The 139,483-nt window shown below is 44.3% G+C and overlaps 4 protein-coding genes across 7 annotated transcripts; 2 read left to right on the top strand and 2 right to left on the bottom strand.

Annotated features, from left to right (window-relative positions):
* Positions 1–4,299: 4,299 nt before the first annotated feature.
* Positions 4,300–9,843, bottom strand: LOC124045206. Its single transcript, XM_046364468.1, has 9 exons — positions 9,659–9,843; positions 9,438–9,516; positions 9,186–9,255; positions 6,408–7,428; positions 5,451–5,668; positions 5,288–5,344; positions 5,084–5,183; positions 4,818–4,991; positions 4,300–4,698 (listed from the first exon to the last, which is right to left on the bottom strand). Exons 4-8 carry the CDS (start codon positions 7,177–7,179, stop codon positions 4,819–4,821), a joined length of 1,320 nt encoding a protein of 439 aa, XP_046220424.1. The 5' UTR covers positions 7,180–7,428; positions 9,186–9,255; positions 9,438–9,516; positions 9,659–9,843; the 3' UTR covers positions 4,300–4,698; position 4,818.
* A 6,546-nt stretch (positions 9,844–16,389) lies between these two features.
* On the bottom strand, positions 16,390–18,586 carry LOC124046910. The gene is made up of 3 exons (XM_046367679.1): positions 18,224–18,586; positions 17,160–17,300; positions 16,390–16,984 (listed from the first exon to the last, which is right to left on the bottom strand). Exons 1-3 carry the CDS (start codon positions 18,584–18,586, stop codon positions 16,883–16,885), a joined length of 606 nt encoding a protein of 201 aa, XP_046223635.1. The 3' UTR covers positions 16,390–16,882.
* Positions 18,587–31,669: 13,083 nt separating this feature from the next.
* e2f2 (E2F transcription factor 2) lies at positions 31,670–51,448 on the top strand. The gene is made up of 6 exons (XM_046364466.1): positions 31,670–32,481; positions 47,028–47,130; positions 47,383–47,602; positions 47,903–48,182; positions 48,894–49,134; positions 49,414–51,448. The coding sequence occupies exons 1-6, from the start codon at positions 32,212–32,214 to the stop codon at positions 49,686–49,688; spliced, it is 1,389 nt and encodes a 462-aa protein (XP_046220422.1). The 5' UTR covers positions 31,670–32,211; the 3' UTR covers positions 49,689–51,448.
* A 15,167-nt stretch (positions 51,449–66,615) lies between these two features.
* asap3 (ArfGAP with SH3 domain, ankyrin repeat and PH domain 3) lies at positions 66,616–125,769 on the top strand. 4 transcript variants are annotated; one of them, XR_006840985.1, is made up of 27 exons: positions 66,616–66,962; positions 71,652–71,724; positions 88,925–89,070; positions 96,425–96,499; positions 98,382–98,431; positions 100,790–100,913; positions 102,209–102,294; positions 102,953–103,028; positions 105,283–105,369; positions 105,607–105,716; positions 106,429–106,498; positions 106,997–107,084; positions 107,654–107,702; positions 108,759–108,925; positions 109,309–109,442; positions 109,699–109,790; positions 109,895–110,081; positions 110,854–110,939; positions 111,899–112,014; positions 118,856–118,923; positions 119,675–119,782; positions 120,515–120,719; positions 121,009–121,294; positions 121,855–122,071; positions 123,014–123,145; positions 123,478–124,496; positions 125,435–125,769. XR_006840985.1 is itself a non-coding variant. In XM_046366429.1 (26 exons), exons 1-26 carry the CDS (start codon positions 66,801–66,803, stop codon positions 123,550–123,552), a joined length of 3,054 nt encoding a protein of 1,017 aa, XP_046222385.1. In that variant the 5' UTR covers positions 66,616–66,800; the 3' UTR covers positions 123,553–125,769. The 4 variants fall into 4 exon arrangements, 3 of the variants coding, with proteins under 3 accessions (XP_046222385.1, XP_046222384.1, XP_046222383.1); XM_046366429.1 differs by having other exon boundaries at positions 105,283–105,354; positions 123,478–125,769; XM_046366428.1 differs by having other exon boundaries at positions 123,023–123,145; positions 123,478–125,769.
* Positions 125,770–139,483: the final 13,714 nt, after the last annotated feature.

Raw genomic sequence — 139,483 nt, 5'->3', positions numbered from 1 at the left:
GTGGCAAATGACGTTTTCTCCATTCCTCACTTACGATGGACACCTGAGCCCCTGTGTCTTTACACCCCCCTATATAACACCACACTTGACTTTTTTTCTTACCAACGAGCTGTGCTATATTATAATGTCCTGTGGTAGCTGGGGTAGTTGGCCCCCACTCTCTCTGTGTCATGGGACAAGGGGAGTTGTGGTCAGTTTTGCGGGCAATCTTACATGTAGGTTGGTGGTGTTTCCAATGATCCTGTTGGCACACTTTGGAACAATAGGCAGCTTTATGACACAATAAACACAACTTCAACTCTGACATTCTCTCTACCTTTGAACTGCAGCCACTGCAACATTGGATGGAACTAGATGTATCTGAGGTCACTCCCGGTTCCATGGTTGTGACCCACAGGCGTTTCCCGATGGATGTGCGTTGCCCCTGATCCTACATCCTACTGCCCAATGGCTGTCACTGCCACATTTGTAGCAATGATGGCAGTCTGTTGACCAGTCTCATAACAACTTTTAGATTTTCCTTTCTCCCTGTTGTTTAGACTTGGTTTTCTGTTGGAGTGATTCCTAACTGAACGGTCACCCAGGCCCTGCACTGACTGTACTAATGAGGCAACCTGACGGGTCAGTTCTTTGACTGCTTTACTCAGGAGAGGAATATATTTATTTTGTTTTCGGACTGTGGTCTGTGAGGGCTCTACCTTGTGCACATTCCTCTCTGCTATCCCCGTTATCCTCACTCTTCTGTACTGCGTTCACTCGTGTGGGTGTGAACTTACGGGAAATCCTGGCCTTTTGCATGCGTTCGCTTTCAATTGCCCTGGGCAATTAGCATTTTCTCAAGTAACAGTTAATCACTGGTGTTAATATTCTGGAGATGTACTCTCATCTCTGCCCTGACATGATCATTTATTAATCCTGTAACAATGGCCTGCAGGCATTGACTCTTGACTAACTGTGCCATATTTCAGTCCTGATTGGGCACGAGCTGTGGCTGATAACACTTTCTGTCTCAGGTCAAAGACTCGGACTAGGAAGCCCAAGACTTACTCTCCCGGCTCCTGTGTTGTTTTAGTCAACTTGTGATACAGTTCCCTCTCTGCATCATGTGTCCTCAAGATTTGCCTTAGTGTGTAGAGTGTCATGTCTGTTTTTCCCTCCAGATAACTCCTCATCTTAAGCCCTGGGCTCACAGCTCTGATTACTGCTTCGAGGATTTCTAATTGATGGTACCCTTTTCTCCGTCCATTTTCAATCTGATGTTCTAGGCTGCTGAAGCTGGGCTTATCTTTTTGATTCTGATCTCCGATCTGTCCATGAGTTTTAAAGTCTTTATAACTGGACATACTCACTCCATTCTCTCTCTGTGGCGGGTGCCTTTCTGGAGCTGAGACCACTTCTCTGCTGGGCTGAGGAGCCCCTCCCTCTTCTTGTCGTTCTGCCGCAGCTCCCGTCCCACCGCTGGGTTCGCTGTCCACTTGCCTCGTTGGCGCCGACTGGATGGGACTTGTAGACAGACTTTTCACAGTATCCTCAGTCCGATATTAGTTTGATTTCGTCTTTCAGTTGAAGCAGCCAAGACATTGCCTCATCCTCTGATTCCATTAAATACTCCTTCTCACAGTAATCTTCCATCAATCTTTCCTTTTACTTCAGTCATCGACACCTCCTATTCCACAACTACACACAAGTGCTGTAAATTGTCCTCAGTTAAAGTCCATAAACTCTTTTCGATTTCATCCAACAATGTTTCTCTCTCTTGACTCATGTTGTCCTTCTCACGTGGCAACAACGACGATGCAGGCAATGGAAAGATAGCTACACTCCGTTAGGTGGTTAGCCTGCTAACGTTAGCTAGCTAGCTACTCTCCCAATGTCACTCTTTGTCCGTTCCAGGAATATGGGCCGGTGCTCACATGAAAATAAATCTCAGCGGTGCCTCCAAATTTGTTACCCTTCCAATGAGCTTATCATATAAACTACAAAGCGAAGAGTACTGTAACGACCCTGGGTTTATAAGCGCGGAAATCGACTCTGCACAGTCGCGGCACGGTCGATAGCGTGCCGGACCTCAGGCTCGAAGGTCGAGGGTTTGAGACCTGCTCCCTGCTGTTTCATTAGAGTACTTTTTATCATGTCAGCACAGGTCACAGCCATTTACAGTCTTTCTTTAGTTTTTCATTCTTACTCTTCCCAATTCATTTAATCTACATTTCTTTATTTCCCATGGGCTTCACCAGAGTACCCCCCTAGTGGCTGGAACTGTATTAAGCCCCTTACATTTAATTGCTACCTGATTCAAAAGTTGTGGACATAAATGTGGGCATACTGTAATACAAGTTCAAATAAAATAATGACAACCACATCTTGTTCTTTTTGAATTCAGGTTTTATTAAGTCAGGGTAGCTTGGTGATCGTGGCTACGTGTAACAGCATTGAGGTCCCCTCTGGTACCAGAACTGAATTGAGTATTACTAAACCAATATACCCTCAACTATACAGACACACAGCAATGTAGTGCTGCTGACCTGGGTTCAGGACCCACTAGGGGAGTCACCCTACAATCTAAGGGGCGGCACGTAGCCTCAAGGTTAAATCATTGGGCCAGTTACCGAAAGGTTGCTGGCTCAAATACCAGGTCAATTCTATGGCAGCCGGGTCACCTGGCGAGCACGGGGTCAGAAGGTGATCCACCATCAACTGACTGTTGGCACAGGATGGCCCTCGCACGTAGAGTACCATCACAAACAACAAAATATCTTAAAATCTCCTAAATTGTAGAGAAAGAGATACACATTTAGTGTGCTGTACAAGAGTGGACTTCAATAGAGTTACCATACAGTATTAGTAGAAAAGTTTTAAATAAATCACAAATGACTGAAATTACAGTATAGACAGAGAGATAGTCCTATGTGTTCATCTTATATTTCTACAATGCCAAAACAGTGTGTATTATTGGCAACGAAACTGAACCTGTTTGCAAATAATTAACTCTGAGAGATCAATAGGGATCTGAGCATGGTATTTTCAAATTAGGCCTATCTTTCCACCCCAGACCGAGTAGGCCTACTGACGCAGAAAAATGTAAGCTTCAACTGCTGGCTAATCTTCTTCCTTGGCTTAACCCAACGAGAGGTCACAATTGTTTCCCTAAAAGCTGTCTGGCTTTAAATGTATTTTATTGTACAGAATGTGAATAGCTTAATCAATTGATATTGACAGAATTAGATTATTTTCAAATGAAACAACAATATCCCCATATGCATCAGAGTCACGTCTTTCCCAGTTGTTCCTATTTTACAGCTTGTTTCTAGCATTAAGTATCGCGGACCAAAGCGTTGTTATAGATAACTGTATATAATCACATCTGTTTGATTTTCTTCAAAAATCTTAAACTAACAGTGTACTTTTTGCCCTTTTCTTTAAGAAAAGGTAGGCCTATGGCATACCCTCTCATACGAACTTAACTTCAAGTCTTAACAGACACAGAGGTGGGCTATTTAAAGAGTGATGGCGGGTGGAGGAATTGACTAACATACCTATGGATATAGCAGCTTATAGCCTAATTTCATCTGTCAAACAGGTAGGCCTACCTCTTATTTCTTAAATAGGAAGATATAGGCTCCAACACATATCCCTAATTAAAATGAAGACGTTTAAAATGAATAATGTTTACTCCAATTTGCCTACTTTCAGCACCACGAACTGTCCATTTCAGATTGATTGTGCCGTGGCTGCTGCGCCAAGTTTCAGCACCACAATGTAAGTTACTCGAATCTGACTTCTTGTGAGGTCAATAACTCTGATAAACCTTTTTTGATATCCTCAGAGGACCGTTATTAGCATGTTTTAACCACTCCTTCATTATTACTGAAACACGATTCAAAGTGGTAAATATAAAGATCCAGTCCATAAAAAAATTGGAGGCCCCTTATACTTCAGTGTTGTGTGCAAAAATGCTAGCAAAATGTATAGCGCATAGAATTAAAAAGGTATTGTCGGACATTATTAGTTCTAACCAGACAGGTTTTTTACATGGACAATATATTGGAGATCATTTTTGAGGCCCATGTTGACAAGATGTTGGGGAATCACTGGAGGGGAATATTGACCAACTGAGCATCTCCGTGTACATCTCAATAAACACAATAGGTGTTTTGTTACATTTCAGTCTTCTGTGAAATATTTCAAGTGTCATATTGGGGTGCAAACTCAACAATGAATACATTTAAACTATATCTGACATGTTACTGTTGTCTTCTTTTCAAGCCACTGACCATCTGTGTGAGGTGTTAACAGGATGTACATAAATGGGCATAAGCATTTGACACAGATAGTAAAAATATTGACATTTAGAAATTCAAAATGCATCTAAATATATTTAGATGTGTCTATGGAATACATTTTTAAAAATGTTTAAAAAGAATATATATGTGTATAAAATATATCTGTCTGTACAGTAAGTAAATGTAGGAAATCCAAAATGCATTTCTTAAATAAAATATGTGTATAATATACACTTGTCTGTAACGTAAAGCAATGCAGAAGCAATAAGCATTGTAAACGATGATAGAACACATCAAATTACATGAGGACACAAAGGAGAGATTTAATTTAAAAATTATCTTTTCATATTTTTTAATGCTGAAGTTTTTTAACACTGAAAAAATATGTTTGGCAAATCCACTCTGGTTAATTGGCCTGTTGGAAAAAACAAAAAATAGTTAACATTCTTGCCATCTCAGCCATTTGCTATGTTCAAGTAAAATCTCAGTTAATGATGAATGGATACAATTTGGAAGGATTTTCCAGAGTCATACCTCAGTAGGGTAGAATGTCAGGTGGCACAACCATTGGTGCCATGAGGTCAAAGTGTGAAGAAGGGAGCAAGCCAGAGAGCTGTCTAGTAAGCAGTCCAGGCCCATGGCTTGGAGGCTTTGAGTTGGTCCCATCATTGAAATGCATTGTAGGGTGTCTGCTGCCCCATAGACCTGCTATGGGAAAGGTGTTAGCAGATCACCAGGGACATCTATGATTGGCTGACACAGTTTTGGTTAAACCACATGTATTCAAAAGCAATATTCACCAGCTTTCATAGAGTAGGGATTCACTCCTTTGGGGACACTGCCAGTGTTCCCCTGATATCCATATGTCCCCATCGGTGGAGGTGGTGGTACACACTTCTTCTGTAAAACACATCCACAATTTTTCCAAATTGTTAGTAATATTATCACAGTTGAAATACAATGGTTGTTCACTGTTTTTAATTTAATTGAATTTAAGTATGTACCTCAGCCTTGGGCTCAGTTCTGTTAACCCATCTGTGCAGAGTTGGATCCCAGACAATCTGAGGAAGAAGATATTAGCAATGTGAAGAAAGCCACATTTTCTTTGAAACAAAATCCACTCAATTGTCTCTACATAGAATATAGTGTTAAGAATCAGTTCCTAACAGATCGGTCTTTGTCCTCAGGTAGATGAACCTCCTTCTTATTAGCTCTTCCACTCCCAAAGACCCAGCTGAGCCAGCCTCCACTGTTATTGTGAACAGCAGGGGTCTCGGTCTCAGCCACCGGCCGGGTGCCAGTCTGGAACTGAGGTTTGGCATCGGAGTGTTCCGGCTTGGTGATGGACATCATAGCAGGATGCTCAACATATCTAAGTCGGACATCTGTAATAAGTGGGAGAAGTCAGGCCACTCTGCTCATGTCACCATACAGAACAATTACTAGCTGACAGATAGGAACGTCTCGCTCTGATACTCTGTTACAACCCAATCTTAACCTACACGCAGTCACCGGGATTACTGGGAGGTTACTCCAGGACTCTGCGATCGCATTGTTTTGGTTGCAAAATCAACAATTCCCTGCATATTATGTGAGGGCTTACAAATTTGACCAATCGCCAAACTATTTCTGCATAAAATAGTCACATCATCACAATATTATCATCGCATAGAACTGACCCCATTACCACAGTACAAAAAGAGGGCTCGCAATTTCAACCAATCACTGCACATTTACTGCATAATATGGTTCAATCAAGCCACACGTCAACACAGTTTTTTCCTTTGTCAGCGCATTTTTGCAACAAATGGACAAAACAATTGCATATTGCTATGCAAAATGTCATAATTGTCGCTGCAAAATCTAGCATATTTATCTGCCAATATCAAAAAATGAAGTATGAGTATGAAAATGTATACTCACTACTGTAAGTCGCTCTGGATAAGAGCTTCTGCTAAATGACTAAAATGTCAAAGTAAAATGTAGCTAAACCTGTTTTATGTAGAAACTGCATGAAAGTATTACAGATATACACTCACATGAGCCGTACATTTAACCTATCACAACTTATTCTCACGCTATCACAATGGTCATTTCTTTACTAATTAGGTAAGGTTAAGTGACCTCTTCTCTTGGAATAGAAATCCACAGGTGGAGTACACGCTCCACCATCCCATTTCCACAGTGGTGCCACCATGGGGATGATGGGAGGTGGTTGTGGATGATTTTTTTCATTCTTCACAGGGACACTGGCTGTGAGGAGGATCTCCTCCCTCTCTGCAGGGACACCAGCCTTTGGGACGATCCACTCCCTGTGCGCAGGGACGCTGGCCTTTGGGAAGATTCCCTTTCTCTGCGCAGTGACACTGGTCATCAGGAGGATCAACTCCCTTTGTGCAGGGGTGAGTTGTGAAGCTCTGAGGATCTTATTCTTCTGCGCAGTGATAGAAGCTGCTGGAAGAATCCCCTCCCTCTTTGAAGGGATGAGGCCCGATGCTCGGAGGATCCCCTCCCTATGTGCAGGGATGAGGCCTGATGCTCGGAGGATCTCCTCCCTCTGCGCAGTGATGCTAGCTGCTCGGAGAATTCCCTCCCTCGGTGCAGGGACACTGGCTGTTTGGAGGATCCCCTTCCACTGTGCAGGGATGAGGCCTGATGCTCGGAGGATCTCCTCCCTCTCAGCAGGGACACTAGCCCTTGGGACAATCCCCTCCCTGTGCACAGGGACGCTGGCCATTGGGACGATTTCCTCCCTCTGCGCAGTGACACTGGCTGTTTGGAGGATCCCCTTCCACTGTGCAGGGATGAGGCCTGATGCTCGGAGGATCTCCTCCCTCTCAGCAGGGACACTAGCCCTTGGGACAATCCCCTCCCTGTGCACAGGGACGCTGGCCATTGGGACGATTTCCTCCCTCTGCGCAGTGACACTGGCTGTTTGGAGGATCCCCTTCCACTGTGCAGGGATGAGGCCTGATGATCGTAGGATCTCCTCCCTCTGTGCATTGATGCTGGCGGTTGAGAGAATCCCCTCCCTCTGTGAAGGGACACTGGCTGTTTGTAGGATACCCTTCCTCTGTGACGGGATGAGGCTTGATGCTCGGACGATCTCCTCCCTCTGCACAGCAACTTCGGCTGGTGTGATGATCTGAAGGTATAATATAGAGCATATTGTCATTCCCTAAAAAAATCAACTCAATAGGAAGGTGTTCTTAATGTTTTGTTCACTCAGTGTAGATTAATCCTTAGCATATACTTTCATTTGTATGTGTACTGATACTGCAAATACACAAATTATTGTGGAAGGACCACCAGAGGGCAGGCTGGGCTCATGGATAGTAGCCCAACAAGGCATGGGAGACAAGGTAACCAGAGGCAATTAAGCACTGCTGACGGTACTAATGCCATACTCTCCTTCCCCTATAAGAGAGAGAATGGAACCAGCAGAGAGAGGGGGGGAACTATCTCTGGAAGATGGCCACTGAGAGAGAGGAGCTATCCAGGAAGAACCACTAAGACGGTGACAATCCCGTGACTTTTTGTTGTAGTTTAAAGATAAGCCTATTGTGTTCCTGTTTCATCTGGAGAAGAAGATGTATGTTGTTCCTTGGAAGGTTTTCATTGATTATGTTGGAGTGTTTGTGTTGACCAAATGCCCTCAAAAGAGAACTGTGTTCAATCAAGAAAACCTACTCCTGACTCGTTTATTCCACCTTCTCGCTTTAGAGTGACGCCCAATTACTTGGTCCGCTCACATTATATTAATGTTATCTACAATATATTATAATACCATAAGCCTCCCTGCTGCAGGGGCATTTCCTACTACAATTTTCAACTGATTTTCTTCACTTTAGAAATATTTTGTATCTCTGTTAATTTTCACATTAATTGTGTTTGGAATGGCACTGTTACTACAGCATTTGATGTAGGTATGTAGGACAATTACCCATAATGCTCACTGACTGAACATTCAAAATGACCATGGCAATTATTGACGCATTCACATGCCATCGGAAACTTGGAACCTCAGAGTTAAAATGAATGTAAGGTATTAGCGTAGAGCTTCCTACTGGTTGATTCTGATTCTTCACAAGTGGAAAATTTGAAATCATCATTCCATAATGAGTTAGCGAGTCAGAAATGTCAGAATTTCCTAGTTCCGACATGAAGGTTCTTCTATGATGTAGGACAGGTCAGTAACCAAATTATTTTACTGTGCCCAGTGCCCACACAGACTTTTATGGTCACACAAGTTGCCACCGGTGGATTCAAAATGAGTAGCCTAACAATTGCCTCAGTTACATTTACAACCAAATTGTTTTTCTGTGAGAAATCAATAATAGTTACACAAATAGGGTAACCGTGAGCAATTGACAGTGAGCAATGAGCAAAATAACCATAGACGGGAAGTTGACAATAGCTTATTATTAGTGTAAATAAATTGTATTTCTATGGTTGCAGTCCTCCTCAAAGATTGAATTGCATTGAATTGAATTAATCAGATCCAATGATTTACCGCCTGTAGGGTGGGGTACCGCTAGTCATCATTATTATAATCACCATCTCAATCATTATCACCATACCATCATAGACTTATTCTTCTGTATCTGAGACTCATCTGACACTACCTTAGATATGGCAGTCTGCAACTCAATACACTGCCCCTGCATGGTGTTCAGCGTCCCCTGCATGTGGTTAATCGACTGCTTAACATCGTTCAGCAGGATCTGAATCTCAAGCCTGCAGGATATCAGGTGGTTCAACATACTGAGATGACGAGAGGCTTCAGACCATGCCCATTGGACCATCTTTAGGATTCTTTCTCACTTAACACCAATCTTATTAGGAATGTAACTTTGTGCAGAAGATGTTACTATAGTGTTCTTTAGAAGAAAAAAAGTGTACTTTGTCAGGCGCCAAAAGGATGACGGGATGTCTCCCTGCTCCAGTGAGCTCTGCTGGCAGGTCTTGCTCACTGTTGGGAGGAACGGAAGCCAAATTAGAAGAAAAATATCTATGTTTTTTCAGCAATGAAACATTCATGGCATAATGGGATGTGTCCTTCCCCGTGAAAAGAATAACAGCAGCTGGGGTTTACTTTCTCACGTTTAGATCATGTAATACAATCTTTAAACCCATCAGAAGTGTAGTGCTTACCTCCATGAGAATATTCAGCCCTTTTATTTTGGGCTGCATTGTCCCAATGTTGACCACTAGTTCCAACTTGTGATGAGTTCTTGATGAAACGATCAAGTCAACATTTTGTTAGACATTTCAGAGATAGCATTAACAATTGTACATGAGACAGTGCTTCCAGATATTGAGGTATCTTCCTTCTGAGGTATGTAAAAAAAAAAATCTGGTGTGTGAGTACTCACATGAAAGATATCCATGATTCTTGATTAAGCCAATCATGTATGTGATTACCATCCTATGGGTCAGGAGCAGGAATTATTGCTACACAGCTTTCAGGCAACTTCATGTCTTGATAGATTAATAATTGAAAACAAGAAATATTGTGAATTTGTGATGCATAATTGCATTGTAATTTGGAATATTCCATCAAAGTCGTTTGTTTTGACAGTCAAAACAACTAACTAACTCTTACGATAAATCACTTGACGTGAGTAACTTGAATTGCCGGAAATAGCTATTATACATTCTGACCTAGACACTGACTTGTGCAATGCCTAATGCATAATCTATGCATGTTATTGGCTCATCATAGTATATTGCAGAGGGTCTCAGAGTCCAAAAACAGCATTGGCCATTGGACTGCTCAGTCAAAACAACAAACTTTTACGATTAGTCACTTGACTGGAGTAACTTGAGTTCGGAACTAAAACATTAAAAGTAGCCTATAGCTTGACTCATATCCTTACCTTGGACAAGCGTATCTAAAAGGCCTATCCAGTCGTGCGTGAAGATACCTTTAGGCAGATAAAAGCGTGGGACGGTTTGAGACACGCTCGGTATTGTGAATCTGTCACACTGATATAAAAGCACGTTTTCATTTATAATTTACACTGTAGAATGACCTGCAAGCCAATCAGAATCGAGTTTTAAACAATACTGTGGGTTCCATGGAACGTCACAAACATATTCGGCCACTTGCGTCACAGATTGCATTCACTGAACATGGGTTTAATAGCTATATTGGCTATATGTACATTATATGCACATCGTATTGTATTGAGATTACATTTACTGCCCCACTGAAACTATTTAGACTAATCCTATGAGGGTCAAATGTCAGAATCAAGGCACATGAAAACATAATGAAATTGACTGCAGATTATAAAATTCACCGTGACACAATAAACCCACTGGACATCAATGTTGTTTCCATGTAATTTCAATGAAATTACTTTGAACCAACGTCGAATAAAAATTGAATTGATGTATGTGCCCATTGGGAAGTGATCCATTCGAAATTATTGAATATATACAGTATTATAAAGAAAGACGTAAAAAAATTGAATCGGAAAAACCTTTGAAAAAGTCTAATTTTACGTAGGTAAAATGTATGTACGCATTACTGTAAATCGTTTTGGATGAGAACGTCGGCTTTCAAATCTGACTCTCACACATATTTACAATCTCGCGATGTTTATTTCTGGCGCTCTCACGTTTGCGGGATTTTGTTTAGTAAATGATGCGTTGGAGAGCCGATCCCACCACCAGGGTTGTGGGTTCGTTTCCCGGGGCAACCCATAAGTAAAATGTATGTGCAAATGACTAAGTCGCTTTAGATGAAAAAATCTGAAAAATGGCATATATTATGATTATATTGTTTTTACAACAAATCTACAATGTGAAAGTCTATTGCTTTTTCAAAATTTGACCTTTATTTAACTAGGCAAGTCAGTTATACGTGTCCCGTATATATATATATATATATATATATATATATATATATATATATATATATATTACAACTTTTTTCACATAATTTTTTTACATTTTCCATAAACTCATCTTCAAAACACTCTCCTGCAACCCGCCTCACCAATTTATATTTATAAAAAAAGTATTATTTACCTAAAATCTGTAATCCTCCAAGAAGCTAGCCAGAAACTCCAAGAAGCTAGGCAGAAGCAAATCCAGAAGCAAATCCAGAAGCTAGTTCAGAAGCTAGTTAGCTTCTTTACTGGCAAATCATTAGTATTCAGCTAACCACGGTTTGTGGTCATCAGCTACCCTTTAGCTCGAAAATCTATCGGCAGTTTTGTATGGCGCAGCGCAGCGCGGCTCGGAACGAAACATACCGGACCAATTTTTCTCTCCATGTCCCTGCATTTCAACCGCTAACTCTGGACATTCATACCTGGATCTCACAGCTAACTAGCTGCTATCCGTGTGACTATCGGCTTTCGTCGATTCCGGAGCAAACATCAATTATTCCGGAGCTAGCCAGCTGAAGAGTTCCATCAATCACTCCTGGGCTGCAGTCACCTATCCGGACCCGTTTTACTGCCTACACGGAGCCCCACCGGGCCTTCACAACTGTACTGCCGACGTTATCTACCCGAAGGAGTTATCTGGCTCCTCCGTCGCGACGTTACCTGAACGCCCATCTGCGGCCTGCTAACCGTTAGCTGTCTTATCGGCTGCTATCTGAATAGACAATCGGACAATTTATTATTTTTTTTTATTATTTTTTTTTTTCTTCTTGGGCCTCTATAACTATATCTATTTTTTTATTTTTGTTGTTGTTGTGTGATTTGGATTAATCCTCTCTACCACACGGAACCCCACTAATCTACTGACGGAACACAAGAGGTGGATAATAACAGACCTCCATCCTATGCTAGCTTGCTACCGATGGCCTGGCTAGCTGTCTATATCGCCCCCAACCAACCTCTCCACTCACCGGACCCTTTTGATCACTCGACTAAGCATGCCTCTCCTTAATGTCAATATGCCTTGTCCATTGCTGTTCTGGTTAGTGTTTATTGGCTTATTTCACTGTAGAGCCTCTAGTCCTGCTCACTATACCTTATCCAACCTATTAGTTCCACCACCCACACATGCGATGACATCTCCTGGTTTCAATGTTGTTTCTAGAGACAATATCTCTCTCTTCATCACTCAATACCTAGGTTTACCTCCACTGTATTCACATCCTACCATACCTTTGTCTGTACATTATACATTGATGCTATTTTATCACCCCCAGAAACCTCCTTTTACTCTCTGTTCTAGACGACCAATTCTTATTGCTTTTAGCCGCACCCTTATTCTACTCCTCCTCTGTTCCTCTGGGGATGTAGAGGTGAATCCAGGCCCTGCAGTGCCTAGCTCCACTCCTATTCCCCAGGCGCTCTCTTTTGACGACTTCTGTAACCGTAATAGCCTTGGTTTCATGCATGTTAACATTAGAAGCCTCCTCCCTAAGTTTGTTCTATTCACTGCTTTAGCACACTCTGCCAACCCAGATGTTCTAGCTGTGTCTGAATCCTGGCTTAGGAAGACCATCAAAAATTCAGAAATTTTAATTCCAAACTACAACATTTTCAGACAAGATAGAACTGCCAAAGGGGGCGGTGTTGCAATCTACTGCAAAGATAGCCTGCAGAGTTCTGTCCTACTATCCAGGTCTGTACCCAAACAATTTGAACTTCTACTTTTAAAAATCCACCTCTCTAAAAACAAGTCTCTCATCGTTGCCACCTGCTATAGACCAACCTCTGCCCCCAGCTGTGCTCTGGACACCATATGTGAACTGATTGCCCCCCATCTATCTTCAGAGCTTGTGCTGCTAGGCGACCTAAACTGGAACATGCTTAACACCCCAGCCATCCTACAATCTAAACTTTATGCCCTCAATCTCACACAAATGATCAATGAACCTACCAGGTACCTCCCCAAAGCCTTAAACACGGGCACCCTCATAGATATCATCCTAACCAACTTGCCCCCTAAATACACCTCTGCTGTCTTCAACCAAGATCTCAGCGATCACTGCCTCATTGCCTGCATCCGTAATGGGTCAGCGGTCAAACGACCTCCACTCATCACTGTAAAACGCTCCCTAAAACACTTCAGCGAGCAGGCCTTTCTAATCGACCTGGCCGGGGTATCCTGGAAGGATATTGATCTCATCCCGTCAGTAGAGGATGCCTGGATATTTTTTTTAAATGCCTTCCTAACCATCTTAAATAAACATGCCCCATTCAAGAAATTTAGAACCAGGAACAGATATAGCCCTTGGTTCTCCCCAGACCTGACTGCCCTTAACCAACACAAAAACATCCTATGGCGTTCTGCATTAGCATCGAACAGCCCCCGTGATATACAGCTGTTCAGGGAAGCTCGAAACCATTATACACAGGCAGTTAGAAAAGCCAAGGCTAGCTTTTTCAAGCAGAAATTTGCTTCCTGCAACACTAACTCAAAAAAGTTCTGGGACACTGTAAAGTCCATGGAGAATAAGAACACCTCATCCCAGCTGCCCACTGCACTGAAGATAGGAAACACTGTCACCACTGATAAATCCACCATTAATTGAGCATTTCAATAAGCATTTTTCTACGGCTGGCCATGCTTTCCACCTGGCTACTCCTACCCCAGTCAATAGCACTGCACCCCCCACAGCAACTCGCCCAAGCCTTCCCCATTTCTCCTTCTCCCAAATCCGTTCAGCTGATGTTCTGAAAGAGCTGCAAAATCTGGACCCCTACAAATCAGCCGGGCTAGACAATCTGGACCCTTTCTTTCTAAAATGATCTGCCGAAATTGTTGCCACCCCTATTACTAGCCTGTTCAACCTCTCTTTCATGTCGTCTGAGATTCCCAAAGATTGGAAAGCAGCTGCAGTCATCCCCCTCTTCAAAGGGGGGGAACACTCTTGACCCAAACTGCTACAGACCTATATCTATCCTACCATGCCTTTCTAAGGTCTTCGAAAGCCAAGTCAACAAACAGATTACTGAACATTTCGAATCTCAATATACCTTCTCTGCTATGCAATCTGGTTTCAGAGCTGGTCATGGGTGCACCTCAGCCACGCTCAAGGTCCTAAACGATATCTTAACCGCCATCGATAAGAAACATTACTGTGCAGCCGTATTCATTGATCTGGCCAAGGCTTTCGACTCTGTCAATCACCACATCCTCATCAGCAGACTCGACAGTCTTGGTTTCTCAAATGATTGCCTCGCCTGGTTCACCAACTACTTCTCTGATAGAGTTCAGTGTGTCAAATCTGAGGGTCTGCTGTCCGGACCTCTGGCAGTCTCTATGGGGGTGCCACAGGATTCAATTCTTGGAACGACTCTCTTCTCGTTATACATCAATGAGGTCGCTCTTGCTGCTGGTGAGTCTCTGATCCACCTCTACGCAGACGACACCATTCTGTATACTTCTGGCCCTTCTTTGGACACTGTGTTAGCAACCCTCCAGGCAAGCTTCAATGCCATACAACTCTCCTTTAGTAAAACTAAATGCATGCTCTTCAACCAAACGCTACCTGCACCTGCCCGCCTGTCCAACATCACTACTCTGGATGGCTCTGACTTAGAAAACGTGGACAACTACAAATACTTAGGTGTCTGGTTAGACTGTAAACTCTCCTTCCAGACCCATATCAAACATCTCCAATCCAAAGTTAAATCTAGAATTGGCTTCCTATTTCGCAACAAAGCATCCTTCACTCATGCTGCCAAACATACCCTTGTAAAACAGACCATCCTACCAATCCTCGACTTTGGCGATGTCATTTACAAAATAGCCTCCAATACCCTACTGAACAAATTGGATGCAGTCTATCACAGTGCAATCCGTTTGGTCACCAAAGCCCCATATACTACCCACCATTGCGACCTGTACGCTCTCGTTGGCTGGCCCTCGCTTCATACTCGTCGCCAAACCCACTGGCTCCATGTCATCTACAAGACCCTGCTAGGTAAAGTCCCCCCTTATCTCAGCTCGCTGGTCACCATAGCATCTCCCACCTGTAGCACACGCTCCAGCAGGTATATCTCTCTAGTCACCCCCAAAACCAATTCTTTCTTTGGCCGCCTCTCCTTCCAGTTCTCTGCTGCCAATGATTGGGACAAACTACAAAAATCTCTGAAACTGGAAACACTTATCTCCCTCACTAGCTTTAAGCACCAACTGTCAGAACAGCTCACAGATTACTGCACCTGTACATAGCCCACCTATAAATTTAGCCCAAACAACTACCTCTTTCCCTACTGTATTTAATTTATTTTTATTTTGCTCCTTTGCACCCCATTATTTTTATTTCTACTGTGCACATTCTTCCATTGCAAATCTAGCATTCCAGTGTTTTACTTGCTATATTGTATTTACTTTGCCACCATGGCCTTTTTTTGCCTTTACCTCCCTTATCTCACCTCATTTGCTCACATCGTATATAGACTTGTACTGTATTATTGACTGTATGTTTGTTTTACTCCATGTGTAACTCTGTCGTTGTATGTGTCGAACTGCTTTGCTTTATCTTGGCCAGGTCGCAATTGTAAATGAGAACTTGTTCTCAACTTGCCTACCTGGTTAAATAAAAGGTGAAATAAATAAATAAATAAAAAATAACAAATTCTTATTTTCAATGATGGCCTAGGAACAGTTGGTTAACTGCCTGTTCAGGGGCAGAACGACAGATTTGTACCTTGTCAGCTCGGGGATTTGAATTTGCGCTAGTCCAATGCTCTAACCACTAGGCTCCCCTGCCGCCCCATGAATATTTGGGTTGGAACTTGACATCAGTTGGAAAGGCCGCACATGTATCTGTTTATGTTTCCCTTCCAATGAGCTTATCATATAAACTACAACGCGAAAAGTACGGTTTACTTGACTTTTAATCATGTCAGCACAGGTAACAGCCGTTTACAGTCTTTCTTTAGTTTTTCATTCTTACTCTTCCCAATTCACTTAAACTACATTTCTTTTTTTCCCATGGGCTTCACCAGAGTACCCCCCTAGTGGCTGGAACTGTATTAAGCCCCTTACATTTAATTGCTACCTGATTCAAAAGTAGTGGACAGAAATGTGGGCATACTATAATACAAGTTAAAATAAAATAATGACAAGCACATCTTGTTCTTTTTGAATTCAGCTTTTATTAAGTCAGGGTAGCTTGGTGATCATGGCTCCGTGTAACAGCATTGAGGTCCCCTCTGGTACCAGAACTGAATTGAGTATTACTAAACAAATATACCCTCAACTATACAGACACACAGCAATGTAGTGCTGCTGACCTGGGTTCAGGACCCACTAGGGGAGTCACTCTACATTCTAAGGGGTGGCACGTAGCCTCAAGGTTAGATCATTGGGCCAGTTACCGAAAGGTTGCTGGCTCAAATACCAGAGCCGACAACGTGGGGAAATAAATAATGATGTCGCTGTGCCCTTGAGCAAGGCACTTGTGGGTGTCTCAGAGGGAGTTGGGATATGAAAAAAACAAACATTTCCATTGCACAATTGTGTGTAAATTAAAATGCTCCATCATTATTTGCTAATGCAGGTTCATAGTGTTGTAATACTGTTGTAATACTGTAGCTACTATTTGACTGGAGTTGGGTCTTGATAGGAGAGACTGAGTAAGGAGTAGTAAAGCCCCTGCCAACCAGTGCCTATCAACCCTCCTGCTCTAAGTCCTCTTTGAACTTCCTGACCTTGAACAAGACCTCCATGTTGACTGTGGGTTGCGTGGTGGATAGTGAGCACAGCATGTCAGACTGGAGGGCAGAGGGACACACACAGAAGACACAAAATCATGAGCATGGTTCAGAAATGACACAAATGTGAGAGTCAGTTTGCAATGCCTGGATGTGTATGTTGAAACAGCATGTTCCAGTATGTTTGTGAGCAGTGAATGCGAGTATGTCTGTGCTGTGAATGTGTGTTTCTCACCATGCAGATGATGGGCTCCAGCAGCTTGTCGCTAGGCACATCCATCCAGGTCAATTCTATGGCAGCCAGGTCACCTGGCGAGCACGGGGTCAGAAGGTGATTCACCATCAATTGACTGGTGGCACAGGATGGCCCTCGCACCTAGAGTACCATCACAAACAAAAAAATATCTTAAAATCTCCTCAATTGTAGAGAAAGAGATACACCTTTAGTGTGCTGTACAAGAGTGGACTTCAATAGAGTTACCATACAGTATTAGTAGAAAAGTTTTAAATGAATCACAAATGACTGAAATTACAGTATAGACAGAGATAGTCCTATGTGTTCATCTTATTATATTTCTACAATGCCAAAACAGTGTGTATTATTTGCAATAGAAACATTTTATATAAATCACAAATTACTTCACTTTAGAAATATATTGTATCTTTGTTCATTTTCACGTGAGTTTGGAACGACTGTCACGTGACTAGGGGGTGATCTAGTATATTTATTTCTATGTTGGTACTAATGTGGTTCCTGTAAGGGTTTTCTGGTGAAAGAGAAGCGGACCAAAAAGCAGCATGGTGGTTATTCATGTTCTTTAATTTATAAAGAAACTACACATGAGATAACTAACAAAAACAACAAATGTGAGAAGTCCTATCTGGTGCAAACACAGAGACAGGAACAATCACCCACAAACACACAGTGAAATCCAGGCTACCTAAGTATGATTCTCAATCAGAGACTACTAATGACACCTGCCTCTGATTGAGAACCATACTAGGCCGAAACATAGAAATTCCCAAAACCTAGAAAAACAAACATAGACTGCCCACCCAACTCACGCCCTGACCATACTAACTAAATACAAAACACAGGAAATAAAGGTCAGAACGTGACAGTTCCCAATTAGAGGCAGCTGTTTATCGTTGCCTCTGATATTTTCTGATATTTAGGTAGCTATTTCCCCACCTGTGTTTTGTGGGATATTGATTGTTTGTTAGTGTGTTTGGGAACTACGTCCTCACGTTCGTTGTAAGTTTTGTTATTTTCACTTAAATATGTGGAACTATACTCACTCTGCGCTTTGGTCCGCTCATTTCCAAGATCGTGACAGAATATCCCACCAACAAAGGACCAAGCATTGTGAAAATGAGGTAAGGAAGTTTTGGACTTGGGAGGACATGAAGAACACGAGACCCTTCCTTAAGGAGCATGGAAGTACATCGATGACACCGGGGACCACGGCCACAGAAACCCCAAGGTGGGGTGCACATGGAGCTGGCGGTCGAGCAGCGGGGAGTGCCAAAGCCTGTTTGGGAGTCGGAGGAGGAATTTGATGAAAGATTCCGGAGAGAGGTGGTAGCGATGAGAATGCTGCCATACAGGCGTGCTGAAGAGCGTGACACCAGTCCGGTGCCATCTGCACGTGTTTCACGCATCTGGCCTCGAGTGCACCTTCCCAGTCCGGTACGTCCTGTGTCAGCTTCCCGCACTTGCCTTGAAGTGCTTGTCACCAGTCCGGTGCCGCCTGTACCGGTTCCTCGCACTCTCCCTGAAGTGCGTGTCCCCAGCCCGGTGCCACCTGTGCTGTTTCCACGCATCAGGCCTCCAGTGCACCTTCCCAGTCCAGAGCTTCCGGCGAAGGTTCACGATCCAGAGCTTCCTGACCTACTGTCACAAGTAGGTCAGGGCGTGACTAGGGGGTGATCTGGTATATTTATTTCTATGTTGGTGCTAATGTGGTTCCCAATTAGAGGCAGCTGTTTATCGTTGCCTCTGATTGGGGATCATGTTTAGGTAGCTATTTCCCCACCTGTGTTTTGTGGGATATTGATTGTTAGTGTGTTTGGGTTACGTCCTCACGGTCTTTGTAAGTTTTGTTATTTTGTTTTGTTAGTTTCACTTAAATATGTGGAACTGTGTCAAAATGGCTTAAGGACAATGTCAAGGTATTGGAGTGGCCATCACAAAGCCCTGACCTCAATCCTCTAGAAAATTTGTGGGCAGAACTGAAAAAGAGTGTGTGAACAAGGAGGCCTACAAACCTGACTCAGTTACACCAGCTCTGTCAGGAGGAATGGGACAAAATTCACCCAACTTATTTTGGGAAGCTTGTGGAAGGCTACCCGAAACGTTTGACCAAAGTTAAATAATTTAAAGGCAATGCTATCAAATATTATTTTTGTATGTAAACTTCTGACCCACTGGGAATGTGATGAAAGAAATAAAAGCTGAAATAAATAATTTCAGTCTTAAAATAAAGTGGTGATCCTAACTGATCTAAGGCAGGGAATTTTTACTAGGGTTAAATGTCAGGAATTGTGAAAAACTGAGTTTAAATGTATTTGGCTAAGGTGTATGTAAACTTCCGACTTCAACTGTACCTGCAAATACTTACACAGCACTGTTCAACACAACCACAAACCCACCATGCAATCTGAGTGACATAAAATATAGAATTAAAATAAATGTACACTTCACGAGGTGACTCGTCTCTTTAGGAAAGAAAGTACAAGGCAAACGTTAGCTTGCCTTTAGCATAACACAATGTGTACATTTTGTAAATGTCTCAAATGATAAATGCCTCTAAAATGATAAATGCATAACACAGTTCTCTAACACGATCACACAACATGTCAACATCTAATGATTATAACTATATGGTTTCTGCCTAACATGTATAAGAAGATATCATTTGAATTGTACATGCATAACCTGACTGCATAATTGTGACAACTCATAGATTGTCTATTTCAACCCTGTTACATAGGCACCCCTGTATTTCCTTTATTGGAGCAAGCGGTCGCATCGGCACTTCGCTCCGCAGGTAGTATAACTTTTTCATTACATTTCATTACATTTCATTATAGTACAACGGTTTGATTTGTCTAATCTTAGCAATTTCTTCTTAGCTAGCTACATAGCCGTCTTTGTATCAAAGATAATTGCGTAATTATTGTATTTTTTGTCATCCTAACGTATTCTTCACTGCTCTGCCCAGCAGCTAGCCAGCTAGCAAACGTCCACCGATTAGCAGCACTGTAGAAACTATTACACTCAACGACTTGATTAGTGTAGTGTCAACAATGCAGCCACTGCCAGCTAGCCTAGCCTACTTCAGCAGTACTGTATCATTTTAATCATTTTAGTCAATAAGATTCTTGCTACGTAAGCTTAACTTTCTGAACATTCGAGACGTGTAGTCCACTTGTCATTCCAATCTCCTTTGCATTAGCGTAGCCTCTTCTGTAGCCTGTCAACTATGTGTCTGTCTATCCCTGTTCTCTCCTCTCTGCACAGACCATACAAACGCTCCACACCGCGTGGCCGCGGCCACCCTAATCTGGTGGTCCCAGCGCGCACGACCCACGTGGAGTTCCAGGTCTCCGGTAGCCTCTGGAACTGCCGATCTGCGGCCAACAAGGCAGAGTTCATCTCAGCCTATGCCTCCCTCCAGTCCCTCGACTTCTTGGCACTGACGGAAACATGGATCACCACAGACAACACTGCTACTCCTACTGCTCTCTCTTCGTCCGCCCACGTGTTCTCGCACACCCCGAGAGCTTCTGGTCAGCGGGGTGGTGGCACCGGGATCCTCATCTCTCCCAAGTGGTCATTCTCTCTTTCTCCCCTTACCCATCTGTCTATCGCCTCCTTTGAATTCCATGCTGTCACAGTTACCAGCCCTTTCAAGCTTAACATCCTTATCATTTATCGCCCTTCAGGTTCCCTCGGAGAGTTCATCAATGAGCTTGATGCCTTGATAAGCTCCTTTCCTGAGGACGGCTCACCTCTCACAGTTCTGGGCGACTTTAACCTCCCCACGTCTACCTTTGACTCATTCCTCTCTGCCTTCTTCTTTCCACTCCTCTCCTCTTTTGACCTCACCCTCTCACCTTCCCCCCCTACTCACAAGGCAGGCAATACGCTCGACCTCATCTTTACTAGATGCTGTTCTTCCACTAACCTCATTGCAACTCCCCTCCAAGTCTCCGACCACTACCTTGTATCCTTTTCCCTCTCGCTCTCATCCAACACCTCCCACACTGCCCCTACTCGGATGGTATCGCGCCGTCCCAACCTTCGCTCTCTCTCTCCCCCGCTACTCTCTCCTCTTCCATCCTATCATCTCTTCCCTCTGCTCAAACCTTCTCCAACCTATCTCCTGATTCTGCCTCCTCAACCCTCCTCTCCTCCCTTTCTGCATCCTTTGACTCTCTATGTCCCCTATCCTCCAGGCTGGCTCGGTCCTCCCCTCCTGCTCCGTGGCTCGACGACTCATTGCGAGCTCACAGAACAGGGCTCCGGGCAGCCGAGCGGAAATGGAGGAAAACTCGCCTCCCTGCGGACCTGGCATCCTTTCACTCCCTCCTCTCTACATTTTCCTCCTCTGTCTCTGCTGCTAAAACCACTTTCTACCACTCTAAATTCCAAGCATCTGCCTCTAACCCTAGGAAGCTCTTTGCCACCTTCTCCTCCCTCCTGAATCCTCCTCCCCCTCCCCCCCTCCTCCCTCTCTGCAGATGACTTCATCAACCATTTTGAAAAGAAGGTCGACGACATCCGATCCTCGTTTGCTAAGTCAAACGACACCGCTGGTTCTGCTCACACTGCCCTACCCTGTGCTCTGACCTCTTTCTCCCCTCTCTCTCCAGATGAAATCTCGCGTCTTGTGACGGCCGGCCGCCCAACAACCTGCCCCCTTGACCCTATCCTCTCTTCTCCAGACCATTTCCGGAGACCTTCTCCCTTACCTCACCTCAGTCATCAACTCATCCCTGACCGCTGGCTACGTCCCTTCCGTCTTCAAGAGAGCGAGAGTTGCACCCCTTCTGAAAAAACCTACACTCGATCCCTCCGATGTCAACAACTACAGACCAGTATCCCTTCTTTCTTTTCTCTCCAAAACTCTCGAACGTGCCGTCCTTGGCCAGCTCTCCCGCTATCTCTCTCTGAATGACCTTCTTGATCCAAATCAGTCAGGTTTCAAGACTAGTCATTCAACTGAGACTGCTCTTCTCTGTATCACGGAGGCGCTCCGCACTGCTAAAGCTAACTCTCTCTCCTCTGCTCTCATCCTTCTAGACCTATCGGCTGCCTTCGATACTGTGAACCATCAGATCCTCCTCTCCACCCTCTCCGAGTTGGGCATCTCCGGCGCGGCCCACGCTTGGATTGCGTCCTACCTGACAGGTCGCTCCTACCAGGTGGCGTGGCGAGAATCTGTCTCCTCACCACGCGCTCTCACCACTGGTGTCCCCCAGGGCTCTGTTCTAGGCCCTCTCCTATTCTCGCTATACACCAAGTCACTTGGCTCTGTCATAACCTCACATGGTCTCTCCTATCATTGCTATGCAGACGACACACAATTAATCTTCTCCTTTCCCCTTCTGATGACCAGGTGGCGAATCGCGCATCTCTGCATGTCTGGCAGACATATCAGTGTGGATGACGGATCACCACCTCAAGCTGAACCTCGGCAAGACGGAGCTGCTCTTCCTCCCGGGGAAGGACTGCCCGTTCCATGATCTCGCCATCACGGCTGACAACTCCATTGTGTCCTCCTCCCAGAGCGCTAAGAACCTTGGCGTGATCCTGGACAACACCCTGTCGTTCTCAACTAACATCAAGGCGGTGGCCCGTTCCTGTAGGTTCATGCTCTACAACATCCGCAGAGTACGACCCTGCCTCACACAGGAAGCGGCGCAGGTCCTAATCCAGGCACTTGTCATCTCCCGTCTGGATTACTGCAACTCGCTGTTGGCTGGGCTCCCTGCCTGTGCCATTAAACCCCTACAACTCATCCAGAACGCCGCAGCCCGTCTGGTGTTCAACCTTCCCAAGTTCTCTCACGTAACCCCGCTCCTCCGCTCTCTCCACTGGCTTCCAGTTGAAGCTCGCATCCGCTACAAGACCATGGTGCTTGCCTACGGAGCTGTGAGGGGAACGGCACCTCAGTACCTCCAGGCTCTGATCAGGCCCTACACCCAAACAAGGGCACTGCGTTCATCCACCTCTGGCCTGCTCGCCTCCCTACCACTGAGGAAGTACAGTTCCCGCTCAGCCCAGTCAAAACCCCCAATGGTGGAACAAACTCCCTCACAACGCCAGGACAGCGGAGTCTATCACCACCTTCCGGAGACACCTGAAACCCCACCTCTTTAAGGAATACCTAGGATAGGATAAGTAATCCTTCTCACCCCAACCCCTTTAAGATTTAGATGCACTATTGTAAAGTGACTGTTCCACTGGATGTCATAAGGTGAATGCACCAATTTGTAAGTCGCTCTGGATAAGAGCGTCTGCTAAATGACTTAAATGTAAATGTAAATTTTCTTCATGCGAATGATTTGGGCCTTGTCTGGGAGCAACATTATATCCTTCGCTTCAGACTCATTCAATGAAAAACTAATTGTCCAGTTCGAGGTGAGTAATCCCTGTTCTGATATCCAGAAGCTCTTTTCTCATTTGCAACTGTTGGACTAATGATTACACCTTAGATTAACTAGATGCAAGGCGGTATTGAATGTGTCACTGTCTTTTTTTTGTGTTTTTTTCCCACCTTTATTTAAACCGGCAGGTTAGTTGAGAACAAGTTCTCATTTGCAACTACGACCTGGCCAAGATAAAGCAAAGCAGTTTGACACATACAACAACACAGTTAGTTACACATGGAATGAACAAAACATACAGTCAATAATACTGTCACCTTGATTACTCAAGAGATGGTAGCATCAACATTATGTTCAAAATAAGTTACAAATATTGTGAAAAAACACAAAAATAGCACAGTTGGTTTGGAGTCTGTAAAATGACAGCCATCCCCTCTGGCACCATTCTTCCAATCCACTCTCTGACTCAATGTATCATCGATAGGTTTAGGCTACTAAATGATACTCAAATTTTCCCTGTACCCATTATGAGATTGCTACAACCTTGCCTATGAATGCAAGTTTACAATGTAGGTTGAGAGAATGCTGAGTAATCAAGGTGACAGACTGTGACCCATTCAATACTGCCTTGCATCTAATTAATCTAGGGTGTGATCATTTGTTTAACAGTTGCAAATGAGAGTTTCTATTGGACCAATTCAGGTATGTTTATCCCAGTTTCTTTCCATTTGCTTCAGTTTAAGAAACATTTTATCAATTGGTGGAATGAATACACCCCTGATCACAAGCAAGCACACTTCACTTTCATAGCAGTCACACTAATTATCACTTTGCTCATAGTTTTACATACAATCTACGCACAATCAAATGTAACTAGCTCTCTTGCTTCTCCTTAACTACTCTCCACATTTTATGCACCGCAGTGCTAGCTAGCTAGTTAGCTAGCTGTAGCTTCCGTTTTCAGCTACTTTTTGTCTTATTTTTTCAGTATATATCCATGGCTGTAGGTTTATCACAACTTCCATGCTTGCTTTTTATTCCTCTTAGACATAACTAAGCCAGGGAAATACTGGTAACTGAGTTATTCACCATCAATTCACCCATCCTCTTTATACAATGCATTCTGAAAGTATTTCGTTATCTTACAGGCTTATTCTAAAATTTATTAAATTGTTGTTGTTGTTTTTTTCAATCTACACACAACACCCCATAATGGCAATGATGATGAGTGGAAACAGGGTGCGCCTGGGCTCAATTTCGAGAGAGAGAGACTTTCTTAGGCAGTTGGTATGTACTATGTTAGTTGTAGATGGGAGCAGCTTTGGTTGTTCTGTGAGTTTGTTGCTCAGTCAGATCCTATTTGATGTCCTGTGTTTCTCAGTGTGTTTGTGAAATTGTTAATATTATTCTGTTTTATTTGTTCCCAGGGGGGAAGGCACCTAGGGAGTGCTTAGGGAAGAGGCCTGCGGGCATACATATACCTGTAGTATATTCACTGTCTAGGCACACTAGGTAAGACCTGGACGGACCACCCCCTGTATTTTGGTTAGTGCACCAGGTGGTGCTAAATTAGTTAAGTAGTGGTTAGGCAGGTAAGATAGGAGAGGGGGCTTTGATATTTACTTTCTTTGCTTTGGTTCCGTCCAGCCCCTTTTCCCCATATTACCGTGTGAAGGAATAAATTCCTAGTAAACGGTAAATTCTCTGCCTTTTGTCATCCTTACTCACACCTACAGTCCATAACTCTTTCGCTTCACGGAGAGTTGAGTTGTAGCAGGGTGTTGCGTTCCCTCTTCTTAGAGGCGTGCGTAACAATCACGTGTTGAAAGTCTTATGAAATATGACTAGTTGGATAGAGATTCCTGTACCTCTTTCCGGTAGTCAAATGAACTAGTGGCCTCATGGGTGGAATGTTATTCATATTTTTCATAATTTAAAAAAATGTTTAAACATTACACAAAAAATCCGGCCTTTCTATGTCAAGTGGTTTCATTATATTTCAGTCTTCTGTGATGGATATAAAGTAATATTGGGATGCAAACTGAAAATGAAATACATATCTGACATGGTACAGATGTCTTTTAAAGCCCATGACAATGTGTGTGAGGTGTACACTTTTGTTTCAAAGTAAATTGGTTTAAGACTACCGCTCTGTGACACTGATTTCGCCCACTGCAGTAAAAGATTATAACCTGTATTCATATGCTTCTTAAATACATAGAACCTTCAAACTAAATAACCTTTTCTTAATTTCAAAATCACATTTCATAAGACTTTCAATGAAAGTGATGACAAAAAAATCTAAATAGTGTCACAAGTAAACAGCATATGAAGATGCGAGCATTTCAATAATTTAGAAGTTGTGTTCTGATTGACTGTATTTGATTGAAAAGGAAACAGAAAACCACAGATAACCCCTGGTGGCACAGAGGGTTAAAGAGCTGGCTACAAAACCAAACATTGTGTGTTCAAACCCAACATTTGCAGGTAGTTAAAAGCTGTCCTATGAACAAAGTTAAAATGCCTTGTCTCTATCACCTACAATGCTGGCCATTAAATCTGTGGGAAACTTCATGTGGATGTGTTCCAATCTACTTATGTTTTAAGGAGCTACACATTTGCATGCTGAGAATGTTGTACTGTTAGGTAAAGCTTAAATATACTCTTTTTTTATGTTCTGAGGAACTCCAAGATGAGGTAAACTGTATTTTGGAACATCAATGGACTGATGTTAAACCTAAAACAAATATGCTATGAATGTAATAACAGACTTATTTCTTTCTTACAACATTAAGGGAATCCTGTGCAACCTAACTTATGAAACTATGTATGAATGTCATCACAATTGAGCATGTTTTTTAGAACCTATCGCTTGTAATGTACCCACACTATTCCCACAACCTAATTAAATGTCCTGGGAACCTTTTTTAAAGAGTTCAGAAAGGCTGTTCAGTCAACGTTCTTGCAACATCAAAGGAATGTTTTGTGCACGCTGATACAAACCTTATCTGACTGTCAAGCACAACTGAACAGCTTTAATTGTTTCGAGAACCTGTTTCTTGTCATATCCCCACAATGCTCCCACAACCTAAATCAGTTGTTTTAGGAACTCTTTATCTAATGCCTGATATCTCATGAACATAGTATTTCTTGCAGGGCAAACGGCATATGCAAAGTAATTGAATACAGTTTGACGAGCACCCTAATAGATCGATTGAGAATGACACATTGGTTCAAAAAAAGTAACATGAAATGTATTTAATTTTGTTTTAAGAGAACAGGTCAGTTAAGCTGGCACTTGCTGTTATATTATATCGTATCTGGTCCTTTTCAACCCCTTACACAGTAGTACGCTGAACCACTGCATGAGGCCCAGTATAGATGTGTGTGTGTGTGTATATGTGTGTGTGTGTGTATATATATATATATATTAAAATAATTTTTCCCACCAGTGGTTTGAGCGTTGGTTCAGTAACCGAAAGGTTGCTGGATCGAATCCCCAACCTGACAATGTAAAAATATGTGTTCTACCCCTGAACAACCCACTGTTCCCTGGTAGCCTGGTATTGTAAATAAGAATGTATTAACTGGCTTGTCTAGTTAAATAAAGGTTCAAATAACTTGATTTTTCTGGTTCATTAAGAAACCTAAACTTAGATATGTGTTTTTGGTTTGAGTCAAGTAGACCATGTCCATTTCATGCATATCTTTCTAAAAAAATGTAATGTTATTTCAGGATAAGTCATTGATCTTGCTTTGAAGTAGATCTCTATGGACACTACTGTCTCAGGCCCATTAGCTTGCATTTACACAGGTAGCCCAGTTCTGATATTTTTCCCAATTATTGGCAAATGATGATCTGATTGGTTAAAATACCAATTAGTGGAAAAAGATCAGAATGTCGCTGCCTGTGTAACACAGCCATTGTGTGTGTTGCTGCCTATGATGGGCTAATGGCTGTGCTAGATGCCATATTTGGCCAGCAGGTGGAATGGTAGGCCAAATGATGTGTCGAGATTATAGTCTCTTGTCACTTAGCTCTCCAGCCCCCCAGGAGCACTACATCCAGCAGTTTATGGCCAGCATGGGGATCTAGTAATAAAAACATACATACATTAGTTGATTTATTAACTTAACAGCCAAACCTAGACAATCTTTTACATTTTTTTGTGGTCACAATTTGATTTCATTTCCATTGACAGAGGAGTACAGAGAAGACAATAATGAGTCACACTAACCATCTGTCATCCCCTCCCTTGCCCTGCCCACACTCAGTCATGAACTTGAATGCAGAAGAACGACAAGAGAAGAAGTGTAACGCTCAGTAAATGAGACACAATTGAACTAGCTTAAACGTGTGGAAACAGTTCTGTAGATAGTATCACTCTTTATGCGTTGTGTATATAAAATGCCTCACTGAACCACCGGGTGGTGGTACTGTATTTCCATGGCATTTCGGTGTATGCTGTAGACTTGTAGACGATCTGATAACTAAAAGTGTTCTCAGATATACACACTGCTAGTGAATGAACGAGACATAAATACTAATAGTGAATGCGACTAGCTTTAGCTAGATAAACAGAGCGGGGGGGGGGGTGTAACGCCAGGTGCTATACATACATTTTTGTAATATAATTGAGCATGAATTGATGTAAGCCTGAGAGTCATGAGAGACCTGCTGCTTTGTTGGCTTTGTAACACATTTCAGAATCGCCGTGACTCCAACCAACCTCACTACTCACTGGACCCTTATGATCACTCGACTAAGCATGCCTCTCCTTAATTAATGTCAATATGCCTTGTCCATTGCTGTTCTGGTTACTGTTTATTGGCTTATTTCACTGTAGAACCTCTAGCCCTGCTCACAAAACCTTATCCAACCTTTTCAGTTCCACCACCCACACATGCGATGACATAACCTGGTTTCAATGATGTTTCTAGAGACAATATCTCTCTCATCATCACTCAATACCTAGGTTTACCTCCACTTTATTCACATCCTACCATACTTTTGTCTGTACATTATACCTTGAAGCTATTTTTTTTCGCCCCCAGAAACCTCCTTTTACTCTCTGTTCCAGACGTTCTAGACGACCAATTCTTATTGCTTTTAGCCGTACCCTTATCCTACTCCTCCTCTGTTCCTCTGGTGATGTAGAGGTGGATCCAGGTCCTGCAGTGCCAAGCTCCACTCCTATTCCCCAGGCGCTCTCTTTTGAAGACTTATAAATGAGAACTTGATCTCAATTTCCCTACCTGGTTAAATAAAGATGATTAAAAAAAAATAAACATATTTTTTTATTATGGAATTCATCAGGCCAACTGCATATAATAGAGCTTGACAGCACCTGTTTGTGTCTATTAATTTGGACCCCATATTGTGAGGTATTTCACACTATCATTATAGGGCCAAAAGCAAATGGGTACAAACACAGAAGCAGATTAACAGACCCTCACTTTGCAGGGAGCAAGCAACCCAGCATGCTGACTGGATCACAGGCACACACACAAACGCATGCATGCATGCACACAGAGACACTCAGACACACACACACACACACGCACGCACGCACACACACACACACACACACACACACACACACACACACACACACACACACACACACACACACACACACACACACACACACACACACACACACACACACACACACACACACACACACACACACACACACACACACACACACACACACAGTTTCAATACAGAACCTGCCTCTGTTTATAATGTAGTAGTTTCCTCTTGAACCATTTGGCTGTAGTTTTGCTCCTGTTTACAACAGCCTATATACAGTGCATTCAGAAAGTATTCAGACCCCTTGATTTTTTTACCCATTTTGTTACATTACAACCTTATTCTAAAATGTATGAAATACATGTTTTCCCTCCTCAATCTAGACACAATACCCCATAATGACAAAGTGAAAATAGGTTTTTAGAAACGTTTGCGAATGTATTCAAAATTAAAAAACAGAAATACCTTATTTATATAAGTACTCAGACCTATTGCTATGACACTCGAAATTGAGTTCAGGTGCATCCTGTTTCCATTGATCATTCTTGAGATGTTTCAACAACTTGATTGTCCACCTCTGGTACATTCAATTGATTGGACATAATTTGGAAAGGCACACACCTTCTTATATAAGATATGGATAAGGGTACCAAAAAATGTCTGCAGCATTGAAGGTCCCCAAGAACACAGTGGTCTCCATCATTCTTAAATGGAAGAAGTTTGGAACCACCAAGACTACTCCTAGAGCCAAACTGAGCAATCGGGGGAGAAGGGCCTTGGTCAGGGAGTTAACCAAGATCCTGATGGTTACTCTGACAGAGCTCCAGAGTTCCTCTGTGGAGATGGTTGTCCTTCTGGAAGGTTCTCCCATCTCTGTAGTACGCCACAAATGAGGCCTTTATGGTAGAGTGGCCAGGCGGAAGCTACTCCTCAGTAAAAGGCTCACGAAAGGCCGCTTGGAGTTTGCCAAAAGCCACCTAAAGGACTATCAGACGATGGAGAAACAAGAATCTCTGGTCTGATTAAACCAGGAAACCTGTCACCATCCATACAGTGACGGATGGTGGTGGCAGCATCATGCTGTGGGGATGTTTTTCAGCAGCAGGGAATGGGAGACTAGTCAGGATCGAGGGAAAGATGAATGGAGCAAAGTACAGAGCGAGCCTTGATGAAAACCTGCTCCAGAGCGCTCAGGGCCTCAGACTGAGGTGAAGGTTTTCCTTCCAACAGGACAACGACACTAAGCACACCGCCAAGACAACGCAGGCGTGGCTTCGGGAAAAGACTCTGAATGTCCTTGAGTGGCCCAACTAGACCCCGGAGAAACCTGAAAATATCTGTGCAGCAATGCTCACCATCCAACCTGATAGAGCTTGAGAGAATTTGCAGAGAAGATTGGGAGAAACTCTCCAAACACAGGTGTGACAAACTTGTAGCGTCATACCCAAGAAGACTCAAGGCTGTAATCGCTGCCAGAGGTGCTTCAACAAAGTACTGAGTAAAGGGTCTGAATACTTATGCAAATGTAATATTTCAGTTTGATAAAAATGTATAAAAACCTGTTTTTGCTTTTTCATTATGGTGTGGTATTGCGTGTAAATTGATGAGCTGTAATGTAACAAAATGTAGAAAAAGTCAATCGGTCTGAGTACTTTCCAAATGCACTGGAGGAGTTTCACCACATGCATGGGAAAATCACTGCAGTGTGTCTGCCAACTACAGCAGGCTAGATGTATGCACAATTAGCTAATTATACAAACACATCGCCAAGGCCATTATCAACTCGTTGATGTGAGTTGCCCATTTCTCAACACATTTGTCTCACTGTATTTATTGAGTGCTGTAAAGCCAACTCCTATGGACTTTGCCATGTTCATCTTGACAATGAGTATAGGAGATGTCAGGACAGAACAAACAATCTGGGATCAGACTAGACTAGCAATAGGACTTCATGTGAAATTTGCAGTATAATGAAGAGGGGTATTCCTGTGTCATATCTGGAGGCTTGAGGGGGTCAATCGGGAGTGGGGGGTGGGCATGTCTTCAAGGAATAATTCCTTTTCTCTTTGTGAACTAGTGAGCAGCAGATGTCATTCGAAATTAACATCTTTATCATCAAATTGCTCATAGAACTTCACTTGATTGTTTTATTGATTTATACACTGTTTACTAAAAGGAAGGCTGATTTGATTCAGATGAGTTTTTCTTACAATGAGATATTATGAGGGGGGTCTATAATAACATCAGGGTTGACTAGGCCTACATAATTGTACTCTTTAGAGAAGAAATACAATAATATTTAGATGCATTTGCTCCTCATGTCGTACTGCTTATCAGTAGGTTATAAAAGCATGTTATTATTTAACATTTTTGATTCGAAATGGCTAACTTTGTCCCTAAAATGACCTCACATAGACATACTATTCCTTTAAGGCTGGGTACGCCCCGCGCCAACTGTTTTATGCAAATATCTACGTAATGTAACAATTGAATTCGCTGTGGACCAATCAAAGATGCGCTCTAACCGCGGGAGATCCAAATTTCGCGGGACGAAATTTGGCGCTAAAAAGCTGTTCTTCCGAACTCCAATTCCCTTGTGTCAAGAGCTAAGCTTTAGAGCTGGACCGAGAACCTTACCGTGGCAGTAACTTCTCTACGGAACATATGAAAGAATACTCCTAAACCTTGTATTTCTGAAGGATTCTGCTTCTCAAGACGTAGAGGTCAAAGTTTGCCCATTCTGGACTTGCAAATAGATTTGTTGTTTATTTATTTAGCTATTAAATCATTAGCTAGCTAGGCAAAGTCTACGTTCTCTCAACTGGACACATCACGGATAATATCGGTTGCAATGCAAGTCGTTTAATTTCAGAAACTACTCAAGCAAAGGATATCTCTGGTGATGACCTATTTCAACTTAAGCATTTTGCACATCATTAACTAAATATTATTTTTATGAAATTCTTCGGACATTTGTCAAACTAGCTACGAATTGTGAGACATCGCTTCCACGTCGTATCGGAAACTCCAACTCCTTTCATTCACTGTCGTGAATACAGTTTTCTGGAATATTTGAGTTTTGCTAGTAGCTAAACGTATTTTAATTTGAACACAGTCGTTATTTAAATTTACTAAAATGATGCGGCTGCCCAAAGGCGTTTCTCCTGCGTCTGGCCGAGGTGCTGTAGGAGGAGGACTGTCGTGTTCACAGAATAAAGTTTTGTCTGGAGTGAAAACAGAATTATTCAGCACCGGGTTATGCAGTTCGCCGATGAACTCGGTACCGGCAGGATACTTCACCCAAATCTGCAACACGACAGCGGCCGAACAAAGGGTGAACTGCCTCTATGCAACTCCCCATGGACCTGAAGCTAAACCCATCAGATCATCCTCCGGCAGACTCCCGGTAAGACGTTAAAAAAAGTTAAGAAACGTACCAACAATCGATATTACTGTTATCTACTTGATAATTAACGTTACTGACTATACAATACGTCAAATTATGGGCAAAATATTCTTAAATTCCACCGGTATGAATATATTTTTGTCGGGAGTTGTGCTTAACATTTAAAAACTGTCAAGCACAGGGTGATTTCTTATTCTAAATGTCAATTTATGGTTCAAAAAGTAAGAGAGAAGAATAACAAATAATTAATTGCAGCAGTAAATAACAATAGCGGGGTTATATACAGGAGGTTCCGGTACAGAGTCAATGTGCAGGGGAGCTTGTGTCCAGGTAATTATGTACATGTAGGTAGAGTTATTAGAGTAGCAGCAGTGTAAGGGGGGGGGGGGGCTTATGGCTTGGGGGTAAAAGCTGTTTAGGAGCCTCTTGGACCTAGACTTGATGCTCCGGTACCGCTTCCAGTGTGGTAGCAGAGAGAACATTCTATGACTAGGATGGCAGGATTCTTTGACCATTTTTAGGGCCTTCCTCTGACACCGCCTGGATGGCAGGAAGCTTGGCCCCGGTGATGTACTGGGCCTTACACCCTACCCTCTGTAGCGCCTTGCGGTCAGATGCAGTTGCCATACCAGGCAGTGATGCAACCTGTCAGGATGCTCTCGATGGTGCATCTGTAAAACTTTTTGAGGATCTGAGGACCCATGCCAAATCTTTTCGGTCTCCTGAGGGGGAATAGGTTTTGTCGGGCCCTGTTCACGACTGTCTTGGTGTACTTGGACCATGTTAGTTAAACCTTACATGAATGGGGAGATGCACCATCTGGACAGGGAACTTGTTTCATAATGCCCAATCAGCCAATGCAAGTCATTTGCTGAAAAATGCGATTTAGCTTAACACATTGTTTAGCCATAGCCCCCAGCTGTCACTAACCAACCAAGCCAGGTCATATACACACCCGGTTCAACCTGTTTGTGTCCATCCACAAAGGTCACAGGTCACAGCTGGACAACCACTCACTTTTCTTGGGAGTTGACATAATTTGTATGTTCAAACATCACACACACACACACACACACACACACACACACACACACACACACACACACACACACACACACACACACACACACACACACACACACACACACACACACACACACACACACACACACACACACACACACACACACACACACACACACACACACAGGGTTCAGTGTGTGCGTCCAGGCTGATATTGTCTTCAGGACTAAATATTGAGGGGAGCACTACTTCTGTGCTTTGCGCTAATACAATGGCATTAACTTGGCTAGTCACATGTCTGGGCTACTGCAATTTCCATTGTGTATTAGTCGCCATTGTCCTAATGTCTACTTCCCATTCTAGGCCAAGTCTGACCAAGATGCTAGGTCAGGCGATCAGGGTATTCATCGCCCCTCTCTATCCTACTGTTAGGATTAGGACCATGAGCTTTTAATGACCAGGAACATTTTGTTATAAAACTAGTTACTGCTAGATTACAACTAGTTATAGCCTATAACTGGGGCCCAGAGTTTTTCCTCGTCGGGTCAATTAGTGGTCAGAACTAGGGTCATGGGGTTATGGTAAACAATAACTCTATCCTGACACTAGTTATGATTAACAATAGAATGTCAGCCCCAGCAGGCAATAATTTCCTTATATTGTCCGTAAAGCACAGTGGGCAGAGAGGCTATACTTGCCCTGGAGACATGGTAATGATAATTGTGTCAGAAGAAGTGGTAGAGCAGGACATCCTCTTGCCATGCCCTGTTACTCGTAAACACTTTGAGTTACACTGAATGAGCCATTATCCTTCTCCCTGCTGAAGTCATTCTCATTGAGAAAATGGGAGTAGAATTAATCTCAAATCTGGGTCACTCACAGATACTTATATAATATATGTCATTTAGCAGACACTTTTATCTAAAGCAACTTACAGTCATGCTTGCATACATTTTATGTATGGGTGGCCCCGGGAATTGAACCCACAACCCTGGCAGTACAAGCAGCATGCTCGATCAACTGTGCCATACAGGACCACTTCACAGATTGTCATGGATACTTACCACTTGGCAGAGACTAACAACTGGTCAAATGGCATACTAGTCATATTCACCTTGATATTGTATTAGGGCACTCCTACACTCAAGTGGAAGAAGAATCTAGAGTTAATTAATAGTTCATTATAGATAACCTGAGATGATATATCCCCACTGTGTCATATTTATAGTGGTTGCTGCTATGATGTTTGAATGATTGGCGAGCTGTGAAATACTGTGTTTTCTGTGAGGATGATGCTACAACTAACTCGTAAATGTTTGACATGTTTGAGTTTTACTCCCGAGTTGAAAAACAAGACAGAAGGTCAAGGAGTGCTCTGGTTTCAGTTTGACACATACAGTACCAGTCAAAAGTTTGGACACACCTACTCATTCAAGGGTTTTTCTTTTTTTCTCACTATTTTCTGCATTGTAGAATATAGTGAAGACATCAAAGCTGTGAAATTACACATGGAATCATGTAGTAACCAAAAAAGTGTTAAACATATCTTCAAAGTAGCCACCCTTTGCCTTGATGACAGCTTTGCACACTCTTGGCATTCTCTCAACCGGCTTCAACTGTAATGCTTTTCTAACAGTCTTGAAGGAGTTCCCACATATGCTGAGCACTTGTTGGCTGCTTTTCCATCACTCTGCGCTCCAACTCATCCCAAACCATCCCAATTGGGTTAAGGTTGGGTAATTGTACTGTACTTTTGTTTGTACTTCTGTTTCTCCCATGTGTAACTGTGTTGTTTTTGTATCACTGCTTTGCTTTATCTTGACCAGGTCGTAGTTGTAAATGAGAACTTGTTCTCAACTGGCCTACCTGGTTAAATAAAGGTGAAATAATTCAAACTAAAACATATACATTTTTTGTGGAGTCCAGGTCATCCGATGCAGCACTCTGTCACTCTCCCTCTTGGTCACATAGCCCTTACACATCCTGGAGGTGTGTTGGGTCACTGTCCTGTTGGAAAAACAAATTATAGTCGGACTAAGCGCAAACTAGATGAGATGGCATATCGTTGCAGAATGCTGTGGTAGCCATGCTGGTTAAGTGTCCCTTGAATTCTAAATAAATCACTGACAGTATCACCAGTAAAACAGCATCACACCTCCTCCTCCATGCTTCACAGTGGGAACTACACATGCGGAGATCATCCGTTCATGTACTCTGCGTCTCACAAAGACATGGTGGTTGGAACCAAAAATCAGAAATTTGGACTCATCAGACCAAAGGACAGATTTCCACCAGTCTGTCTATTGCTTGTGTTTCTTGGCCCAAGCAAGTCTCTTCTTCTTATTGTTGTCCTTTAGTAGTGGTTTCTTTGCAGCAATACGACCATGAAAGCCTGATTCATGCAGTCTCTTCTGAACAGTTGACACTGTAAAGCATTTATTTGGGCTGTAATTTCTGAGGCTAGTAACTCTAATGAACTTATCCTCTGCAGCAGAGGTAACTCTGGGTCTTCCTTTCCTTTGGCGGTCCTCATTAGAGCCAGTTTTATTATAGCGCTTGATGGTTTTTGTGACTGCAATTGAAGAAACTTTCAAAGTTCTTGAAATTTTCCAGATTGACTGACCTTTATGTCTTAAAGTAATGATGGACTGTTGTTCCTCTTTGCTTATTTGAGCTGTTCTTGCCATAATAAGGACTTAGCCCTATTTGGTAAAAGACCATCTTCTGGCCTAGTGGTTAGAGCGTTGGACTAGTAACCGAAAGGTTGCAAGTTCGAATCCCCGAGCTGACAAGGTACAAATCTGTCGTTCTGCCCCTGAACAGGCAGTTAACCCACTGTTCCTAGGCCGTCATTGAAAATAAGAATTTGTTCTTAACTGACTTTCCTAGTAAAATAAAGGTCAAATTAAAAAATTAAAACACAACTGATTGGCTGAAACACATCTATCTTCAGAGTTCGTACTGTTAGGTGACCTAAACTGGCATATGTTTAGCACCCCGGCCGTACAACAAACTAAACTAGATGCCCTCAATCTCACACAAATTATCAAGGAACCTACCAGGTACAACCCTAAATCTGTAAACATGGGCTCCCTCATAGATATCATCCTGACCAAATTGCCCTCTATATGCACCTCTGCTGTCTTCAACCAGGATCTCAGCGCTTACTGCCTCATTGCCTGCATACGTAAGGGGCCCGCAGTCAAACGACCACCCCTCATTACTGTCAAGCGTTCCCTAAAACACTTCAGCGAGCAGGCCTTTCTAATCGACCTGGCCCGTGTATCCTAGAAGGATATTGACCTCATCCCGTCAGTAGAGAATGCCTGGTTGTTCTTTAAAAGTGCTTTCCTCACCATCTTAAATAAGCATGCCCCATTCAAAATATTTTAGAACTAAGAACAGATATAGGCCTTGGTTCACTCCAGACTTCACTGCCCTTGACCAGCACAAAAACATCCTGTGGCGTACAGCATTAGCATTGAATAGCCCACGCAATATGCAACTTTTCAGGGAAGTCAGGAACCAATATACACAGTCAGTTAGGAAAGCAAAGGCTAGCTTTTTCAAACAAATTTGCATCCAGTAGCACTAATTCCAAAAGGTTGAGACACTGTAAAGTCTATGGAGAATAAGAGCACCTCCTCCCAGCTGCCCACTACACTGAGGCTAGGAAATACTGTCAGCACCGATAAATCCACGATAATCGAGAATTTCAATAAGCATTTTTCTACTGCTGGCCATGCTTTCCACCTAGCTACCCCTACCCCGGCCAACCGCTCTGCACCCATTTACATTTTACATTTAAGTCATTTAGCAGACGCTCTTATCCAGAGCGACTTACAAATTGGTGCATTCACCTTATGACATCCAGTGGAACAACCACTTTACAATAGTGCATCTAAATATTTTAAGGTGGGGGGGTGAGAAGGATTACTTTATCCTATCCTAGGTATTCCTTAAAGAGGTGGGGTTTCAGGTGTCTCCGGAAGGTGGTGATTGACTCCGCTGTCCTGGCGTCGTGAGGGAGTTTGTTCCACCATTGGGGAGCCAGAGCAGCGAACAGTTTTGACTGAGCTGAGCGGGAACTGTACTTCCTCAGTGGTAGGGAGGCGAGCAGGCCAGAGGTGGATGAACGCAGTGCCCTTATTTGGGTGTAGGGCCTGATCAGAGCCTGGAGGTACTGAGGTGCCGTTCCCCTCACAGCTCCGTAGGCAAGCACCATGGTCTTGTAGCGGATGCGAGCTTCAACTGGAAGCCAGTGGAGAGAGCGGAGGAGCGGGGTGACGTGAGAGAACTTGGGAAGGTTGAACACTAGACGGGCTGCGGCGTTCTGGATGAGTTGTAGGGGTTTAATGGCACAGGCAGGGAGCCCAGCCAACAGCGAGTTGCAGTAATCCAGACGGGAGATGACAAGTGCCTGGATTAGGACCTGCGCCGCTTCCTGTGTGAGGCAGGGTCGTACTCTGCGGATGTTGTAGAGCATGAACCTACAGGAACGGGCCACCGCCTTGATGTTAGTTGAGAACGACAGTTTGTTGTCCAGGATCACGCCAAGGTTCTTAGCGCTCTGGGAGGAGGACACAATGGAGTTGTCAATCGTGATGGCGAGATCATGGAACGGGCAGTCCTTCCCCGGGAGGAAGAGCAGCTCCGTCTTGCCGAAGTTCAGCTTGAGGTGGTGATCCGTCATCCACACTGATATGTCTGCCAGACATGCAGAGATGCGATTCGCCACCTGGTCATCAGAAGGGGGAAAGGAGAAGATTAATTGTGTGTCGTCTGCATAGCAATGATAGGAGAGACCATGTGAGGTTATGACAGAGCCAAGTGACTTGGTGTATAGCGAGAATAGGAGAGGGCCTAGAACAGAGCCCTGGGGGACACCAGTGGTGAGAGCGCGTGGTGAGGAGACAGATTCTCGCCACGCCACCTGGTAGGAGCGACCTGTCAGGTAGGACGCAATCCAAGCGTGGGCCGCGCCGGAGATGCCCAACTCGGAGAGGGTGGAGAGGAGGATCTGATGGTTCACAGTATCGAAGGCAGCCGATAGGTCTAGAAGGATGAGAGCAGAGGAGAGAGAGTTAGCTTTAGCGGTGCGGAGCGCCTCCGTGATACAGAGAAGAGCAGTCTCAGTTGAATGACTAGTCTTGAAACCTGACTGATTTGGATCAAGAAGGTCATTCTGAGAGAGATAGCGGGAGAGCTGACCAAGGACGGCACGTTCAAGAGTTTTGGAGAGAAAAGAAAGAAGGGATACTGGTCTGTAGTTGTTGACATCGGAGGGATCGAGTGTAGGTTTTTTCAGAAGGGGTGCAACTCTCGCTCTCTTGAAGACGGAAGGGACGTAGCCAGCGGTCAGGGATAAGTTGATGAGCGAGGTGAGGTAAGGGAGAAGGTCTCCGGAAATGGTCTGGAGAAGAGAGGAGGGGATAGGGTCGAGCGGGCAGGTTGTTGGGCGGCCGGCCGTCACAAGACGCGAGATTTCATCTGGAGAGAGAGGGGAGAAAGCGGTCAGAGCACAGGGTAGGGCAGTGTGAGCAGAACCAGCGGTGTTGTTTGACTTAGCAAACGAGGATCGGATGTCGTCGATCTTCTTTTCAAAATGGTTGACCAAGTCATCTGCAGAGAGGGAGGAGGGGGGGGGAGGAGGATTCAGGAGGGAGGAGAATGTGGCAAAGAGCTTCCTAGGGTTAGAGGCAGATGCTTGGAATTTAGAGTGGTAGAAAGTGGCTTTAGCAGCAGAGACAGAGGAGGAAAATGTAGAGAGGAGGGAGTGAAAGGATGCCAGGTCCGCAGGGAGGCGAGTTTTCCTCCATTTCCGCTCGGCCTTCCGGAGCCCTGTTCTGTGAGCTCGCATTGAGTCGTCAAGCCACGGAGCGGGAGGGGAGGACCGAGCCGGCCTGGAAGATAGGGGACATAGAGAGTCAAAGGATGCAGAAAGGGAGGAGAGGAGGGTTGAGGAGGCAGAATCAGGAGATAGGTTGGAGAAGGTTTGAGCAGAGGGAAGAGATGATAGGATGGAAGAGGAGAGAGTAGCGGGGGAGAGAGAGCGAAGGTTGGGACGGCGCGATACCATCCGAGTAGGGGCAGTGTGGGAAGTGTTGGATGAGAGCGAGAGGGAAAAGGATACAAGGTAGTGGTCGGAGACTTGGAGGGGAGTTGCAATGAGGTTAGTGGAAGAACAGCATCTAGTAAAGATGAGGTCGAGCGTATTGCCTGCCTTGTGAGTAGGGGGGAAGGTGAGAGGGTGAGGTCAAAAGAGGAGAGGAGTGGAAAGAAGGAGGCAGAGAGGAATGAGTCAAAGGTAGACGTGGGGAGGTTAAAGTCGCCCAGAACTGTGAGAGGTGAGCCGTCCTCAGGAAAGGAGCTTATCAAGGCATCAAGCTCATTGATTAACTCTCCGAGGGGACCTGGAGGGCGATAAATGATAAGGATGTTAAGCTTGAAAGGGCTGGTAACTGTGACAGCATGAAATTCAAAGGAGGCGATAGACAGATGGGTAAGGGGAGAAAGAGAGAATGACCACATGGGAGAGATAAGGATCCCTATGCCACCACCCCGCTGACCAGAAGCTCTCGGGTGTGCGAGAACACGTGGGCGGACGAAGAGAGAGCAGTAGGAGTAGCAGTGTTATCTGTGGTGATCCATGTTTCTGTCAGTGCCAAGAAGTCGAGGGACTGGAGGGAGGCATAGGCTGAGATGAACTCTGCCTTGTTGGCTGCAGATCGGCAGTTCCAGAGGCTACCGGAGACCTGGAACTCCACGTGGGTCGTGCGCGCTGGGACCACCAGATTAGGGTGGCAGCGGCCACGCGGTGTGGAGCGTTTGTATGGTCTGTGCAGAGAGGAGAGAACAGGGATAGACAGACACATAGTTGACAGGCTACAGAAGAGGCTACGCTAATGCAAGGAGATTGGAATGACAAGTGGACTACACGTCTCGAATGTTCAGAAAGTTAAGCTTACGTAGCAAGAATCTTATTGACTAAAATTATTAAAAATGATACAGTACTGCTGAAGTAGGCTAGCTGGCAGTGGCTGCGTTGTTGACTTTGTAGGCTAGCTGACAGTGGCTGCGTTGTTGACACTACACTAATCAAGTCGTTCCGTTGAGTGTAGTAGTTTCTACAGTGCTGCTATTCGGGGCTAGCTGGCTAGCTAGCAGTGTTGATTACGTTACGTTGCGTTAAAAGAACGACAATAGCTGGCTAGCTAACCTAGAAAATCGCTCTAGACTACACAATTATCTTTGATACACAGACGGCTATGTAGCTAGCTATGTAGCTAGCTATGATCAAACAAATCAAACCGTTGTGCTGTAATGAAATGAAATGAAAAATGTGATACTACCTGTGGAGCAAAGCGGAATGCGACCGGGTTGTTGAGTGCGGAAGTTCTATTCAGTAGACGTTGGCTAGCTGTTGGCTAGCTAGCAGTGTCTCCTACGTTAAGGACGACAAATAGCTGGCTAGCTAACCTCTGTAAATTAAGATAATCACTCTAAGACTACACGCTCTAAACTACACAATTATCTTGGATACGAAGACAGCAAAGACAACTATGTCGCTAGCTAACACTACACTAATCAAGTCGTTCAGTTGAGTGTAATAGTTTCTACAGTGCTGCTATTCGGTAGACGGTGGACGTTTGCTAGCTGGCTAGCTGCTGGGCAGATAGCAGTGTAGACTACGTTAGGACGACGAAATACGAAGTTGCAATAGAAGTGCTGACTGTTTCACTTTGTTGTCCTCTTTTCCTTTTTCTTCTGTCCTTCTTTTGTCCTTATTTTGTCTTCCTTTCTTCTGTTAACTAGATATTTTTTGCACCCCACGCAGCAACTCTGTCAGGATCACCACTTTATTGTAAGAATGTGAAATGTCCGAATAATAGTAGAGTGGTATATTTCAGCTTTCATTTCTTTCATCACATTCCCAGTGGGTCAGAAGTTTAAATACACTCAATTAGTATTTGGTAGCATTGCCTTTAATTGTTTAACTTGGGTCAAACGTTTCAGGTAGCCTTCCACAAGCTTCCTACAATAAGTTGCGTGAATTTTGTCCCATTCTTCCTGACAGAGCTGGTGTAACTGAGTCAGGTTTGTAGGCCTCCTTGCTTGCACCAGCTTTATCAGTTCTGCCCACAAATGTTCTATAGGATTGAGGTCAGGGCTTTGTGATGGCCACTCCAATACCTTGAATTTGTTCTACTTAAGCCATTTTGCCACAACTTTGGAAGATGCTTGGGGGTCATTTTCCATTTGGAAGACCCATTTGCAAACAAGCTTTAACTTCCTGACTGATGTCTTGATGTTGCTTCAATATATCCACAGTTTCCCTTCTTATGCCATCTATTTTGTGAAGAGCACCAGTCCCTCCTGCAACAAAGCACCCCCACAACATGATGCTGCCACCCCTGTGCTTCACGGTTGGGATGTTGTTCTTCGGCTTGCTAGCCTCCCCCTTTTTCCTCCAAACATAACAATGGTCATTATGGCCAAACAGTTCTATTTTTGGTTCATCAGACCAAAGGACATTTCTCCAAAAAAGTACGGTCTTTGTCCCCATGTGCAGTTTCAAACCGTAGTCTGGCTTTTTTATGGCGGTTTTGGAGCAATGGCTTCTTCCTTGCTGAGCGACCTTTAAGGTTATGTCAATATAGGACCAATGCCATACAACACTCTGTTTGTGGCCTCCAACTGCTCTTAATGCTAGTAAAACTAAATGCATGCTCTTCAAAAGATTTCTGCCCGGCCGCCTAGCATCACTACTCTGGACGGTTCTGATTTAGAATATGTGGACAGGTACAAATACCTAGGTGTCTGGTTAGACTGTAAACTCTCCTTCCAGACTCACATTAAGCATCTCCAATCCAAAATTAAATCTAGACTTTGCTTCCTATTTCGTAGCAAAGCCTCCTTCACTCATGCTGGCAAACATACCTTCGTAAAACGGACTATCCTACCGATCCTTGACTTCGGCGACATCATTTACAAAATAGCCTCAACACTCTACTCAGCAAATTGGATGTAGTCTATCAACGTCGATCCTTTTCTGTCACCAAAGCCCCATATACTACCCACCACTGCGACATGTATGCTCTCATTGGCTGGCCCTCGCTACATATTCCCCAACGCCAACACCTCCTTTGGCCACTTTTCCTTACAGTTCTCTGCTGCCAATGACTGGAACGAATTGCAAAAATCACTGAAGCTGGAGACTTATATCTCCATCACTAACTTTAAGCATCAGCTGTCAGAACAGCTTACCGATCACTGTACCTGTACACAGCCCATCTGTAAATAGCACACCCAACTACCTCATCCACATATTGTTATTTTTGTTGCAATTTTGCACCCCAGTATCTCTACTTGGCCATAATCTGCACATCCATCACTCCAGTGTTCATGCTAAATTGTAATTATTTCGCCACTATTTATTGCCATACCTCCCTAACCTTACTACATTTGCACACACTGTACATAGATTTTTCTATTGTGTTATTGACTGTATGTTTGTTTATCCCATGTGTAACTCTGTTGTTTTTGTCGCACTGCTTTGCTTTATTTTGGCCAGGTCGCAGTTGTGAATGAGAACTTGTTCTCAATTAGCCTACCTGGTTAAATAAAGGTGGAAAGAAATTCCACAAAGTAACTTTTAACAAGGCACACCTGTTAATTGAAATGAATTCCTGGTGACTACCTCATGAAGCTTGTTGAGAGAATGCCAAGCGTGTGCAAAACTGTCATCGAGGCAAAGGGTGGCTACTCTGTAGATTCACAAATATAAAATCTATTTAGATTTGTTTAGCACTTTTTTTGGTTACTACATGATTCCATATTTGTTATTTCATAGTTTTGATGTCTTCACTATTATTCTACCATGTAGAAAATAGTAAAAAATAAAATACTGTAGGTTTTGGTGACGTGCTATTTACCCCCTGATCTCTCTCACCCCCACACATCTTTACCTCATGTCATCATTGCTTATGCCCTCACCTCTCTCTGGGACTCCCATGGTGAGCTTCTATTCAGGCGAGGGCTCAGGGTGCTGGGCTGTGAGATTGCCCACTTTGCCCCTTGTTTACACTCAGGCCAAAAGCTCTCTTTCTCTGTTATCTTGAGTTCCCTCTTCTCTTTTCGGTCTGCTCCCTTCCCCAGTAGCATGGGGAATGGGACTGTCTTTTTTTTATGTGTGAGGGACATAGGCTAGCTTGGTGTTGAATGGGTCTTTTTGTCACACATATTGAAACTCTGCCCTGTCTTGGAAGGTAGGTTCTACTTAACTGAACCGGTGTTTGAAGAGCGAGAAGGTTTACACACACGCGCGCACACACACCAGTAGCTAGAAGTGAGTCTGTTGAAAGCATTTGGTTCATGTGACACAGATTTGTGAAATGCCTCTGGAGGGAAAATCCAGTCATATCTGATGAAATGGCGTGAGTTAGAGGGGTGGAAGGACAGCCGAACTTGCATGCACGTTTAGGGTGAGGACGCTTAGTCGCCGTCTTAGAATGAGGCAATAACGGCTGTGACATTGTGACGCAATGTGTCACGGAGATAAAGAACAGGGTTGTGAAGGAGGGACTGTGTATTTTAAATACGTTTATGTAATTTGGCAGACACTTGTCAATGTAAGTGCATACATTTTCATACATATTTCTCGTACCGGTCCCCTGTGGGAATCAAACCCGCCACCCATGCAAACGCCATGCTCTTACCAACTGAGCCACACGGGGGACCATGTAAATGTACTTAAGTAGAGCGCCAGCAATGGCCTGCTAATGTGTTGACAATTGCTGTAGTTAGCTGTTCACTCACTATGTTTGAGCGTGACATTGTTTTAGCTTGATGTGTGTGTGTGACGTTATGTTCTGTATCTCTCTGTACATAACTTTGCGTTGGAATTTGGTGGTTGAGTGAATGTTTTTTTTTCCCTTCCTCTTTCCTCTCGCCTGTGGTATGCTAGCTGACATAGGCCTTGTATTTTCACACGCCAAAAGGCGAAGCACTGACTCCCCGGTCAACCTCACTACAAACACAAATTCACAGGCCTAAGCCAGGCCCCTGCAAAACTGTGGTAAAATGTTCAAGGGGAGGCCCATTTGAGTTAGATACAATGCAAGGCGGCCATTTTAACCACCACATGGGCTTTATTTGACAGGTTGCATTTAGACTTGTCTCCAGAAGATGACACGGGTTACATTTTAATCGCTGAGGTGGTGGTGGTGGTGGTGGTGGTGGGGGGGGATTTTAAGGGTGTGATCGGTGCTATCTTTTCCTCAATCGCTCCTCTGCTTTGCCACTGAGGCATTTCCTTCCTCTTTATTGGTCAAAAGGAGAAGTCATGCCTTAATGCAGGTTGAACACGTTAGAGGGGAACATTTTATATTTTTATTACAAATGTATTGTTTTGTATTTACCATAGGTAGTAGGCTTACTGGTAAACTACTAATGTCTGCTTTACCTCCAAGTTGGCGTAACAAATCTTAACCGATGCGATTGTGTGTGAAAGACAAGCCTAGGCCTAGTAATAGCAATATATAGTAGCCCCTGAATTGAACGTGTGTGTGTGTGCGTGCGACGGGTTAGACAGGTTCTCTTGTTGTCTTTCCCTGCCACCTGCTGTGTGTGGCTGTGCCATATGTCACTGACAGACAGGTGGACATGTGGTGGAGGACAGAGGGACAATGTCATCCTTTAACCCTCTCTCTCTCTCGTTCAAATCCACATGCTGCTCACATTCTCAAATCTCCTCTCAGATCTACTGTAGTAAAGTATGGTTTACTAAGGGATAGGAGTTTTTAATTTTTTTATTTAACCAGGCAAGTCCGTTAAGAACAAACCCTGGCCAAACCCGGACGACGCTGGGCCAATTGTGCACCCCACCCCCCTTAGAAAAAAAGAGAACCAGTGCAATTAAAACCATAGGTGATAGTTAAAACGACAGTAGTTAAAACTACACATTTGTTTAATTCTACCCTGTAGTCTGTGTGTCTAGTTGTACTGTAATGCTTTTACTTAGTACATCAGGCCCATTGCAGCGTCAGATCATGACATGCATCACAGGTTATGCCGTGGTTTGATTTGAAGCTTGTGGACATGTGGCCTTCGCGGCACATGCTGGGTTGTGTCTGTAGCCACACTGAAGCAGAGCAGAGTCCGATTTGACAGGCCATCTCTCCAACTGTGATCTGGCGTGTGTGTGTGGTTTGTAAAACAAGATATTATGGGGATATGGAGGTGTGTGTGTGTGTGTGTGTAACACCACTTCCCTCTCTGTCTTCAACCAGCAGTACATGCAGTACCCCAGGGCAGATGTTCAATGTTCTGCTTGGTTCCCCCCCACTGCCACTGAGCTGATTATAATCTGGTCCTAATTTAGTGTGTTGGAATGGAGTGGGGCATGTCATTGCTGCAGTATGGGGGTGTTCTAAAATCCTAGTAAGATTATTATTTTTTTTTTACCTCCCATTTTTGGACTCCATCTGCAGTCCTCTTCCAGCAGCACCTTCCGTTCTAACCCGACATCTTTCAGGGCAGGAGATACGTGCTCGTTCCACAGCGAAAATAACATGGAACACATCGATCGAATCCATACGTCCTATGTTGGAAAACGTGTGGAAATTAGAAGTTAGATCTGTTAGACTTCGGGCTGTGGTTTTAATTTCTCTCTTTCAATAGCCTTTACACTTCTCCTTGGTTCAGTTTCGGTTCGAGTATAAGAAAATAGTCACTGATTTCGGTTTCTATAAAAAAAATTTTTTTTAAAGTTACATTAAATGCATTATGTGGGTTGTATGCTGTAATGACACAGAATAAAAACAATTGGGCCTAATAAAAGGGAGGAGTGAGGTGGGGAGGGCAAGGGAGGAGTGAGGGGGGGGGCAAGGGAGTGAGGGAGTCATGGGGGGGGGAGAAGAAACCGGGGGACGTGGTCAGTGAGTGGCGTTTGGCGGGCAGTGGGGCGGTCCCACGCACACACCCACCCCTCATTAGAAGTGCTTGAATGTTATGGCCTTTGTGACAGTTCTTGAGACCACCACCACCATTACGACTTGTCGCTTTTCAACAGCCACAATTAGCATTAGCATACTGGCAGCACAGATCTCACTCCACAGTGGACGGGCTGGGCTTTATTATATGGCCTGCTACCATCCTATCCTCATGATCTACAGCTCTATAGAACATAGTTGTCATAGAACATATGACAAGTGGACTTGTTACGCATTCAAACTGGGGAATGGTTCCAATAGACTCCCTGCATCCTAACAATCCGTCCTTTCTCACAGAGTGTGCACTTGTTCACTCCCATTTGAAAGGAAATGAAAGGTTGGAGATGTATAGTGCAAGACTCTCTAGCCCATGCCTACGTTGTCGAATCCAGTGATTTGAAATGTGTGGGGAGTAGTGAACGAGTGCAAACATCAGGAGAAAGAAGATCTTATTGGGACACGTAGCTTGAGAAGGAGTGTCTTTAACCCCTTTTTCCCCCTCTGCTTTGTGCCACCCCCCCCCCCCCCCAGGCCAAGAGGAAGCTGGACCTGGAGGACCCTCTCTACCTCCCAGACTTCAGGACCCCCAAAGGAAAGGGGGTTGTGGCCACAGCCAGAATCCCTAGTCCCAAAAGTGAGTGTCTGCATCAGTGAAAAAAAGACCCCCCCTCCCCCCCACTGTCTCCATTACCAAATTAGTGACAGGTTGCATAAAGCCAGACAACATAATCATCCATCCTTTATACTTAAAACACACAAGCTACATGTACATCTTTTCCAATCCATAATATTGAGTTCACATGTCTATTCCACATATTATTGAATACGTAGACCGTGCACAAATCCACTCTCTTACCCCATCCCTTGTATGACCCTTGACCCTCAGCGCCCAAGTCCCCCGGTGAGCGGACGCGCTACGACACCTCCCTGGGTCTGCTGACCAAGAAGTTTGTTGGCCTGCTGAGCGAGTCACCTGACGGCGTGCTGGACCTCAACTGGGCCACCGAGGTCCTTGAGGTGCAGAAGAGACGCATCTATGACATCACTAACGTGCTGGAGGGCGTGCAGCTGATCCGCAAGAAGTCCAAGAACAACATCCAGTGGATGTGAGTAGGACACTTAGGACAAGTACATTTAAGGACAAGTCCACACTTAGGACAAGTACCTTCTCATTCTTCGGCCATAGAAGGTGGGCCCAATTCCATTGTCAACTCCTTAGCGCAATATTGATAGGTCCACCTTGCTCTGTAATCTAAAGACAATCGTTTTTTAAAGTTTTTTTAAATATATTTTTTACGTGTTGATAGTTCCAACTTCACCTGACCATGATCTATCTATCTATACCATGATGTACAATGTATGTACTCTGTGGTGGCTCATCATAAAAATCAAAACCATTTTATTAGGGTGGGTGGCGTGTTCGAGGGCTCGGCCAGCAGCGGGGAGAAGTCTCGCGCCCTGAGGAAGGAGCTGGGAGAGCTGGAGAGTGCCGAGAAGGCCCTGGAAGACCTGATCACGTCCAGCAGCACCCAGCTCAAGGAGTTGACCGAACACGGGGACAACCAGGGACAACTAGGTTACGTCACCTACCAGGACATCAGGTCTATAGCCAGCCTGCAGGACCAGACGGTCATCGCCGTCAAGGCCCCGTCAGAAACCAAGCTGGAGGTGCCTGAGTCCTCGGAGGTGAGTGGTCATCTAGTCGTCATAGATGGAGAGCTGGGTAGTGTTCATTTGGGCACACCGTACTGGACAAGTTCAGTTAGTACCTGACCGTTTGGAAATAAACAATACAGCTGAAGTACAGCTTAAACAGACATGGAAAAAGGACACAGTGACCGTTCCAAGGATTGCCTTATGTGTAACCTTTATTTAACTAGGCAAGTCAGAGGAGATCAAATTCTTACTTAGTCTGACGGCCTACCGGGGAACAGCGGGTTAACTGCCTTGTTCAGGGGCAGAACGACAGATTTGTTTACCTTGTCAGCTCGGGGATTCGATCCAGCGACCTTTGTGGTTGACTGCCTACCGGGGAACAGTGGCCCGACGCTCTGACCACTAGGCTACCCGCCGCCCCTATTACTTGGAGCAAGTGACATGGTTGTGCACGTTGTGCCTGCTCTGTGGACAAGTGATATTCCATTGGTGATAACCACCAAAATGACAAAGAATTCCAGTAGTCTTTACATTTCTGGGCAGGTCATCATAACCCAAAAAACTCCTGACCTGCCCAATGGGCGAGAGCCGTTCAGCCAATCCTCTTGTATAACAAAAGACAGACTCTTTACCCTTCTGACATTTTGAAACCGAGCCCATTCATTTACCAATCCTGCCCACTATCCCTCGCTTCCCTGTAGTGCGTCATTGTTACAGCTCCCTGTTGTGCTGTACCCACAGGGCTCCCAACAGATCTACCTGAAAAGTAAGAACGGGCCCATTGAGGTGTACCTCTGTTCCGAGGAGGGCCTGGAGGATGCCAGCCCCGTCAAGAACACCACCACCCCCAGGAAAGACGACCCTCATCACCCCCTGGGTCACATTGTCTCCCCCTCCCTCGCCATGGCACCACCACAGTACACCACTATCAAACAGGAGCCCCAATACACTGACGTCAAGCAGAAGCAGGAGCCCATGGAAGGTAAGCTGAACTGGGGGGACGGACGGACGGACTGTCTTGTCTGATACAGCTGAGGTCTATTCAATGATGTGAAAAGTTCTGAATGTTGCAGATCGCAACAGAATTGAATAGACCTGATACGATTTCCAATTCTACATGACAGACAGTCGTAGCTGTTCTGCACAATACCTTTCTATCTGAGCGTGCTGCACCGTTGCAGCCTCCTCTAAACAGTCCTGTGTGTTGTAAGGGGTGTCCAGTCACTAACACACCCTCTCTCCCTCTCCGCCCTCCCTACAGCTGAACTCTCCAGACCTGCACCAGTATCCCTCCCCAACACCACCAATCCCACCACCCTCCTGGACGTAGAGGGCCTCCTGGGCCTGCACCCCAGCCTGCTCCAGATGACCGAGGACCAGCTCCCGGGCCCCGGGTTCACCCCCGACCCCAACACCCCCTTCGTCAGCTTCTCGCCGCACCTCGACCACGACGACTACCTCTGGGGGCTGGAGGATGGCGAGGGCGTGTCCGACTTCTTCGACACCTACGACCTGGGAGACCTGCTCCAGAGCTGAGGGAGGGAGAGAGCGGATGGGATTATAGCCTAGTTACGACCACGTTGCTTGACCTTAAGCAACTCTGAGCCCTAGTTATAATAGCTAGGGCTCAGAATCTATATATAATATAGGCTATAACTGGTCAAGGGGAAAACTCCTGTCCCTATTCATGAAGGAGTAGTGTCCTCTGTAGAGGTATGGGGTGAAGGGGAAATGCTACACTATGAAGCCATCAACCTTTGCTTTAGCCATGTCTGTTCGGCGTTAATGATTTGTCTGAAAAAAAACGGGCCCTTTGTGTCTGTTTATTTGTATATACATGTGTATAGTTTTTGAGTTTGGATTTAGGTTAGTGCCTGGATTGACGCTGGTCTGTGTGTTTTGTGTGTGTCCAGCTTATGAAGCTCTCAGCGTTGCGGTTTGTGTATTGGTATAGTGGACAGTTTGTAATCCGTCTCGTTTCTATTCCGTGTGCTGTGTGAAAAATGCTATGTGCTGTTTGAAAATATAGACACAGCACCTTTTTTTTAAATGCATATCTGATGACCAGCAAAAAAAATCAACTCGGGGCATTTTGGGTTGGGGGGTGTTATTAATAACTCAGGATTTCTTTGTGACTTCCAACAGTCAAAATGTTTATAGTGCGCATCTTTGGCCATTAGGGGGCAGCATTGTATTATGTCAGCTGTAAACGTGCCAGCTTTAGAAGGTTGAATCACTCACTGTATGTTTTAAAAACCCGACGTGAAACGGGGAGGTACTACTGAATGTCGCCAATAAAGAACACAGATTTCATTTGTCCGCTGCAAAACGTATTCAAATATTATGCCCTTACTGATCACGACCCAGGTACCAAACATGGAGTCTGTGGCGCTAACGTAACGTGCCGTTTCAACGAGGTGTTAGGAAGTATGGTTAGAGTGTAGTTTGTCCGGGTATTCCCAAGACATCTGTTTTACATTGGCGACCTGACCTGGTCACTACATCTAGCCTCAAGCTTTATGGAAGGTCAGGTGGTGAAGTATTCTGTCTCCCATGCCAGAATGTGTCCACATCTAATCATAGTGCACAGGTGTCAAACTCATTCCCTGGCAAATCTGCAGGTTTTTGCTCCTCCCTTGTACTTGATTGATGAGTTAAGGTCATTAGTTAGGAACTCTCCTCACCTGGTTGTCTAGGTCTTAATTGGACACAAATTGAAAGGCAACAACTCAAACCAACAGACATGAAACGAGTTTGACACCCCTGTCATAGAGGTTAGTTAGAAGCGGTTCTGGACCCATAGCCAAAAGACACAGAAGTTGCATCCCAAATTGTGCCCTATACAGCGCACTGCTTTTGACCAGAGGTCATAGGGGATAGTGTGCAATTTTTGGGACGTAGTCAAGTGTCTTTTTTTTTTTTGTGACCTGATATTATCGATCGACATATTGATCCCTAGTCTATGTGACTGGCTAGAGTATCACGCTTTGCTCTTGTGAATCGGCAGCCATGTTTCACATCGGGAAGCTTCTCTATATCAAGATGCATTTGATAGTGTTTCTGTAGTATCTAGAATTCGTAGTAACAAATGACCTTATATTTCCAAGGAAATAATCATCTAGTAAGGATGATGATAATACGCTACAACATCTGGGTGTTTTGACTCAGGCAGTAATTAAAATGAACTAGATGAAGTCTTTGATTTAAATGGTGGATTGTGTGTTGAAACGCTCGCCATGCACCCATAATAGGGAACAAAGAGCACTTTGTCTTTTCCTGTTTTTATATATATATATATATTTTTTTTTTTTTAAATGAAGGCTCGGCCCCACGTGTGTGGTACTTTAAACCTGGGAGAAAGAGCTGAAATTACACGCCAAGGTCAAATTTCTCCCTCTGTCTTTTAGACTGTACTGTGTTCGCACCGTACTGAACAAAACGCATCTCAAGATGTTTTTTGAGCATGAATTCCGTGTTGGTGCATTTTCTGCCTCTTCCCCAATGCGGGATAAGTTAATTGTCCTGTCCTAACAAACTTGAATATTTTGTGTGCGTGTGGTTTTATTTGTTTGTGTGTGTGTGTGTGTGTGTGTGTGTGGAAGGTTGCGAAATGGGTGTTTTTAAAAAATTTGTAGACAATTTTTTAATTTTTTTAAATGTTTTATTGTGCATAATTTTTTTGGAACTGTACAGAATTGAATTTGTATTTATAATTCCTGAAATTTGTTTTTAATACTGACCATTGTAAAAGAGCAAACGTCTCTGTTTGACATGCGGCACTTAATATTTTGTATTATTGTGGTTGGTTTGAAAAGAGTAAAGTATTAAAGCCATGGTTTAAACTTGCAATTCTGTCCATTTCCTATGACCTCATTCGTTGATTCCTCATGGCAAGCAGCAGTTCTCCAATGTAGGTCAATGGTAGATACCTCCATTGTTCTCTTCTGTCTGAAAATCTGCAAACTCCGTTCCAGGGTGTGCTTGGTCAAGTCCGATCGTAAACCAAACTTCTTAAGAGTGAGTTTATTAGAACCACTTATAAAAAAACAATTCAGGTTTATGAACAAATAATCCTGTTCAGACTTGCTTCAAATTAATCCTCAAAGCAGAGAATTCTGGCTAATATGGTAACAGATTCAAACACAAACCTCTGTATCAGACTTGAATACAAATGTACCACAATAATTCTGCAACATATACAGTATAGCTTTCTTAGCTAGATTCTAGTTGGGAATCCCTATCCAATCCAACCTGTGTTTAGAATCTGGCACAAGGACTGCGGACATGTCGAGGCACATTGTTGCAATGAATTGTGACATTCCCATGGCTTGACTGAACAAAGCAACGTGAGCAATGACAATCACACCGAATGCAGCTATAAACTTACACCACCCCGACAGGTGGACAAAAAAACAAACATAAAAAGCCACGGTCCTTCTTTGGACTTCGACGGTTGTCAGGGGCGACCTGCAGACAATAGATGGTGGATGAAGCTAAGGTCAAAGGAGTCAGGGGTTAGGGGTCATGATGGAACTGGACACAATGGAATTCTCCAGCCACGGTAGCCAAGTAACCTCGGGCCAATAAACCTTTCTTTCACGGCAAAAGAAAGCGCTAAGATGTGGTGTGTATTTGATTGGTGTCGTTCTAAGTGGGCAGAGACCTAACCGCTGTCGTTCTCTCCGAAGATGATGAAAAGTGTCAAAGGATAGAAGTTCCAACTTAAATGCTTTGTTTCTCTTGGAAGGGAAGCACAATCTAGCCTGAGCCACCTGCCCAATTGCATGGCTGGCAGCTAGTAGGCCAGCTAACGAAACAAGTCCTGGCGTGTTTGTCCCATTGGTGTGCAATGAAGAGGATGAAGGGAGAAGGAAAAGCCCCCAGAAATAAACAGTGATGCTGGAAGGAAACTTATTCCTGGTGGTTTCATTCACCAGTCGTGTCTTCTAGGCCTTTGTGAGTATGAGAGGATAGTAGGAGAGGCTAGAAAGCTGGCTGGCATCGGAGGCCAGATAACTCTGGGAAAGTGCCCTTCAAGCGTGTGTAGATAGAATTTGGGATTCAACGGCTCTATTTTGACATGAAGACGGATCAGAGTAACTGGAAGAATGGAATATCACACAGTTTCCCACAAGTACTGTATGTATCATTATTAATAGTTGAATCCCAACCAGACAAGTATTCGCCCGCAGCCTAGGTATCTATGATTAGGTTATGTGGCTGGTGAATACTGAGCGTAACTCTACGTGTTTAACAGGTTGTCAGACACCGCAAAACCCACAGGCTCGTCTGACATACAACATGCCTCTGTTCTCCCTATGCCCCTGGTAACCTGCTCTATAAGCCGTTAAAATAAACAGGGTTTCCCGCAGGCCTGTCACAGGTCACACTTTAAAGGTTGAGTCTGTGATTTTTTGTATTTTTAATTTAACCTTTATTTAACTAGGCAAGTCAGTTAAGAACAAGTTCTTATTTGCAATGGCGGCCTACCCCGGCCGAACCCAGACGATGCTGGGCCAATTGTACTCCGCCCTATGGGACTCCCAATCACGGCCAGATGTGATACTCACAGCCGTAAATTGAGGAATGTGTCTTTAATTCTGCTACATGCTTGGAAAGATGGGTCCTCAAATATGGACATGCTTTTTTTGAATTCTGAACCTAAACGAAAGCCTTGACTTTAGCCGCAACCCAAAAGGGACTTTCTTTCAGACTGCTACTAGGGGATATCTAGACGTAATTTAATTTATAAACATCAACATTGTCTGGTTTAAAATGACATTGGCAGCCACCGTTGAAAGTGTCAGGTGTGTGAGGATCGAGACTCACTCAGGTTGGGTGTTGATTTCCTTGAGACAGTGACTGACAGTGACTGACAGTGACACGACTTAATCGGATTATTACTACGTCCATTAATAAGTTGAACTTCTAAGCGCCATTCATAACATGCAGGTGTTGCCATGCTAACATGAGCGAAAGACAAGTCACGTGATGTCATGTCTGTCACAGTATTTGGGAGGGTGGGGAGACAAAAAAAGTTTGAGTGTGACACCACCAACAGGAGAGGAATGCTGCACACAGTGAGTCATACTCATAGACGGTTTACATGTTAAGACCAAAACAGTGGTAGACACTCACGTCAAACTAAGACCTCATTATTGGTACCGTGCCATATTATAAGCTATTCTCAGTAAGTGCTTTAAAACAAATACTTGAAATGGACACCAGTTCAGTTGATTCTCAGCTGTTTTTTTTTTCTCTCCAGAAAAGAGTCCACATGACATTTTCCCTGAAGTAACAGTGTCTTAGATATTGCTGCACCCTCTCCTCTCCTCTCTCTATCTCTCTCGTATATGGTAAACCTGGGAATATGGGGGGGGGGGTGGTTCTGTCTTGGAAGTAACCTTAATAAGGAGGAGAGGGAGAAAGGGAAAGGGTAAAGATAGAGGCAGTTTGGATATGAACACAAAAGAAGACTATGAACTTATGTAAGTGTTTTCTAAATGGTCTCCTTTCTCTCTTCTAGTCTCTAACTCAATCACTCTCACACACACTCACTTACTCTCTCTATCTCATGCACACAAACTTTTCTCTCTCCTTTCTCACCCAATCCCTCCCCCTCTCTCTCTGTGTTCTCTCTCTCCTATAGTCCTGTGTGTGTGTGTGTGTGTGTGTGTGTGTGTGTGTGTGTGTGTGTGTGTGTGTGTGTGTGTGTGTGTGTGTGTGTGTGTGTGTGTGTGTGTGTGTGTGTGTGTGTGTGTGTGTGTGTGTGTGTGTGTGTGTGTGTGTGTGTGTGTGTGTGTGTGTGTGTGTGGCTGAACAGACCGGCTTGCTCAGTCCTAGTCTCAAAAAAAGGACCCCAACAAACATAGCAGCAGGCACACAAAGGCCCTGCTTCATCCAGTAGCCCTGCTTGGTAACTGAAGGAGGGTATTGTTATAGGCAGGCAGGGAGTCTCTGAAATGTCTGCATTACATCAACCCTAACGCACAGAGCCAACACAGGCCACAGAAAACAATTTTGGAAAACAAGAGTGTAGCTAATTGGGTCACCGAACCAATTTGTTATGCTCACCAGTACATGGGGCATGTTATTTAGGCCAGGGGTTCTTATATTTCTTGAGGTCGGGGCCCCTTTTTTTATGATAAAAGAATTCATCAGGGACCGCCTCAAAATCAGGACACAACTCGAAATAAATAAAACATAGCATACAAGGAGTTTTACTATGCCATCGGGATGAACCAAGTCTGCCACCTTGGGAAGGAACATTTTAAAAGGCCCATCTCTTGGTATCGGAGAGACCATTTTGCAGTTTTCAAACGAATGTCCTGCAATTCTACACATTTCATCATGGTGCAGAGAGATTTTTTGTTATTGTTGCAGCAGAGAAAACGTTGCAGTTTTAAAGTTGAAATGACAAGAAGTATGGAGTTGAAAAAATGGATTATTGGTTGAGCACTGTGGATAACAATATCCCCGTGAACCTACCAGGCCCATGTTGTCCAGGTGTAAGAACACACACTAAATAACCAAAAGTATGTGGACATCCTTCTCATTTCAAAATTATGGACATTAAAATGGAGTTGGTCCCCCGTTTGCTGCCATAACAGCCTCCACTTTTCTGGGAAGGCTTTCCTCTAGATGTTGGAATATTGCCGCGGGGAACTTGCTTCCATTCAGTCACAAGAGCATGAGTGAGGTCAAGCACGGATGTTGGGCGATTAGGCCTGGCTCGCAGTCGACGTTCCAATTCCACCCAAAGGTGTTCGATGGGGTTGAAGTCATGGTTCTATGCAGGCCAGTCAAGTTCTTCCACAACAATCTCGACAAACTGATTCTGCATGGACCTCGCTTTGTGCACAGGGACATTGTCATGCTGAAACAGGAAAGGGCCTTCGCCAAACTGTTGCCACAAAGTTGGAAGCACAGAATAGTCTACAATGTCATTGTATGCTGTAGCGCTAAGATTTCTCTTCACTGGAACTAAGGGGCCTGGCCCGAACCATGAAAAACAGCCCCAGACCATTATTCCTTCTCGACCAAACTTTACAGTTGGCACTGTGCATTCGGGCAGGTAGCGTTCTTCTGGCATCAGCCAAACCCAGATTAGTCTGTCAGACTGCCAGATGGTTAAGTGTGATTCATCACTCCAGAGAACTCCAGTTTCCACTGCTCCATGGTGATCTTAGGCTTGTATGCGGCTTCTCTGCCATGGAAACCCATTTCACGAAGCTCCCGACAAACATTTATTGTGCTGACATTGCTTCCAGAGGCAGTTTGGAACTCGGTAGTGAGTGCTGCAACCGAGGACAGGCGATTTTTGGCCGCGCTACGTGCTCCAGCACTTGGCAGTCCCCTTCTGTGAGCGGTCCGCATTGGTTTGTTATGAAAAAGAATGCTATTAAACATTTGCATTGAAAGTGTAACTTTTTAACGTATATAAACAAAATGCATATAAATGTAACAATTCAAGACGAATACAACTCACCATCACATACTTTTAAAGTGGGGCTATGACAGTCCATTTCAAATTAGTCTGACTTCATGTATTGTATCTCACCACCGCTAATTTTTATATATATATATTTTTATTTTTTTATTTTTTTATTAACAACAAATCAATACATAAAGCACATGAGGGAACACAAGCATACATAGATTACAAACAATGGACAATCGAGCTAGGGGGTACAATATCACATTACAATTACACAAGGACCTTAAGAGACATGCATATACTTACAATTCTAACAGCTTTTTTGTTAGTAGAGCATTTAACCGTCTTAAAATACAGTTCAATTTCTTTTTGTAGGATACGAAAATGTGGTTTTCTGTTTGTAAATTTACATTTGTGTATATGAAATTTGGCCAAAAGAATAATGAAATTAATTACATAAAAATTATTCCGCTTATTTCTATTGTATGTAAAGAATCCAAACAGTACATCTCTCCACAATAGTGTAAAATCTTCATAAATGTGTTCAATTATAAACCTACTGATGTCTTGCCACAGTTTTCTTACATGCATACAATGCCAAAAAAGATGCACAACTGTTTCTGGGTGATCATTACAAAAGGAGCAATTTGAGTTGATGTTTTCCTTAAACTTCTTCATATAGTGGTTGGCAGGATAATATTTATGAATAATTTTAAAGGAAACATCCTTAATTTTGTTAACAAGTAGGTATGTTTGTGGCAACATCCAAACTTTTTTCCAACAGATATTATCAATAAATCCATTCCAATAAGGTATAGATACAACATCCTGCTGAAACAAGGATCGTATCGCTCTGTTGTTGAATGGACCAAAAGAGAAACAAATCTTTCCTACTGATGAGTCAACAGGGTCAATAGAAGGTAGGCTCTGAGGGTCAGGTCTTGACATGTTCCTGAACTCACCACCGCTAATGAGTCAGGGTGTGCTTGGCGTGGTCGACAATCTGCTGACACATCCAACCTGTATCGGTATTTGGTTTTAATGCAGACAAGAGCATTGAATCCAGCTTCACACAGGTAAGATCTGGCAAAGTTTTATGGTGCTTTCAAGACAACTGGAAACTCGTACAAATCATCTTCAGGTCGGCAAGTTAGAGCTCTAGAAAGAGGCCAGAGTTCCCTAGTTGGAATTCCAAGATGGATGACCGTTCAAAACAAGTTTTCCCGGAGCCAGTTTTTTTCAGAGTTCCCAGTTGTCTTGAACGCAATGAATTCGGAAGATGGAGATTCCCGAGTTCCGAGTCCTCAGTTGTTTTGAATGCGGCATTAATGCTCACAGGGAGACGGCAATGTACTTATTCCCTTTGAATCAGGAACCAAAACTCCTCCGTATTGAGCTGTTGATGCATTTGGTCACATGACAGCTCGATCAGCTGTTCAATTTTACTCACCGGCGTGTCAACTGAGCCAGGATCACAGTCAAACGGATTGGGAAGTAGGCCCCAAAGTCCTCTTCCAAGCATTGGAGGTGAGCAGTCATCACTCGTGTGGGACACTTACTGATGCTATTTTTTCTGTTAGATGCTGTTTTCTGTCAGTCTAGGGAAGGGGGCACGGTTTGCTTTTGAAAGACTCCAAGAAGAATTATTTCCTCTGAATCAGTCACTCAGCTGACTCAGCAGTCAAAACACTCAATGTTTTTGTATTTCCCTTGCATGCTTGAGTTCATTCAGTTTCCCAAATATGTCTGTTTACATTTACTTTTAATTACACAGAAAGTCAACCAAGTCTCCTCTCAATGCAAAAAAAAAAAATCAACACTCCCCTCAATAACCACCAAGCCTCGGTGTGAAATAGAACATGGTCACGCTCTGATCTCATGATGTCCACATAGTTTTGCGACCAGACATGCGCACAGTGGATGTGGATTGATGTAGTTTACAATGGAAGTTACCTGCTGCAGTATATCTGAGTTCTGTGCTCAGCTCTTTTGCCATCAGTTCCTCTCGCGTATCATATAATGCGTACATATGCCAGAGGGAGACACATTCATAACTATAGAGTGCAGAGGCCTGCCCGCCTTCCCACCATAGATGGAGCCCCATCTATGCTAAAGCCCACCATTCGATCCCACGGAAAATCCTCTGTGCCGTTTCATGCTCGGGAATCGTGAAACAGAACAGTGTGTACTCGTGAATAGCATCCCCAGACATGGATAGCGAACAAAAGTCAATGCATGGGCATCTTGGCCCTCACAGCTAACATCCATTTGGAGAGTATAAACTGGGTAGTTTTTGAGTCATTCAGTCAGAGTTTCCTCTTGATTGCTAGCAATAGCATACATTCTTTGTTTAAAGTGTTATCTGACAAAGGTATTGATGTGTGTTTCTGTGCCTCTGCCTCCCCACACATTGTTTTCACCATATCAATTGCGGCCGGTAATATCAAAGTCTCTGCAATAGTGTGGTGTTTCAGAGCATAGCAGGCCTAGCCATTCACCATGGGAATGATTCAAGTGCAAGTGTGGCCTTTTCCCATATCCAAGGGCACTCTCTGGTTCCATTTTATCTTTTAGATTAGAATAATTTGTATTTCCTATTTTTAAAGGTTAACCACATTACAATGATTTTGAGATTCAAAGACGACATTATATACAGTGGGGCAAAAAAATATTTAGTCAGCCACCAATTGTGCAAGTTCTCCTACTTAAAAAGATGAGAGGCCTGTAATTTTCATCTTAGGTACACTTCAACTATGACAGACAAAATGAAAAAAAAATCCAGAAAATCACATTGTAGGATTTTTTAAATGAATTTATTTGCAAATTATGGTGGAAAATAAACTTTTGTTATTGACCAAATACTTATCTCAATACTTTGTTATATACCCTTTGTTGGCAATGACAGAGGTCAAACGTTTTCTGTAAGTCTTCACAAGGTTTTCACATACTGTTGCTGGTATTTTGGCCCATTCCTCCATGCAGATCTCCTAGAGCAGTGATGTTTTGGGGCTGTTGCTGGGCAACACAGACTTTCAACAGAACGTTTGACCTCTGTCATTGCCAACAAAGGGTATACAACAAAGTATTGAGGAACTTTTGTTATTGACCAAATACTTATTTTCCACCATAATTTGCAAATAAATTAATTTAAAATCCTACAATGTGATTTAGAGCCATGCATTTTGTCTGTCATAGTTGAAGTGTACCTATGATGAAAATGACAGGCCTCTCTCATCTTTTTAAGTGGGAGAACTTGCACAATTGGTGGCTGACTAAATACTTTTTTTGCCCCACTGTATATATATTTCAGAGACGCAGAGTAGGTGAACGGATGATCTCCACATGTGTTAACCACCGTGATGCATGGAGGAGGAGATGTGATGATGCTTTGCTGGTGACACAGTCTGTGATTTATTTAGAATTCAATGCACACTAAAGCAGCATGGCTACCACAGCAATATGCAACCATCTGGTTTGCACCTTTTTTACATTTTATATTTTTAACTAGGCATGCCAGTTAAGAACAAATTCATATTTACGATGACAGCCTAGGAACAGTGGGATAACTACCATGTTCAGGGGAAGAACGACAGATGTTTACCTTGTCAGCTCGGCGATTCAATCTAGCAACCTTTCGGTTACTGGCCCAGGGCTCTAACCACTAGGCTACCTGCTGCCCCATGCGCTTAATGGGACTATCATTTGTTTTTCAACAGGACAATAACCCAACACAACACTAGGCTGTGTAAAGGCTATTTGACCAAGAAGGAGAGTGACCGAGTACTGCATCAGATGACCTGGCCTCCACAATCACCTTACCTCAACCCAATTGTGTGGTTCGGGATGAGTTGGACCGCAGAGTGAAGGAAAAGCAGTGCTCAGCATATGTGGGAACTCATTCAAGGTGAAGCTGGTTGAGAGAATGACAAGAGTGTGCAAAGCTGTCATCAAGGCAAAGGCTACTTTGAAGAACCCCAATATAAAATATATTTTGATTTGTTTAACACTTCTTTGGTTACTACATTACTCTACATGTGTTATTTCACAGTTTTGAGGTCTTCACTATTATTTTACAATGCAGAAAATAGTAAGAATAAAGAAAAACCCTTAAATTAGTTAGTGTGTCCAAAATGTTGTTTGACTGGTACTGTGTAAAGTTAAAGTCGGAAGTTTACATACACCGTAGCCAAATACATTTAAACTCAATTTTCACAATTCCTGACATTTAATCCAAGTAAAAATTCCCTGTTTTGGGTCAGTTAGGATAACACCTTTATTGTAAGAATGTGAAATGTCAGAATAATAGTAGAGAGTGATTTATTTCAGCTTTAATTTCTTTCATCACATTCTCAGTGGGTCAGAAGTTGACATACACTCAATTAGTATTTGGTAGCATTGCCTTTAAATTGTTTAACTTGGGTCAAATGTTTTGGGCAGCCTTCCACAAGCTTCCCACAATAAGTTGGGTGAATTTTGTCCCATTTCTCCTGGCAGAGCTGGTGTAACTGAGTCTAGTTTGTAGGCCTCCTTGCTTGCACACACTTTCTCAGCTCTGCCCACAAATGTTCTATAGGATGGAGGTCAGGGCTTTGTGATGGCCACTCCAATACCTTGACTTTGTCATTTTGCCACAACTTTGGAAGTATGCTTAGGGTCATTGGAATGGAAGACCCATTTGTGAACAAGCTTTAACTTCCTGACTGATGTCTTGAGACGTTGCTTCAATATATCCACATAATTTCCCCTCCTCATGATGCTATCTATTTTCTGAAGTGCACCAGTCCCTCCTGCAGCAAAGTACCCCCACAACATGATGCTGCCAAACCCGTGCTTCACGGTTGGGATGGTGTTCTTCGGCTTGCAAGCCTCCCCCTTTTTCCTCCAAACATAACAATGGTCATTATGGCCAAACAGTTCTATTTTTGTTCAGACCACAGGACATTTCTCCAAAAAGTATGATCTTTGTCCCCATGTGCAGTTGCAAACCGTAGTCAGGCTTCTTTATGGCGGTTTTGGAGCAGTGGCTTCTTCCTTGCTGAGCGGCGTTTCAGGTTATGTCGCTATAGGACTTGTTTTACTGTGGATATAGATACTTTTGTACCTGTTTCCTTCAGCATCTTCACAAGGTCCTTTGCTGTTGTTCTGGGATTGATTTCCACTTTTCGCACCAAAGTACGTTCATCTCTAGGAGACAGAATGCATCTCCTTCCTGAGCGGTATGACGGCTGCGTGGTCCCATGGTGTTTGTACTTGCGTACTATTGTTTGTACAGATGAACGTGGTACCTTCAGACGTTTGGAAATTGCTCCCAAGGATGAACTTGCTCCCAAGGATGAACCAGAATTTTTTTCTTCTGAGGTCTTGGTTTATTCCCCCCCCCATGATGTCAAGCAAAGAGGCAGTGAGTTTGAAGGTAGGCCTTGAAATACATCCAGAGGTACACCTCCAATTGACTCAAATTATGTCAATTAGCCTATCAGAAGTTTCTAAAGCCATGACATAATTTTCTGGAATTTTCCAAGCTGTTTAAAGGCACAGTCAACTAAGTGTATGTAAATTGCTGACCCACTGGAATTGTGATACAGTGAATTATAATTGAAATAATCTGTCTGTGAACCATTGTTGGAAAGATTACTTGTGTCATGCACAAAGTAGATTTCCTAACCGACTTGCCAGAACTATAGTTTGTTAACAAGACATTTGTGGAGTGGTTGGAAAAACAGGTTTTAATGACTCCAAACTAAGTGTATGGAAACTTCCGACTTCAACTGTACTTGAAAATCCATGACAAGACCTGAAAGTCGTTGTCTAGCATTTTTTCAACAACGAATTTGACAGAGCTTGAATAATTTTCATAAGAATAACTGCCAAATGTTGCACAATCCAGGTGTGGAAATCTTTTAGAGACTTACCCATAAATTCTAACAGCTGTAATCGCTGCAAAAGTTGCTTCTACAATGTACTGACTCAGAGATGTGAATACTTATGTAAATCAGATAATTCTGTATTTAATTTTCAATAAATTTGCTAAAATGTCTTAAAACATGTTTTCACTTTGTCATTATGAGGTATTGTGTGTAGATGGGTGAGAAAATATGTATTCAATCCATTTTGAATTCAGGCTGTAACACAACAAAATGTGGAATAAAAGTATGAATGCTTTCTGAAGGCTGACTTGCCATAACAGATTGGGAAAATATGATATTAATGGGCTTGTTTTTGGTTCACCTCTGGTTATTTACACCAAAAGTTGGTTATTTTACGCCACTGGTTGTTAATTTAACTCTTTACGGTGTTAATTTAACTCCTGATTACAGAACTTTGTCTGCCTTCACTTTGAAGACTAAATGGACACAGTTATAAATAATCACAGACTTTCCAACTCCGAGCCTTCCTATTCCATTCTCTCACTTTGCTTAGTGGAGACCTATTGTCCTGACTGAGTTCGCTAAGGACAAAGCCTTGGTGAAAGCTAGTGGACCAAAGTGAGAGAACAGATGACTAGATTTCTGTGGAGAAAGTCAAAGATTATGAATAACACTACAGAAAGTGGAGCGCAGACACCAAAGGGCACCTGAAGGAGAGAGAGAGAGATAGATGCCAACTTCAAAAGAGCCGTTCCACCTCAAAAAGCACAAGAAAGAGGTTTTCGACACCCGCCATCACATATTGTTTCTATGGTCAGAAACGGATAAGATTAGCATTCCTGCAACATTATTTTGTTTAAATATAATTTGATCCCTGAGATATTAAGATAATTGATTGCACCCAAATTGGTCATTTGAATTTATAGGATTCATCTAATATTCAAATAATTTGGACCAAACTTTTTCTAACAATGAGTAAGACATGAGGAATCCAAAAGAAATGGTTAAAAGCCCCCCATGAACCCCCTCCACACCCCAGCACCATCTAGTGGTCAGAACCTGGAAATATCAGGATGTATAATGGGACATAAACCAAACAAACAAAACACATCACCAAATTCACTGAGAAGAGATTATATAGGGTGAAGAAACAATACTTCGAGCCGCAGTTCCATATTACTTGTCAGACATAGAGAACTGATACTGTATACTTGTTGTTGGGGTGGGATTGATGTGGGGTGTTGTGGGTAGCTTTTGCCCATTTCTTTGTCTTACTCATAGCTAAATAAAAGTTAGGTCCAAATTGGATGTTAGGCAGGGGTGCAACATTCACTGGGGATGGGGGGGTGGACATGAACATATGTGATTTTGAGGTCAAACCATACTCAATATGGTTGCAATGGGCTTGGGAAACAGGCAAACCTGGAGTATATTGCACCAAAAGGTTTTCCATCTGAAACGTAGCTTCCTTCTGGAAAAGTGCTTTGATATCATTCCTTTCAAATGTTGGCAGATTGTATAATGGCTGGAACTAGGAGTTGGATATTCCAAAACACACATGTAAGATGAAACATTCATGTCAAGGGCAGCTATATAGGGGTTTACTACTAGTGTATAACCTGCACTGGGGCCCAACAGAGTTATACTATACCTATACCCGGCATTGAATTGGAGGGGCAGAGATAAAGGGTTTTCCAGTGAAGAGACAAGGTTTACCATATAATATGACAGCTATAATTAGACTTATTTGGTGAAATACACCAATGAAAGCATTGAAATAGGTGCTTAATAGGTATATAGGCTAAAAGTTAGTTTGACCTTTAAAAGTAAAATGTTGCTTTGCTTTCACACAGGGCCATAGTGACATATGAGGACACCGCTGTCATTTTTTCACTTTAAAAAAGCAAAAAACAAAAACATTTTTTTTATTTGTGGGAGAACTCTGAGTTTCAACTTACTGTTGAGTTAGAATAGTAGAATGAACAAAGTGCATTTTCGAAACTTGGTTGTGCATCAGCAGTGTTTTTGTTATGTGTCTCTCACTGACAGTCACTCAAATAGTTTTTAAAAATAGATTGGAAAATGATTCTAGTTAGTCTAGCAAGCTATCGAAACTTGTAGTAATTATGAACAAATTACCGACTGGGCACACTCAGGGCATGTGATCAGGGGCCCTGACCTCCAGGGGGGCCCCCATTGATTTTGGTAGTCACTCTCACTCATATATCATATTAAAGATAAATATATATTTGTTTTACTTCATATTCATCATCTCCAGCACCACCCCAACATCAACATATGTAAAAATGGCACATTTCTATGTTTTGTGGGGGAAAAATAGAGGAAGATAAAGTGTTTCCAATGAAATTGGTGTGCATCGTGGGATTTTAACCAATTATGTGTAGGAATTACCTACTAATTGCCTATTGTCTACTAATTGGTTGATGACATTGGAAACACTTATCTTCCTCTATCTAATTTACTACAGAACATAGAAACGCGCTATTTTTCACATATGTTGATGTTGAGGTAGTGCTGGAGATGATGAATATGAAGTTGACATTTTTTTTAAATGTTCCTTTAACATGGCATAATTTGTAGAATTGCAGGAAATGAACTGTAAAACTGCAACAACAACAAAGTTATGTAAAGGTAAACAAATGTAAAGGTATTTGTTTACCTATTGTTAATAAAACACTTGTTCTGTTAATAAATCACTATGTACGTATTAAATTATAGTTTTTGATCTCGGAGCTGAGTTAATTTGAGCTAATGTGTAGCAGCTAATTGTATAGCTAATAGGCTATGTGTTTGTAGATTGATTGAGGTGAATGACGCTACAACAACTGGGTCATTTTTGCTTGTATTTTCTTGCTCTCCAAATAGCATTTTAGAGTTTTTAAATTGTAATGAAATGCAGTAAAGGAGCATCAACTTTCTTATTAAATCCTGACCCTGCCCCATTGACTTTTAACATACCACCCAGCACGCTTTCATTGGATTTTATTGAGTGTGACGCCCTATTAATCTGTGTCGTCCACTGTTTTCACTGCACACTAGCGTTTGCATGGAGTTGAGGGGAAATGAGATGGCAGAAGACTGCAGGTCCATTCTTTACGAGTCTCATTCAGAATGCCAGAAAGCACAAACATTCCCACGTGATGATGGAATTACTCCCTCCCTAATAGCACGCACAGAGCCAGCAGTGGATTACCGTTCTCCTGGCAGCAGGATATTATGCTGGCACACAAAACGCGGATTTGTTTCTCCTTCAAAACAAGAGTCGCCCGACAAAGACATGCTACATTTTTCTCACTTCAGTGCAGTACAACTATTTTTCACAGCATTGCAACTACTTAAAAAAAATATATAATTTAACGTACTGTTATATTTAATATTGTATTACATACACCAGCATTTCTTTTGAAAGTTTACACCAATGTTGAAAGCTAAGGCTATGTAAAGAAATGCACTTTTAATAAAATACAAATATATGTAATTGGAATTACTCAATAAAGTATACAAAAATGTAATTGGTCTATTCTGTTGGGCAATGGGTTTAATACAGAGTGCTGTAAAAGTGGGGGTTGGATTACTCAGTAGGTCTGTAGAATGTATATATGGTGTCATTTCATGGGGCTCTGAATAATACGGAGTGTTGCTGGCCTTTTACGACACCCACTCCATAGGCCATGATGCAGATCACTGTATTCTGAACTCCCAACCCCACTTTTACATCGACATAAATAATATATTTTTTCACTATAAGCCAATATGTATTTCATATTAAAAGTGATTTGCGTTGTGGCCTATGGAATGGGTGTAGACTAGCAACACTGCGTATTCTTCAGCGTCCCATGAAATGACACCATATGTAGATTCTACAGACCCTACCGACTGCTCCCAACTCCGCATTTACATCTGCACAAATAAACGTTTTTTCGCTATAAACCCAATATTGTCAATACCAGTCTCGACATTGTATTTTGTTAATGATGTACATTTTTTGCATTCACAACAAAATCGACATTGATAAAAATGTAATATCTTTTGAAACAGTTATCCACTTTGCAATGTTTTGAAATGCGGGCTTTTTATTTGGAAGGTTTTTCTTAAAGCCATTTGAAAGTGACGTCATCTTTAGTGCTGCTATCATACTGTAGTCAGCAGTGGACCTCACTCGAATTGCACCGCAGTGTGAGAAAAATCGGACAACCATCAACTTTCACTCATATAGTTGTGAGAGTGGGAATGCTGTCGCGGGTAATTTGACCTTTTCCACAAAGGAGAACCAGTGCATTTCCCGCGGAAACATGCGTGTTTGAAACTTTAACGAGCTTTTAAATGTCTTCAGTTGGACCTTTTTACTTGGAGAGCAACATGCCGGAGCATATCAGCATTTCGGACTTTGTTGCTCTGACAAACGAGGACTTGGTATCACCGACTACCTCGATTTTTCAGTCCAAAATGAGTGAATGTCGGAACACTGTTTCGGCAGTTGAAGAGGTGAGCTGGGGGTTTCAGTGCGCACTATTGTTTACCTGTCCACAGGTAACTTGTTGTTGACAGTTAGTGGTGGGAGGTGAACCGATAGGTAGACGAACCTCCAGTGAGTAAACTAGCCAAGCGAAACAGTTTTGCCAAGTTCACTTTCATTTATAAAAGTAGACTGTATAAATATAGTTTACCCTTACGCAACACCGCTGATTCAAATAACCAACTCACTATAACTTTGATTATTTGAATCGGGGGCAAGACCAACGTTTGGGAACCATGAACTAAGCTCCCGAGTGGCGCAGCCATCTAAGGCACTGCATCTCAGTGCTAGAGGCGTTCGCTACAGACACCCTGGTTCGAATCCAGGCTGTATCGCAACCGGCCGTAATTGGGAGTCCCATAGGGCGGCGCACAATTGGCCCAGCGTCGTCCGAGGTTTGGTCGGTGTAGGTCGTAATTGTAAATAAGAATTTGTTCTTAACTGACTGACTTGCGTAGTTGAAGGTTAAGTAACATAAATTCATTCAAAAGCATTGGGTATAACCTTAGCCCAAAGGCCAGCAGATGGCGAAATTGAGTCGTCATTTCCCGTCCAAATGAATTATATGCAGCTGGCAATACATTTGCATGCCTCGTTAAACGGTTCGTACCTAAAACTTTATACATTCAGGCTGCATAGGCTTCGATTTCCTCTACACCGCCAAGATTGGGGCCTCTCTAAAATGTTGCTAGGCTGAGACACACACACGCGCATACAGACATGGAGTACGGATGCACACAGTCACACACCCATAAAGGCACTTAGTGCACACACACCAAAGCCGGGAACTGCTATGATGATCGTGACGTGTCCAAGGTTTGCGAAACATACAATAGAATAGAGGAAAGATGGCATTGTTTGCTGAGCATACACCCAAGTCAGTGTCAATGGTAACCGTTTTATTTATGGGTGTAACCGTTTTGCTCTTCTCAAAGAGTATAGGGAAATGTTGTGAGTGAGTGTGTGTGTGTATTCAATGCTGCAGACAGGCCACAGCAGGGGTGAATGACTGTCTGATCCTCAGGATCTCAGGTTTTATGCTATACGCACACTTAGGCAGTGTTTCCCAACCCTGGTCCTCGAGTAACCCCAACAGTACACGTTGTAGAACTGGACAAACACACCTCATTCAACTCATTGAGGACTTGAATATTAATTGACAAAGTTGAATCAGGTGTGCTTTTGTCCAGGGCTACAATTAAAATGTGTGATGTTGGGGGGGACTCTAGGACCAGGGTCGGAAAACACTGCACTGGGGGTTAGGCAGCGTAACAAGCCTTTGATTGAGCCTAAACAGGGTGTGCTGGAACTGCACCGCGGTGGTTTGACCTGTACATGGACACTGTGTACAAGGAGAGGTTTCAATAAGGTTATTCCTTTTGTTAGATGGTGACATGACCTCATATTGGAATGGAGCCATCACCTTAACCCTTTTACATTTAAGTCAACAGATTTGACATCGACGTGTAATAGGTTGACATTACTTTTTCACTTTGACCACATTCTTGCCCTGACTCCAGCTTGGCCCCGCCCACTTGCTCAGAGGTTGACTGTGAAACGTTGGAAAGTACGGGGAGTCACTCCATTTTCTAAGCCTCTCCATGCATTTCCATACACGTTTACAGTCCCATGCACTTTTTTCATTAGACAAATAAGACAAGAGAAGGGCTGTTGTTAGGCTATATAAACACTAACCACGACTGGTCCAGTTATCTGTAATATATCAACTATTTTGGTGCCAAAGGAGTGTCATGTAGCTAGCTAGGTTCTTCAAAATTCACATCTGTAACTCAAAGCCAGTTCAATTGCCACCCCCCCACTCTTCCCCCTCAGGGACTGATTTAGACCTGGGCCACCAGGTGGGTGTAATCAACGATCAGGTAAAACAGGTCATCAGCAGTACTCCAGACCTCGTAGGGTAAGATTTGAATACCCCCTGTTCTTAAGCAAACAGAGTAGAGTGAAGTTACATGTTGACGCACGTCGGGGTGGTGAACCTGAAAAACGACAGGTGTGGTTGGTGCCTGAGAGACATCATCAGCCCAATGATGACAAGCGTGGTGCTGCTAGACGGATTAACCACTGATTCACCTGTTAATGCAAAGTTAGTCACGGCGTGGGAACTTCTGGGTCACCATGACCGCTGCTAGACAGTCAAAGAATTGCGGTTTTCCTATAGACGGTCTGACAGGTTACATTTCACTCACTGTTGCCCTTTGTCAGTTCTACTAGTTCTACTAGGTGAAATTCTAACTTGATGTCTGTGGCGTAATGTTGACATTTTTGCTCCAATCTCCAATTGACATCAATGCATCTGTCTGCGCATGTAACTATGTCAAAGCCAGATTTGCATGCGTAGGCAGATCTCAAGTTAGGATTTACCCCATAGGGAAGGATCTGCCTTTGTCTTCCTAAAACCTTCTGCTACTAATGGACGGGAGTCAATATGACACTATACACTGTGCAAAACATTGACTTGTACCCCCTTTTGCCCTCAGCGCAGCCTCCATTCATCTGGGTATGGAAAGTGTTCCACAGGGATGCTGGCCCATGTTAACTCCAATGCTTCCCACAGTTGTGTCAAGTTGGCTGGATGTCCTTTGAGTTTTGGACTAGAGGTCGACCGATTAATCGGAATGGCCGATTTAATTAGGGCCGATTTCAAGTTTATTTATTTATACCTTATTTAACTAGGCAAGCCAGTTAAGAACACATTATTATTTTCAATGACGGCCTAGGAACGGTGGGTTAACTGCCTTGTTCAGGGGCAGAACGACAGATTTTCACCTTGTCAGCTCGGGGCATCCAATCTTGCAACCTTACAGTTAACTAGTCCAACGCTATAACCACCTGCCTCGTTGCACTCCACGAGGAGACTGCCTGTTTTTCGAATGCAGTAAGCCAAGGTAAGTTGCCAGCTAGCATTAAACTTATGTTTTAAAAAACTATCAATCAATCATAATCACTAGTTATAACTACACATGGTTGATGATATTACTAGTTTATCTAGCGTGTCCTGCGTTGCATATAATCGATGCAACGCAGGGGGATGATTTAACAAATGTGCTTTTTTAAAAAATGGGCTATCATTGGACGACTGTACCTAACCATAAACACCAATGCCTTTCTTAAAATCAATACACAGAAGTATATATTTTTAAACCTGCATATTTAGCTAAAATAAATCCAGGTTAGCAGGACATATTAACCAGGTTAAATTGTCAATTCTCTTCCATGCAGAGTCGGGGTATAGTTTAGGCAGCCTGGCTCATTGCAAACTAATTTGCCAGAATTTTACGTAATTATGACATAACATTGAAGGTTGTGCAATGTAACAAGAATATTTAGACTTAGGGGTGCCACCTGTTAGATAAAATACAGAACGGTTCCGTATTTCACTGAAATAATAAACATTTTGTTTTTACGAAATGATAGTTTCCGGGTTCGACCATATTAATGACCAAAGGCTCATATTTCTGTGTGTTATAATTAAGTCTATGATTTGATAGAGCAGTCTGACTGAGCGATGGTAGGCGACAGCAGGTTCGTAAGCATTCATTGAAACAGCACTTCTGTGCGTTTTGCCAGCAGCTCTTCGCAACACAGGGCTGTTTATGACTTCAAGCCTATTAGCCTAATGGCTGGTGTAACCGATGTGAAATGGCTAGCTAATTAGCGGGGTGCTCGCTAATAGCGTTTCAAACGTCACTCACTCTCAAGACTTGGAGTAGTTGTTCCCCTTGCTCTGCATGGGTAACACTGCTTCGAGTGTGGCTGTTGTCGATGTGTTCCTGGTTCGAGCCCAGGTAGGAGAGAGGAGAGGGATGGAAGAAATACTGTTACACTGGCAATACTCTAGTGCCTATATGAACATCCAATAGTCAAAGGTATATTAATTACAAATGGTATGGAGAGAAATAGTCCTATAAATACTATATTAACTACAACCTAAAACCTCTTACCTTGGAATATTGAAGTCTCATGTTAAATGGAACCACCAACTTTCATATGTTCTCATGTTCTGAGCAAGGAACTCAAACATGAGCTTTTTTACATGGCACATATTGTACTTTTACTTCTCCAACACTTTGTTTTTGCAAATTGAACATGTTTCATTATTTATTTGAGGCTAAATGGATTTTTATTGATGTATTATATTGAGTTAAAAAGTGTTCATTCAGTATTGTTGTAATTGTCATTATCACAAATAAATAAAAATCGGCCGATTAATCGGTATCCCCCCCCCCCTTTTTTGGATCCTCCAATAATCGGTATCAGCGTTGAAAAATCATAATCGGTCGTCCTCTATTGTGGACTTTTCTTGATACACACAGGAAACTGTTGAGTGTGGAAAAATCCAGGAGCGTTGCAGTTCTTGATACAAACCGGTGCACCTGGCACCTACTACCATATCCCGTTCAAATGCACTTAAATATTTAGTCTTGTCCATTCACCCTCTGAATGGCAATACATACACAATCTCAATTGTCTAGAGGATTTAAAAATCCTTCTTTAACCTGTCATCTATGCTGATTGAAGTGGATTTAGCAAGTGACATTAAGGGATCATATCTTTCACCTGGTCAGTCTGTCATGGAAAGAGCAGGTGTTCTTTAATGTGTTTCATTAACTCTCTCTTCTTCTCTCTCTGTGTTGCAGTCAATGGAGATGGACCAGAACACCTTACAGAGGATGAAGAAGATGGTCAAGGCTATTCACAGCTCTGGAATCAGTAAGTGGCTCCTCGCCACACACACACTGTATTACAAACAGCCAATGCATATTAAAACATAACTGCAGGCTTTAATAAGAGACTTGGGTGTGGGATGAGGTCTCTTATGGTTCACATGTTTGTTGATGAAACCCGAGGCTGACATTCTATGGGACGTGTTAGCTGAGCCACTCCTGTCTGTCTGAGACACAGGAGGTTGGTGGCACCTTAATTGGGGCGAACGGGCTTGTGCTTATAACTGGAGCGGAATTTATGGAATGGTAACGATTACGTCCAACGCTTGGTTTCCAAGTGTTTGATGCCATTCCAGCCATTATTATCAGCAGCCTCCTGTGGTCTGAGACTAATGACAGTGTGTGTTTGACAATGGGCTCAATGTTAGCTGTTTGACTGACACTGTTTAGTTCAGACTCCAGAGGTGCAAGTAGGGCGCCCCCGTTTGTGTGTTTGTGTGCACACGAGTGTGTGTGCCCCACTGTCCACCTACCACACACTTTGGCTTATAATATAGTTGCTTTGTTGGCAGGATGGTTAGAATGATCAAGACACCCACCAGTTTGGCATGCTGATATTGTCTAAGTCCAGCTATGAAGAATATTGTAGAAGCTTCTATGTCCGATTCTGGCACCTTTTTGAAGAAACTTTGCCTCATACTTTGATGTGACCAAACAATTACTCACCAGTTTCGCAATGGTAACGTGAAGTTGAACAGCAGAATCAGTAAACTTGGATGGAGTTTTGATTTTAAAATGAGTCTTGGATGCCAATCTAAAAAGTTACTTGTTTTTCAACTTTACCAAACTCTGAAATATTCTGGTTTCCATTTTGGGGGTTTAACTGTCAGATGTGAGCCAAAGTTGGGAGATGTTTGTCAGTTCAGCAGTTGAGACCCCAACTCCACTATTCTCCCCACCCCATCTCAACACCCACTTTCTCTCTCCCTCTTAATGTGGCACTCCAGTCTCATTTTCACCTAATTTACTTAATCAAAGGCACATCTCAATAGGTGGTCTAGGTATGTCATGACATGGCAGAAGTGGGGGGGGGGGACTTTTTTCTCTGGCTCCTCTATTGTTCCTCAAGCAAAGGTGGAGGCTGACGACATCACAACTTCCAATCAGACCAACTCCGTGAAGGCCTTGCGCGCCTGGTCAAGTTATGACTTGATCTTCAGGTCTGAATGTCGGAGCTCTAGAAAGATGCCAGAGTTTCCGACTTGGAATGCCACTGCTTCAGTGTGTGTACTTCACTATATTTATACTTGGGATATCTCTTTTCAACAGTAAAAATTCAAACATCGCTGGAGGACTTCATTAACTGGATACTTATAGGGCTGTTCCATACCACTAAGGCTAACTGAGGTCCCCCTCTTCCTTTTCGTTGTTAGTGGCTGACTGATTCAGAACCGCTCAATCAGCCATGATGTTCACGTGTGATGTGTTGATTAACTCAGCAAAAAAAGAAACGTCCTCTCGCTGTCAACTGTGTTTATTTTCCGCAAACTTAACATTTGTAAATATTTGTATGAACATAACAAGATTCATCAACTGAGACACAAACTGAACAAGTTCCACAGACATGTGACTAACAAATGGAATAATGTGTCCCTGAACAAAGTGGGGGAATCAAAATCAAAAGTAAGTCAGTATTTGGTGTGGCCACCAGCTGCATTAAGTAATGCTGTGCATCTCCTCCTCATGGACTGCACCAGATTTGCCAGTTCTTGCTGTGAGATGTTACCCCATTCTTCAACCATGCACCTGCAAGTTCCCAGACACTTCTGGGGGGGAATGACCCTAGCCCTCACCCTCCGATCCAACAGGTCCCAGACGTGCTCAATAGGAATGAGATCCGGGCTCTTCGCTGGCCATGGCAGAACACTGACATTACTGCTCGTTCTGTGTGTGATTTCCTGCAAGACAGGATGTCTGGTGGTCATGCTGGAGGGTCATGTCAGGATGAGCCTGCAGGAAGGGTACCACATGAGGGAGGAGGATGTCTTCCCTGTAAGGCACAGCGTTGAGATTTCCTGCAATGACAACAAGCTCAGTCTGATGATGCTGTGACACCCCCGGCCCCCCCCAGACCATAACGGACCCTCCACCTCCAAATTGATCCCGCTCCAGAGTACAGGCCTCGGTGTAACGCTCATTCCTTCAACGATAAATGTGAATCCGACCATCACCCCAGGTGAGACAAAACCGTGACTCGTCAGCGAAGAGCACTTCTTGCCAGTTCTGTCTGGTCCAGTGACGGTGGGTTTGTGCCCGTAGGTGACGTTGTTGCTGGTGATGTCTGGTGAGGACCTGCCTTACAACCGGCCTACAAGCCCTCAGTCCAGCCTCTCTCGGATTATTGCGGACAGTCTAAGCACTGTTTGAGGGATTGTGCGTTCCTGGTGTGTCCCTGGTGTAACTCGGGCAGCTGTTGTTGCCATCCCGCAGGTGTGATGTTCGGATGTGCCAATCCTGTGCAGGTGTTGTTATACGTGGTCTGCCACTACGAGGACGATAACCTGTCCGTCCTGTCTCCCTGTAGCGCTGTCTTAGGTGCCTCACAGTACGGACATTGCAATTTATTGCCCTGGCCACATCTGCAGTCCTCATGCCTCCTTGCAGCATGCCTTAGGCATGTTCACGCAGTTGAGCAGTGACCCTGGGCATTTTTCTTTTGGTGTTTTTTCCCAGTCAGTCGAAGGCCTCTTCATATCCTAAGTTTTCTACAACTGTGACTTTAATTGCCTACCGTCTGTAAGCTGTTAGTGCCTTAACCTCTAGCGTAGGTGAGATGCCAACATCCCACCAGCACAAACATCCGGTGAAACTGCAAAGCGCTAACATTCTAAATACACCATTTGTTATAGTAAACATTCTTGTAAATACATATATCTTACATCATTTAAAAGATGAACATCTTATTAATCCAGCCTCTGTGTCAGATTTCAAAAAGGCTTTACTGCGAAAGCAAACAATGTGATTTTCTGAGGACAGCTCCCCGCACACAAGTATTACTAGCATTTTCCAACCAAGCATTAGTGTCACGAAAGTCAGAAATAACAATAAAATAAATTGCTTACCATTGAAGATCTTCCTCTGGTGGCAATGCCAACTGTCCTAACTACACAGTGAATGTTCGTTTTGTTTTATAACATCTATTTTTATAGCCTAACACGAAACATTTGTAAACTGCTTGTGTTGTGATTTCTGTCTCATTTAACTTTGGACAACGCGTTCGTGGTAATTACACACACTAAACAAACGAAAACAACCATGACTGGATAAACATTACAATCCTCTGGTTGTTACTAACACAACCATACGTGATGGTTCTTTTCCCGGGATGTATTGACCGAAACAAACCGATTTGAAGACACCGGTCCGGTCTATCATTGATTGACTGTATTTTGGCCCAATGACCATGGATCATCTTGAAATCTAGTTTGGAAGATGGCCAATGAGCTGAGGTAAACAGCAATATGTAATGGTTATACGTTCGAAGACCAGCCTGTGTCGTGAACTCTGGCGTAAGAGAGGTTCATTCACCATTGCAAATCCTACTTGACGGAGCCATGTTACGCATAGTAGTACATAGTCAATAGCATTTTCAGCAAGTTTATATATTTTAAATTATGGCGAATAAATCAGGAAAAGCTAAAAACAGTCTAGGTATACAGATTTAACCCAAATTATAGAGGAAATTGATAAAGCGAGACAGAGTAAATAGTAACCCCTTGTTTTTTTGTTTTTGTTTGTTATATTTTTTTTTGGTGTGTGTTAGAATTGCATTTATGTATTTTGAATATAGTTCTTTCCTTCAAAATGTATCACTGTACCAATTCGGCCACGGGTACATTTGGTTACATTTGTGTGGGACACCTGGGTGACTTCATGCTCAATGTCATGTAGCTTGCTCATTTTTGAAGTTATCTGTCTAAAACCTTGCTCAGCTATTGTTTCCATCTTATGTTCTTCATTCAAATCATCCACAGCATCCTATCTGTATGTTTGGCTGTTCTTGCTCATTTGAAATATGATGCAGCAACAATACAAAACAGAAAATGTATGTTTATTTCCTTGTATTTTTTTCTACCAGATCTATTGTTATATTCTCCTACATTCAATTTACATTTCCACAAAATTCAGAGTGTTTCCTTTCAAATGATACCAAGAATATGCATATTCTTGCTTCTGGGCCTGAGCTACAGGCAGTTAGATTAGGGTATGTCTTTAGGTGGAAATTGAGAAGAAGGGGGGGTACCCCAAAGAAGTTAACAACTGTTCCACAGGTGCATGTTCATGAATTGTTTATGGTTCATTGAACAAGCATGGGAAATGGTGTTTAAACCCTTGACAATGAGGATCTGTGAAGTTATTTGGATTTTTATTACATTTACATTTAAGTCATTTAGCAGACGCTCTTATCCAGAGCGACTTACAAATTGGTGCATTCACCTTATGACATCCAGTGGAACAACCACTTTACAATAGTGCATCTAAATATTTTAAGGGGGGTGAGAAGGATTACTTTATCCTATCCTAGGTATTCCTTAAAGAGGTGGGGTTTCAGGTGTCTCCGGAAGGTGGTGATTGACTCCGCTGTCCTGGCGTCGTGAGGGAGTTTGTTCCACCATTGGGGAGCCAGAGCAGCGAACAGTTTTGACTGAGCTGAGCGGGAACTGTACTTCCTCAGTGGTAGGGAGGCGAGCAGGCCAGAGGTGGATGAACGCAGTGCCCTTATTTGGGTGTAGGGCCTGATCAGAGCCTGGAGGTACTGAGGTGCCGTTCCCCTCACAGCTCCGTAGGCAAGCACCATGGTCTTGTAGCGGATGCGAGCTTCAACTGGAAGCCAGTGGAGAGAGCGGAGGAGCGGGGTGACGTGAGAGAACTTGGGAAGGTTGAACACTAGACGGGCTGCGGCGTTCTGGATGAGTTGTAGGGGTTTAATGGCACAGGCAGGGAGCCCAGCCAACAGCGAGTTGCAGTAATCCAGACGGGAGATGACAAGTGCCTGGATTAGGACCTGCGCCGCTTCCTGTGTGAGGCAGGGTCGTGACTCTGCGGATGTTGTAGAGCATGAACCTACAGGAACGGGCCACCGCCTTGATGTTAGTTGAGAACGACAGTTTGTTGTCCAGGATCACGCCAAGGTTCTTAGCGCTCTGGGAGGAGGACACAATGGAGTTGTCAACCGTGATGGCGAGATCATGGAACGGGCAGTCCTTCCCGGGAGGAAGAGCAGCTCCGTCTTGCCGAGGTTCAGCTTGAGGTGGTGATCCGTCATCCACACTGATATGTCTGCCAGACATGCAGAGATGCGATTCGCCACCTGGTCATCAGAAGGGGGAAAGGAGAAGATTAATTGTGTGTCGTCTGCATAGCAATGATAGGAGAGACCATGTGAGGTTATGACAGAGCCAAGTGACTTGGGGTATAGCGAGAATAGGAGAGGGCCTAGAACAGAGCCCTGGGGGACACCAGTGGTGAGAGCGCGTGGTGAGGAGACAGATTCTCGCCACACCACCTGGTAGGAGCGACCTGTCAGGTAGGACGCAATCCAGCGTGGGCCGCGCCGGAGATGCCCAACTCGGAGAGGGTGGAGAGGAGGATCTGATGGTTCACAGTATCGAAGGCAGCCGATAGGTCTAGAAGGATGAGAGCAGAGGAGAGAGAGTTAGCTTTAGCGGTGCGGAGCGCCTCCGTGATACAGAGAAGAGCAGTCTCAGTTGAATGACTAGTCTTGAAACCTGACTGATTTGGATCAAGAAGGTCATTCTGAGAGAGATAGCGGGAGAGCTGACCAAGGACGGCACGTTCAAGAGTTTTGGAGAGAAAAGAAAGAAGGGATACTGGTCTGTAGTTGTTGACATCGGAGGGATCGAGTGTAGGTTTTTTCAGAAGGGGTGCAACTCTCGCTCTCTTGAAGACGGAAGGGACGTAGCCAGCGGTCAGGGATAAGTTGATGAGCGAGGTGAGGTAAGGAGAAGGTCTCCGGAAATGGTCTGGAGAAGAGAGGAGGGGATAGGGTCGAGCGGGCAGGTTGTTGGGCGGCCGGCCGTCACAAGACGCGAGATTTCATCTGGAGAGAGGGGAGAAAGAGGTCAGAGCACAGGGTAGGGCAGTGTGAGCAGAACCAGCGGTGTTGTTTGACTTAGCAAACGAGGATCGGATGTCGTCGATCTTCTTTTCAAAATGGTTGACGAAGTCATCTGCAGAGAGGGAGGAGGGGGGAGGGGGAGGAGGATACAGGAGGGAGGAGAATGTGGCAAAGAGCTTCCTAGGGTTAGAGGCAGATGCTTGGAATTTAGAGTGGTAGAAAGTGGCTTTAGCAGCAGAGACAGAGGAGGAAAATGTAGAGAGGAGGGAGTGAAAGGATGCCAGGTCCGCAGGGGCGAGTTTTCCTCCATTTCCGCTCGGCCTTCCGGAGCCCTGTTCTGTGAGCTCGCATTGAGTCGTCAAGCCACGGAGCGGGAGGGGAGGACCGAGCCGGCCTGGAAGATAGGGGACATAGAGTCAAAGGATGCAGAAAGGGAGGAGAGGAGGGTTGAGGAGGCAGAATCAGGAGATAGGTTGGAGAAGGTTTGAGCAGAGGGAAGAGATGATAGGATGGAAGAGGAGAGAGTAGCGGGGGAGAGAGAGCGAAGGTTGGGACGGCGCGATACCATCCGAGTAGGGGCAGTGTGGGAAGTGTTGGATGAGAGCGAGAGGGAAAAGGATACAAGGTAGTGGTCGGAGACTTGGAGGGGAGTTGCAATGAGGTTAGTGGAAGAACAGCATCTAGTAAAGATGAGGTCGAGCGTATTGCCTGCCTTGTGAGTAGAGGGGGAAGGTGAGAGGGTGAGGTCAAAAGAGGAGAGGAGTGGAAAGAAGGAGGCAGAGAGGAATGAGTCAAAGGTAAACGTGGGGAGGTTAAAGTCGCCCAGAACTGTGAGAGGAATTTTATGAATTCTTTGAAAGACAGGGTTCTGAAAAAGGGACGTTTTCTTTTTTTGCTGAGTTTGTGGTTGGTTAGGCGGACTCTCCCTCCTCTTTCCATTCCTTTTTTTTCCTCTCCTATCTATTTTTCCTCTCTCACCCCCCTTTTTACCCCATCCACCAAGAATGGCCTATTCCTCTCAGCTCTTGCCAGGATGCAGTGGTTTGTGTATGTTGGGAAGAGATGGGTTTGCTGGAGTTTTAAAGCTCATTAATTATCTTCCCCAGGGACATTAGTCAGCATTCTGTTGCTTGTTAGATGTTTGTTATTGGCTCACACACACACACAGGGACACAAACTCCCATGCACACGTTTTCTATTACCCATTTCAGACTATTGTGCTGTCAAACTACACTATGCTGGCTTTGATCAATACTGTTCCAGCAGCTAGTATAGCTGTGCTTGGCTCCGTAGTATGAAAGGGCATATGGGGTCACTTTCCTTTGGGTCATGACCTAATAACGTCTCTTTATGAGCCCTGGCACCACTGGGTTAGGCTAGACCCTACACTGGACGAAGTGACCCCGAAGACTAAACAGACGCAGTTATAAATAATCAGACTTTCCAACTCCAAGCTTTTCCACTCCGTTCTCTCACTTTGGTCCTTTTGCTTAGTGTAGAATTAGTGTCCTGACTAGGGCTGTTACGGTGACCTTACCGCCACACCGGCAGTAATGAGTCTTGATCGCAGTCATATTCCATGTGACCATTGAGTCACAGTAACTAGGCTCCTCCAAAACTGTGCTCTGATGCTGTTGATGGTTAGTAGCCTACCAAACTTGCTAATCAATAATGGCCTGGTACTCAGTGCTCTAGTAACATTTTATTGGTCACATACGCATGTTCAGCAGATGTTATTGCGGGTGTGGCAAAATGCTTGTTTTCCTAGCTCCGACAGTGCAGTAATATCTAACAATTTCACAACATGTACCCAATACACACAAATCTAAGTACAGGAATTTAATTACGAATATATAGATGTAGGGATGAGCAATGTCAGGCATAGAATACGGTATAAACATATGAGATGAGGAATGCAAGATATGTAAACATTATTAACGTGACTAGTGTTCCATTAATTAGTGGCTGGTGATTTCAAGTCTGTATATATGCAGCAGCCTCTAATGTGCTAGTGATGGCTATTTAACGGTCAGATGGCCTTGAGATGGAAGCTGTTTTTCAGTCTCTCCGTCCCAGCTTTGATGAACCTGTACTGACCTAGCCTTCTGGATGATAGTGGGTGAACAGGCAGTGGCTTGGGTGGTTGTTGTCCTTTTGATCTTTTTGGCCTTCCTGTGACATCAGGTGAGGAACTTGAAGCTTTCCTCTTCTCCACTGCGGTCCCGTTGACGTGGCTAGGGGGGTGGTCCCTCTGCTGTTTTCTGAAGTCCACGATCACCTTTGTTGAGTTCGAGGTTATTTTTCTGGCACCACACTCCCAGAGCCATCCCCTCCTCCCTGTAGGCTGTCTCGTCATTGTTGGTAATCAAGCCCACTACTGTTGTCATCTGCAAACTTGTTGATTTGATTTGGAGGTGTGCTCGGCCATGGGTGAACAGGGAGTACAGGAGGGGGCTGAGCACACACCCTTGTGGGGCTCCAGTGTTGAGGATCTGCAAAGTGGAGGTGATGATTCCTACCTTCACCACTTGGAGGACTGTCTGGAAGTCCACGACCCAGTTGCGCAGGGCGGTGTTCAGACCTAGGGCCTCGAGTTTAATAATGAACGTGCAGGGTACTATGTTGTTGAATGCTGAGCTGTTGTCAATTAACAATTCTTACATAGGAATTCCTCTTGTCCAGATGGGATAGGACAGTGTGATGGCGATTGCATCATCTGTGGATCCATTGGGTCGGTAAGCAAATTTAAGTGGATCTAGGGTGACCGGTAAGGTGACATAATCCTTGACTAGTCTCTCCAAGCACTTCATGACAGAAGTGAGTGTTACTGGTCGATAGTAATTTAGTTCAGTTACCTTTGCTTTCTTGGGTACAGGAACAGTGGGGGCCATCTTGAAGCATGTGGGGACAGCGGACTGGGATAGGGAGAGATTGAATATGTCCGTAAACACACCAGCTAGCTGGTCTGTGCATTTTACTTTTTAAAATTTTATTTAACCTTTATTTAACTAGGCAATGCTCTGAGGATGTGTCTAAGGATTCTGTCAGAGTTGGCAGCCTTGCGAGGGTTAACGCGCTTAAATGGCTTACTCACGCAAGCCACGGCGAAGGAGAGCCCAGCCCGCATTCCCTTGGTCGTGGGCTGTGTCGGTGGCACTTTATCCTCAAAGCGGGTTAAGGTGTTTAGCTTATCCGGAAGCTAGATGTCGGTGTTCACGATCTGGCTGGTTTTCCTTTTGTTGTCTGTGGTTGTCTCTAGACCCTGCTACAAACGCCTCGTGTCTGAGCCATTGAATTGCGACTCCACTTTGTCTCTACTGACATTTTGCCTGTTTGATTGCCTTGCGGAGGGAACGACTACATTGTTTGTTTTCTGCAATATTCCCAGTCACCTTGCCATGGTTAAATGCGGTGGTTCGCACTTTCAGTTTTGCGCGAATGCTGCCATCTATCCACGGTTTCTGGTTAAGTTAGGTTTTAATTCTAGGTCAGGTGAACAAAAGGACTTGAATTCCTGTATGTTGTTACAATTACACCATGAGTCATTAATCATGAAACATACACCCCCACCCTTCCCGGAGAGATATTTATTCCTGTCTGCACGATGAACTGAGAACGTTATTGGCTGGACCGACTCAGACAGTATATCACGAGAGAGCCATGTTTACGAGAAACAGTATGTTATAATAATCCCTGATCTATTGCTGGAAAGAGGCCCTCGCCCTGAGCTCGTCAACTTTGTTTTCCAGAGACTGAACATTTGCGAGTAATATACTCTGAAGCGGTGGGTGGTTTGCGCGCCTCCTAAGTCGGACTACAAGACCACTCCGAGTACCTCTCCTCCTCCGGAGTTGTTTTTGGACGGCCTCTGGAATCAGTTCAATCACTCTGGGGGGTGCAAACAAAGGATTCGCTTCAGGAAAGTCGTTGTGCTGGTGCGTTACCGCCGCTCTGATATCCAATCGTTCTCCCCGGGCCGCATGTAATAACACACAACATTTTGTGGGCGAACAAGGTAAGATCTAATACATAAAATAAAAAAATACAGCAAAGTTTCTTAAGAGCTAGAAGTGAGGCAGCCCTCTGTCGGCACGTTTTTTTCAGCCCTCTAATCACTCTGACATCAATGCAAATCAAATTGAAATCAAATCAAATCAAACACTTCACGAGAGCCCTGTTATTCAGAGTTTTTTCGAAGGAAGATCCCTTATTGCACAGCGAGACTGCTCCTCAAAGCTTGTTGATGCATGGAATGAAGTAAGTGTTCCTATAAGCCCATGTTGCGCAACATTTCTATATGCTATGTTATTGCGTAAGAAAGTCTTCTTTTTTTTAAATGGCCTCTATCAAAAAGAAGGGTCTCATCAGCTTTTTATAGGCTAGGCCTACAATTTATTTTTCAACTTTCCAAAATATTAAGCACATTGCTTCACTTAAAATGAACTGTGGGAAAAATGTGGGAAAAATGTCCTCCATTCGCTATTCAAGGGCATACAGATGACGTATCCTGCCCCCGTCCCTGGTCCAACAGGTGCATGATAATGGCCCATTCTAAATCAAAACAAATTTCTCACACATACTAAATAATATACAGTACCAGTAAAAGGTTTGGACACCTACTCATTCAAGGGTTTCTATTTATTTAGACTATTTTCTACATTGTAGAATAATAGTGAAGACATCAACTATGAAATAACACATATTGTATCATGTTGTAAAAAAGTGTTAAACAAATCAACATATTTTAGGTTCTTCAAAGTAGCCACCCTTGGCTCCCGAGTGGCGCAGTGGCCTAAGACGCCATCTCGGTGCAAGAGGCGTCACTGCAGTACCTGATTCAAATCCAGGCTCCATCACATCCGGCCGTGATTGGGAGTCCCGTAAGGCGGCGCACATTTGGCCCAACGTCGTCCGGGTCTGTTGCTGCTACTGCCACCTCACCCTTTTTATCTATTTTGCTGGTCTTTTGCTCCTGAAGAAAATATTTTGCATGGTCATCCTTACAATTCAAACCAGTCCTCCATTTTTAAATACATTCAGTTTGTCCTTCTCTTAGGCTTGAGGCCTTTGCAGATTGTATGTCGCATTGTCTTTTTTATGATTGTCAGTGTTACCACATTTTTTTAGTCTTGATACCAACCTGGCCAGATTGTAGGATTTACTTCAGTTCTGTAGTGACATTCTGCGTTTGGCTTAAGAGGCTACGTCAACTGACACAGGCTACGTCAACTGACACAGGCTACGTCAACTGACACAGGCTACGTCAACTGACACAGGCTACGTCAACTGACACAGGCTACGTCAACTGACACAGGCTACGTCAACTGACACAGGCTACGTCAACTGACACAGGCTACGTCAACTGACACAGGCTACGTCTGTGCAGCGGTGTGCCAGCACAGATGCTTATGTGTGAGTGAAGTGAGCTCAAGTTTTTTCCACATCTTTTTTTTATATGCCTGAACTTACAATTAAATAGGCTTCCCCAAAATAACATGTTAGCTTAGGTAGAATTTTAAATTTTAACCGCCGATTATTGTGCATTTATCATAATCCCATCAGCCTGATTTTGAAATATGTAGCCTAAACACGATTTAAGGAAATTGTTCTTACACAGCATGTAAATGTTTAAATTGAACCTATTGTATTAATCAGGCTAGTCACAATAATCATATAATTGTGTGCATTACTCCGTGCCAGCCGCATTCCTATTGGTCAGTTACCGGGTCGGCTTGTAACACCAGCCACGCTATACGATAAAGGCAAAGAAAATCTGACACTGACAGAACTTTGTCAGAGCCTATGACCATACGTAGCAGCAGACCTAGACCCTGTCACATTGAAAGAGCCAAGACGTCTGACAATAATTTCCGACCAAAGATTTTGCCTATGACGTGGAAATTTTGTCTTGGGCAGTAATATCGTGGCATATGACGGCTAATATCATAGTCTGCAAAGGCTTTTAATTAGTGTCCAGGAAATGGCCCCTCTGTGGTCTATATGCCCTTAAAGGGTATGGATTAGTTAGATCAGGGTTTCTTAAACCTTTTGACGGTGTAGAGAAATGTACATTTCCTGGAATTCTACATATTTTGCCATGTGACCTAAAGGAAATGTGGCTTTTTCTTGAAAAATGTTGTGCAATTTGACCCATTTTGCCATTTGGTGGGGGGGATTTTTCTCCAGTTTTAGTTTGACTTGTAGAGAAATGTTAATATATCCGAGTGAGAGCTTCTAATCAATCAATGGGGGTGCCCTGGACGTGCCCTGCATGCCTGGTTGGAATTCGGGCCTTGATAGCTGACTAGACTAACTTAACAATAAAAAAATAAAAATGTATTGTGAAACATACGACTGGATTGCAATGGTTCATAATTGTATTTTATTAGAATTGTCTGGCCCATTTCTCCATCAAAGTTTTGGGTTTGTAGAAAAATGTCTAATTTCTCTGAACGGGGGAATCCTCATGTCTTGCTCAATCGTAGGAAGAAATTTAGTCCAATTTGGATTCTGGGTAATTAACAGGGTCAATTTGGGTGCAATCAATTATCTTAATTTCTCAGCTCTAATTACATTTCAACAAAATGTTTCAGGGCCTCCCGAGTGGCGCAGCTGGCCCATGTTACCAAAGATCCTGGTGCGATACCGGGCTGTGTCGCGACCGGGAGACCCATGAGGCAACGCACAATTGCCCAACGTTGTCCAGATTGTATTATTTATTGAACCATTTATTTAACTAGGTGTTATGCAGGTGAATGAGGACCCAAAAGCGACTTGGCGAAAACAGAGTCTTTAATCCAGTAAAGTAAAAATACAATCAAATAAAACAATTTCCACTCGTAATGACGAGAACCGACTGGAGACTTGATCTTGAACTGCAGGTTGCCTCGGGAAGGCACTTGAACTTAGCAGACTCAGACACCTGCTCACCACGCAGCATCTGAGGGAAACACGACACGACAGGGCGATACACAAACGCAGCACGGTGAACAATAGACAAGGATCCGACAGGACAGGAACGGGAAACAAGGGAAGAAATAGGGACTCTAATCAGGGGAAAAGATAAGGAACAGGTGTGGGAAGACTAAATGATTGATTAGGGAATAGGAACAGCTGGGAGCAGGAACGGAACGATAGAGAAAGAGAGGAAGGGAGAGAGAAAAAGGGGAACGAACCTAAAAAGACCAGCAGGGGAAAACGAACAGAAGGAAAAGCAAAATGACAAGATAATATAAGACAAAACATGACAGTACCCCCCCCACTCACCGAGCGCCTCCTGGCGCTCTAGAGGAGGAACACTGGCGGCAACGGAGGAAATCATAGATCACAAACGGTCCAGCACGTCCCGAGAAAGAACCCAACTCCTCTCCTCAGGACCGTAACAGAAAAAACGAAAAAAAAGGGAAACTAGGGTACTACTCTAAAAAAAAAAAATGAGACACGGGTAGAGAACTGAAAGCTTTAGAGCAAACAGAACCAAACAGGCCAGGAGAGTAACAACTAGGGACAGACTGAGACACAGCAAGGGCAGGAACAAGAACAGGAGAGATGCGATGGCAGGGAACAGACTGAGACCCAGCAAGACCAGGAGCAGAAGCAGAAAAAAAATTACCAGACTCCTTCTGCGCGCAGTCTGAACACGCAGCCACGAAACGGCGCGTGTCACGCTCCTGAGTAGGCCACCAAAACCGCTGGCGAATAGAAGCAAGCGTACCCCGAACGCCGGGATGGCCAGCTAACTTGGCAGAGTGAGCCCACTGAAGAACAGCCAGACGAGTAGAAACAGGAACGAAAAGAAGGTTACTAGGACAAGCGCGCGGCGACGCAGTGTGCGTGAGTGCTTGCTTAACCTGTCTCTCAATTCCCCAGACAGTCAACCCGACAACACGCCCAACAGGAAGGATCCCCTCGGGATCGGTAGAAGCCACAGCAGAACTAAAGAGACGGGATAAAGCATGAGGCTTGGTGTTCTTAGTACCCGGGCAATAAGAAATAACGAACTCGAAACGAGCGAAAAACAACGCCCAACGAGCATGACGCGCATTCAGTCGTTTGGCAGAACGGATGTACTCAAGGTTCCTTTGGTCAGTCCAAACGACAAAAGGAACGGTCGCCCCTCCAACCACTGTCGCCATTTGCCTAGGGCTAAACGGATGGCGAGCAGTTCGCGGTTAGCCACATCATAGTTACGTTCCGACGGTGACAGGCGATGAGAAAAATACGCACAAGGGTGGACCCCATCGTCAGTATCGGAGCGCTGGGACAGAATGGCTCCCACGCCCACCCCCGACGCGTCAACCTCAACAATAAACTGTTTAGTGACGTCAGGTGCAACAAGGATAGGAGCGGATGCAAAACGCTTCTTAAAGAGATCAGAACAACAATCATACGACCGGTGAGGAGGAGAGGAGTTGGTTCTGGACCGACTGAAGACCGTGCGCAGACCATGATATTCCTCCGGCACTCCTGTCAAATCACCAGGTTCCTCCTGAGAAGAGGGGACAGAACAAACAGGAGAAATAGCAGACATTAAACACTTCACATGACAAGAAACGTTCCAGGAAAGGATAGAATTACTAGACCAATCAAAAGGATTATGACACACTAGCCAGGGATGACCCAAAACAACAGGTGTAAAAGGTGAACAAAAAATCTAAAAAGAAATGGTCTCACTATGGTTACCAGATACAGTGAGGGTTAAAGGTAGTGTTTCATATAATATACTGGGGAGAGGACTACCATCCAAGGCAAACATGACCGTGGGCTCCCTAACTGTCTGAGAGGAATGTCATGTTCCCGCGCCCAGGCTTCGTCCATAAAACAGCCCTCTGCCCCAGAGTCTATTAATGCACTGCAGGAAGCTGCCGATCCGGTCCAGCGTAGATGGACCGGTAAGGTAGTACATGTACTTGACGGAGAGGACCGTCTAGTAGCGCTTATCAGTCGCCCTCCGCTTACTGATGAGCTCTGGCCTTTAACTGGACATGAAATGACAAAATGACCAGCGGAACCGCAATAGAGACGGAGGCGGTTGGTGATTCTCCGTTCCCTCTCCTTAGTCGAGATGCGAATACCCCCAGCTGCATGGGCTCAACACCTGAGTCAGTGGGGAAAGACGGTAGTGTCGGAGAGAGGGGAGACACAGTTAACGCGAGCTCTCTTCTATGAGCTCGGTGACGAAGATCTACCCGTCGTTCAATGCGAATAGCGAGTTCAATCAAAGAATCCACGCTGGATGGAACCTCCCGAGAGAGAATCTCATCCTTAACCTTAGCGTGGAGTCCCTCCAGAAAACGAGCGAGCAACGCCTGCTCGTTCCAGTTACTGGAGGCAGCAAGAGTGCGAAACTCTATAGAGTAATCCGTTATGGATCGATTACCTTGACATAGGGAAGACAGGGACCAGGAAGCTTCTTTCCCAAAAACTGAGCGATCAAAACCCTTATCATCTCCTCTTTAAAGTTCAGATAATTGTTAGTACACTCAGCGCTTGCCTCCCAGATAGCTGTGCCCCACTGCCGAGCCCGACCAGTAAGGAGTGATATGACGTAGGCAATCCGAGCTCTCTCTCTTGAGTATGTGTTGGGTTGGAGAGAGAACACTATATCACACTGGGTGAGAAAGGAGCGGCACTCAGTGGGCTGCCCAGAATAACATGGTGGGTTATTAACCCTAGGTTCCGGAGGCTCGGAAGAACCGGAAGTAGCTGGTGACACGAGACGAAGACTCTGATACTGTCCTGAGAGGTCGGAGACCTGAGCGGCCAGGGTTTCAACGGCATGCCGAGCAGCATACAATTCCTGCTCGTGTCTGCCGAGCATCGCTCCCTGGAACTCGAGAGTAGAGTAGAGAGAATCCATAGTCGCTGGGTCCATTCTTGGTCGGATCCTTCTGTTATGCAGGTGAATGAGGACCCAAAAGCGACTTGGCGAAAACAGAGTCTTTAATCCAGTAAAGTAAAAATACAATCAAATAAAACAATTTCCACTCGTAATGACGAGAACCGACTGGAGACTTGATCTTGAACTGCAGGTTGCCTCGGGAAGGCACTTGAACTTAGCAGACTCAGACACCTGCTCACCACGCAGCATCTGAGGGAAACACGACACGACAGGGCGATACACAAACACAGCACGGTGAACAATAGACAAGGATCCGACAGGACAGGAACGGGAAACAAGGGAAGAAATAGGGACTCTAATCAGGGGAAAAGATAAGGAACAGGTGTGGGAAGACTAAATGATTGATTAGGGGAATAGGAACAGCTGGGAGCAGGAACGGAACGATAGAGAGAAGAGAGAGAGGAAGGGAGAGAGAAAAAGGGGAACGAACCTAAAAAGACCAGCAGGGGGAAAACGAACAGAAGGAAAAGCAAAATGACAAGATAATATAAGACAAAACATGACACTAGGCGAGTCAGTTAAGAACAAATTCTTATTTACAATGACGGCCGACACCGGCCAAACCCTAACCCGGTTGGAGCTGGGCCAATTGTGCGCCGTCCTATGGGACTCCCAATCACGGCCGGCTGTGATGCAGCCTGGAATCGAACCAGGGTCTGTAGTGACACCTCTAGCACTGAGCAGCAGTGCCTTATACCACTGTGCCACTCGGGAAGGGTTTGGCCGGCAGGGATGTCCTTATCCCATCGCACGCTAGCAACTTTGGCGGGCTGGGCGCATGCACGCTGACACGGCCGGCAGGTTTACGGTGTTTCCTCTGACACACTGGTGCGGCTGGCTTCCGGGTTAAGCGTGCATTGTGTCAAGAAGCAGTGTGGCTTGGCAGGGTTGTGTTTCGGAGGAAGTACGGCTCTGACATTCACCTCTCCCGAGTCCGTACAGGAGTTACAGCGATGGAACGAGACTGTAACTACCAATTTAGCTATGATGAAGGACATGCATACATATGTATGTATTTTTATTTATTTATTTTAAAAAAATATGAATAAATCAGTTACAGGAATGCTAATCGTGTCAGTTTCTAACTACCGAAAAGATTTCAGAACAATCTGAGATGGTGGGTGTCATGGCTTGCTAAAACGACATGGAATGACTCAAAAGGCAGCATAGGATGGAAACAACAATTAAGTGTGTTTGTGGTTCTAGGTCACGCAGAGAACAAGGAGCAGTACATCGACGTGCTGGAGAACCTGGGGAACAGTCACCTGACCCAGGACAACAACGAGGTGTCCACTGGGTTCCTGAACCTGGCTGTCTTCACCAGGGAGGTCACCGCACTCTTCAAGAACCTGGTGAGAGTAGGGGGAGACTTTGGGATGGATAGGGTGCACGTTTGAGGGAAGACTTTTGGGAGGTGGAGGAGAGAAGAAATAGGTGCAAAACATCAAGAGTTTTGAGTGATGGAGGGGAAACATTTTTAGGGGATGGGGCTAAGAGTCTGGGAGAGGTAAGGCACTTTGGAAACAGATGAGAGAAACTTTGGGAAGGGGTAGCAAATGGGTAGGGAGAGGTGCGGAAATAACCTTTTTTGTATCTGGGGGAGGGGCAATGGCTGCAGAGTTTGGAGTGATGGGTGTTAATGGTGTTGAGAGGGGGAAGAGGAGTGTATAGTTAAGAGGAAATGATGCTTTTGAGAAGAGACAGATTTGATTTTTTATATTTTTTATTGGATGTGGGTGTTGACAGAACAGATGTGGTAAAGTTGGGCTGTAGTCATTAGTTGGCCACTGTTGCAAAACTATTATTCCAAACGGAAAACATGTTACAACGAAAACGGGAGTTTCTATTGGACAAATTCAGGTATGTACCTCACCGTTTCTACGGTTTGATTCCTAGTGAGTACACCCCTGGGTGACGTTCTAGAGGTGACAGGGGTGCTGCTAGGGGTGCTGCTAACACCATTGCAGTAATTCAGTCAGATCAAAAACATTTGAAATTGAGCGCCAATGACCTAAGGTAGATGTACAAATATTCACTGAGTGTACAAAACATTAGGAACACCTTCCTAATATTGAGTTGTACCCCCTTTTGCCCTCAGAACAGCCTCAATTCGCCAGGGCATGGGGCGCTCTACAAGGAGTCAAATCACAATTATATTGGTCACATACACATATTTAGCAGATGTTATTGCGGGTGTAGCGAAATGCTTGTGTTCCTAGCTCCAACAGTGCAGTAGGATCTAACAATACTCATCTAAAAGTAAAAGAATGTATAATTAGGAAATATTAGGACGAACAATGTCGGAGTGGTATTGACTAAAATAAAGTATAGTAGAATACAGTATATAGATATGAGATCAGTAAAGCAGTATGTAAACATGAATAATCGAACACTTGTCACTTTAATAAAGTGGCCAGTGATTCCGTAAACGTTTGGAGTTGAGCGCCATCAATGATCTAAGGAAGCTGTACAAATATGCACTGAGTGTACAAAAGCATTCCACACGGATGCTGTCCCATGTTGACTCCTTTGTGAGTGTGGACTGTTCTTGATACACACGGACTGTTGAGCGTGAAAAGCCCATCAGCCTTGTAGTTCTTGACACAGCCAAACTGGTGCGTCTGGCATCCGCTACCATACCCTGTTCAAAGGCACTTAAACATTTTGTCTTGCCCATTCACCCTCTGAATGGCAATTCATACACAATCAATGTCCCACGGCTTAAAACTCCTTCTTTTAACCTGTCTCCCCCACTTCATCAACACTGGTTTTGAAGTGGATTTAACAGGTGACATCAATAAGGGATCTTAGCTCACACCTGGATTCACCTGGTCAGTCTGTCATGGAAAGAAGAGGTGTTTTGTACACTCTTTGTGTAGAATAATCCTAATCTGTCATTGTGAACTCAATCTATTTCTGATGTAAATCTTCTCCATCACACAACCTATAGGACTTCATGTCTGCAGCTCTACACATGAATAGTGCTGAGTGGTCCTAGCGCCATCACTAAGCTGTGACTTAACCAAGCCATGAGCTCATTAATCGTGTGCCCGCTCTCGTACGTGGTCCGAGGGGTTATTTATGAATGAGTTGCAGTGTGGTTACAGCTGGAGGGTCAAAGGGCCCCTGTTGAGGGAGAGGGATGAGGAAAGACCCCGTTCTTGTCGCAGCAGTATGCTTGAAGGAGTGAGTTGTGTGTGCATGCATTGTGTTGGGTGGGATACAACAGCTGCAGGAGAGCACCCCCCCCCCCCCTCCGAGAACTGGAACCCCCTCCCCCTACTGATAGTCGTGTTAATTCATCCCAGACCTTTGTGTGTTGGGAGTGGACAAGGCAACCCCTCCTTTCTTCCCCCTCCCAGCTGTCAAAGTCCCCCTCAGGACCTTGAGGAAGTGCTAGAGGAAACTGAGGAAACTAATCTAAAACACGACCACTGCTTGATTTAGGGGCTTTAACAGTAAACTGTGTGTGTGGGGGGGGGGGGCTGTGTGTCTGAGGGCGAGGGTTGTTTCACTGTTACACAGAATACAGGGCCTTCTTTCCATTTCTTCAATTCTCGGAAGGAAATCAAAACAAAGACTACTTTAAAAAGTTAAAGTTTGCATCAATTTCTCAAGGTGAACCAAAGCGTGAACTCAGAAGGGGGAAATGGTTGTCTTTTTTATTTACCTACAGAGCTGCTTCAATACAGGAGATGTTTTTGCACTGAACTAGAGTTGCAAAATTCTGGGAACCTTTACAAAAGTCCCATATTTTGCTAAAAGTCTGGAGGTGTCCAGATTTCCTCCTTCAACTGGGATGTCTAGAAAACCTGGGCATTTTGGGAAGGTTCCTGGAATTTTGCCACCCTACACTGAGCAGTCAGTTAATCAGTAGGATCTACAAAATGGGTCAGATGTTTTGATTCTCCATTTGCATGTCATCAGCATGTATTACACTGAACAGGAATATAACCGCAATGAGTTACGGTCATATTTGTATTTTATTTGTCCCGTGTTTTACCAGGTACGTTGACTGAGAACCTTCTCATTTACAGCAACAACCTTGGGAATAGTTACAGGGGATGAATGAGCCAATTGTAAGCTGGGGATGATATGAAGGCCAGAATGGGAATTTAGCCCGGACATCGTGGTTAACACTCCTACGATTACGATGCCATGGGATCTTTAGTGACCACAGAGTCAGGACACCTGTTTAATTAACGTCCCATGGGCCTCAGGATCTTGTCACAGTATTTCTGTGTATTCAAATTGCGATTTGATCAAATAAAATTGTGTTCATTGTCCGTAGCGTATGCCTGCCCATACCATAACCCCGCCACCATGGGGCATGCATTGACATCAGCAAACCGCTTGCCCACACAATGTCATAAACACTGTCTGCTAGTTGAAACCGGTATTGATCCGTGAAGAGCACACTTCGGCGTGCCAGTGGCCATAGAAGTTGAGCATTTGCCCACTGAAGTCAGTTACGATGCCGAACTGCAGTCAGGTCAAGACCCTGGTGAGGACAACAAGCACGCAGATAAGCTTCCCTGAGACGGTTTGTGACAGAAATTCTATGGTTGTGCAACCCCACAGTTTCATCAGCTGTCTGGGTGGCAGATCTCAGACGATCCCGCAGGTGAAGAAGCCGGATGTGGTCCTGGGCTTGTGGGGGTCGCTACATGTGGTTGCGAGGCCAGTTGGACGAAATTAACATTCAAGAGAAATTAACATTCAATTCTCTGGCAACAGCTCTGATGGACATTCCTGTAGTTAAGCAAGCCAATTGCACGATCCCCCACTTTGAGACATCTGTGGCATTGTGTTGTGACAAAACAGCAATTTTTTTTGTGGCATTTTGTCCCCAGTACAAGGTGCACCTGTTTTATGATCACGCTGTTTAATCGGCTTCTTGATATGACACACGTGGTGGATGGATTACCTTGGCAAAGGAGAAATGGATACAGACCTCCTCTATGGATACAGACCTCCTCTAAATTGCTAAACTGTTTTGAGGTCTTCCTATTAAAACAATTTTGCTTGTTTTCCGGCAGAGTAGAAAACGGCGTTTTGAATCAGCCCTTTCAAGCTTAACATCCTTATCATTTATCGCCCTCCAGGTTCCCTCGGAGAGTTCATCAATGAGCTTGATGCCTTGATAAGCTCCTTTCCTGAGGACGGCTCACCTCTCACAGTTCTAGGCGACTTTAACCTCCCCACGTCTACCTTTGACTCATTCCTCTCTGCCTCCTTCTTTCCACTCCTCTCCTCTTTTGACCTCACCCTCTCACCTTCCCCCCCTACTCACAAGGCAGGCAATACGCTCGACCTCATCTTTACTAGATGCTGTTCTTCCACTAACCTCATTGCAACTCCCCTCCAAGTCTCCGACCATTACCTTGTATCCTTTTCCCTCTCGCTCTCATCCAACACCTCCCACACTGCCCCTACTCGGATGGTATCGCGCTGTCCCAACCTTCGCTATCTCTCCCCCACTACTCTCTCCTCTTCCATCCTATCATCTCTTCCCTCTGCTCAAACCTGCTCAAACCTGCTCAAACCTTCTCCAACCTATCTCCTGATTCTGCCTCCTCAACCCTCCTCCCTCTCTGCATCCTTTGACTCTCTATGTCCCCTATCCTCCAGGCCGGCTCGGTCCTCCCCTCCCGCTCCGTGGCTCGATGACTCATTGCGAGCTCACAGAACAGGGCTCCGGGCAGCCGAGCGGAAATGGAGGAAAACTCGCCTCCCTGCGGACCTGGCATCCTTTCACTCCCTCCTCTCTACATTTTCCTCCTCTGTCTCTGCTGCTAAAGCCACTTTCTACCACTCTAAATTCCAAGCATCTGCCTCTAACCCTAGGAAGCTCTTTGCCACCTTCTCCTCCCTCCTGAATCCTCCCCCCCCTCCTCCCTCTCTGCAGATGACTTCGTCAACCATTTTGAAAAGAAGGTCGACGACATCCGATCCTCGTTTGCTAAGTCAAACGACACCGCTGGTTCTGCTCACACTGCCCTACCCTGTGCTCTGACCTCTTTCTCCCCTCTCTCTCCAGATGAATTCTCGCGTCTTGTGACGGCCGGCCACCCAACAACCTGCCCGCTTGACCCTATCCCCTCCTCTCTTCTCCAGACCATTTCCGGAGACCTTCTCCCTTACCTCACCTCGCTCATCAACTCATCCCTGACCGCTGGCTACGTCCCTTCCGTCTTCAAGAGAGCGAGAGTTGCACCCCTTCTGAAAAAACCTACACTCGATCCCTCCGATGTCAACAATTACAGACCAGTATCCCTTCTTTCTTTTCTCTCCAAAACTCTTGAACGTGCCATCCTTGGCCAGCTCTCCCGCTATCTCTCTCTGAATGACCTTCTTGATCCAAATCAGTCAGGTTTCAAGACTAGTCATTCAACTGAGACTGCTCTCCTCTGTATCACGGAGGCGCTCCGCACTGCTAAAGCTAACTCTCTCTCCTCTGCTCTCATCCTTCTAGATCAATCGGCTGCCTTCGATACTGTGAACCATCAGATCCTCCTCTCCACCCTCTCCGAGTTGGGCATCTCCGGCGCGGCCCACGCTTGGATTGCGTCCTACCTGACAGGTCGCTCCTACCAGGTGGCGTGGCGAGAATCTGTCTCCTCACCATGCGCTCTCACCACTGGTGTCCCCCAGGGCTCTGTTCTAGGCCCTCTCCTATTCTCGCTATACACCAAGTCACTTGGCTCTGTCATAACCTCACATGGTCTCTCCTATCATTGCTATGCAGACGACACACAATTAATCTTCTCCTTTCCCCCTTCTGATGACCAGGTGGCGAATCGCATCTCTGCATGTCTGGCAGACATATCAGTGTGGATGATGGATCACCACCTCAAGCTGAACCTCGGCAAGACGGAGCTGCTCTTCCTCCCGGGGAAGGACTGCCCGTTCCATGATCTCGCCATCACGGTTGACAACTCCATTGTGTCCTCCTCCCAGAGTGCTAAGAACCTTGGCGTGATCCTGGACAACACCCTGTCGTTCTCAACCAACATCAAGGCGGTGGCCCGTTCCTGTAGGTTCATGCTCTACAACATCCGCAGAGTACGACCCTGCCTCACACAGGAAGCGACGCAGGTCCTAATCCAGGCACTTGTCATCTCCCGTCTGGATTACTGCAACTCGCTGTTGGCTGGGCTCCCTGCCTGTGCCATTAAACCCCTTCAACTCATCCAGAACGCCGCAGCCCGTCTGGTGTTCAACCTTCCCAAGTTCTCTCACGTCACCCCGCTCCTCCGTTCTCTCCACTGGCTTCCAGTTGAAGCTCGCATCCGCTACAAGACCATGGTGCTTGCCTACGGAGCTGTGAGGGGAACGGCACCTCAGTACCTCCAGGCTCTGATCAGGCCCTACACCCAAACAAGGGCACTGCGTTCATCCACCTCTGGCCTGCTCGCCTCCCTACCACTGAGGAAGTACAGCTCCCGCTCAGCCCAGTCAAAACTGTTCGCTGCTCTGGCCCCCCAATGGTGGAACAAACACCCTCACGACGCCAGGACAGCGGAGTCAATCACCACCTTCCGGAGACACCTGAAACCCCACCTCTTTAAGGAATACCTAGGATAGGATAAGTAATCCCTCTCACCCCCCTTTAAGATTTAGATGCACTATTGTAAAGTGACTGTTCCACTGGATGTCATAAGGTGAATGCACCAATTTGTAAGTCGCTCTGGATAAGAGCGTCTGCTAAATGTAAATGTAATGAATCACTCTATTTTAGGGATTCTATGGTGCAGTTGCCCTTGTCTTATTAATATGCATCGTTTTACATTTTTTTTATCGCGTGTTTGTCATCGTTGTGTATCCTGCCCTTGTAAGTCATTGATGCATACTGTGGATAAAACAATTTCCCAAAACTGTAGCTCAGTTGGTAGAGCATGGCGCTTGTAACGCCAGGGTAGTGGGTTCGATCCCCCGGGACCACCCATACGTAGAATGTATGCACACATGACTGTAAGTCGCTTTGGATAAAAGCGTCTGCTAAATGGCATATATTAATAAAGTAATACTCTCTACTCTATAGAGGTACTGTATGTACTATGATGCCAGAAGTGGATGGGGTATGAAGTTGTGTGTGAGAACAGGAATAGACCCTGCGTTGGTCCCAAGCCAAGTCTGCACCATGATAAGAGTGAGGGAGGGGATTGCAGGGCGCCATGTCCTTCCTGGGTGGTGGTGTTTATATTATGTTTCAACCCCTTAAAGAGCAGAGCTTTCATGTGTATGGTGTACATTTTAAGACGCGTCCTTGTTCCTGGGTTAGGGTTCAGGTGGCGGTGTAGCATGTATCGGCCTGTAAAAGAGCAGAGGTGGAGGAGGACCGGACTGACTGACTTTACGACAACTTGTATCTGTACGGTGTATGTTTTCGGACATTCATCTGTTGTGGATGTCCTAACATGTGCACCGTTAATCTGTAGTCCAATTCGATGCACGACGGGAAGGATCTTGGCACAAGTAACCAGAACACAGTATGCAATAGACTTATTCCGTCTGAGTCTCATTTGATTTGGTTGTTGTGGTGCACCCGGAGCCATCCCATCCCTTGAAAATGTGACTCAATAAAACAAAAACTGGAACAACATATGACCCAAAGGAACCGATACAGGTTTTTGTTATTTCATCATTGTAAATCAAAAATGGGTGTCTGTGTAGCTATGTGACTCATTTGTTTCTGTCTTCCAGGTCCAGAACCTGAACAACATCATCTCCTTCCCCCTGGAGAACATCCTGAAGAGTGAGCTCAGAGACAGCAGACTGGTGAGTATCTAGGGTTGTATGATTCCAGTAACTTTCCCAATATTGCCTTTGGTTTCCAGAAAGCCCGGTTGGTAGGGTTCCCGAATTTCCTGCCATATCCCCTCCTTATTCCAGGAATCTTCCAATTGGGAACTTCCAATTGGGAAGTTTCTGGAATTTTACCACCCTGCGATTTACCGTAATTGCTGGACTATTAAGCGCACCTGAATATAAACCGCACCCACTGAATGTTTAAAAAATATGTATTTTGTACATAAATAAGCCGCACATGTCTATAAGCCGCAGGTGCCTACCGGTACATTGAAACAAATTAACTTTACACAGCCTTTAAACGAAACACGGCTTGTGTAACAAAAATAAATAGGCTTTAACGAAACACTGCTTGTAACAAAAATTAAAACAGTAGCCTACCAAGAAAGTCATTGGTCACTATCTTCCTCCTCCTGTGCACTGAAACCACTGAAGTCATCTCCTTCGGTGTCTGAGTTGAATAGCTTCAGAATTGCTTCATCCGATGTTGGATCGTTTTCATTGTCGCTCTCGTCACTTTCATCCGGAGGCAACTACCCCGCTGAGCTCATGCTGCCCCTTAAACATGCAGCAGTCCAGCCTTTCGAAACCTGTTGATAGTGGATTTTTTGACAATGCTCCACGCTGTCAGGACCCACTGGCAGACTTGACCATAAGATGCTCTTCGCCTGCGGCCCGTTTTAGTGAAGGATTTCTCCCCACTTGTCATCCAAGCCTCCCACTGAACAAGGAGCGCCACCTTAAATGCACGATTTACACTGATGTCGAGTGGCTGCAAATACTTTGGGCCATCTGCTTTTCTTCCCTCTGAAAGCCTTTGTTGTCTTTTTGCACTGAGTCAATTCCTCACGCTGCTGTTTCCAACGTCTTATCATCGACTCATTAAGGCCAAGCTCCCGTGCAGCAGCTCTATTTCCTTTTCCAACAGCCAGATCGATCGCCTTCAACTTGAAAGCTGCATCATATGCATTTCTCCGTGTCTTTGCCATGATGAGGGTGACAAAATTAATACCGTAATCAGAATGATGGGAAGTTTGAGCGCGCTCGATTTACGTCACATCATGTGACGGTGCTCAGTTTTTTGGCGGCATGAATCTTGTGAAAGCGGGAAAAATCCATCAATTAGCCGCGTCGTTGCATAAACCGCGAGGTTCAAAGGTGTGGGAATAAAGTAGCGGTTTATAGTCTGGAAATTACGGTAGCTCTACTGTCGTGCACAAACTGTAAGACTTCTGTGTAACCTACTGTGCACTAACTCTCCTGCCTCCCCACAGTCTGTGTGTGTAAAGTCAGCGAGAGATGCACCTCGCCTAAGAGTAAACCACAACCCTGCAAAACATACTTACTACTGCCTTGTGCCATTTTATGACCAACAACCATATTGTGTTGAGTGTCACAAATTAGTGACAGCTTTTTAAAACTGTTGCATCCCATCGGATGAGCAATTCTTCATTCAATATGTCAGTCTGATCTGTACCATTAAAAAATAAAATAAAAAACACATGTATAGATATGGTCGGGAGTTTTTCCTGACCATGTGACTCCACCGGAAGAAACTGGGCCACTGTTTTATATAGGCTTAGACTATTACTAATAGGACCTGGAGATTTACCTGGTCAGGTCACTTGGTCAGGAAAACCCCTGGCCCTACATTGAATCCTTCACCGGCAGTAGATATTATTGTAAAACCCCTTTGTTGAAGAGTTATAAAGGGAGTGACTGGGGCCTCCTGTGCAGTGTCCTGTGAATGTCCACAGTTTAGATGATATACAGTAGACTAGAGGCCATGTTTATTTGATATGTCTGGAGCGGATGGCAAGCTGATCATAACCATCTTTTTCGTTTTCTTTAGGAGCTGAAGAAACAGTTGGAGAAGAGCTGGAAGGACTATGACATCAAAGTGTAAGTTGATGGTGATTATAAGGATTTTAGCCTATTATTTTTATGGTTCATCTCTCAGAAGGTTATATGCAGTACCAGTCAGAGGTTTGGACACACCTACTCATTCAAGGGTTTTCCTTTATTTGTGTTATTGTAGAATAATAGTGAAGACATCAACTGAAATAAAACCTGGAATCATGTAGTAACCAAAAAGTGTTAAACAAATCAACATATATTTTAGATTCTTCAGTAGCCACCCATTGCTAGATGCCAGCTTTGCACAATCTTGGCATTCTCTCAACCAAGCTTCATGAGGAATGCTTTCTCAACAGTCTTGAAGGAGTTCCCCCATATGCTGAGCACTTTTTAATTTTATTTTAAACCCTTTTTTCTCCCCAATTTCGTGGTATCCAATTGGTAGTAGTTACAGTCTTGTCTCATCACTGCAACTCCCGCATAGACTCAGGAGAGTCCTCCGAAACACAACACAACCCAACAGCTTCTTGACACAATGCACATCCAACCCGGAAGCCAGCCGCATCAATGTGTCAGAGGAAACACCGTACACCTGTCGACCTGGTCAGTGTGTACTGCGCCCGGCCCGACACAGGAGTCGCTAGTACGCGATGAGACAAGGATATCCCTGCCGGCCAAACACTCCCTAACCCGGACGACGCTGGGCCATTTGTCCGCAGCCCCATGGGCATCCCGGGTCGCGGCCGGCTGCGACAAAGCCTGGGCTCAAACCCAGAATCTCTGGTGGCACGATGCAGTGCCTTAGACCACTGCACCACCCGGGAGGCGCTGCACACTTGTTGGCTGCTTTTCCTTCACGCTGCGGTCCAACTCATCCCAAACCATCTCAATTGGGTTGAGGTTGGATGATTGTGGAGGCCAGGTCGTCTGATGCAGCACTCCATCACACTCCTTCTTGGTCTAACAGCCCTAACACAGCCTGAAGGTGTGTTTTGGGTCCTTGTCCTGTTGAAAAACAAATGATAGTCCGACTAAGCGCAAACCAGATGGGATGGTGTATCGCTGCGGAATATATATTGCTGTATTGCTGTGGTAGCCATGCTGGTTAGGTGTGCCTTGAATTCTAAATAAATCAGGGTCGCCAGCAAAGCACCCCCACACAGTAACACCGCTTCTATTTTTCACAGTGGGAACCACACATGCGGAGACCATCCGTTCACCTACTCTGCGTCTCACAAAGACATGGCGGTTGGAAACAAAAATCTAAAATTTCCACCAGTCTAATGTCCATTGCTCGTGTTTCTAGGCCCAAGCAAGTCTCATCGTCTTATTGGTGTCCTCTAGTAGTGGTTTCTTTGCAGCAATTTGGCCATGAAGGCCTGATTCACACAGTCTCCTCAGAACAGTTGATGTTGAGATGTATCTGTTACTTGACCTCTGTGAAGCATTTATTTGGGCTGCAATTTCTGAGCCTGGTAACTCTAATGAACTTATCCTCTGCAGCAGAGGTAACTCCGGGTCTTCCTTTCCTATGGCGGTCCTCATGAGAGCCAGTTTCATCATAGCACTTGACGGGTTTTGCGACTTCACTTGAAGAAACTTTTTTAAAGTTCTTTAAATTTTCCATATTGACTGACCGTCATGTCCTAAAGTAATGATGGACTGTTTCTCTTTGCTCATTTGAGCTGTTCTTGACATAATTCGGACATGGTCTCTTACCAAATAATCTTCTGTCTACCACCCCTACCTTGTCACAACACAACTGATTGGCTCAAACGCGTTAACGAAATTCCACAAAGTAACTTTTAACAAGGCACACCAAGAGTGTGCAAAGCTAAGACAAAGGATGGCTACTTTGAAGAATATAAAATATTTGGATTTTTAAAAAGTTTTTGTTTCTACGTGATTCCATGTGTTATTTCATAGTTGATGTCTTCACTAGTATTCTACAATGTGGAAAATAGTAAAAATAAAGAAACCCTGGAATGAGTAGGTGTGTCCAAACTTGTGTGAGTGGTATTTATACACATCCAATAATGTTCAATTGCTGAGGCATGGCACTTTCCAATCTACATTTGAGCTCAGACATTACAGCATTGGTCTAAAATTGCATGTTGGCTAAAAATATGTGAAGGGGGCTTCACCTCCACAAAAAAAGGAGTGTTACAGAAATGGGATGTGTAAAAGGGCAAAGATTAGGACCATAAATACCTGCTGACTGTATCATGTAAATCCACCCCATATTTATTTTATTCTCTCACAAACACGCACACACTTTCTCATGCGCTGTCTCTGGTCTCCTCAGCAGCTGTGTTGTCTGCCCTGCTGCATTTTCTAACGCTATTTTGTTTTCATTAAGGCTATCCATACATGTCTCTCAAACTCTCTCTCTCTCTCTCTCAGTGGGAAACTGGAGAAGGAGAGGAGGGAGAAGAGTCGGCAGCTGGGCCTGGTCAAGACTGAGGGACACAACGTGACGGAGGACATGGAGCGAGAGAGGAGGACCTTCCAGCTGCAGATGTGTGAGGTGGGGGCTTGGAGCTGAGACTAGACAGGAAACACACACACACACACACTAGGGATGGGCACGGCTAATCAGATAGCCGAACGGACCTTAGTACTCGATTACTTGTGTGTGTTTGTGCGCATTTTTTTTGTAGGCCTATTTTGACCATTTAAAAAAGCTTTGCTATACATTTTTTCCTTGTGACGCTGTTACCTACAAGGATAAACCATGGCTTTTGAAATACTTTAATTTTGTCCACTTCAAATAGCAATTACAGGCGCGCACCTAACGGACTTTCACAATACCTGACACAGACCAATGCAAAACACTCACCAGAAGTTTTTTGCATTTGTATCAGAATCAGTTTTATCATGGAGAAAATGACTTATTTTTAGTTGATTAGGGCCCTAGATCTGTGCATAAGGACAAATTCTCCCCCGAACAGCACAGCTTCGATCAAGGTGGGGGTGGCAAACCATGTAAAATAGGGAGCACAGATTGGAATCAGTACCATTGGAATCTGACTCCAAAGCTAAGCTCAGTTAAGGTTGTAGCTCACAGTTACACTTTACGAGTGTAGGGGAATTTGTTGCACACTCTCTGTCAGGTCAGCTGCTGAGATGGATGGAGGTGAAGAAGAGGGAAATTATTCCCCTTCCTCCAAGGCTCTCGCCTGGGTCCTATTCATCAGGGCACGCAACAGAAAAATATTTCTTATAGGATAAATCGAGGTTGTACGTCGCTGTTTCAGTCCTTTTTTTCCCCGTTTTTTTTCTCGTTTGCTGCTTAATGAACATGATTCAGCACAGCCGCAGACAGATGGCTTTAAACAAGTCTTTATGGAGCAGAGACGAAGCAGACTGAAGTCATTCCTTCCACAAGCAGCAGCGAGTTCCTACAACTGGCTCCAAAGGCTTTTTCCGACCTTTTATTTTTTAAAGCAACAGACTTCAAACAGTTAAAATGGATCAGGGGAAAAAACACGCCCTGAAATGGTTCTGTTATTTCATGTTTGGGCTAAGTCCTGAAAACCATACAGTCTTGGACAAAATACTTATTTATATTAAGGTCCAGCATTTTTGCTGACCATGACGTGACAATGAAGACCTGGACTTTTTCCTAGTCAGGTCACAATGGGTCAGGAAAAACTCCAGGCCCTATTCAAATATACACTAAGCCAGGATTAAAGAATGACTGATTTGAATCTGTGAAATGACGCACAACTTAATTGTGGTCTGTAACCACTGACGGTTTCGGAACCGAAACCTAAGCTCTGTAACCATGGTTACCAACGCTACATCCTCTGGTTTGTCCAGTACTTGCTAAAGATCCAGGAACTGAAGGTGCGCCAGGGTCCAGACCTGCTCCAGAGTCTCATCAAGTACTTCCAGGCCCAGCTCAAGTAAGTTCTCCTTCTATGCTGCATTCATGCCCTTTTCACACTTTTGAGCCAAACCAAGTTGAGCTGGACTGCATTTTGGCCCGGTTATAGTCGATTATACAGTGGGGCAAAAAAGTATTTAGTCAGCCACCAATTGTGTAAGTTCTCCCACTTAAAAAGATGAGAGGCCTGTAAGTTTCATCATAGGTACACTTCAACTATGACACACAAAATGAGAAAAAAATCCAGAAAATCACATTGTAGGATTTTTTTTAGGAATTTATTTGCAAATTATGGTGGAAAATAAGTATTAGTTAGTTAGTGGAACTGTGCTTGAGAGGATAAAATTTGTAAACGAAAATATCAGAGCCAGTTTGGCATGGAAGTATCAAAGGGACTGATGGTAAAGCATATGGCTTTTATATGCATCCTACTGTTGAGTATCCCAGCTTCTACACAGAGTAGCACCACCGCAAAGGGTTTACGACAGGAATGTTACTGTGGCTTCTGGTGTAAAATGTTGTGGCTGTTCAGTTTTTGTCTTCCTTTTACGAGCTGTTGCCACGGTACTTAACTATTTGTTGCAAATGTATTGTTTGCTCGACTCGGGTATGCTAGGGAGCTCTTTATAACCTGCGTGTTTGGGATCATGTACCTGAGTGTTAAGGCGTTGTCTCAGTTTCTTCCAGGACGGCTTGAAAGCTGCCGAGAACCTTAGTCCTTTTGTGGAGAAGCTGGCGTCATCTGTCCACACGGTAATTTGTGTTTTGTCTACTTGTCTGTCGATCTGTTTGTCAGTCAGTTTCGCCTTCCTGTATGAGAGGATTTAAGTGGAATGTTACTACCTTTTTGTCTACTTCAGTCAGTCTCTCCATCCACAAGAGAGGATTTAACTGGAATGTCCACAAGCCTATCGAGGGCCAGTCATTAAAAAAATGACTACTGACACATTTCCCAGTATGTTGACTAGTAATTCTGTTTCTATGCGTTTCCCCTCACCTTTTGTTTTGAATGTGCCATCTTATCTCGAATGTAAGTCAGTCACCACAGATTTACTGTCTGGGTCAAAGGTCAGATTCTATTCTAACTGCTGACCTGCTTTCTGAAGCTAAGTTTAGTAAATAGTGTTCTGGAACTATGATACGAGAACCATGTCTTCTCTACCATGTGACTACCCCAGAAATATAATCTAGATTACATTTCTATGGTGACTACTATTATACTACTGCTTGTACAGGTGGTTGTTTTGGCAGTTAAGCTGTTGGAAGGTTGAAATATTTTAAACTTAGTCCTAGCCATGGAACTGCATCTAACCACTGATTAGTTGAAGGTAGGTTTTAGTGATAATCTCAGTGTGTGTCTAGCAGGCTGTCTGTCGCTCACGCAAGCACATTCACAAACAACCCCCCACAGACTTCCAACTGCCTATGGAAGCCCAGACACAATAACCGAACACATCGCTAGCAGGCAACTGTAAATCTCATAGTCGGACAACAGTTGAGTAACCTACAGTCAAATTCCTCTTTAACAACCAACCCTCTTAACCCTCGATCTCCTCTCTCCTCCCAGACTTTCCCAACCTACAGGCTGCTAGTTACTGGAATCCTCAATTATTTGAATAATTAACAGTAAATCTATCATAACTCTGGTAATTTATACTTGAATAACTTTAAAAAAAAATGTGTTTATATAGTAATAACGTTTTAAAAAGGTATTCATATAGTATTCATTTATCTGTGTTCTTATTTCCATGTCTAGTAGATAGACCATATGGTTCAAGAGAAAATGGCCTAATTAATGAAAAAACATCTATTTAACAATTACATTATTTTCAATTAAATATGCACTATGCAGAAATCGCGCCGCCATTTCCTGGTTTGCTAAAATGATAATAGTGTGCCAAATTTCAGTTCGACAAAACAAGCAAATATATTGTAGAGAATCATTGTACCATCAAACCGCTGTGAAATCTATTTTCCATAACCAGAAATATTGTATTTTCAGCTGGTGTTCAAAACCGACACTTAAACTTAAGAACGGGAATCATAGAAATGGCGCACGTAGAACAGATCTGACACTTCTTAGACTTGCTTTCAATGATAATGACAGATCTATAACACACATTTCTAAGTGAATTTGATCAAGGCGCCCAAAAAGTTACATATTGCAGCTCTGCAACTCTTCCAACTTTTGGCTTTTTTCACAACTGCCACCATTGACCATTGATGCCAAAACATTGACAACTAATACATATTGACATAGTAAAATAAATTGGTATGTAAATATTAAAGATATTTCTTGCTGAAACGCTCATATTAAACACATTGTATTCACTAAAATCTATTATTTTATTGTCATATATTTTACACACGATAAACTCACACAGAGGGCCAGATTACAGACACCTGTGATAATCTGAAGTACTCAAAAGGGCCACTAGATATATTTGTGATTCCATAAAATCCTGTTCTGGAATCAGGCACAGTATTAGTAACGGACACTTGACTTTAATGAGTGTCGGCGATTATTCTTGTTCTGCTTGGTCTGAAAGGGGCCAAGCTCAGGTTTGCTATTTCTCATGTTCCAGGAAGTATTAGGGAAATGTACTGGTTCGGCCTTTTTCATGATTCATTAATGCGGCAGGCAGATGGGGGTGGTACTAGGCCAGACTGGTGGTTTGTGCGGTCTAGAAGTTGGGAAGACGGCACAAATACATCTGGGATCAGACTAAGCTGGGGCACCAGAAACCAAAGAGTGTTCTAGCTCCGTTACACTTTATTTTGCAACGTTATGCAAAACTTGGTTTTATAGCTGTCCATACCCATTGCTTGAGGCCATATCAACAAAGCATCCCATCCCACAGCCACTATTTTCTGGGAAAAAGTTGGTTTTGTGTCCAAAGCTGCAATCAACGGCAGAATCTTCCTCTAAACCCAAATCAATGTGTTTGTATTCGATACAGTAGATGGTATTGAGCTAACACTCTGATCTGTCCTCTGTGTGCTGTAGGTGCGACAGGACCAGGATGAGGAAGTGAGACAGCTCTCTCAGCTACGAGATTCCCTTAGGCTGCTGCTACAGGTGGAGGGAAAAGAAGTATGGTTTTACACCTCTACAGAACTGAAACACCTCTACACATTCTGTGCTGGGTCATGTTCATTAGGCAACAAACGGAAGAAAATGGAATGAAACGGAGAGGGACTACCTCTGCTTGTTCAATAGGAATGTGCTACCTATTTGTTCCAGTGTCATTCAATAAACAGTAATCTAGCTTTCTTTTAATGTTGTTCTATAAACTATTTTCTCGGACTAAGTCACTCTGTTTTGAGATAGGAATACTTGAACAGAAAGAACTCTGGTAACGGATACAGCATACACCAACCTCAAGGCAACAAGAAGTACGGCACGGAGAAGTCAGGCTTCCTACAGAAGAGGAGTGACGGGTGAGTCTGGTCAAGTTACTGATAAATACACTGACAACACGAGGCTCCAAGTCCACATACCATGTCTTAAAGAAATGGACTGTCCTTTCTCTTTGCTTATTTTTGTTCTCTTACTTGGTCTTTTACCAAAAAGGGCTGTCTTCTGATTGGCATTAAGAAGGAAAGACATTCCACAATTTAACTTTTAGGCACAGTTGTTAATTGAGATGCATTCCAGGTGACTACCTGATGAAGCTGGTTGAGAGGATGCCAAGAGTGTGCTAAGCTGTCATTAATAAGGGGTATGCAGCTTGGTGGAGCGACATTGAGATGGAGAGGCTGGGAACCGCCATGTCAGCCTCAGCTGGTTTCCATTATTCTGGGGTTTGGATCTAGGCTGAGAGGCCTGGCTGGATGAGTGGATACAGCTCCTCTAGCTAAGCCATGTCATGCAGAGCGAGAAAAGGGGGGAGGGATAGAGGAGGGAGAGAGCAAGGAAGTCTGGAAGTCCAAAAGCAGGCCTATGTCTCTATTCTAGCCCCTCTCTCCCCTGTTCTCAGAGCATTAGATTAGTGTGATAACACGGGGGGTGAATCAGTTGGGAAACAAACTTGTATTCAAACAAATGACTAGTGAGCTTGATGGCAGATATACAGTAAGTTATGCCTGACTAAGACTGTGGTCTGTGTCTCGCTCTCTCCCTCCTCGCTCTCCTTCTCTGCGTCTCCTCCAGGATTAGGAAGGTGTGGCAGAAGAGGAAGTGCGGAGTCAAGTACGGCTGTCTGACCATCTCCCACAGCACGGTGAGACTCGACAATGGCTACGTCTCAAATGGCACCATATTCCCTATATGATGCACTACTTTTTGGGACGCAACCAACATCTCTCACCGTCTCATTTCCTGTGCCCCATAAACCAAACAGTAAAGCTCACTGCCAAAATGAATTCTCCAACTAGTGTATACCGGACTACCTGTAGTAACTTTCTAAATCCGTCAACAGATTTCTGATGCCCTCAATGTACCCCTCAATAGCCTTTCAGTCTGATATCAAGTAGGACTCTTCTCTGGACTTTTTCACATCCCCTTTCTTGTGGATTTCTCTCAGGAATTCTATCTCCATGGCATTTTTAAGTGAAGGTCCAAACTGAGTTAAGCCAAGCTGTATGTGGGCTGCCCTGCATGTACTGTATGTGTTGGAACCATGCTGGAAAAGATCACGTGGAAGATGCCATATCTGAGCTGGTGCGGTTCTGTTTGACCCCAGAGTGAGAAATTGACCCCAGTGTCGTTGGTTCCACAGATAAACCGACCACCGGCTAAGCTCAACCTTCTGACATGTCTGGTGCGCCCCAACCCCGAGGAGAGGAGGACCTTTGACCTGGTCACACGTAGGTTCACCCCTCCCTGACCTTTCACCCCTGACCCCTCACCTCTGTCCACATACGTATGGGCTGAGCTGTACACGTGTAAAACATTTTTTTTTTTTGCTGAAGTTGCTCTTTTTTATTTGTATTTTTTCAAAGTCCATGCAACTGGATGGACATTAAACCAATTTTTTGTTTTTGTTAAATGTTTATCACCAGTTATGTTTTATACCTTGGAACGAATTGCAGTAATGCCTAATGGGATTCATCTGTACTGTTGCAGTTTGTGCGTGTGCATATATGCCTGTGTGTGTTTGCATATAGATGTCCATATGCATGCGTTTCTTTGTCTTAACCGGTGTGTATGTAATGGAAAGCAGGTGCAGAGAGGCGGGTCTCCCTCCACGGTTTCTCTTGCGCTGTGTGTGTGTGTGTGTGGATCAGGTTTTCCCACTGTAATATATCCCTTGGTATGTAGCCTCCTGCTCTCTCTTGCTCTCTCGCTCTCTCTCTCTCGCTCTCCTTTCCTTCTCCTTTCATCTCTCCTCTCCCTCTACATTCACACCCATCTTTCTTCTGCCTCTCCCCTCCAGACAATCGGACCTACCATTTCCAAGCCGAGGACGAGCAGGAATGCATGATGTAAGCACAGCACTGGAGTCCCTCATATTCTAGACGGGCATTGTTCCAAATACACTGAGGTGCCAGTCAGAACTTGTTCCATGATTGAGCCATTCATCAAACAAAAAAGAGTGAGATAAATATATATATATATATTTATCTCTCGATCTCTATCATTTATTTCAGAGAGGGACAGATACAACAGTTACATTAAAGGGACATTGAGAGAAACGGATACAATGTTTCTTTCAGGGAGTTGAAAGAGTTCAATTGCGAGGGGCAAAGAAACGCATAGTGAAGTTACAGAAAGTGGATGACCGAAACCTTCAGAAAGAGCGAGTGTAATTTGAGACAGAGACTCCAAGTGAGAGGGAGGGGCAATGTATTGAGAGAATAGGGCTGTCGGAGAGCGATTTTAAAAAGAGAAGGATGAAAAAAGAGGGAGCCCAGCTGGTTTGGGGTGGGGACCTCTCTCTGGAGCCCGCAGAGCCGAGTGGGGGGGTTTCTCTCCACTCCTCTGTGTGGGCTTCAGATTCTGCCTTTCATCTGGAGGGGGGTTGGCTAAAACGAAAGCAACAAAAAGGAGGAGGGGGGGGATGAGAAAGAAGAGCCCCGACTGAGGTTTACTGCGGTGTAAATGTGCCAAGCTTATAGCGGTGGCACAGTATAATTCTGTACTTGTGTTTAGACACACAGCTGATGTGGGCAGGTGGGTGTTTTTGAAGTGCATTTGGTTACATTAAAGTACTTCTATAAAATAAACATTTCAAATGTAGATGTAGTTCCATTAAAAATGAAAAATATGTATCCAAAAATAACAACTTGTACGACAATACATATTGTATAAATCTACATTGCATTGTTTAAGCCCTTCTGTCTGTCTCCCTCTGTCTGTGCGTGTCTCTGTGCATCTGTGTGTCTCTGTGCATCTGTGTGTCTCTGTGCATCTGTGTGTCTCTGTGCATCTGTGTGTCTCTGTGCATCTGTGTGTGTCTCTGTGCATCTGTGTGTGTCTCTGTGCATCTGTGTGTGTCTCTGTGCATCTGTGTGTGTCGGTCTTCCCCTCGCCCCCTACAGTTGGGTGTCAGTGCTGCAGAACAGTAAGGAGGAAGCCCTGAACACGGCGTTGGGCGGCGACCAGCTGCAGTTCCCGGACTCCGGGCTGCAAGAGCTGGCCAGGGCCGTCATCACCGAACTCAGACGCATGCCCGGCAATGAGGCCTGCGCCGACTGTGGAGCCCACGGTGAGACTGGAAGGGAAGAAAGGCCAGGGTAGAGGCCATGGCCAGAGAGAGACTTAAAAAGAGTGTAGTGCCAGAGGTTTTGGGTCCAATTAGAGACTATACCAAGGGCCAAGAGTTATTTTCTGGTCAGGTCTCATGATCAGGAAAACCTCCTGGCCCTAAATAGTATACAGTCCACTGTATTTTATCTTCTCCTACTTTTAATACAGAGACAAATTTGTGCACGCTAATGCCTATGCCGTCCCTGACAAAAATGTGAAGCTTTACTAAATGTGGGGGCCATTTGAAACACAGTTTTGCTCGTAGCATCACAGTTTCTGTGTGTATTGAGTAACAACATGACAATCCCAGTATTTTAATGCACGTGTTCCTCGTGTTCACAGATCCTACCTGGCTCTCCACTAACCTGGGCATCCTGACATGCATAGAGTGTTCTGGGATCCACAGGGAGTTGGGAGTCCATTACTCCAGGATCCAGTCCCTCACACTGGACATGCTAAGCACCTCAGAACTACTGGTAACACAAATATACACACACACACACACACACGAGTTCTAGACTTCTACGAGCGCTTCTGTCGTGGAGGTAGTTCTGTGACCTCTAGAGAGATCATCTAAGCTCAGCCGGCTAACACAGTCTTAAGTTGTGATGACAACCCAGGTTCGTTAGCTGGTCCGTTGACCTTCTGAACCTGTCATGTGTATAAATGACACGTATGCATTCCTCTAACTCCTCCCTTCTTGGGTCTGTCTGCTTCTGTCTCTGTCCACAGCTGGCGGTCAGTATAGGCAACACACGGTTCAATGACATCATGGAGGCCAGTCTTCCCAATGATTCCATCAAACCTCTACCCCAGAGTGACATGTGAGTTCATTAAGGCCTTGTGCTGCAGTCATGTTCTCATTGGAGAGTTTGCCAGTTTCTCAATACCTATGGTTCTGTGTGTGTGTGTCCCATGGTGAAACTAGGAATGCCAGGAAGGAGTACATTGTGGCTAAGTATGCCGAGCGGCGCTACGTGCTGCGCAGGGACAGGGAGGATGGTGAGCCGTGGCGTGTGTATGATGCCGTGAGGAGTCGGGACCTCACCGCCCTGCTGCAGTTATACGCCCAGGGAGAGGACCTGGCCAAACCGCTAGCACAGCCTGAAGGACAGGTACTGTTATAGGAGACGCAGACAGGTAGGAGGATAGGAAGTTGGACAGACTGGTAGACACGCAGAGTATAAACATAAACACTGCATGTAACATGTAGGATCAAGTATGAAGTTCTGAAGATGACTTCCCAGTGGATGCTTTGAAGTGTGTGCCCTGCGGGCATCGTTCAGATGCTGTTTCTAATGTAAAGAGCTGTGAAATAATTCAAAAGGCAGCTGGTCCCCCCCCACTATTATTTAAACAACTGGCTTACGCTGGAAGGCTCCATTTAACAACATTCCTCTATGGGCTTGATTCATCCAGTTGACTCTTCCGGTATTCTATGGCTGGCTGGTTTTCTCAGAAGACTGCTGTGGATGCAATGTCCCAAAATAGACTCCCAATTATTCTACATGTAATTACATTAAAGTCCCTATGTTTTTGTCATAAATATCTCTGTTTTTGTATGAAGCATCTTGAGTGGATAGTTGGTCTCCCGCTCCCTTCTCTCTCGCTCTCTGCAATCTATCTATCGCTCTCGGATTCTTTTTCACCCCTTCACCCTGTCATCTCCTCTCTTCTCTTGTTAAAATGTTACGTTCCCTCTCCTTTCTTTAATCAAATTTGCCCGTCTGCTGTTTCCCACTCAGGAAAAGGTGTGCAAGTTGCACTGACATCCACACATTGCGTGTGTGTTGGCAGGGTCTAATTTATTATTTCTGCTTATTTTTTGGTTCAGAGTGCTGAGCGGAGCACAGTGGGTGTACGGTGCCTAATGAGTTTCTCTTCTAGGATCTGAGAGAGACCGCTCTTCACTTGGCTGTCAGGCTGGAGGACAGGAGTTCTCTAGCCCTGGTGGACTTCCTCATTCAGAACAGGTGAGCTCCCAGGGCTCTCAATACATATGGAACTGACGTCAGTCATTCAGAACAGGTGAGCTCCCAGGGCTCTCAATACATATGGAACTGACGTCAGTCATTCAGAACAGGTGAGCTCCCAGGGCTCTCAATACATATGGAACTGACGTCAGTCATTCAGAACAGGTGAGCTCCCAGGGCTCTCAATACATATGGAACTGACGTCAGTCATTCAGAACAGGTGAGCTCCCAGGGCTCTCAATACATATGGAACTGACGTCAGTGCGCTAAGCGTAGCAGTCTGTTTCCTCCCCCCCAAGGGAACCTGTCCGTACCACAGCTCCAACCCGGGGGGCTCTGCCTCTGCCTTGTTAACACGCGTGATTGCCCACTTGACAACGCACAAACCAATTGAGCTATAGAAAAGGATCCAATTCGAAAGCGCCATAGTAGCACAAGGGCTGTATCGGAAAACGTTACCTGCCGTCAAATCTGTGCTTCGTCCGTTTTCTCCTCTCAAAGTGCATTGGTTTGGAGGAGAGGATCCAAGGTCACTCCTTCAGACCTCCAACGGATTTTTAAGGAGTTTGGGGAACAAGGAAGGGGGAAGCAAGTATTTTGACGGCTAATAACATGCTCAGAAACAACCCAGGGTTGTGTTCAGTACGGTGAAATGTTTAAAACGTTGCAGATAGAAATTCAGATATAGAGCAGATCTGGTCACATTTCTACCTGAATATTCTGTAACATTGCACCCTCCTGAAAAGAACCTGGTTGGCTGATTCTGGATTTCCTGCTTATTCCCGCCTGATTACTGAGATTTTTACAACCAGGATTTCTAGAAAACCTGGGAATGTCTTGAAAAATGTTGCAACCCCTAGTCACCAGCACTGACCATTAGTAGTGTCTTACCTACACTAGCCACCAAAGCCATAGGCCAATATGCATGTCATTGACTCCAACTATCCCCTGCACAACAGTGGCTGTCTAGAGAAGAGGACTCGAGAGGGGAACACTGCTCTACACTACAGCGCCCAGCACCACAAAACAGAGTGCCTCAAACTGCTGCTCAAAGGAAAGGCTGTCCTCCACACAGGTACCTGGTACACACCCTCTGTCAGTTCCTTCAAAGTATTCATACCCCTTGACTTATTCCACATTTTCTTGTGTTATGGCCTAATTTCAAAATGGATTCAATATAAATTTTTTCTCACTCAACTACCCCCAACAATACCCCATAATGACAGTGAAAACATGTTTAAATAAATGTAAATGTGAAAATGAAATGCATAAATCTCTCATTTACATAACTATTCACATCCCTGAGGCAATACTTTGTAGGCACCTTTGGCAGTGATTGCAGCTGTGAGTCTTTCTGGGTAAGGCCTCGACGAGCTTTCCACACCTGTATTGTGTGGAAAGTATGCCATACTGTAGATATTTTTTTATCCTGAAGAACTCCCCAGTCCTTAATGATTACAAGCAGACCCATAACATGATGCAGCCACCAATATGCTTGAAATCATGGAGAGTGGTATTCAGTAATGTATTGGATTTGCCCCAAACACACAACACTCTGTATTCAGGTCAAAAAGTGAATTGCTTTCCCATATTTTTAGTATTACTTTTTAATTTTAATTTTACCTTTATTTAACCAGGCAAGTCAGTTAAGAACACATTCTTATTTTCAATGACTGCCTGGGAACAGTGGGTTAACTGCCTGTTCAGGGGCAGAACGACAGATTTGTACCTTGTCAGCTCGGGGGTTTGAACTCGCAACCTTCCGGTTTAGTGGCTTGTTCAGTATTACTTTAGGATCCATGTTTTATAATATTTTTATTCTGTACATGCTTCCTTTTCACCCTGTCAATTAGGTTAGTATTGTGGAGTAACTACATTGTTTTTGATCCATTGGTTTTCAACTGTCACAGCCATTAAACTCTAACTGTTTTAAAGTCACCATTGGCCTCGTGGTGAAATCCCTGAGCAGTTTCCTTCCTCTCCGGCAACTGAGTTAGGAAGGACGCCTGCATCTTTTCTAGTGACTGGGTGTATTGATACATCCAAAGTGTGGTTAATAACTTCGCCATGCTCAAAAGGACATTCAATGTCTGCTTTTAGAATTTTTACCCATCTACCAATAGGTGCCCTTCTTTGTCAGGCATTGGAAAACCTCTCTGGTCTTTGTTGAAATCTGTGTATGAAGTTCACTGCTCGACTGAGGGACCTTACAGATAATAGTATGTGTGGGGTACAGAAGAGGTAGTCATTAAAAAATCAAGTCCATGCAACTTGCAAATATATATATTACACACACACACACAGTTGAAGTCAGAAGTTTACATACACTTAGGTTGGAGTCATTAAAACCTGTTTTTCAACCACAAATTTCTTGTTAACAAACTATAGTTTTGGCAAGTCTGTTAGGATGTCTACTTTGTGCATGGCACAAGTCATTTTTCCAACAATTGTTTAGACAGATTATTTCACTTATCATTCACTGTATCACAATTCCAGTGGGTCAGAAGTTTACGTACACTACGTTGACTGTGCCTTTAAACAGCTTGGAAAATTCCAGAATATGATTTCATGGCTTTAGAAGCTTCTGATAGGCTAATTGATGACATTTGAGTCAATTGGAGGTGTAGCTTCAAACTCAGTGCCTCTTTGCTTGACATCATGGGAAAATCAAAAGAAATCAGCCAAAAACGTGAGAAAAAAAAACCTGTAGACTTCTACAAGTATGGTTCATCCTTGGGAGAAATTTCCAAATGCCTGAAGATAGCATGTTCATCTGTACAAATAATATTACGCAAGTATAAACACCATGGGACCACGCAGCTGTCATACCGCTCAGGAAGGAGATGCGTTCGGTCTCCTAGAGATGAATGTACTTTGGTGCGAAAAGTGCAAATCAATCCCAGAACAACAGCAAAGGACCCTGTGAAGATGTTGGAGGAAACGGGTACAAAAGTATCTATAACCACCGTAAAATGAGTCCAATATCATTTACATTTAAGTCATTTAGCAGACGCTCTTATCCAGAGCGACTTACAAATTGGTGCATTCACCTTATGACATCCAGTGGAACAACCACTTTACAATAGTGCATCTAAATATTTTAAGGGGGGGGGGTGAGAAGGATTACTTTATCCTATCCTAGGTATTCCTTAAAGAGGTGGGGTTTCAGGTGTCTCCGGAAGGTGGTGATTGACTCCGCTGTCCTGGCGTCGTGAGGGAGTTTGTTCCACCATTGGGGAGCCAGAGCAGCGAACAGTTTTGACTGAGCTGAGCGGGAACTGTACTTCCTCAGTGGTAGGGAGGCGAGCAGGCCAGAGGTGGATGAACGCAGTGCCCTTATTTGGGTGTAGGGCCTGATCAGAGCCTGGAGGTACTGAGGTGCCGTTCCCCTCACAGCTCCGTAGGCAAGCACCATGGTCTTGTAGCGGATGCGAGCTTCAACTGGAAGCCAGTGGAGAGAGCGGAGGAGCGGGGTGACGTGAGAGAACTTGGGAAGGTTGAACACTAGACGGGCTGCGGCATTCTGGATGAGTTGTAGGGGTTTAATGGCACAGGCAGGGAGCCCAGCCAACAGCGAGTTGCAGTAATCCAGACGGGAGATGACGAGTGCCTGGATTAGGACCTGCGCCGCTTCCTGTGTGAGGCAGGGTCGTACTCTGCGGATGTTGTAGAGCATGAACCTACAGGAACGGGCCACCGCCTTGATGTTAGTTGAGAACGACAGTTTGTTGTCCAGGATCACGCCAAGGTTCTTAGCGCTCTGGGAGGAGGACACAATGGAGTTGTCAACCGTGATGGCGAGATCATGGAACGGGCAGTCCTTCCCGGGAGGAAGAGCAGCTCCGTCTTGCCGAAGTTCAGCTTGAGGTGGTGATCCGTCATCCACACTGATATGTCTGCCAGACATGCAGAGATGCGATTCGCCACCTGGTCATCAGAAGGGGGAAAGGAGAAGATTAATTGTGTGTCGTCTGCATAGCAATGATAGGAGAGACCATGTGAGGTTATGACAGAGCCAAGTGACTTGGTGTATAGCGAGAATAGGAGAGGGCCTAGAACAGAGCCCTGGGGACACCAGTGGTGAGAGCACGTGGTGAGGAGACAGATTCTCGCCACGCCACCTGGTAGGAGCGACCTGTCAGGTAGGACGCAATCCAAGCGTGGGCCGCGCCGGAGATGCCCAACTCGGAGAGGGTGGAGAGGAGGATCTGATGGTTCACAGTATCGAAGGCAGCCGATAGGTCTAGAAGGATGAGAGCAGAGGAGAGAGAGTTAGCTTTAGCGGTGCGGAGCGCCTCCGTGATACAGAGAAGAGCAGTCTCAGTTGAATGACTAGTCTTGAAACCTGACTGATTTGGATCAAGAAGGTCATTCTGAGAGAGATAGCGGGAGAGCTGACCAAGGACGGCACGTTCAAGAGTTTTGGAGAGAAAAGAAAGAAGGGATACTGGTCTGTAGTTGTTGACATCGGAGGGATCGAGTGTAGGTTTTTTCAGAAGGGGTGCAACTCTCGCTCTCTTGAAGACGGAAGGGACGTAGCCAGCGGTCAGGGATAAGTTGATGAGCGAGGTGAGGTAAGGGAGAAGGTCTCCGGAAATGGTCTGGAGAAGAGAGGAGGGGATAGGGTCGAGCGGGCAGGTTGTTGGGCGGCCGGCCGTCACAAGACGCAAGATTTCATCTGGAGAGAGAGGGGAGAAAGAGGTCAGAGCACAGGGTAGGGCAGTGTGAGCAGAACCAGCGGTGTTGTTTGACTTAGCAAACGAGGATCGGATGTCGTCGATCTTCTTTTCAAAATGGTTGACGATAACATCGACAACATGAAACGCCGCTCAGCAAGGAAGAAGCCACTGCTCCAAAACCTCCATAAAAAACCCTGACTATGGTTTGCAACTGCACATGGGGACAAAGATAATGTTTTTTGGAGAAATGTCCTATGGTCTGATGAAACAAAAATAGAACTGTTTGGCCATAATGACCATTGTTTTTTTGGGATGAAAAAGGGGGAGGCTTGCAAACCGAAGAACACCATCCCAAATGTGAAACACTGGGGTGGCAGTATCATGTTGTGGGGGTGCTTTGCTGCAGGAGGGACTGGTGCACTTCACAAAATAGATAGCATCATGAGGGTGGAAAAAATGGCTTAAGGACAACAATGTCAAGGTATTGGAGTGGCCATCACAAAGTCCTGACCTCAATCCTATAGAAAGTTTTGTGGGCAGAACTGAAAAAGCGTGTGCAAGCAAAGAGGCCTACAAACCTGACTCAGTTACACCAGCTCTGTCAGGAGGAATGGGCCAAAATTCACCCAACTAATTGTGGGATCCCGAAATGTTTGATCCAAGTTAAATAATTTAAAGGCAATGCTACTAAATACTAAGTATGCTTCTGACCCACTGGGATTGTGATGAAATAAATAAAAGCTGAAATCATTTTCTCTGCTATTATTCTGACATTTCACATTCTTAAAATAAAGTGGTAATCCCGGCTGACCTAAAACGGGGAATTTTACTAGGATTAAATGTCAGGAATTGTGAAACTTGAGTTTAAATGTATTTGGCTAAGGTGTATGTAAACTTGTGACTTCAACTGTATGTATTTGTCACTGGCCTACACAAAATACCCCATTGTCAAAGTGGATTTTTTTGTTTTTTTGTTTACAAATGAATTATAAACGAAAAGCTGAAATGTCTCGCGTCAAGTATGCAAACCTAAATAAGTTCAGGAGTAAGAATTTGCTTAACAAGTCACATAACACTGAAATTGTTGCATGTTGCGTTTATTTTAGCTCATATAAACAGTGTATTCAAAAAGTATTCAGACCCCTTGACTTTTTCCACATTTTGTTACAGCCTTATTCTAAAATCACGTCAATCTACACACATAATGACGAAACAGAAACTGTTTTTTAGAAATGTTTGTTTGCAAATGTTTTAAAAGAGAAAAAGAAAAAAAAGTACCTTATTTACATAAGTATTCAGCAGACCATTTGCTATGAGACACAAAATTGAGCTCCTGTTTCCAGTTATCATCCTTGATTGGAGTTCACCTGTGGTATATTCAATTGATTTGGACATCATTTAGAAAGGCGTGTGTGTGTGTGTGTGTGTGTGTGTGTGTGTGTGTGTGTGTGTGTGTGTGTGTGTGTGTGTGTGTGTGTGTGTGTGTATATAAAGTCCCTCACTTGACAGCGCAGGGATTTTTAAATATATTTCTTTACTACTTTCTACATTGTAGAATCATAGGGAAGACAACAAAACTATGAAATAACACATGGAATCATGTAGTAACCTTTGCTTTTTTACTGACTTACAGTTCATATGAGGAAATCGGTCAATTTAAATAAATGAATTAATCCTCCTGAGTGATGCAGCGGTCTAAGGCATTGCAATCCAATGCTAGCTCCGTCACCACAGATCCTGGTTCGATACCGGGCTGTGTCGCAGTCGACCGGGAGACCCATGAGGCGGTGCACAATTGGCCCAGCGTCATACGGGTTAGGGGAGGGTTTGGCCGGCCCGGGGATGTCCTTGTCCCATCGCGCTCTAGCGACTCCTGTGGCTCATGAATGCTGACATGGTCGCCAGGTGTACTGTGTTTCCTCTGACACATTGGTACGGCTGGCTTCTGGGTTAAGCAATCATAGTGTCAAGAAGCAGTGCGGCTTGGCGGGGTCGTGTTTTGGACACAAGCTCTCGACCTTCACTTCTCCCGAGTCCGTACGGGAGTTGCAACGATGAGACAAGATTGTTACTACCATTTGTGGACAAAAAATATCCTGATTTATGAATCTGCTAGCGTGAATCAGAAAATCAGTCTGTTTCTGGTGTGACCATTTGCCTCATGCAGCGTGACATCTCCTTCATAGAGTTGATCAGGCTGTTGATTGTGGCCTGTGGAATGTTGTTCCACTCCTCCCCAATGGCTGTGCAAAGTTCCTGGATATTTGCGGGAACTGCAACATTTTCAGCTTCCGGGAATTGTGTACAGATCCTTGCGACATGGGGCTGTGCATTGTCATGCTGAAACGTGGTGATGCCGGCGCGGCGGATGATTGACATGACAATGGGCCTCAGGATCTCGTCACGGTATCTCCATGCATTCAAATTGCGATCGATTTAAAATGTGTTTTTTGTCCGTAGCGTATTCCTGCCCATACCATAACCATACCCCGCCACCATGGGGCATGCATTGACATCAGCAAACCACTTGCCCACACAACGTCATACATGCCGGTACAGTTGAAACAGATGAATCCGTGAAGAGCACGCAGATTAACTTCCCTGAGACGGTGTCTTAGTTTGTACTGAAATTCTTCAGTTGTGCAATCCCACAGTTTCATCAGCTGTCCAGGTAGCTGGTCTCGGACAATCCCGCTTGTGAATAAGCCAGATGTGTAGGTCCTGGGGCTGGCGTGGTTACACATGGTCTGCGGGTGTGAGGCCGGTTAGAGAATTTGCCAGTATGTCGAAAACGACGGAGGCAGCATATGGCAGATAAATAAACATTACATTCTCTGGCAACCGCTCTGGTAGACATTCCTGCAGTCAGCATGCCAATTACACGATCCCTCAACTTGAGACGTCTGTGGCATTGTGCTGTGACAAAACTGCACATTTGAATGGCCTTTTGTCACCAGCACAAGGTGCACCTCTGTAATTATCATGATGTTTAATCAGCTTCTTGGAATGTCACACCTGTCCGGTGGATGGATTATCTTGGCAAAGGAGAAATGCTCACTAAAAGGGATGTAAGACAAATTTGTGCACCAAATTTGAGAGAAATAAGCTGTGTGTGTGCGTCTGGAACGTTTTTGGGATCTTTTGTTTCAGCTTGCTATTTATATTTGTGTGTGTGTGTGTGTGAGATACCACAGCTTGTTTAGTCTATCTGCTCTCTCTCTCTCTCTCGTTACCCAGTGAACTCATCAGGAGAGACGGCCCTAGACATCGCCCGGAGACTGCAGCACTCCCAGTGTGTAGAACTGGTAAGACGTGACTGAAATGGCACCCTATTCCACATAGGACGCAGGTCAAAAGTCCTGTACCAAAATTTATCAAAATTAGTGCATGACATCGGGAAATGGGTGTAATTTGGGACGCATACACTGACCCTTAGTTTACAGTCAACTCCCAGTGCTAATACAGGCTTTATTTTCCTACTAGCTCCCATCTCGCCCTGCTAAACCTGCTCAGACCCGGTTCAATTTCCTGTCTTCCTTTCTATCATTATGGAACAATAAATAACATGCTCAGATTATTTGCTCGTTGCTTAATCCTCGTAGTAAAGTCCATAATGAACAAAATTGTCCGTTTTCAGTTCCTGTCCTCTTATCCTTGGGTGTGTAACTGGACAACTGTATCCATAATTTCCTGTTGAAAAAGGGATAAGCCAAGTTACCTGATACTGAAGTTGCAGCCAAGTTACAATTCCAAATACACATTTTCCAAAGTGAAAAGAGTTGGAATTTATTGAACTTGACCCTCTTTTGTGACAGATTTAAGTAGGTGGCCAGCACATGTGAGATTGGTTCTCGGTTCTGAGACTACAGTTTCAGTGGTTTTAACAGTTGCCCCAAAGCTTGAATATGTTAATTCAATTTCTGGATGATATTGAAGTATTTAATGCAATTAACCACTACTGATAGGAGCATACAATGGTTTGTATGTTTGTACTCTGGGTGAAAATATGGATTTGTAGCTGCGTGATTGACGTGTGTCTGTGCGTGTGTATTGTAGCTGGAGCTGGCCCAGAGTGGGAAGTTCAACAGTCAGATCCATGTGGAGTACATGTGGGAGACGCAGAGCCAGGACCTGTACGACAGCGAAGATGAACTGGATGAGAGGGTACACACACACACACACACACGTGAACACACACCCACATACACGTGAACACACACCCACACCTGGACGAGTGGGTACACACACTGTACCACTAACCACTACAACCAATACACTGGGGTAGGAAACCCTGGTCCTGGATTACTGACATGGAGGACCAGGTGTGTTGAATTTTAGGCAGTTACTGAACTGATTTATGAGCTCAGTTGGTCAGGTGTGGTGCCTAGTTGGACCAAAACCCTGCAGTACCTGCAGCATTCCAGGAAACAGTGTTGCCTACCACCCCGCACTAGGGTTTAGCATTTCCCTCTGAGTCACTCTGCTCGTATCGCTCACTATTACGCTGGACTTAGTCATGGGGAAATGCAAGAGCAGGTGAGTAATAGCCGGATGCCCTGTTGGGTTACTTTAGAAATGCATCCTTCAGTCATAGTTTCCCTGAAGTAATTATTCATCTAAAGTGGTTGGATTGGTGGTCACTTTGCTTTCACCTATCCAATCACGTATAGATCTGTTCTTACCTCAAGGAAACACTAACGGAAGGTTGTGTCTTTGAAGTATTCGAACAGGGCCAGATACTTTGCCATAAAGGAAGCCTCAGGTAGGCTACGTGGATTTTTCACCATATTGCTTACACCTTTCCAATTCTTTCAGATCCAAGTGTCTAGGGGTAAGGGCTGGGCACTAGGCTTCTATGGTCATTAAACATTGAATGTCTCCCCCTCTTCCCCCAAGGTGAGCCTCTTACCCAGGAACCTGCGCTTGTCTCTGCCCTATAACGTGGGCGCCTCGCCCTCCTGCTGGAGCTTCGCCAACGCCCCTGTGGCGTGTAAGACCTACGAAAATGTGGACTTCTTGTACCGTAACCCCCCCGCCAACAGTGCCCCATCTGGCGTCCTCAAGCCCCCACCGCCGCTGCCCGCTAAAGCCATCATGAGAGGTGAGCCTCAAACACACACACACACACACACACACACACACACACACACCTAATCTGTTTCCATTTCCAAACACTGAAATGAGGGCTCGATTGCAATTTCTACTTTCCATGATTCCTCGCATCTACTTCTCAACTGTATTTGAGGAGCTTCCTTCGTGTCTTCCTCACCTTTTGAAAAGTAGGCAAGGATGCGAGGAATCAAGGAAGAACTAATTGAGAAACTGCCATACAAAACAGTCGGTTCCTGTGCCTGTCTTGCTCACCTGCTACCGTCTCCCCCCACCTCCAGGCCGCTCGGACCCCCAGATATCCGTGTCCACCCAGGAGGGGGGCCGCAAATCCCCCCGGCGCTGCTGCTCTAACCCTGCCCCCCAGTCCAGCCCCCCCTCCCCCATGTTGGAGGGTCAGACCCAGGGGGGGCGGCCACCCAGATCACCCCATGGCCAGGGGGGTCAGGTGAGGGGACAGAGACCGACCGCAGCATGGGAGGGTCAGGCTAATAGTGGCTCATGGTCTGGGGCCTTAGACAGCAGCACCAAGTCCAGCTCCCCTCAGAACCACATAGGACCCGTCAGGTAATAAATAGCCAGACGTTTTATTTTTTTACTTCAAAAGCCCTTTTCCTGATAGAAGCATCAAACATTTGTTTTGTCACAACACCAATTTAAGAAAGTTAATTCCCATCCTAAGAACTGTTTTGGGGAACACAGCTTTTGTTTTGCTGTGTGCTTTTGGACAGCACGCCACAGGGCACAGTTACTTTTACCTTACAGCGCCCTCTATTGGCACCTAAGTGAATTTCCTCGAGGTAGTCAGTAAACGATTCAAATTCAGCCTACTCTCTAACAGTAATGTCCCCAATGAACCCCTGCTTTCCCAATGTCAAATGCTAAGGAATGTGATTGATGATAAAAAAAATAACATAGCATTTTGTGTAACATGCATACATGTGCAGTACACTTGACATTTCATGTATACCATATGTCCTATCCCAGTGAGTACAAGACGTTGAAAAGCAGTCAACCACAAATGCTTATTTTCAACCGACGTATTTTTGCTCATAGGGATGAATCTGTGAGTGGGTGAAGTCCTTGTGAGTGTTTTTTTACCAACGCGTCCGCTCTTCCACACCTAGCTCAGAGAAGACGACGTCTTACAGGAGGACCAATAGTGGAGGACAAGGGAAGGGTTCTACAGCCGTGACCTCTCCCAGCTGTGTGGCACTTGGCAGTCAGGAGGAGCTGTACTGCAGCTTCGTGACTAACGACTCCGCCCCCGGCGCCACACCTTCAGCCACACCCACCACCTCGCCCATCACTGTACCCGCCCCGCGCCCTCGCAGAAATGCCATGGTACATATAATATGCTTTTTTTTTGTGTCACCTGGATATGTAGAAAAACTGCTTAACTTCCATAATCTCACACTATCCCTTTGACATTACTGTCTAATCTGTGTTTATCTAATACGGTTCGTATAAGTATGTGTTCTAACATCGTAGAACTACTGTGCAGTATTTTTGTACAAGAAAATGGTAATCAATCAAATTGATTGATTTTGTAAAGCTTTTTACACCAGCAGATGTCATAAAGTGCTTATACAGTGACGCGCGGGTCGACTCATGACCCGCAGTCCCCGCTGTTATAATCTGCGGGGCGGGCGGGTTTATTATGGTCACTAAATATTGTGTGGATGAAGGGCGGGTGGGTGGTGAGCGGGTTGGATAAAGAGAACCCCCCAAAAAATAAAATAATCCATAAATGTATCATTCCGGTCAAGTTCAGATCTATAGGTTACATAAAGGTATTTCTTAGGCCATCGGGGCCTAAATGCACGCGCTTCAAATAAATGTTGGAAGAAAACGTCATACAGCAAATCTTCAAGAGGTTAAAGGGGAACTGTACAGTGCATTTTCTACATTTGCGGTTTAAGGTTGGGTGCTGCCCTCAGATTTCTATCACATATTATCAGGCTGTTGAGGATGGCTTATTAGCAATTGCGAGTGGGTGCGAGTAAACAAACCGCTGACCCGCGCATCACTATAACACAATGTGAAAATATGAGCAATAGAATATAACTAAAAAAGACTGCCATGGATCTCATTGGCTGCTTATACTCCACATTCAGCAAGTAGGCATTTTGTTTGGTACATACTGTATGCCTGTATAAGATTGTGTGTGTGTGTGTGTGTGTGTGTGTGTGTGTGTGTGTGTGTGTGTGTGTGTGTGTGTGTGTGTGTGTGTGTGTGTGTGTGTGTGTGTGTGTGTGTGTGTGTGTGTGTGTGTGTGTGTGTGAGGTATCTAAGAGCCGGCCGACACAGAAGAAGGTAAAGGCGCTGGTGGACTGCAGAGCTGTCAGCTCGGACCAGCTGGCCTTCTTCAAGGATGAGGTCATCGTAGTCACAGCCACCGAGGACCCCCACTGGTGGGTGAGTAGAAATAAACCTCTTATTTACCTTTATGTATTTGTTTTCTATTTTTTTTATTCATTTTTAATAAGAGGGTTTAACACAAGTTCAAGCTGGTTAATTGTCTTCCAACCGAGCTCTTTAAAAAAATTTTTTTTTAAACTTAGTCTCATTGACATATAGCGAAAGATTTATCTTATCACGAAAAATGTTGTTTTTCTTTTGTATCACGTTCTGCATAAAGACAAAAAATACACAGGCATAGAGAAAGCCCTTACATTAATATCTTAAATATGTCCCTCCGTGTTCTCCGTCTATCTGGTCATTGATCTCGATTGTTTCTATGCCTACAGGTCGGCCACATCGAGGGCTATCCATCCAGAAGTGGGACTTTCCCTGTGAACTATGTCCATAAACTAGGGGACTGACTAGTCATAGCCATGGCCTACAACCTAAGTCCCTACGCCATACCCTAACGCTTACCACGCCACTTACCTGGGAACCCCAAAAGGCTCTGACGATATTCTGAACTTTGTGTTGTGATCCAAGGGCTATATAATCTGCATACACTCGACTGTATATACAGACCGTGCTCCTTCAGTGCAGTCACTATAGAATGCAAGCGTGTAATCTAGGCTTTAACTGATCGAAGCACGTGGAGGAATGCCACCCTAAAAGAAAAGCGGGATGAGAAAAGACTCCCTCCACCTTCGACCGCTCCAGTTGTAAAACATACAAGAGTTAAATGGTATTTACCACAACTCGCTGCTCGGGGAACATGACTACAGTCCCAGCCACAAAACTGTTGGAGGAGCGAGTGTTTCTGCATGTGTCCGTGCGCCAGCCTATGCGTGTGCGCGCAACTGTTGGATTACCTGTCAATGGCATACATATACTGTACTATACTGGAGTCTGGAGGAGAGAGAGAACATGTGCTCTGGAAGAGAGGATGAATAGCCTGCGTTGTCCACTGCCTTCCTGGAAACCTAAAGAGACTAGGAGATTCATGCCATGTCATTCACAGTTGTCGGGACTCGGAGCCAGATGCAATGAATACCTGCTCAGTGACCGGTGGCGTTGACGTCTGGGGCTGGAACGACCTGGAACTGAAAGCCAGACAAAGTGCCTTTGTGGCTGCCGGCCTGTCTCCCTGGGCCTCTGGGGCTCTCAGGCTGCCGCTCTGAAATGGAACCCCAGCCCCTAAGCTGGTTTTGGGCCAGACTCCAGCACCAGCTGGAGGTCTGGCTAGAGCCTGTGTGATTCAGTTTCCTCCAGTCTCCAGATGCAGTGGAGTCTCTACACACTATGTATGGTTTGGCAGGGGACAGGAAGTGACTGTCGCTGCAGTGAAATACACAAAGCTGGATATTCAGTAGGTACCAAATGGATAGAAATAGGAGAAGACTAAATGAACTGATCGAATAAGAAATGTTCGTATGCGTTGCAAAATGTTGTCTGTTACTTACTCTAATGCACCAGGAATCCAGCAGAATACCTTCTCGATACAATTTCATAAGCGCTTTTAATGCCACTAATAGGGAGCAAACTGTTAAGTGTCTTGTACAACTGGTTTATCTGTCCACAAGTGAAACTATGCCTGCTATGGGCATGATGGGCTCTCGTAGGACAGACCACAATACAACCCTTTTTAGAGACTAGGATCTGTAGCTTTTTGGCTGTGCAGGTGTTTCTACGCCTGTTTGCATTCCTGTCGTTCGACAGGGGGTTATTGAAGGTTTGTTTGGCGTTCTATAGCTCAAGTCACCACCAATAAATATACAAGCAGAGAACTGCATGATCGCTTCAATGTGCATGGATCCAGGGACGGACTGTAAAATGAGGGCAAACCATTGAGTGCATGTTGCACTCTGTTGTACAAATGTTGTTGTTTTTTAACCACATCTGTTGCTTGTTGTTGGAAACATTTTATATACAACATTTATATCACCCAGTGTTGTAAAATTGCCGAGCATCAGGTTCGATTGCACTCTCTTTACATACTGTACCAAACCTTCTCATCTTCCGCTACTCACGCGCTCTCATGTGAATGATACTTGTTAGTTGTGAACATCAATTCAAAACTCTTATCTGTGCCAGTGGAGCAACGAGGCATGGGGTTTGGACTAGACGGTGGCCCTAAGGGCTCAGTCAGTCCACAGTACACTCTATTGACTCAACCCGACTGAGACCGAGGAATGAGAGGTGTTCTGCCCCCCCCCCCCCCCCCCGGGGCCCTACATACACTTCACTTTAATTTGGACCGTGAGCTTGAGTAGAGCTGCGTCTCAATACTCATTTTTCTTTTTATAGGTACTATCGGATCAAGGGTCGTGAGGGAGAGGAAGCACGGGAAGAGAGATCTTTGACATTACTGGACTTATGGCGAGCTAAGTGAAGGCACTTGTTGTTCTTCCACGTCTTCGTATCGTTGACCATACACAGATCCTGAATCGATCTCCACGGTTGAGACATTATCACGTGGTTTCTGTGAAGTTCTCTTACATTAACAATATACTGGAATATTTCTGTCATTTCATTGATTAGCAGCTATTTGTAATATAGTATGTTTTGCACTCTTTGTCCTTTTCCACACGTGATTTTTAGGCTCCACTAGCGATCATTAAAGAAGACTGTTAACATCTGTATATGCTGTATTCCATCTTTGTATTATGGAGAGTTTGGTCACTTTCAGAATGGATTTACATTATATACATGAAACTTTAGTCATAAATAACAAGAATGATGTAATTATGTAAAATATTCATGGCCTTCAGTATCCAAAAAGGTGGTGTAGAGCAGAATGCCTGAGATGGATTGCATGTGATAGATACTGGAACTAAAAATAGTTAAATTATTTTTCTGATTTTGCTCTCTGATGTAATCTCATCCTCATGACACACACTCGTATAGATCGAAATACTGGCGGTATAAGACTCATTTTATGGAAAACATCCAATAAGACAGTTTTGTAAACTAATAATAGATTGCATGTATTCGTAAAGCTCCCACTGAAACATATTGACCATTACAATCACTAAAATGTATTTAAAATCTATGAATATTCATGCCAGTTAATCTGATGTTTGGTTACTCACCAAAAATAACTACTCTTGTTACATTTGTGAAATGGGAGCTTATTACAAATGGAATTTAAACGGAACACTCAATTAAATTTGTATAACATCCCTCAACCTACCCCTAACAAAAACAAATGTCCTCCACCCACTCTGTCATCCACCTCACATCAGCCAAAACCCCTAGGATTAATAGAGTACATCTCCGGTCACCTAGTACAGGGATTACCATTATACACAGCCTGTGTGAGGGATACAACCTTTTATTGAGTGCTCTAACTGCATGTGCATGGGTTCGTATGTGCACACAAACACACAGGCGTAATGGGACTAAAGAGCAGGCATATGGGATGGACTGGTCCTCAGAGTGGGCAGTAGCAGAACTGTTTGGATCATTAGCCCGGGTGGGCGTCAGTGAGGCGGCTGGTTGCAAGATGGCACCGACAGATGGTCGCCACGCTTCAGGTCCTTAAACTATGCAGTTATTTTTTTAGATGTATTGTTTCTTACATTGTTAGCCTATAAAATCTAAACTGTTCTTAAATACAGCTGAGAAGAACTATTGGATATAAAAGCGATGTCAACTTACCTTCATTATGACCAGAAATAGGTCTTTCCCGAAGTGGATCCTTTGTTCGGACCTCCACCCTGGACATGCGATCTTATCCCAATGGCTGTCCCAAGACAATGCGGTCGCCGCAGGAGAGGCAGACGGAGCGGCCTACTGGTCAGACTCGGAAGGCGAGCACACCATCCACCGCTTCCGAGCATATTACTCGCCAATGTCCAATCCCTAGATGACAAGGTGGATGAAATTAGGGCACGAGTTGCCTTCCAGAGAGAAATCAGAGATGGTAACATTCTCTGGTTCACGGAGACATGGCTCACTCCGGATGTGTTGTCAGTCGGTACAAGCCACCCGGTTTCTTCATGCATCAAGCCACCCGAAACAAGCATCTCTGGTAAGAAGGGCGGGGCTGTATGCCTTGTGATTACACCATGAGTTGTTAATCATAACAACATACAGGAACTCAAGTCTTTTTGTTCACGCGACCTAGAATTCCTTACAATCGAATGCCCACCGCATTATCTTATAGTCACTGCCAAGCAGATCCCTCTTCGGCCCTGATAGAACTTCACCGAACTCTATGTAAACTGGGAACCATACATCCTGAGGCTGCATTTATTGTAGCTGGGGATTTTAACAAAGCTAACTGAAGAGCCATACTTCCTAAATTCCATCAGCATATCGAATGTGCGACGAGCTGGTAGCTTTCTGGATCGTTGCTACTCGAACTTCCACGACGCATACAAAGCCCTCCCCCGCCCTGCCTTTGGAAGATCTGACCACGACTCCATTTGTTTGCTCCCAGCCTATAGACAGAAACTTAAACAGGAAACGCCCGTGCTCAGGTCAATACAACGCTGGTCTGACAAATCGGATTCCACGCTTCAAGATTGCTTCGATCACGTGGACTGGGATATGTTCCAGACAGCCTCAGATAACAACATTGATGTATACGCTGACTCTTGTGAGCAAGTTTTTATTAGCAAGTGCATCGGCGATGTCGTACCCTCTGTGACCATTAAAAACCTTCCCTAACTAGAAACCGTGGATTGATGGAAGCATTCACGTGAAACTGAAAGCGCGAACCACCGCTTTTAATCATGGCAAGGCGACCAGAAACACAACCGAATAAAAAGAGTGCAGCTATTCCCTCCGCAAGGCAAACGAACAAGCTAAGCGTCTGTATAGAGACAAAGTAGTCGCAATTCAACGGCTCCGACACGAGACATGTGGCAGGGTCTATCACGGATTACAAAACGACAACGAGCCCTGTCGCAGACAGTCTTGCTCCCAGACAAATTAAACAACTTCTTTGCTCAACTTCTACCCTCTCCTGTACTCCCTGTTCACCCATGACTGTGTGGCCATGCACGCCTCCAATTCAATCATCAAGTTTGCAGATGACACTACAGTGGTAGGCCTGGTTACCAACAACGACGAGACTGCATACAGGGAGGAGGTGAGGGCCCTCGGAGTGTGGTGTCATGAAAATAACATCTCACTCAACGTCAACAAAACAAAGGAGATGATCGTGGACTTCAGGAAACAGCAGAGGGAGCTCCCCCCCTATCCACATTGATGGGACAGTAGTGGAGAAGGTGGAAAGTTAAGTTCCTCGGGGTACACATCATGGACAAACAATTGGTCCACCCACACAGACAGCGTCGTGAAGAAGGCGCAACAGCACCTCTTCAACCTCAGGAGTTTGAAGAAATTTGGCTTGTCATCTAAAACACTCGCAACCTTTTTCACAGCTGCACAATCGAGAGCATCCTGTTGGGTTGTATCCACGCCTGGTACGGCAATTGCACCGCCCTCAACCGCAAGGCACTCCAGAGAGTAGTGCAGTCTGCACAACGCATCACCGGTGGCAAACTACCTGCCCTCCAGGACACCTACAACACCCGATGTCACAGGAAGGCAAAAAAAGATCAAGGACAACAACCACCGAGCCAATGCCTGTTCACCCCGCTATCATCCAGAAGGCGAGGTCAGTACAGGTGCATCAAAGCTGGGAGCCCGAGAGGCTGAAAAAAGCTGTTTATATTAGGGATGGCTGTTTAATAGTATGACAGCCTTGAGATAGTGGCTGCTGCCAACAGACTCAAATCTCTGCCCACTTAAATAAACAGACTTAATAAAGCCATCACTAGTCACTTTAAATAAAGCCACTTTGTTTACATATCCTACATGACTCATCTCATGTGTATATACTGTATTCTACACCATCTACTGCATCTTACCTATGCCGCACTCAATCGCTCATCCATATATTTATATGTACATATTCTTATTCATCCCTTTACATTTGTTGTGTATAAGGTAGTTGTTGTGAATTTGTTAGATTGAACTGCATAGTCAGAACTAGCATTAACATCTGCTAACCATGTGTATGTGACCAATACAATTTGATTTGTCTAAGGGCTCTATTCACATCAGATCCGCTTCAGCCGTTTTTGTGGCGGCGAAGCTGGGACTGTGTAAGAGCTTTAAAATCCACAAGTGGCTCCCGGGGCAGCAGGTAGCCTAGTGATTTAAAGCTTTGGGCCGAAAATGTACAAATCTGTCGTTCTGCCCCTGAACAAGGCAGTGAACCGACTGTTCCTAGGCTGTCATTGTACATAAGAATTTGTCTTGCCTAGTTAAATAAAGGTAAAATAAAATTCTCAATGATTTCCCTTAGTGGTAGCTGCTGTGTATAATGTTGAGTCATCAGTGTACATAGACACACTGGCTTTGGCCTCCCGAGTGGCATAGTGGTCTAAGGCGCTGTGCCACTATAGAGTTTGTGGGTTTGAGTCCAGGCCCATGGGACAGCTCACAATTGGTCCAGTGTCATCCGGGTTGGCTGGCAGGGATGTCCTTGTCCCATCGCACACAAGTGACTCCTGTGACAGGCAGGACACAGTGCACGCTGACACCATTATGGCTCTCGACCTTCGCCTCTCCCGAGTCCGTACGGGAGTTGCACCGATTTAGATTTTTGGGGATTTGACTAAGGGCTCTATTCAATCAGATCCGCTTTAGCCGACATCCACATAGCGGTTATTTTGGCGTAATCGGAGCTGGAACTGTGCAAGAACTTTCAAATCCACAAGCGGCTCCAGGAAAGTAGACCTAAAGGTCTGAATCTAGGCCCAAGTGACAGGTATTAGATCACTACTGGCTTAGGGGAAAGACAGGAAAAGAGGGTCCGGGTTGTGTTGAGTCAGGAATTAGGCCAGTGCCCATTATGGTGCTGATCTAGGATCCGGTCCCTCCCTGTCCATGTACTCTTTTTAATTATGCTCTAGAAGGCTAAACTGATCCTGGACCAGTAAGTGTGTGCGTTTAACTGGGTGAACCACACACAGGACCCATGACAGCAACAGACATTAAGCCACATGGCTTAGCCTTGGATGTGCTGTACAGTGTTATTAGATACAGCATGACAGTTAAGCCGCTAACCTGTAGTACTGTATGTAATATTGTACATTCATAAATGGTATCCTGTATCATAAAATCATATAGGACATTAAACATGATGTAATATATACAGTACCAGCTCATAATAAAATCCAGCACAGGCTCTTATATTACTCAGATCAGTATTAGAACAGGTAAGTCTAATTTTTCATTAAAAATGTTTTTTTTTTAAATACATATACTGTGTGTATAACCCTGGTGTCATGGCTAAATTCCCAAACTGGCCAAACTCCATCATGCCCACCAAATCATCAACCTCATTCCTAATTGGCATGTACCTCTCGAGCTGGTGGGTGTTCTGGCACATGGCTCCCGTGCATCAGCCAGGTGGGTGGTGGACGAGTTGAGTTCCCCCCTACTGTGTACAGGCTTTGAGTACCTTTTAGTTGGTAGAAAAGCACTTTGGGTGCTTTTCCGATTCCACTTTAGGAATGTATGCTTTTCCTACCCGCTTCTCAGTATTTGGTATTCAGACTTAATTTATTCAGTCGCCAACATGCTCTACAGATCTGGCTACCTTGCGCGCTCTGAATACATTTCATTCAACTGCTGAAAACCCCCCCACTTGCTGGCCAATATTTTCCCTTGGAGTGTTCATTCAATTAACTAACGTTCAGCAAGCTGAAAGGGCACTCAACATTGACACAAATTAACGATAAGTGGTAGAAATAAATTGAAGATTGTGGAAGCCGTTTTGTTAGACTTCAATGCATCTTTAGACATCGATCATAATCTGCAGTTTAAACGTGTTATTGCTTTACATCCTCTGTCATATCGTGGATCGAGAGTTACACAGAGGGTGTTCTTTTAGCAAAGTAAACCAGGTCGAGTTAGGCATACTTCAAAGTATTTATATATTATTATATTCCACTCGCCTTGAGTAAAGTCAGTCTTATTTTTATTTCTTTACCCCATTTTCATGGTATCCAATTGGTAGTTAGTCTTGTCTCATCGGTGGAACTCCTGTACGGACTCGGGAGAGGCGAAGGTCAAGAGCCACAACGGTGTCAGCGTGCACTGCGCCCTGCCTGGCTTCAAGGTCAAGAGTTGAGTGTGAGGGATGTAATTGTTTTATTTATGACGTAGGATGTTGTTTTGTTGTGATGCAATTGTTTTATTCCTCTTTGAACCCAAGAAAGAGTCTTGGCACTAGCCAACGGGAATCGTAATAAATACTAAATCACTATAATTCTACACCATGTATTAGTGTCTGACTGTCATAGGTGGGCAATGAGGGCCCAACACAGTGATGACATCATTTAATGTCAAAGTTTATTGTACAGTACATCATAGGCTCTCTGTACATTCAGACCAGTTAGAGAAGGTATGGATCACTCATTCAGCTCATAACCAATAGAAACATTCTTCAGCATGAACAGTACAGGCAGAGTGAGGCGTACCAAAGAACTAGAAACCTTCCCTTTAGGACAGATTTAAGAACCAGGACACAAGATATCAGACATTCCAAGGAGAAGCCAATCTATTGAATACACAAGTGAAGATCTTACATCCAATTGTTCAATGTGGTCACTCAACTCACTACTCATGTCCAATATGGCGCACATGTTATATCACGTCACGTTTGCTTATTACACATCACATTCTGCCCAGCGGGTGTTCTGGTGTCTCATGTTATCAGTTACCCTTCCTCTCTGCTAGTTGCAGTGTCTCATTACATCAAGAGCCATTACAATTATGCTGAGCAGGCTTGGGTGACTCGCATGACTACCCACTCACTTTCCCAGTCATGACAGGACAACTGTGTCACTTCTCCTGAGAGAATGAGCGAGAAATGTGCCCTGGCGTTCGACACATTAACCAACAGATGTAAAAGCTGACTTAAACTTTATAGTTTCTCTCTTATTTTTTTAATCAACCGTTACTGTGGCTATTCCCAGCAGAAGAGAACGTAAATGTGTGCATGGGTAAGCAATAAGCATTCTCCCATTTTCTCCAGGAAAATGTACTATATTCTACCACATTTCAGACTCAGCCTCAATTGATGTTTTTTCTCTCCAAACCAGCTGTTTGCAAGTCCCATTCTCTGTCAGTACAGAGCACATGCTAAACATCCTGAACAATGTTAGCTCTGCACTAGGGATTTTGTCAAATTTGATGTGAATGCAAGCAATTCTATACATGAGCAAAATTCATTAATCCCGTTATGTAATGCAAAACCCTTATACAAAGCGATAAGCAGTTTGCATTATTTCAAATCAATGCAAGAACACTTTATCAGTAGAACTTCAAATATATCTAAACTTATTTTCAAGGTCAACATTGGTAATTTAATAGTAAAGGATATCGATCTATATAATTGTAAATAAACAGATTAAACACTGTTTGAAAAAAAATACATTTTGAAAAAAACATTTAGCTTATTTTACATGAACAAAACACTAACATCACAAATGAATAATTAAACACAATAGAGAAGTACATTCATGTAGTAAAGTAGCTAACATGGTTGGAAGCTTGTTTTGGACCTGTGGTTGATTCAGTACTTGTTAATTATCTTTAACAAGTTAGGACAATTTTGGTTGGCTTAGAAGGACCGGGGTTGGAGCGCTGGCCGTGCCAATAATCCACTGAGTTGAAGATTAGTCATTTGCTCGGAAGCTTGTACAAGTCTTCAGTTCTCCAAATCTTTTGTCATTAAGTTGTTTGTCCCTGCAACTGACTTGTGAAGCAAGACGAGGGAAGAACATTTTGATAATCCTGAAGGAAGACTGTTTGAAAAAGTCTAGTGAGAAGATAGACAGAGAAGGTTATTTTCAACCACAGGCATTAAACAGGTTAAGGGAACAATATTTAGTGAGGGGGGGGGGACATTTTAACATTACATTCATTTTGCAAGTGGGCCCAAGAGCTCTTTGGGAAACTTTGTTTTTCATAGCAAAACAACAACAAGGTGCTATGCCAAAAAGAGGACATTTAGGTTTAAAGTGATCCAACCTGGAGCCTGATCTGCTTGAGGTCGTCATCGATAGAACAAGGGTCATGAATTCATCAGCACACTGTTATATACACGCATACATTGCATAAGGCATTTGTGAAGAACCCTTTTTAGGCTTCCAGTCGATTCAGTATAATGTAATATGTACATAAAACACAATATATGCAACCTAGTATAATAGGTATTTTGCTCGTCTCGGGCCATGATAGATACGTAGGCAGTAGCTGACCCTGTGTCAATGCTATGCTATGCTATGGACTGTGATTCACGAACTAAGCAAATGTGTCCTATGCGTAGGGCGATCCTCAGAAGTAGAGAATGCATGTAGACGGCTCCATCGATCATTGTCTGTTGTAGTTCAACACCCTAGCTTGTTTTTAAAGTAGCTAAATAGCCCTTGTAATCGACAGACTAATACAAATTTGTAAATAAAGCGTTAAATACTTTCCAATCACCATCACCTGTGCACCTTGCCACCTTTGCCTCGACCTGGACTCAGGGGTAGACGTAACATAGCAAATGTAAATCCAGAACTGAATGATATACCAATGCGAAATGTAACATATCATACTAATTGGGATGTCTATCATCCATTTTGTATGATGTTACGAGTTACAATTTGTATGTTATGAATTGCAATGCGTACAATATTATTAGGAATTTGCCAAACTTATATTTGACGAATTCCAATTTATTGTGGTCAATGTTAGCTAGGTTAGGCTTAGGGTTAGGATTTAGGTTAAAAGGTTGAGGTTGAGGTTAGCTAAAATGCTAAAGTTGTCCGTGATGAGATTCAAACACACAATCTTTTGGTTGCTAGACCCATTCAGTCACATATACCATCAACGCTGTGAGGAGGACAGAAAGGACCAATAGGTTAAGCAAGTATCATATGTCAATTCAACCTATATCACCTGAAAGTGAGGTATTGTGTTCTGTAAACTACAATGTCGAGGTGTACATTTGATCATATTTCGTGCACTAGGTCGACTCATCTGAAAACATGATGGAAAATGTGCCTCTGCGAGATGTCCCCAACACTCCATTTATGTCCTTTTAGGTTACATTATGAATGGAAGAATGGTCGTACAATATAAGAATTGAGAGACATGTAGTTTCATACGCCTTACCCAGTTGTACATTCGCATACGAATTGGGTGACGTAACTTATTATACATATTGTTCTGAGACCAGATTGCTTTTTGGGTCACCATAACAAGAAAGGAGAATTACTGGGAGAACTAATGTTGGTGAATCATTTATGTAAACGGTTAGGGGAACTATAAAGACAAAGGTTAGGTGAATTTACATACCAGGTTTGGTGAAGTTTAGATTTAGCTAAAATGCTACAGTTGTCACCGACCAGACTCGAACAATCAACCTTTGGATTCTTAAACGGTCGCGGATTACGCCTACCCATCCTCCCTGACCAACCTCCTTTGTTTCTGTATAAAGTAACTAAACCAGTAGTAGGTACAATACACGGTATATGCAAAAATATGTGGACACCCCTTGATATTAGTGGATTTGGCTATTTCAGCCACACCCGTTGCTGACAGGTGTATAAAATCGAGCACACAGCTATGCAATCGCCATAGACAAATATTGGCAGTAGAATGGCCCGTACTTAAAAAACTCATCGTCATAGGATGCCACCTTTCCAACAAGTCAGTTTGTCAAATTTCTGCCCTGCTAGAGCTGCCCCAGTCAACTGTACTGTTATTGTGATGTGGTAGGCCATATGCCCACAGAACAGGACCACTGTAGCGTGTAAAAATCGGCTGTCCTCAGTTGCAACACTCACTACCGAGTTCAAAACTGCCTCTGGAAGCAACGTCAGCACAAGAACTGTTTGTCAGAAGCTTTATGAAATGAGTTTCCATGGCCGAGCAGCCTCACACAAGCCTAAGATGACCATGCGCAATGCCAAGCTTCGGCTGGAGTGGTGTAAAGCTCGCCGCCATTGGACTCTGGAGCAGTGGAAACGCGTTTTCTGGATTGATGAATGACGCTTTACCATCTGGCAGTCTGACAGACATCTGGGTTTGACGGAATGAAGGAGAACGCTACCTGCCCTAATGCATAGTGACAACTGTAAAGTTTGGTGGAGGGGGAATAAAGGCCTGGGGCTGTTTTTCATGGTTCAGATTAGGCCCCTTAGTTCCAGTGAAGGGAAATCTTAACTTTGTGACAATGTGGGGAAGCCTCTTTCCTGTTTCAGCATGACAATGCCCCCGTGCACAAAGCGAGGTCCAAATAGAAATGGTTTGTCGGTGTGAAAGAACTTGACTGGACTGCACAGAACCCTGACCTCAACCCCCTTGAGTGCCTTTGGGATGAATTGGATCGCCGACTGCGAGCCTGGCCTAATCGCCCAACATCAGTGGCCAACCTCAGTAATGCTCTTGTGACTGATTGGAAGCAAGTCCCCCCAGCAATGTTCCAACATCTAGTGGAAAGCCTTAGCAGCAAAGGTGGGACCAACTCCATATTAATGCCCATGATTTTGGAATGAGATGTTTGACGAGCAGGTGTCCACAAACCTTTGGTCATGCAGTGTACATCTTGGAGGTGCTCAGAAATACATCAAGTATGTTTCGTCTGGCACTGAGACCAGGCTGCTCAAGCAATCCCAAGCTATTCTAACATTAAACAGCAACCTGGAAGCAGCAGAAATCCTAATACCACCAAAGCAAGAGAGTGATTTAAAACATCAACAAATGATGCTCCAACAAGAGCAAGAGTTTGTTGCCAAATGTCCAAACAATTTAAACTAGCCTATCGAATTGTACCAGAAACACTTGCCTTCTTGTCTACTAAGAACCTTGATGGAGCTTTTGGAACAGAATGATAATGGGAAACAATTACCGTGCTGTGAAAAAGCCAATTACCTTGAAATGTTTCCTCTGCCCACCTATGACAGGTTAGTTCTTGTGAAATATGGTTAGCTAAAAGGGTCCTCACCATTTCCTGTTTCCAGCCAACATGTCATACACCAAATGACTGAGCATTGAAACAGTATCAGCTACAACTTTACCTTACCCTTGAATTTGATGTAATAATTGCTCTGTATCATCAGTTTCAAAAATACCTGGAAAGTAGTAGCTGTCGTAGATACTGCACTCATGTGCACACACACTTCCAATTTATGTAGCAGAGAGATTGTCTGTCTGCCATAACCTACGATTGCCATAAATAGACCCCCCCCCCTAGTGAATTAGCTGTTCTTTCGACGCACACACACACACTGGCGCTAAAGCAAAGGGGTGGGGGAAACGGTATCCCAAGACGAATGGAACGAGGAGAGGAAGGAGAAGAAATAGGACAAATAATTGTGCGAGTGTGTTCTGTTCTAGGCCTCTCTCTGTGTAATCAGGTCACCTGCATGGGACCCAGATAAAGTGAGAAACGAGAAACAGCTAACACTTTCAAAAAGAGAACACCATGTACCTTCAAGGACACCGTCACACAAACCCATCCTTGAACCATCCTCAACAAACCCATCCTCAGTTTATTTTCCAATCAAAAGGGGCATTAATTGCAGTGGGTACCAATGCGCTTACGTCAATAACATTAAATTGCTATATTTGCTCATTTGTCTCCTCTTTGGCTGCCTCTTTCAACCCTCCATCTTTCACAGAACTGACTCGGCCATCCTTTTGCCATGACAACAACACAGAGCACAAACATCCACCCCCTGGCTCAGCTAGTCTGTATAACCTGCCTTTGCTCGTCTCTCTGGCCATGGCATGGCTATTGCAACCCTAAAATATTCCGTCAACCTCTAAAGCATTGAGAGCCCAGCTCTACCGTTATCAAAATTAACATAGTTTTGCGTCAGCGCCATTGTCCATGGCTCAGGTCCGACTGAAATAAATGCAGCAAAAAAGCAAGTTGTTCTTGAATCCTCGGTCTCCGAGGACACAATGTTTGTTGAATACATTCTGGAAGGTTTTAAGGAGAGAGAGAGCTTGGCCTGGGGTTGCCAGGCGACAAAGAAGAGGCCACAGGTGGAAGCTTCTGAGGAGGAACTACTTTCTCTCTCGCCCTGAGAGAGCCGACGATAACTCCTCTGGGGACTTGGCTTTCAAAGCTCAAAAGATTACTGGGCTGAGAGATAGAGTTTGCAGGGGAATGCCAAGGCACGTTTCCCTTCGTGAGCATGGCCCTCTACCACCCACGCTTTCCAACTCCCCCTTTCTCTGTCGATCCTCAACTGCCCTTCGCTCCCCTTTTCTCAATTCAGTGGGTTGGAAAGGGATATTGTTCAACGCTCTCCCCCATCCCATAAGCCCAGCTTTGTTATATAACCCTGTTCTCTCTTTGCATATCATAAGAGGCACAGAGAAAATGAATTGTTTCCATGTTACCTCACAGTCCAATGACTGCTCGTAGCCTCTTCAGAGACTTGCACCTTGAATGTTTTTCCCATTTCTTCCAACACATAAAGCATAGAAAATAAGAATCTACCAACCACATCAAGCAATGACATCTTTGCATTTGTACAATAACCTTTTGGGTTTACGGACGTACCATGTGAGTCCAATGGCTGCCAAAACTAACTAATATGTTCAGTAGGCGGTCTTTAGTCCATAGAGGGCCAGCCTCCAGGAACAAACAAGAGCTCAAGCGGGGATTGTACATCAATAAGAGGTAATGGTCTGAAGAGGTGGTGCTCTGCAGTTGATGGGGGTCATTTGAGCTTGACGGACCAGGGCAGGCACGTGCGGAGTCCTAGCATGGATGAGAAAACGATAGTGGGCCGGTGCTTCTTGAACCGCTTGCTGTTTTCAGCCGTGTACATCTCCCCCTGCTGGGCAGCGCAGGCGATGCGGGTAACCACCTCGCCATGCTCCACTGCCTCCTGCTCCGAGCGCACGAACACCTCCCGGAGCTCCTCCAGGCGCCGCTCCATCTCCTGGATGACACGCTGGCGCTCCTCCATCTCCAGCAGGCGCCGGCGGGCTGCCTCGAACTCCATGCTGGAGCTGGGGGTCACCATCTTGGAGGAGGGGGCCGTGGTGGCTGTCGAGGGGGTCTCCGAGCCGTACAAGGCCATCGTCACCCGCCGGAAGTCGCCCATGGAGATGGAGCGTCGTGTGGTGGGCGATGGAAGAGGGAGGGCCAGCGTGCCGGGGGGGGAAGGGGACAGGGCTGAGAAAGGGAGGGAAGGGACGGAAAGAGGGGGTGCTGAGGCCTCAGGGTGAACTTGGGAATCCATGTCGTCCATGGTAGGCGCTTGTCTGAGGTGTTTCTTCACGGCTGGGTGCGTGCGTCAGTCTGTGCTGCTGCTGTTGTTGATTCTATTATTCTGTGGGAGCACAGTGAGTGGCGTGCTGCCTCAGAGCCGCTTCATTCATTAATAAGAGATCGGAGCTCAGTAAAGCGTTCATGGGGAGGAGTCCACTCGCCCCTCATTGGTTGCTTGCTTCATGTTGAATGCCGATTGGCTGCTTGCCCCTCTGCTGGCTCTGCCCCCTCGATGTCCTTTGTGTTGCCATCTCCGGTGCTCTTTGCCTACTTCAACAGGAAAATTAAGAGAGGGATAACATATTCAGCGATTCTATCCTAGCTCCTCTCCTGTCTGTGGTTGGCTTAGTGTGTGTGTGTTGTATGAGTCGTTCTCTCCTCTCCTCACTGCCCTCCCTCCCTCACTCACTCCAGCTGGGCTCTATTCATCCTCCTCTATACCGCTTGGCTTGTTGCCCATAGCAACACAGTCTCAGCATCAGATGGCAAGTGGAGAAGGGCGCGGTGTTGTTCACATTTTAGTTTCTCTCTCCCTCACCCTCTCCTTCCCGAACTCATTCATCACTCTTTCCCACTATTCCTCCTCCCCCGTCCTATCATTCACCGCTTGTCGCCGAAATTGAATTTCTTTCTTTTTGAACTAGCTCTTCCAAGATGAAACTTCACTCAGTGCATCTCAGACCCTTATCCAATGGTAATTTGTCCCCCCCTCCACACACACACACCTGGAATGATCAGACACCCTTGTACCATCTGTTTGGTTCATTCCCCTGCTAGCTAGCTGATCGAGCCAGCTGCTCTAACCCAAGGTTGAACTATTTTCTCTCTCATTTATATATGTTTGGACACACCTACTCATTCCAGTGTTTTTCTTTTCAAAAATATTTTCTAGATTGTATAATAATAGTGACGACATCAACTATGAAATAACACATATGGAATCATGTAACCTAAAAACTGTTATACAAATATATTTTCTATTTGAGATTCTAAGTAGCCAACCCTTTGCCTTGACAACTTTGCACACTCTTAGCATTCTCTCAACT

The sequence above is a fragment of the Oncorhynchus gorbuscha genome, linkage group LG10 (genome assembly GCF_021184085.1).
Source record: "Oncorhynchus gorbuscha isolate QuinsamMale2020 ecotype Even-year linkage group LG10, OgorEven_v1.0, whole genome shotgun sequence".
Lineage (NCBI taxonomy): Eukaryota > Metazoa > Chordata > Actinopteri > Salmoniformes > Salmonidae > Oncorhynchus > Oncorhynchus gorbuscha.
This window is presented reverse-complemented; position numbering and strand designations above follow the sequence as displayed.

Bases quoted from the DNA above. Each gene is read 5' to 3' on its own strand.
- e2f2 (XM_046364466.1), top strand. From the start codon at position 32,212: ATGATGCGGCTGCCCAAAGGCGTTTCTCCTGCGTCTGGCCGAGGTGCT. The intron at 47,603-47,902 runs GTGAGTAGGACA...CCATTTTATTAG, and splicing joins AAGAACAACATCCAGTGGAT to GGTGGGTGGCGTGTTCGAGG. The intron at 49,135-49,413 runs GTAAGCTGAACT...CCCTCCCTACAG, and splicing joins GAAGCAGGAGCCCATGGAAG to CTGAACTCTCCAGACCTGCA.
- asap3 (XM_046366427.1), top strand. From the start codon at position 66,801: ATGTCTTCAGTTGGACCTTTTTACTTGGAGAGCAACATGCCGGAGCAT. The intron at 89,071-96,424 runs GTGAGAGTAGGG...TCTGTCTTCCAG, and splicing joins CCGCACTCTTCAAGAACCTG to GTCCAGAACCTGAACAACAT. The intron at 103,029-105,282 runs GTAATTTGTGTT...TGTGTGCTGTAG, and splicing joins TGGCGTCATCTGTCCACACG to GTGCGACAGGACCAGGATGA.
- LOC124046910 (XM_046367679.1), bottom strand. From the start codon at position 18,586: ATGCGTGAAACACGTGCAGATGGCACCGGACTGGTGTCACGCTCTTCA. The intron at 17,301-18,223 runs GTGAGTATAGTT...ATGGTACTCTAG, and splicing joins TGAGCGGACCAAAGCGCAGA to GTGCGAGGGCCATCCTGTGC. The intron at 16,985-17,159 runs GTGAGAAACACA...TCTGCCCTCCAG, and splicing joins TGGAGCCCATCATCTGCATG to TCTGACATGCTGTGCTCACT.
- LOC124045206 (XM_046364468.1), bottom strand. From the start codon at position 7,179: ATGGCCAGCGTCCCTGTGCACAGGGAGGGGATTGTCCCAAGGGCTAGT. The intron at 5,669-6,407 runs GTCACTTAACCT...CACTTATTACAG, and splicing joins TTTCTATTCCAAGAGAAGAG to ATGTCCGACTTAGATATGTT. The intron at 4,992-5,083 runs GTGAATATTGCT...CCTTTCCCATAG, and splicing joins TCCCTACTCTATGAAAGCTG to CAGGTCTATGGGGCAGCAGA.